The following is a 121,896-nucleotide window of genomic DNA, read 5'->3' as shown; positions in this document are numbered from 1 at the left end:
ATTTCTATAAATACATAGAACTTTAGTGAACCAAATCACTGAAGTTGATCATTAATTCCTTCTCATTCTTTTGTTATTTTCGATAATCTTGCTGTTCAAACTTGGTATCAGAGCCAATGGAGTATGAAGGGTCTCAAGGAAGCAATGCCAGCCGAACCAATGCAGATACTGATTCGAACAACCAAGGATCGATGTCTTCAATTCCTCCTATTCAGAATGTGGCACATTACCTGGCCACCAAACTCAGTAGTGATAACTACCTTTTGTGGCAAGCACAGTTTCTCTCCATACTCCGGCATCATCATCTCATGGATCTTGTTGAAGGAAATAGAAAGGCTCTGCTCAAAGTGATACCCAATCTAGCAGGTGAATGCAATATGGTAAACCCAGAATATATCAAATGATATGATCTTGATCAACTAGTCTTAAGTTGGCTGATTCTTCTCTTACTGAGGGTGTTATGGCCCAAGTTGTGGGTCTCTAACTTCGGCTGAGGTATGGTGCTCTCTTGCTAAGTCTTATTCCGCCCATGCTAGATCTTGTATTTTACAACTAAGAAGACAATTGCAGAGTTTAAAGAAAGGCCTTTTGTCTATTACTGCTTATATTCAAAAAGAAAAAATCGATAGCTAATAGTCTATTTACTGTTGCTGAACCAGTTCTCAAATATGATTTGGTTTTATATATTTTAGCTGGATTGGGAAGTGAATATGAAACTGTAGTTACTGCTATAACTAACAGACCAGATGCAGATAGCCTTGGCATTCATGACATAATTAGTTCTATTCTTAAACATGAAAGCTGGTACGAAGAGCAAGGGCGAATTTAGCCCGATTTGGGTACTTCACCGGATGCTAATATAGTTGGAGTAAAACCCAAAAATAACTCAGAGTTTCAAAATCCAACATATCAGTCGAATAGAGCAACCCAGAATTTGTATGGCCACGGTAGAGGCCGTGGGAGAGGACAACAAAATTTTCATCTCCAACAAAGTTTTAATCAGTCTTAGTTCTTCAATGGTGGTCACAGTAAGGCACCCCCTATCATCTGCCAGATCTGCAACAAACCACGACATGGTGCGTTGACTTGCAAAAAAGCAAAATATGTTTTTGCAAACAACAATGGTTCTGACTATGAACCGGCGGCTTACAATAACAGTCTCACTAATTCATTTCTCAACAACAATAATCAGTCGTTTGATCCCATGTGGTATCCAGACTCTAGAGTGACCCATCATATGACATGTGATGCCGACTATATCAACTATGTGGAGTGTGACTCGCACTATAAATTAACGTTTTGATTAGTACCATTGAATTAGTTGGGTTAGTCGAAAAATTCCTATTCAAATCTTGGGAATGGATATAAGTTTGAGATCGGTCAAAACACTATAAATTTTGGTGTCTTATTTAAGGGTTGTTCGTTTCCTCTTAACTCTTATCTCTTAAGAGCAATTTTTTAATTTTAAGAGAAAAATGGTTGTTCGTTTCCTCTTATCTATTATCTCTTAAAGTGCAATCATAGAACCTTTTGTTTTACAATGATACCCCCAAAAAGACAAACAAAAACCGTCATATATGGGGTCAAAATGGATATTTGATAATTTTCAGAATTCAGAATTCAGAATTCAAAACAACATTCTCTACATTCAGAATTTAGAGGAAAGAAAAGGTCATTAATACCAATATACCTCTTAATGTAATTATTACACTTTCAGATGTCAGACTTTTGAGCAAACGAACAGGCCCTAAGGGTGTTCATCAAAAACTAAAATAAAATGGAATTGACAAAACTGAACCAAAAATTCTAGTTAACTAAACTGGTCAAGTCGATTTCAATCTGGTAATTTTGAAAAATCAAAGGTAACCGATTCAATTTTGATTAAGCAATATGAAAAATCAATAGTTAACGAACTGACGTGTCTATATATATATATATATATATATATAATTGTTCGGGTCATGGCTAAGCTGGCCCTGCGAAACATGTGGTCGCCCAGTTTTCGCCTAGTTACGTCATCCTAGCTCAGCCACGTCAACCTAGCTCGGCCACGTCGGCATAGCTCGACCACGTCAACATAGCTTGGCCGAGCTACGCTATTATGGTGGCCCCCCACCTTCTCCATTCATCCACGTCAACCACACGTCACGTGGATGAGCACAACTATGGATAAAGAGGAATAAGGAACAACTCCGCTGGGGAATGGGACTCTATCCCAAATACCTCAGCGGCTAACCTCATCCCGACAACCCCAGAAGACCAATCTGACCAAAACACGAGTCTTCGGCTATAAAAGGGTACTCCATGCTCGAGGTAAGGGATCCCTAACTTTTGAGACCTACACTGCTATTTAGATCAGACTAGCATCCTTATACCCCCTACTAACTTGAACATCGGAGTACTTACCCAGGGATAAATCCTCGGGCCTTTAACTTCTCCTTTCTTAATCACAGGTCTTGAAGTGTGGCCTCGTCCTTGTAGCTTGACCCCGCCCTGCCAACAAGGACTATCTAGTTGTTCTCCTCAATTCATGCACCACCTTAGATTGAGCGGCATCAAATTGGCATCGTCTTTGGGAAACGCACAAAAAGCCTTTCCCAAATGTCTTTCATTCCTCACCACACAATTAAGAAAGCGATCAAAATGCGCAAGAATTAGTCTGAACAATCAATAGGTCGATCCCCATCTCAGGAATCTCGACATCATAGCCCTCCACATCAAGAAACTTCATAGCCTCCAGCCACGGTTGATCCTGTGCTGTTCCGAGTAATGCAAGAGAGTCGATAAGATCTTCGAGATGATGCAGACACTAGAATGCATGGCACCACCTAGCTGGGTCATCCCCCCTCACACCCCGACATGTACGAAGGACGACCCTCATCCTAAGGACCCCAAAATGCACCGATCGGAAAGGAGGGGAATGCAGTCCAAGCATGAGAAGCAAGACACAACAAGGTGGTCTACCTCCACGACCCACTCCCGCGAGCCTGACAACCACACACACAGTCGCACTACACAACCACGCTACACAGTCACCCTACACTACCATGCTACACAGCCGCGCTACACAACTGCACTACACAGCCGTGCTACACCACCGCTCACACACTCTCCCCTACCTAAAATGCCTCTCCCCATCTGACCTCTCCCCATCCGAGGCAGACTACGTCCTCAGAGAGATCAACGAAGGTATCAATAGAGACCACCCTGTCACACGCACACTGGTGCACAAGGCACTCTGACAAGGTTATTTCTGGCCGACGATGAAGCAAGATGCAGCCCACTTAGTTTGAAGATGTGACAGTTGTCAGCCACACTCCAATCTCCATTACTAGCCTGCAGTCCCCCTGAAGCCAATCACTAATCCATGGTCATTCATGCAATGGAGGATGGACATACTCAACCTCGTCCCCATTATGGTTGCTCAGAATAAGTTCCTCCTAGTGGTGGTAGACTATTTCACCAAATGGGTGGAAGTCGAAGCTCTGGCACACATTATTGCACATAATGCCCAAAACTTTTTCTGGCAAAGTATTGTCTGCCAATTTGGTATTCCGCGCATCCTCATCACAGACAACGGGACACAGTTCACAGAAGATCGACCATTAGACCATGGTTGTACACCGACCCCAGAGCAATGGGTAGACCAAGGTGACCAACTGAACCTTGTTGCACGGCTTGAAGACCCGGCTGGACCAGGCCAAGGGGAGGTGGGCCGAGGAACTACCAAGCATACTCTGGGCATACAGGACTACTCTATGGAAAGCCACCAGTGAGACACCCTTCAGCCTAACCTACGGAGCTGAAGCTATGGTACCTGTAGAGATTGGCTCTCCAACCCTCCAAACTAAACTCTTCGATGAATACCAGAACGACGAGGACCTCCACATAGAGTTAGACCTGATCGAGGAAGCCCAAGACTGAGCATATGTCAGGATGGTAGCACACTAGTAGAGGATGGCGAAGTACTATGACACTAAAGTCAGAAGACACGAGTTCAAGACAAGTGACCTCGTCCTCCACAAAGTCATAGTGTCCATGCCCGGAGAAGGGCCATATAAAGTCACCAAGGTTCTTGGTCCGAGCACCTTTAGATGTACTATCGATGATTCAATATTAAAAAAGAGCACCTTGTTCAAGCAAAATGTTGAGCACCTGACACGCCACATGCACGCACACCACACAGAACATACACGCCACTACACGACTGAGCTACACGATCGCACTACACGATCGAGCTACATGACCACACTACATGACCACACTACGCGACCACACATGTGTAGCTCAATTAACCCATTGACTCAGTTGACCTCCGAATGGCCTGAGCCCACAATGCACAACTCAGCAGCATATTGCCAACCTACCTGACTCAATAAACTTCCGAATGGCCTGAGCCCACAACACATAGCTCGGCAGCGTATTGCCGACCTACCTGACTCAGTTGACCATCGAACGGCCTAAGCCTAAAGTGGAGAAGAATGCCCCCGCCCCTTAGGGCCTAAGGACAGCCAACCAAACTCCGCTCTCCTACCGACTAACTCGGCCAGAGCTAGCCAAGCAACGGCTAGCCCTCGAAGGGCCCTAAAGGTTCCTGAGATCGGAAACTGAGCATCCCAAAGATGAGAGCTCAGAATGCACTCCCGCTTCACCAGTCAAAGGCTAAAGATCTCGTCCAAGGTAAGGCTGAGGAAACAAAAATAAAATATATAAGTTGCACACAAGTTTGGAACAAGAAAATTTCATTAAGTTAAAGCAACCAGTACATTAGGCGAAAGCTTGGCATACCGAGCCATTACAAGAGCAACAAAAAGAAAAAGAAGGGACCCATGGTAGTTCAATCCACAGAAGGGAAGTTGGTGGCCTCGTCATCCCCATCTTCATCAATGTCACCGCCTTCGCCTTCCTCACCAACAAGCTCATTCGAGGTAGGGGGCGTTTCATCATCATAGGCTTCCCAAGTCCGCGCAACATTGGCTAGCTTGGGATAGTGGCACAGTGCTCTCAGCCAAAAGACATTAAAACCTATTTCATAGGAAGCCGAAGTATACTGATCCATGTCATGTCAAAGTTCCACTATGTTCTTGTACCGCGCCACTACCTCCTTGGTGGCCTCTTGCTTCAATCATTCCCTCTTTGCCTTGAGTTCAGTGATCTCGTGCTTCAACACATGGACCAACTCTACTTGCTCGGCCACCTCCTTCTCCAGTGCAGCAGATCGCTCCCCAGCCGCCTGAAGCTCGGCCAATTGTGCCTTCAGCTACAAGTATTTGGAATGCTCCTTCTCGTACTCGGAATGCTCCTTCATCCAATGTACGATCTCCTCTTCACTCGCCATTTCTACACCTGCATCATGGAAGCACGACAGTAAGTACAAGAGCAAAGAAGCAAAGAAAGTACAAGAAGGTAAAGCAATGAAAGGACAGACCAGCCACCCTACGCATTAGCCCACTGAGTATCAGTATCTCCAAGCATGTATACACAATTACGTCTATCTTGTGGATCATGCTCAGAGTCGACCTTTCCTCCCAAGTAAGCGCCAACCATTGAGGTTGGGGCACTCTCGTTCTCGGCTCTTGTAGCATGGCCGGGAAGGGGAGGCCCCCATGATAGTGGACAAAGAAGAAAGTCTCCATCCAGTGCTTCACAGAGGAAGGAGCCCTGACCAGCACTTTGACATTCTTCCTAGTCGAGAAATAGTAATAGCTCTGCTGGTGAGGTTTAAGCTAAAGAAGGAAGCTCACCATACCCAGGGTCAATTCGATATCACGAACGGTGTAGTAGGATAGAAGGCCGACCAAAAACCTAAAGGAATTCGACATTAGTTGTACTGGCAGTACTCGGAACCAACCAAGTACCTCAGCAACCCCTTCATTTAGAGGAAACCTCAGCCCAACTTCCAAACTGTTCTCACACACACAAAGTTCGTCGGGGCCGAGCATTGGTTGCCATCTCACCGTGCTGTGGGCACCTCATTCGGAAGTCCTCGGGGATGTCATACATAGCTCAGATCCGAGCCATATCCTCGAGGACCAACGCATAGGGTGTGGTCCCAAACCACCAAACCACAGCGGAAGCTCAGCTTCTACACTAGAGGGACCAACCTCAGCCCTCTCAACCTTGGCATCCTTGAAAACCCCAACCTCAGACTCATAATCGGACCCACTAGAACCAGAAGAGCTAGAAGCGGAAGAAGAATGGGAAGATGAGGAAGACATCTTACCGAGCTTGAAGCCGAGAAAAATGTTGACAACTCCCCGTCGAGCTATCCCAACAACTCCTCTCGCAAATGGAAATGGGGAAATGCCCTTCCACCCCTTGTTATAGCCCATAGGAATGCGATTCGATGCCAGATCTACAGTAGAGATCAAGTGCCACCCTGACAAAACTTGGAAAGACCAATTGACACGATTGTTACAGCATGCGCAAAGCCTCAGAAATTGAAGCGATGACCTTGATAAGCAATAGCTAGGGCATTAATTGCTCCAGTCCATCCTACAGCAGCGGTCCAACCACCGACATTGGTGCTTGAGGTTCACCCAGGCCCACTGGGTCAACCAGTTCCCCTGATTTCCTCGGGACACCGAACAGCGAAGGAGGCCTCGCTCTGCCCCAGCCGAGCATCCCACTCTTCGACTTCGAAACTAGAGGAGTGGTGCTCAAATCCCGAAATTTCAAGTACAAGTTCCTCAACCGAAGACCATACCCCTAACTTTGAAGCTCGGCAAACCATAACCGAGCATCACAAAAGTTCGGCACCTACGAGGCCCCCAACTTCGAAGCTCGGTAGACCACAACCGAGCATCATAATAGCTCGGCACCTGCGAGGCCCTCATCTTCGAAGATCGTCAAGCCACAACCGAACATCACAACAAGCTCGGCACCCCCAAGGGCCCTTGAACATCACCACAGCTCATCACCAGGAGGCCCTTGAACATCGCAATGGCCTCATTTCCACAGCTCAGCACCACCAAGGGCCCCATCTCTGTAGCTCAATGCCCCATGGCCGAGCATCACAACCTCAACTCCGAAGCTCGGCCTCCGACTGACAACAAAAAACCTTTCCTCGGCATATGGCTGAGCTAAGCCTCGACTCTGGGAACTCGGCACATCATGGTCGAGCATCATAGTGGCTTGAATTCCAAAAGTTGGACCCAACTAGAAAGCTCGACGCACCATGGCCGAGCCTCACTATGGCACAGAAGTCAACTTCCACTTGGAATCAAAGCGTTCCTTGGCTACACCAGGAGGACGGACCTAGAAGCTCAGTTCGACAGCTCAGCACTCTGCTGAGCTACGCAACCGCACAACACTTCATACCAAGAACTCCCCCTTCTCGGCTCCAGAACTGGGGGAGTGGTTCGGATTCCGAAGTCAAAGCTCTTAAATTTCTATAGCTAATGATGGGAAGATTCCTCGGCCACGTTCCATATTGCCCAATTCTCAAGATTGCGATAGGCACCGAGGAACACCAAAAGGGCCAGATGCCCATCTAGACATCAACTTGGAGTTCTTCAGCTAAAGAATGAATTGAACTACTTCATTCCTCGACTTCCAGAACTAGGGGAGTAATGTTCGGGTCACGGCTGATCTAGCCTTGCGAGACACGTGGCCACCCAGTTTTCACTCGGCCATGTCATCCTAGCTCGGCCATGTCAGCCTAGCTCAGCCACGTCGGCCTAGCTCGGCCACATCGGCATAGCTCGGCCACGTTGACATAGCTCGACTGAGCTACGCTATTATGGTGGCCCCCCACCTTCTCCATTTAGCCACGTCAACCACACATCACATGGACGAGCACAACTACAGATAAAGAGGAATAAGGAAGACGACTCCATTGAGGAATGTGACTCTATCCCGAATACCTCGGCGACTAACCTCATCCCAACAACCCCGGAAGCCCAATCCGACCAGGACACTGATCTTCAGCTATAAAAGGGTACTCCATGCTCGAGGTAAGGGATCCCTAACTTCTGAGACCTACAACTGCTATTTAGCTCGGACCAGCATCCTTATAGCTCGGTCCGACCACCTACCACCTCCTACTAACTTGAGCGTTGGAGTACTTACCCAGGGATAACTCCTTGGGCCTTTGACTTCTCCTTTCTTGATCGCAGGTCTTGAAGTGCGGCCTCGTCCTTGTAGCTCAGCCCCGCCCTGCCAACTGATTCGATTTTGATTAAGCAATATGAAAAACCAATGGTTAACGAACTGACATGTCTATATATAAAAATATATATATATATATATATATATATATATATATATATATATTATCTTTATGTATGTTATAGATATTATATATATAATATTATATTTTCATTTATATTATATAAAATTTTCTTATATATTTTATATCATCTGTATATTATAAATAAAAATATATGCATTATATATACATATATTATATTCTATGATATATTATTTATTATTTTATTATTTATAATATATTATATTATATGCATTTCTAGTATTTGTATTATATATTTATATATTTGTTTATAATATATATTATAAATATAAAAAATTGACAAATCAAAGAATTGAACTAGTGAAAAACCAAACTGATCAATCGATTAACTGATTTGTTTCAGTTCGATTTCAATTCACGATTTTCCAAAAACTGGTGATACCAATTTGGTTTAGAAAATCGGCTCACTAAAGAACAAAACCAGTTAAAAACTGAACCGATCAACAGTTAACTGGTTCATTTTGGCTCAATTTTGGTTCACAATTTTTGAAAAACCAGTGATACTGGTTCAAATTGAAAAATAGGCTCACGGTTCAGTTAATCGAACCGTAAGCACCCCTAGTGTTGTGTACTCTCTCTTCTCTTTCTACATATTTTTCTCATTACCATTGTTTCGCTATTAAAAATCATTCACCAATTGTGCTAAAGGTCTTGTTGTTTCAGTTCACAAGTGTATAGTCAAGCCATTCTTGTTAATTGAATTTAATATAATCATTTTGATAATCATTGAGTTGTTTATTCACCCATATATTTGATAAACTAGTACAAAGTACTTCTGATTGGTATTTCATCAACTTGCATTAGTGTTTACATTGTTAAACTGCTTATAAGTGAGTGTCAATGTTTGAGGACGCAGGGGTCATCCCCTACACCAGCAGAATACGTAATGTGAGATTTATTGGTAGGGGACAATCCCTTTAGTTAACCATAATACAATAACTTTATATACCTTGAAGAAAAAGGGGTCATCCCCTTTCTTTTCATGACCAAAAAAAAAGAAAGAAAGAGCGGTCAATTTACCCGTTTCTTGGGTCAATAATTTGGGCAACAAATATATAGTCATAAAAAGTTAGTTTAGGTCTCTTAATCAAATATTAGGAGAATTTGAGAGATTTTATGAGAATGGGAGAAGGTTGGGTTGTGCCCAACCTGAAATTGTAGGTTCTTTTTGGTAAAAAATGGTGTAGGATTTTAGGATCTTAGGTTGAGTTAGGGTTAGAGGGTTGATTAGATCATGTTGAAGAGTGAGTTGTGTTAGGGTTAAGGTTAGGGGTTCTGAACCTAAGGTTGGGTTAAGGTTGATTTCAACCTAACCTAACTCAACTTGACTTGCACGTCTAGATGATATTAAAACAAGAGTGCAAAAATGTTTTTGAAGGGGTGTTCTATTACATGGTGGTTTTTGTAATTGTCACATTAGTGTAAGGCTCAGTTTAGGATGAGTGCAATACAAATATTCATGACAAAACCTTGAATATATGTTAGGAATGGCAACAGGGCAGGGGCCATACTCCTCATCCCCAAGCTCAATCTCCATTGGGGATAAAAATTAACCTCTATCTTGATCCCCATTGGAGATGGTTTCCCCATCGGGGATCCGAATCCTTGATTTTTAATTAATTTTTTTTGCGGAAAAAGATTTACTTAAAATAAGGAAAAGTTTAAAATATAAATAATATTTTAAATATATTTTGATACATAATGTAATATAATATATATTCTATTATATTATATTTAATATATATAATCATGGTTGGTGTGGGTGGGGACTTCACTTCCCATCTCCATTCCAACCAAGGCAGTCTCCATCTGAGGCCGGATCTGCTCATCACACCTGGCACCTCACTGGCACCTCACACTCACATCCTACCATGCATTGGGAACATCTTCCGTACTTATTAGTGAATATTCACAGGAGATGTTCCCAATGCACAGTGGATGTCCCTGTGAGGCGCCCATTTGTGAGGAGTAGATCCCGTCGTCGCGTCTCCATCCTTGACTTGATCTTGGTCAGGGAGGCTAGGTACATAATGGGGCCTGGGGGTATTGCCATCCTTATGTACAACATATCTAAACCAAACTTTGTATTTGCATTGTACAAATTTGAATTTACACTTCCCAAACTGACCATAAACAAAACATGTTCTCTAATTATGTTTTTTTTTTTTTTGTTTTACATAAATAAATTGGTTTTCAAAAAAAAAGCAATTCGTGTTTTCAAAGCATCAAATGATGATTTTTTAAATGAAAAGTTAAAAAAAAATATTGAAATGTCATTAAATCATTTAGTGAAAATATATTCTTTAAAGATTTTTTAGTTGGGTAAAAGACTTAAACATGCCCTAAGTTTTCATTAATTGACTTAAAACATACCTTAAATTTTTCAAAAAAATACTTAAATATACCTTGTAAGCTAACTCCACATGACTTAAATATACCCTCCAATGAAAAGACACATATGATGTCATTTAAAATTTTAAATGTCCTATTTTGTCCTTTTGAGAAAATGATAAATTGGAATTCAATCATTAAAATCTAATTATTTAAGTTTGCAAAATGAATGTGTCTTAAGTTCTATTTTCTTTTCTCTTTTTTTTTTCTTTTGTATTTTGGAAATGCATATTACAAGTGTGTTATCATATTTCCCTATTTTGCATCATTTCTGTCATTGATTAGGGTTCGGCTTCTGAACACCATTTGAACATTACGAGAAAATGACACACGTCCATAAGCACGTGTACATTCTATATACGTGAGAGTATGGTAAACAAACATTTACCACGAATGCCGTTAGCCATCCTCGGTTCAAAACATTTTCTCTTTACCCTTTCTATTCTCTTCTTTCCCGCATCTCTACGGTCTCCACCCAAATCGACCCGTCAAATCCCTGTTCCACTATCCTCTCCAACCAACGAAAACAAAAGGCATCACCGGCAGTGAAATCTTCTTCAGTGACTGGCAAGATAGAGCAGGTAAATCTTCCTTCTTCTTTGCTTCTCTATGTTAGTGTAGAGTATGTAGGGGTAATTTTGTCTTTATACTTATGTTGATGTTGCTGATGTGTAATATTATGTTAGTAGTGTCCCTCACTTAAGTAGGGGCACATGTGTCTTTTCCATTTTGTTACTAATATAAAACATATCTGGCCGAATGGGAGAGGTAATTTTTTTCTCTCATTTGAACCAAACTTTTCTTCTCTCCTTTTCTCCTCTCTCTCTCTCTCTCTCTCTCTCTCTCTCTCTCTCTCTCTTTCTTTCTTCTTTCTTCTTCTCTCTTCTTGGCTGTTATCATACTAACAGAACTCAAGGGCAGGCCGAATCATAATACTCTAAAACACATTCTTCTCCCATGAAAAGCCTGATCCTTACTATTGACAACAGTGATATTCCGCTGGCGACAAATGGTTTCATCTACAACTTATCCACTAGCGATGCCACCAACTGATCTACTGTAGTGGTAGCAGTGGTCCGGTATATGGCTGGAGTGGTGGTGGTGGACCTACATATAACCGTGATGGTGGTCGTAGTGGAGGTAGAGATTTAGGGCGAGCCCGTGGTAAAGAACGTGGTTCGGGTCTGAGGAGGTGTACTCATTATGCTATGCACGGACATACTATTAATTATTTCTATGACTTGAATGGTCCACCCTCAACCTAGGGCAATCATGCCATGACTAGTGACAGTAGTTTCAGATAGGAGAGTCGTTCAGCTGATCAAATACTTCCTACATCCACAGATGTTCCCAGGAAGGAGATGATGAGTGTCCCCCATGATGAGTATGAGAGGTTTGTCCAATTCACATCTCAGCAAAACACGGCTACTCTCGCACACTCAGGTATGGCTTGTTTAGCATCCACACCCAATCATTGGATTATTGACTCTAGAGCCTCCAATCACATGACTGGAACTCCATGTGTGTTTTTTTCCCTCTCCCATTGCTCAACATCACAATTTGTTACCCTTTCTAATGGTTCCACATCTTCCATTTGTGGTGTTGGCAATGTTAACATGACCCCCTTATCTTTATCCTCAGTTTTGTATATCCCTAAATTTCCGTTTAACCTTATGTCTGTTAGTAAGTTGACCAAGTCACTCAATTGCTCTATTATTTTTTACCGTTCTTCATGTGTTTTTCAGGATCTCAAGACGGGGATGAAGACTAGTGAATGGCATGAAGTTGGTGGATTGCATTATCTTGACAGTGGTGGAAGAACATCAACATTTCTCCAATCATCTCTCTCTCCTCTCCAGTGGCACTATCGATTTGGTCATCCTTTGCTGAAAGTTTTGAAGGCTTTGGTCCCTTCGTTGAGTCAACTTTCTATTTTAGATTGTGAGTCGTGTCGATGTCGTTGCTCCAAAAAGCAACGCTACATTGGAAAAATAAAAAATGCTACATTGGAAAAATCGAAAAGGCTACATTGGCATTGATGTTGTTGCTCCAAAAAGCAGTGTGATACATCAACGCTACATTGGAAAAATCGATGCTCTAGAAAATGGTAATATGTTTGGAACCATTTTTTTCATAAAAAATGGTGCTCTAAACCATATATTGGAAATCAAAAAGGCATGGTGTGGGGAAACGTCAAATTTGACGTTTTCTCAATTTGGAGCTCATTGCTGCCAATGAGAATATAATGTGATAGTGATGTGGACTTCCTACAATGGGTACTAATGCTGAAAACAAATATGGAGCATTGGTACCAAACAGAAGGTGTTGATGTTTCCCTAAGTAACATTTTATCTGGCAATAATGTTTCTAAGCAAGAGAAAAATACACTGTTTTCTCAAAAAATGGAACTTCCAACCCACACATATACAGAAAATGGGGTGTTGTATATGCAACATCGAAGCCAAACATATACTAAATTGCCACCTTCACCTAGGGGTGTAAACGGATCGAATTTGAATCGGATCAGGCAATATCCGAATTCGATTCGATATCCGACAGATATTAAAAATTAACATCTGAATTCGAATTCGATTAAATATTCGAATATTCGATTCGATGTGAATTCGATTAATTAATTATTTTAGATAAATAATAAATATAAAAAATTATTTTATTGATATAAAGTATATAAATATATAAATTATATAAAATAATTTATATATTATATATAAGAATTAAATAATCGGTTGAATTCGGATATTTATCGAATCGAATGAGGTCATATCCGAATTTGAATCCGATTAACTATTCTATAAGAATAGGATATCCGAATTCGATCGGTTATATATTCGAATTATTCGAATTCGATTCGATTATGTGGAATATCAAATTCGAAATCAAAATTTCAAATACCGTTAAAACCCCTACCTTCACCTTGTTTTGAGCATAAGAGAACCATCGAACGGTTAAAATGGGCCCTATTAAATGGTGGATTCCACTCTTTAGGCAGAGGATATGAGACTGGATCTCTTCCTCACACAAGACGCCTCACACCGACCTCACAATCACATCGCACTATGCATTGCATTGGGAATATCTCCCGTATTTCTACGTTATTATTCACGGGATATCTTACCAATGCACGATGAAATAAGCATGTGAGGTCAGTGTGAGGCGCCTTATGTATGGAGCAGATCAACGTCACCTCTCACGTTGGCGAATCCTCGTTGGACGCGTGAACCTGCCAATAGGAGAAAGACCATGCCGACGTTAACGCGTTTGGTCTGATCGGTTCAATCGGACACGAACCGGTCGTGACACAAGAGATCCCTTCCATCGAATCCTCCCCATACACCGAACTCTTCCTCCATCGCGGCGACAAGGAGATCTCCGGCGGCGACAGGTATCACCGTTTCTTTCTCTCCTCTTCTCTGATTTTTCTATTCTCCGCTTCTCCTCTCCTCTTCTTCTCATCTGGTCTCCATCGACGGCGACAGGTATGACCATCTGTGGCAGATGGCAACTCTACCTCGTTCAATGATTTGTCTTCTCTCTCTCCCTGCGGTTGACGGGGAAGTTACGCAGAGTTCGGGACATAAATCCGTATCCTCAGTGATTCAGTCCTGCTTCATCTCCCTCACAAAGCCTCAGACCCAGACCCACCCAGAAACCAGGGTCCTTTAAGTTTCAACGAGATAAAAACAACTGAAAATCCTCCTGTTAAAAACGGGTTTTCTTCCTGATTACAAATTTCCTAACTATAGCAACAACAGCATTACAGTGAGTGTTGCCTTTTCGAATTTCAATCTCTTTCCGATTTTTGATTAATTTCTGATCTTCTCGTCTGTTGATCACTGAAAATTTTGTATCGATCCCATGAGCTCAGCATGTTCTGATTCTCTCTGCAGTTCGAATTCTTCTGTCTTTGATTCTGTTGTTCGAAATTTGTGATTTTTTTTGTTATTTAACTCTACGGTTATTCTCTGAAGAGGTTTTGAATCCTTTTTTGCTGGAAGAACCAGTTTTAAATAGGATTTTGAAAATTTCGATTTCTCTTCCTCTGGAAAGAGTATTGAACATTGAGTTAACATCGATGAAATTGTTTGTTTAGAGAGGGAGAGAGAGTGAGAGTTATGGCTTCTTCTCAGAGCAATATCCACTCCAAATCAGCAAAAGTTGAGCAGATAATTACTGAGTTTTTTACAAAGAGCTTACACATAATACTAGAGTCCAGGTCTCCATGTGTTTCCTCGCGGAATTACAGTGGAGAGCAGACTCTCTCGTCTACATCATCGTCCTCGTCTTCGTCTTCGAGTGTCAAGCCTAGATATAAATGGTTCAACTTAGCCATTGACCTCTGGCGTCAGAGCAATCAGGAATGAGTCCTTGTTGCCGTCGAAGAAGAGGAGAAGGGAAGAGAGAAAGCAACGGTCATACCTGTCGCCGTCTCCTTGTTGCCGTCGATGAACTACCGGAGGTCTCCTTATCGCCGCCGATGGAGGAAGGGTTCGGTGGAAGGAGCTCCGGTGTCGCGACCGGTTTGTGTCCGATTGAACCGATCAGACCACGTTAACGCTCAAACGGGCGTTAACGTTGACATGAGCGACGTGTCCTCCTATTCGCGGGTTCACGCATCCAGTGCACCCACGGGTGCACAGAACGCGGACTCTACGGAGTACGGTGGCTGAGTGCCGACTAGTGAGTGACTTCTGAGTTCTGGCTTAAGAAAGTGAATTTTGCTGGAGCTTTCATTTTCTTCTCTCTCTGTCTCCCTCTTTCTCTCTCAATTGGATTCTAAGAATCCGTTTCTTTCGATCCCGCTACCTCTTTATCCTAAATCCTTTTGCTTCCTCACCCTCTGTTTGATTCAGCAAGGCAATGTGGGACTCGGAAGGAAGGAATCGTGGGCTCGAAACTTTATTTCAGTGTTCTTCAACGAGGTTATTTTGATTTTAATTTTCTACATAATTCCCCCTTTTTCTTTTTTCAATAAGCTTTGGAAAGATTTGCTTTGATAAAAGGCTTTTCAACCTATTTTTTGTTGCTGTCACATTAATTAAGCACTAATCATATATTTCTGGTTTACTGTGTCTAACAGAAATATATTAGAGAATCTGGCAAGTGCAAACAACTCAAAAAATGGTTAGTTTTAAAACCTTAAGGAATAATGGAAAGCATAGAATAATTAAATGAATAGGTATAATGCAATTGCTCGGACCAGAATGAACTTCTAACTCTTTTAAAAGATAGAGATTTTATGGCCAATATCTTAATATTGTGTTCATTGGTTTAGGGTGTGGAGTTCTTTCGTTTTCTCCTTCCCATAGATTTGTGTGGTTTTTACATTTAGAAAAATGAAATTGGCATTTGTTTTTAGCTTAAGGTGGATGTCACCGATAGTAATGTTTGCTGAACGGGTTACCTTTTTGTAAGAAGGGAGAGATTAAGGAGGATGCCACCAATAGAATTAAGGCATGGATGATGATGACGAATATATATATATATATATATATATATATATATATATATTTACTTTTGATCAGCAAATAAACTTTATTTATTAATTTGAAGTAAGTTTACAATTGTTTTTACTGAAGAGTTGCCCAATTTACAAGGAAACAGAAGCTTTCAAGTACATAGGCCTTTGCACTTACCTTTCTTGCAAGATGATCAATCTCCCTGAATGCAAATCTGCATTTCCAGGGTGCTGACTGTATATTCCTTGCCCAAGAAATCACCAAAAGAACATCTCCTTCCAGTTCCAAATCTCTAACTTCTAGTTGTGAAGCTATTTTTAAACCTTGCAGCAGGGCCATGATTTCAGCCAGAACTGAGTCTCCAAAGCCTACTGGTCTTGAGAAGAAGCCTTTACAACTCCTTGATTTCAATATTTGATAACTCCCCCTGTGCCTGCCCTTCCTGGATTGCCAAAGAGGCTACCAATAAAATTTAACTTCAGCTTATTTACCTTTGGTGGTTTTGAAATCATTCTCACTGCTACTTTATGTATGTTTGTTTGTACCACTTCAGTCGAATTCCATAATGTCATTTGTATAAACATCTCTAAAAAGTTCCAATGTTTTCACCTAGTGTACCACTTTAGTCGAATTCCATAATGTCATTTGCACATGAAAAAAGGCCATTTGGGGAAGGAAGCCAAACCCTTCCATTTAGAGAGTTTTTGTCCAGTAACACCTTTTCCAAACAAAGAAAGTAGCAAGATAAGTGAATCACACTCAATATTCATCAAACCCCTTCTAAAGTCAAAATCTCAGTTTAAACCAGAGTTTGAAGGTGCCCCAAATCTAGAAACGGGTTTTTCCTTGAGGTTTGATAAAGAAAAGAGTCAAGTGAATTCTAGGTTAAGGGGGTATTCTTAATCCAGAGGTCCTAGAATAAGACTTGATCCCCACACCCCACCTCAAATTGGATAAAATTGAGGAAGATTGGTAATACCTCTGAGATTGCCTTTCATGAGGAGTTTGAGGTTGCATGAGGCGCTAGCTTTACATCCCAACCATTATCTGCCACACTGTGAATGCTTTCAATGACCTTGTGCCAAAACCTATCTCTTTCTAAGGGGAATCTCCAAATCCATTTTCCTAGAAGAGTTATGTTCCACTTAACCAAGCTCCCAATACTTAATCCTCCTTGTTCCTTTGTTTTATATACCAGGTCCCATTTGACCAAATGATCTTTCTTTTCATCTCCCAGTTCTCACAAGAAACCCCTCATCAACTGTCTTGCTATTTTCATTGGGATCCTAAAGGTGGACAAAAAGTAGGTGGGGAAGTTGGCTAGGGTAGACTTGATCGAAGTAATTCTCCCTCCCATAGAGATATAGCTCCTTTTCCACATTGCTAACTTCCTAGTGCATCTTTCCACCATTGTTTTCTAGAAGCTACCTACTCTCACGTTACCCGCTAAAGGCATACCTAGATACTCTAGGGGCCAATTTTTCACCTCACAACCCAGTAATCCTGCCCACAAGATGACATCCTCCTCTCTCATATTAACACCACCCACACAACTCTTTTACCAATTTACTTTTAACTTTAAAATCCTTTGGAAACTATCAAGTAAGGCTTTTAAATTCCTCATATTGGCCTTAGTACAGTCTTCACAAAAGATGATTATGTCATATGCAAATTGCAAGTGAGTCACCACCACCCCATTTCTACCAATCGTCCACCCTTTGAACTGGTTTTCTAGGTCAGCCTTAATGATCAATCTACTTAGGACCTCAGCAACAACACTGAACAAAAAGGGGGAAATGGGGTCTCCTTACGTTAGACCTCTTTGAGTTGGGAAAAAAATCCCTAGCCACTCCATTGATTAGAACTGAGAAATGAGCTGAACTAATACAACCTTTGATACACTTCCTCCATTTCTCACCTATACCATTTTTTTCTAACAAATCTAAGAGGAAGGACCAATCCATCATCATAGGCTTTTTCCAAATCCAACCTTTGATCAATCTGGTTTTCTACCAATCTCCGCCCTTTGAACTGGTTTTCTACATCAGCTCTAATGATAAATCTACTTGGGACCTCAGCAACAATAGTGGACAAATCCAAGAGGAAAGACCAATCCTAGCCACTCCATTGACTAGAATCGAGAAATGAGCCGAACTAATACGACCTTTATCCACTTCATTTCTCTCCTATACCAATTTTTTTCTAACAAATCCAAGAGGAAGGACCAATCCACCAAATCATAGGCTTTTTCCAAATCTAGTTTGCAAATTAGTCCTACTCGTCCTTGCCTTTTCTTTTCTACTACACACTCATTAGCCACTAGGATTTGGTCAATTATTTGTCTCCCTTCCACCAAATCTCATTGATTTTGGGAAATTACTAGAGGTAGAACAGTTTTAAACCTCCTCTGCCAAGACTTTGGTAATGATGATGATGAATATTTTCTTAACAGATTAGATCTTCTCTCTTTTAGTTTGTTTAGTATAAATAATAATGTTAAAAAAGATGGAATTGCAGATTGTTATTTCAGAAGTTGTAGAGACGGAATTCCTGTTTATGTAGGCAGATACCCCCTCCCCGAAGAAAAAAGAAAAAAAAAAAAATGTACAGCTACTCTCTCAGCTTCCGACCAGTGGCACTGAGTCCCCTCATCTAAATGTTATCCAGCCTTTCCACCACTAAGAATGCATACCTTTGAGATTAGCTACTTTTAGCTGTTAGGAATGGGTGTTTGTATTAAGTGTAATCCTTCTGAATAATTTTATTCTGCACTCTACCAAGTTGGGATTAGGATTTGGGGTCCATAATCCATACTTATAAAACAGCCTTAATTTTTTCTGATATCGAAGCATCCTCTGTTTGAAGGAGAAAAAGATATATACCAAAAATATATGGGAACGAAACACTATAGGATATGAGGATTCCATTTGAGCTAGGTTTCTATTGCTTCTTCAAGGTCTGCAGTTCAGTTTTCCTCTAGGTCTTTCTAATTTGTAACTTGAAGGATTCTCAATATAGGTGATGGAACTAGTATTAGGTTCTGGTTTGATCCTTGGTGTGAGGAGCTTACATTGAAAGAGCTCTACCATTACTTATTTGAGGTGGCTGAAGACAAAGAGGCTTTGTTTGCTAATAAATATGTATTTCAAAGGGATTTTTGGGTGTGAAATCCCATCTCTAGGAGAAACCTAAATGATCTGAAGAGAGAGACCTAAATGGATCTTAGGCAGAAAATTTGCTCGGTTACACCTAACAGGACAGGTACAGACAGGTGGGTTTGGGGATGGTGCAATGGCAACTTCACAGTGAAATCCTTTTAGAACAGGCTTATTTATTATGGAGAGGCCTACTTTCCTTCAGTTAGAATTTGGTATTCTGTTGCTCCTTGTTTGCTGGTCTGTTAGAGAAGAAGAACCAGAAGAGATGAGAAGAGAGGAGAAGAGAGGAGAAGAGAGTAGAAGAGAAGAATGTATGGTTGGCCAGTAGTGTTCTCAGCTGGCCTTAGAAGCTATCTTATATTAACATTAGAATAATACAGAAAATAGACTAGAATGCCCCTGATTAGTGATGGGGCACCTAGACACTTAAATAATAAAACAGTTTAGGCCCACTAACTAAAGGCCCATAACAATGAAGAGGGCTGAAACATAAATAAGACTGATAAGCCCACAAACATACAGCCCACTTGATACAACTCTCCTGTCAATGTGGCATTCCTAATGTGGACTGGTGTTTTGAACAAGTATTTAACTTCAGAAAACTTAACTAAAAGGGGTATACTGATAGAAAACACTAATTGTATCATGTGCAATAACTTCTTGGAATCGGTGGGTCACTTGTTTCTGCATTGTTATTTTACTTGGAAGGTGTGGGGCAGACTGCTGGGCATCAGGACAGACCTGTTTCCCTACATCTATGGCATCTCTGGAATTTCTTGTGGATCTAGCATCTGAAATGCTTAAACTCTCTGTCCCTGTGGTGGTACTAATGCTTATACACAAGAAATAAGAGAAAAAGGTTAAAATATCACAATATTTACGATATTACCTCCTGACTATTATAAAAAGAAAATTACCCCCCAGATTCTCTACATAAACAGAATAGGGAAAATGGTTTGGGGGGTTGTACCTTTGGCATTGGTGTGGACAGAAAGAAATGGTAGGTTGTTGAATATAAATTTAGTTTGGAGGACAATAATGTAAAGGTCCTATGGAGCAGGATTTACTCATGGGCAGCAGTATATAGATGCTTTGGGGTATATACCATGTAGTTCTTTTTAACCTCCTCTCTTTCAGTCAATTCATTTTGAATATTGCTTATTGATTCAGTTGATAAGCCTCATCCTGTTCTAGTAGCTACAGATCTTGTAATACTAAGAATATCTGGATAGTGATGCACATGCTGCTCAAAGGCCAAATTTGAGTCTGGGTTCCACAGTCGAAAACTAATTCCAAATCCAAAATCATCTCATTGTTCCAGGGGGAGTAGCCCTTTTTTTTCCCTGATAATTTGATATTGGCAGTGTCACATGGACATGGACAAGGGAATCAGAACCAACTTATGTCGAGGAGTATGACCTGGCAAGATGAAGAAACAGGGATTCATGGATATTCAAAAGTATAAACTATTAAAATAGTCCATATTTTGTTGAATTTTAACATTGTAAACCTACTAAAGAGAGACTAATAGTTTATCTTTGTTACTTGATAACATTTTATTGGAAAAATGATATGTATTGTGTATGTTAGCTGTTCTTTTTTGTTGAATAATCATGAAGGAAAAAGCAAAATGCCATGTAAAAGTGTCCTTGAAGAAGCCATCGAGTATCAAGTCTGATGCATGTTTGACATGGATACTTCATTCATTTAGTAGAGTCCATGCAACACTGGTTTAAGGGTAGTCATTACCTATGTACAAGAACTAGCACCCGGCCAGCTCTGTGGAATCAATTAAAATCCACTTTAAGAAATTGATTTTAACATTGAACATCAGGTATCAATGACAGATCCCATAGTCCACAACATAGTACATGACCTACAAGAATCAATGGGTGTATAACACTGGTATAGGGCCTGTGGAAATAAAAAATAAAAATTCTAGAAAGAGGAATTGTTGGACTAGTTCAGTGTTAAAGAAGGTTTGGATGTGGAATGAAGTAAAAGGGATTAGAATGTATGGCTTAAGGGATAGATTTCATGACTGGGCTTCAGATGTAACATGCTGTAAGTTGATTTTTCAACTTAGTCAACAACTATAAGAATTATAGGACTATCATAGAGAAAGATGAATGAACTTGAAATTAATGAAAATTGATGGATGTTTTCTGCAGTCCGTTTGACACAAATGTTTTAATTCTCCATCAGTAGAATGTAGAGATACTGGTTTTATGGTACCATTTGGAAAGACCACTCACTTCTTTATATGGAATATGGTTGTGATTTAGAACATTTATCATCTTCTGTACGAATGCTTTTTACCATATTGTTGACATATATAGTCTTTCTGGTTTGTGACTACTTGGTAGTGAACTTATTGATTTGTTTTAACATGACCAATCCTCTACATTATTATTATGTTAACAAGTTTCTTTCTCTTTTTAAGTTCAGATATGATACCTTGTGTTTATTTTCAGATCTGTAGTTTGTTCGTTTCATGCCACCTCTTGTGCTTAGGCTTCTCTTACCATATTTCATGTTCAGTTTGCTCTTATTATCTTAGACTCATCAGCCTGGTATGCTTTCACACCGTTGGCACTTAGTTATCATACTGAAATATCTATTGAAATACTCTACTATCATTAGGTTGTTTTACAACATTTTATCCTTGTCTGATGTGCTTGTCTTCATAATTGACTCTGTCTTTGTTAGCATTTTCCTCATTCCAATATATCTAGTAGACTAGAACCATGAACTGATTGAACTTTAAAAAATTGCCTAACTTAAAATAATAGTTTTTCTTTTTTTTTTGATCAATAACAAGAAACTTTATTAATGATATGAAACTATGTGAAGCTTAGGTACAAAGAGGAGGTAAAAAGACTTAACTCCCACCAAAAGAATACAAAGGAAAAAAGTGAAAAAGTAGCCCAAAAAATCGAATCCCTATTCACCCCTTGCTTTGCTAACCCATCAGCAAAAGAATTAGTAGTCCTCTTCACCCAGTTGTAATGAACCACAATATCCCTACTCAGCCATTTGAATTTATTCTTCTCATTGTTATAACTCCATAAATCACTGTCTCCCTCCTTTAGCCACCTAATCACCACCTTCGAGTCACCTTCAAGGACCAAACATCTGATGTTCTACTCCCTTGCTCTTTGGATACCTTCCAGGATTGCAAGAATCTCAGCCCTAAGAGAGTCTCCTTCCCCAATTGGGCCTGAGAACATAGCAATAATAGCCCCCTCCTCATTCCTGAACACTCCCCCAATTCCAGAAGGCCCTGGGTTCCCTAAGAGAGTCTCCTTCCCCAATTGGGCCTGAGAACATAGCAATAATGGCCCTCTCCTCATTCCTGAACACTCCCCCAATCCCAGAAGGCCCTGGGTTCCTTAAACGGCTACCATCAAAATTCAGTTTTATGAACCCATAGGGAGGAGGGGACCATGAAGGACTACAGGTCCTCTTACAGAGGGCAGAGGAAGCTATCTCCTTCCAATTTCTCACCAAATCAGCCACAGAATAATCTGAGAACAGTTCCATAGTTTTCAACCAATGTGCCACCCTTAACAGAATTAGACTTAATAAGTTTCCAATGGTTCTTTCCATATCTGAAAATATTCGTGAATTTCTTTCTTCCCACAGAGAGCAACACACTGCAGCCCTAATGCTTTTCCACATAGTCTTCCCTCTCTTCTTCGGCCATCTTAAAAAAGGAGACTTAATATCTCTAGTCTCATGAACAACAGATGACAACCATGGTTTAAAATGTCCCTAATTTCCCTAATATTTCCATTTCCATGGGTAGCAACACAATTTTACTAATCGACATTTCCCTAATGAAGACTACCAGCACTATATGGAGTACAAGAGATAGTTTCCATGACATATTTCCATTTCCACTTCCATGGGTAGCAACATGAAATTCTACTAGAATTGAAATATTCCCCAGTGAACACTACCGGTACAATGTGGAGTGCAAGAGATAGTATTATAACATAAGTTGGTAACAAATATTGTAGGTATGTGAAGTGACAAGTTATTGTCCACCAAATTTAAATGATTACCACTTTGAAGTTTGAACTAGCTCAATATTCATTTCAAACATGAAGTCAAATATTAGTTTTTGTTTGTGTAAGAGATTATTTGGTTGATCTATTACAACCATTTACATTTCTTACGAGTTTAAATTTTGCTTTAACTCATTCTATCATGAAGTCTAAATCTTAAGGTTTACAGGGCAACTTCATAACGTATTCTTTTGTCTATAGCCTTAGTTTCTTATCTTTGTTTAATGATTTGGAACAAGATAATAATTTTAAAAGGTGTGTCTATGCTTCTTCTATCATTTCATAAAATATCATTCTATATTTTGCATATTTTACAATGTTTCCACCATGTCTATAAATTTTACAATATTTCCATAAGATATTTCTGACATTTCCGACATGTTTCTTATATTTAGATGACTGACATTTCCACTGACATCGACATTTTAAGCCTTGATGGCAACATTGATAAGAAAAAGATACTAGCTACTATTGGTGCTCCATGTGTTGCAGCTGTGGCATGCATGATATTATTGTAACACTATGTTAATTATATCAAAAAGGAAATTCCAGTAAATCGAAATTAGGAAACAATGAGGTATATCCTCCAGCTAATAAAAAAGAAGGATATTTTTGGAAAGAAATCCTTTTATAGGTTGTTTCCAGTCTTTCAGGAAATGGTGTGGCTTATTGACATTATTTGAAGAATGGGACACTCTCATTTATTTTTTTTGAGATCTAATGAGACTATTGGTTATTATGTTAACAAGACGTGGATGGAAATTATAGCTCTAAAAGATAGATATCTTTTCAGTTAGATGGTATACAAATTTGGAAATAATTAACAACCCAAATTTCTTTCCATATTTTGTGGTAAAATTACAGAGTTCAAGTTAATATAAATTTAAAATTGGTAATTGGTTACCTTAATCATATATTTCTTTTTGATACATGTCAGAATTTCAGAGTAATATTAGAAGATGTGTGTTTATTAGTCTATGGGTATTCTTGGTATTTTAAATATAAAATGGTCATGTTGTAAAATATTCATAGTAAGGTCTATATTGTAACTTTTACTCATGTTTCATTAAGTAAAAAAAGTGTTTAAGGAGGTGGGGTATCTCATACCTGAACCTCCTCTTCTCCATTTATCTGTTCTCTTCTTTTCCTCCTCCTTTTCTTCTTCACCATTTCTCTCAAAACACTAACTTCCTAACTCAAGCACAACAAGAAAGCAAACTTAGTATTAGAGCAGGGGATGCATTTTCTGTTGAAGGTTTGATAAGCCTCTATAAGGGTTGGTGTCAACAGGTCAAGATTGCAATTTGACCCTCTCCCATTAGGCCTCTGCTCCACCCGGCCCCAGTCAGGGTGGTTTTTTGACCTTTGACCAGTTCGGGGGTGGGTTTTCGGGGAAACCTAAAGATCTGGATCTCTGGTGGCTAGAGATGGGATGGGGGTGGTATCTATCTATCTATCTATATCTCTCTCTCTCTCTCTATATATATATATATATTGTATATTACACAATATGTATTTTACATTTTGAGAATGGATGTATCAAAAGTTACTTATCTTTTCATAGATTACATCAAAAGAGTTACATGATAAACCAAATCGCCAACATACCCTTTAAGACATAAAGATATTAGGAAGGTGAATATAGGAAGGTGGGGCCCACAAGGCAGAATAAGAGCAAGGGAGATGTCCTAGGTGACTCAAGCACTAGTTGTTTGGGTAAGGAGCAGACGGGTCAGCCAACTGGTTGACCTGAGGGTTGTCTGAATTGGTTAAAACATTTGGGGCCGAAACTGTGGTGTCAAGATCTGTAGAAAAGGGGGAAAGGAGGATGGTTAGTTCTGGTGAATGAGAAAAAGGATTGCAGGGGATGAGGCCCTTTGAGAAATGTGATGAAGAGGAGAGAGACACAAGCAGAGAGGATCCAAAAGGAAATGTGGAACCTAAAGTACCATTGACAACAAAGACTAGACTTCAATTGGATTTGGAGAAAAGGAACTCCAGAAATATTAGAGAAGAAGAGGTGGAAGATAATTTTGAAGATGAGGATGAATACTCAACTAAAGCCAGTTCAGGGGATTGGTAGTGTTGGAGGAAAGAGGGGAGGCTCAGTGGCGATGGATGTGATTAGGGATTTGGGAATTGATTTTTAAGGAGATTTAATGAGGTTGTTTGATGCTGACCTCTGTGAAAGGAAGGTTTATGTTCAATTTGTTGCTCTGGAAGCTCTAGGTGAAGAAGACTTGAGAGAAGTGGCTGTTTGTCCCCAAAATGTGATCTGGTGCCTAACCCTTGTCTAATGACGTAGGAAACCTCTTGGGGGTCAGAGATGAATTAGTATCGGATGCTTTGGAGGATTCTTTTCATGGTGAAGAAGTGCTGAAGAAGTCTCTCTCAGATGGAAACTGTTAATTAGATGGGGGTTTTGTCCCTAGCTTGTCTTCCATAGATGTTACCAAACTGCTACCATCGAACTTGCATTCAATCCAGCCAAGTACTTATGTTCCCTTCATAGTTTTCAAGGCGCCAAGGCGAGGCTAGGTGACAGGGGGCGCCTTGTCGCCTAGTCACCTAGGCGATGTATTTTTTTAAGTAAAACCATATATCCTAGGGTAGTTTCCTAGGTTCCATAACCATCTTTCCTTAATAATTATTCATAATTTTCATTAGAGAAGTATAAATTTCATGTTTAAGTCTATAAAATCACATTTTATGAGAAAAAAAAAGAACAAAGGAAAGAAAATTCAAAAAATATAGGGGCTGAATCCTACTTTTGTTATAGAAAGAAGAAAAGAAAAGGTGGAAGAAGAAGAAGATGATGTGGAAGAAGAAAATGTGTTGATTAGACAAAATTTCAAGTTCTTCCCTTGCTTATTGGTTTAGGTCTTGAAAATTTTGAGGGTTCAATCAAAGATCAAAATTTCGATATGATACGCCTTGTATCGGGTGTATTGTATTGTATCTTTGGGGTCCCGATACCTGTTCACAGGTTTTCGTGGACCCATTTTTTAAATAATATATATATATATATATATATATATATATATTTAAAAATGAAATTGAAAACTAAAGAAATGAAAAAATAGGGGGAGTATCGTTATAAGTACCAATACACCTCTGCCAATACACAGAGGTGTATCGATACTTTGAACCATGGGTTCAATACAGCAGTTAGCAATGTTTGCGTTGATTAAACCCTAACAAAATAAGAAAATAATAAAAAGAAATTAGTATATAAACACATAAAATGAATATTCTAGTTTAATAATGCCTGTTTTATTATTATAATGTCAAAAAAATAAAAAATATAAAAGTATTTTATAACCTAGTGTACAAAACTGCTTGGCGACTAGGTGAGGCGAGCCTCCAAGGGCGCCTTGTTGCCTAGGCACCCGTCTAGGCATTGCCTTGACAACTATGGTTCCCTTACCAGGTTATTCTCTTATTACACCTTGTGTTTCTGTGGATAGTATTTTTTTTATGTGGGGAGGATTGTCAAAATTGTTTAAAAACACCAAGTGCCACTTTAGTCCGAGAAAAGCTTCAGGAGGCTAGGAAAGTGCAAGAATGTGATAATGAGAGTTTAGGTATGGGCCATGGGGAAGGAATTTAGCATTTCATGATAGACCACTTAGAGGAAGGGGCGAGAGGGGAGGAAGAAGACAAGAGAATTGGGACAAAGACATGGAATTTTTTTTTTTGGAAGAATAAAAATAAATTCATTAAAAGAAAAAGAGAATACAAGAGAAAGGTGATAAGAAATCACCCGAGAGAAAGCACCAAACACTAACACAGACTTACTACCTTTGATACCTGTTGACAGATGTTGTACACAAGTTTAGTACCGCAAGGGTACTTTTGTAATTTCTTCATACTTTATGTCATACGACCAGACTAGTATAAATAATAACATACTGCACACGCCTACAGTATTCTTTTGGGGCTCTTCATCTCTTCTCTCCTCTCTTCTCTCCTCTCTTCCTCTCTTCCTCTCTTCCTCAACATGGTATCAGAGCAAGTCATCCAGGCCTGAAGGGTGGTGTCAAGAAAATATGTTTTTGTTCATTCTCCAATGTTGAGCAGTCAGTCTCTTCATCTCCCAAAAGCTGTATCTATCTGCTGTTCGACCTTAAGCAAGAGGATGCCTGCCTGACATTTCATCTTCCAACATAGAAAAGAATTCTAGTTATAGAGAGTTTTCTATCTGATGTCCAAAGAAGTCTGCCAACATTGTCTGTTCGGCTATAGAGAGGCTATCATCTGATGTTCAAGAAGGTACTGTTCATCTACTGTTCGGGTGCCCTAGTATTCAAATGAAGTTTTTTTTTTTTTTTTGTATTTCTTTGCACACATTGATGGACTGTTGATGCCCTAAGATTCGACTAGTGTGTTCCTTTTTTTTTGTGTTACTATTGTTCGGATACCCTGTTGATGGACTGAAGTAGCCCTTTTTTCTTTGATCTCATTGACTGTTCGGCTGCCTTGAAGTTGGTATTGTACCAGGTCTACTGATTAGGTGTGTGGTGAACTTCACCTTGTATCTTCCATTCTGTTGAGGGGTCATATGATCTCTATAAAACCGTAGGTCATACAGACCTGGTTTTGTACTACAACTGCAGTGTTTGTCTTTTTGATTCCTACAAAATCGTAGGTCATACAGACCTGTTCAAGTGCTGCAACAACGGTGTTTGTTCTTGGCTCCCTGTGAAACCATAGGTCAGAAGGACCTGTTTGTGTGCTACAATACAAGTGTTTTTTCATGAACAGCTCTGTGAGCCAGTTCTCCTTCCTTGGGTGTTTTTTTTTCTTAAACCAGAAATCATGAGTGGTGAAGATTCAGCCACATCTGAAGTTTCTTCATTGCTGAATGGAATGTGTGGGGGTGGTGACCTATCCTTTCCTATGGCTGTTGTCCCTCTTGATGGTTTAAATTACCTAGAGTGGTCAAGAGGGATCAAGTTATACATCACTGTAAGGGGGAAGATAGGCTATATTAATGGGAGAATCAAAGAACCATCCTCTGGGAATGCTGAATATGATAGATGGATCAGGAGAACAGTATGGTTATGTCTTGGCTCTTGGTTTCCATGCAACCTCAAATAAGGAAGAATTTCATGTGGGCTGAAACTGCAAATGAGATATGGGAACAAGCAAAATCTACATATTCAGAACTACGATACTATGCCAAGATCTATCAACTACAGGCAACATCATCTACTTGTAGACAATGGGAGAGGTGTTTGTCAGTATATTACTCTGACTTGACTTCTGTCTGGAAGGAGTTGGACCATTACCAGAATGTGGATTGGAAGTGTGATGAGGATGCCAAAATGTACAAGAAACTTGTCTCCCAACAAAGAGTGTTTGCCTTCTTACATGGTCTGAATCCTATGTATGAATCTATCAGATTACAGATTCTTAGTTCTAAGGATCTTCCATCAGTTCAGGAAGTCTATGCTCTTGTACAATCTGAAGAGAGCAGAAGGAATTTGGTGAACAGTCCTGGTGGGGATGTAGTTGTGTTGGCAGCGAAAGGGGGTGTCTCTACTAGTGTGGGATCTTCTTCCAGGAAAGGAGATCTCCAGAAAAAACAGAAGATAAGGACAAATTGTGGTGCACTCATTGCCAGAAACCCGACACACCAAAGATACCTGTTGGGATCTTCATGGGAAACCAAAATGGGCTCAAGATCTGACTAAGAAGCAAGGTTCAGATGTGAATAAAAGGTCTGGACAGCAAGGTACAAAGAAATACCACATGACCAACATGGTTACTCGGGAGAATCAGCCCCCATTCCTACTGTGACTCAGACACATCTCTCTGGATCTGACCCGGGGGAGGATATTATAAATTTCTTCCGTGACCATTTAGAGCTCTATGGTAGAGCCATTCGTCAGATGGATGCTCCTCCCTCAACCTCATTTGCATCTACGTCAGGTAACCCTACCATATCTTTCCATGTTGCTTCTCACACCCCTAACTCTCCATGGATCATTGATTCTGGAGTGTCAAAACACATGACTGGCACGTCCTCTTACTTTCAAACCTATCACCTTCTTTTTGGAAGAGACAAGGTGAGACTAGCTGATGGATCATATACTTCCATAGCTGGTCAAGGAACCCTCTCTCTTCCTCTTGGTCTTACCCTTTCTGATGTCCTTCATGTTCTAAAATTTCCCATTAATTTGTTCTCTGTTAGTAGTGTTACTAATTCCTTAAACTGCTCCGTGACTTTTTTCCCTTCTCATTGTGTTATTCAGGATCTTGCCTTAGGGAGGACGATTGGTAGGGGATGTATGGTTGATAGACTTTACATGCTGGAGAATAAGGTTGGTCTTCATGTTACAAAGTCTATGAGTCAGTCCTTTAAGAGTAAAGTTTATTTATGGCATTGTCGTCTTGGTCATTTGTCTTTTGAGTCTTTGAAAGTTGTATTTCCAGAACTGTTTAAGTCAATGTTTGTTTCCTATTTCTCTTGTCAAACGTGTCAGTTAAGTAAACATTGTAGAACTCATTTTCTTCAGAAAAATAGTAAATCTGAATTTCCTTTTCACATTGTTCATTCTGATGTATGGGGCCCTGTTACTTTACCATCTGAGAGTGGCTACAAGTATTTCATTACCCTCATTGATGATTATTCTAAATATACTTAGGTATATCCGATGCAAACCAGGGAGGAAGTACCAAAAATTATCCAATATTTTCAGCGGATGGTCTTCACTTAATTTCAGACTGAAATCCAAATTTTTCAGTCAGACAATGCAAAAGAGTTTTTTCATAGTGATCTCACAGAGTTCTTTGCTTCGCGTGGTTCACTTCACCGTAGCTCTTGTGCCCGCACACCACAACAAAATGGTGTGGCTGAACGGAAGAACCGACATCTCCTTGAAGTGGCTCAGGGTTTACTATTCCATATGAATGTCCCCAAACGTTTTTGGCTTGAGGCTTTCTTTGTTCTACCTACCTCATTTACCGTATGCCCTCTCGTTGGTTAGAGTACAAAGCCCCACATCAACTTCTCTTTCCTAAGGCCCCCCTTCTTTCCATTCCTCCTCGTGTATTTGGTTGTCAGTGCTTTGTCCAAAATCTGTCTCCCACCCATGGGAAATTGGATTCTCGTGCTATCCCTTGCATATTCCTTAGTTACTCCACTCAAAAGGGGTACCATTGTTTTGATCCTGCTTCTCGGAAATTCTATGTCTCCATGGATGTTTCTTTCTTTGAGGATGAGCCTTTTTTTCCTGTTTCTCCTCAGGGGGAGTGTAGGCATGAGGAGAAACTGGTTCTGCTCCCTTCTCTTCCTGACCCTCCGCCTTTTTGTGTCTTCTCTTGTCGTTGCAGAGGCCAACCAAATTCAAGAGCTGTGGAGAATCCAGAAGCTGTACCTTCAGTGCCACCAAACTCCTCGGGGGATTTGACTATGCAGAAACTTTTGCCCCTGTTGCCAAGATGAACTCCATTAGAGTTCTTTTCTCTCTTGCTGCTAATCTGGATTGGGATCTACATTAGCTTGACATCAAGAATGCATTTTGAATGGTGACCTTGAAGAGGAAGTTTTCATGATTCAACCCCCTGGTTTTCTAGCTCAAGGCAATGAACAAAAAGTGTGCAAGTTGAAGAAGTCTTTATATGGTCTGAAACAATCACCAAGAGCTTGGTTCAGCAGATTCCATGTTGTGGTTCAGTAGAAAGGATACAAGCAATGCCAATCAGATCACACACTGTTTGTGAAAAGAGGAGAAGGTAAAATGGTTGCTTTAATAGTATATGTGGATGGCATAATTGTTACTGGTGACTAGAAGGATGAAATCTAGAGGTTGAAGGATTTCCTTGCCACTCAGTTTGAAGTGAAGGATCTAGGACCTACTAGATACTTCCTTGGAATTGAAGTTGCCCGATCAAAAAGGGGTATCTTCATTTCTCAAGGGAAATATGTCCTAGATTTACTTCAGGACACTGGAAAGATGGGGGTGAAGCCAGTTGACTCTTCCATTGACCCCAACCATAAATTAGGTGACAGCTAAGGTGAACCTCTCAAGGATGTTAAACAGTTTCAGAGGCTTGTAGGGAGATAGTTGTATATTTCTATGACTCGTCCAGACATTGCATATACTGTTGGTGTCCTTAGTCAGTTCATGCATGCACCTAGGTCCACTCATCTTGAAGTAGCAGAGAGAATCCTCCGATATCTAAAGAAGTTTCCTGGTGCTGGCTTGTTATTTCAAAGGCACGAGCATTTGAAAGTTGAAGTTTATACAGGTGCAGATTGGGTTGGATCTCAAAGTGACAGAAAGTCTACTACTGCACCTTTATAGGAGGGAACCTTGTTACATGGAGGAGTAAAAAGCAAAACGTGGTGACTAGATCCAGTGCTGAAGCTGAATATCGTGCAATGGCCCATGGAGTAGCTGAAGGTATGTGGATAAAGAATCTATTGAGTGAGTTGGGTTTCCCAGTGGACAAACCTACGAGTCTATTCTGTGATAACAAAGCAGCTATAAGCATTGTTGCTAACCTAGTGTTACATGATAGAACAAACACATCGAAGTTGACAAGCATTTTATCATAGAGAAGGTCATCACAGGCGAAGTATGTAATCCCTATGTCAGCTCTGAGAACCAACTTGCAGACATCTTTACGAAAGGGCTAAACCATTCCAGACATCATGATCTCTGTGACAAGTTGGGCATGATTGATATCTATGCTCCAACTTGAGGGGGAGTGTTGACAGATGTTGTTGTACACAAGTTTAGTACCACAATGGTACTTTTGTAATTTCTTCATACTTTATGTTGTACGACCAGACTAGTATAAATAATAACATATTGCACACGCCTGCAGTATTCTTTTGGGGCTCTCAGTCCTCTCGCCTCTCCTTTCTTCTCTCCTCTCTTCTCTCCTCTCTTCCTCTCTTCCTCTTCTCTTCTCTTGCTCAACAATACCATTACTTCCAAACAACACAAAAACAAAAACCACACTTCCGGACACCTTCATCTAGCCCCTTGAATTGCAGAACCCCGACATCTCCTTATTCCTTGCCCCCACACACTCCATCCTCATCCCACTTCTTTCTTCCTTCCCTGATTGCTACTTTCTTCAAGATCTCTTCCTTCCTCTTTCTCTCAAACTCCTCAAAGGCCTTCATAGCAAATAAAAAAAATAAGCCAAGGCTTTTGCCAATCTCAACTTCTTTCTCTACTAGCTTTTGAAGAGACAAAGCTTAGTTCTTTTTCGCTATGGAGTTCTCGTCTCCTTCGGATCCTTCAACACTCTCTTTCTTGTCTTGATGCACCTTAGCTAGTTGGGAACTGGAGACTGAGCTTGAATCATTGCTTCACAAGGACCGGATTCAAATGGAGAAATGTCACCTTAGCTAGTTAGGTCCAGCCCCACCCCTAGACCAAGCTTCAACTGAGAAAAAATTTGTCACATGAACAACATGAGGATTTCTTGAAACCCGTACTTTCTTTCTAGTTATCCTAATATATGTCTCCACATTCTATTCATAAGCCTTGCTCTGGCCCAGATCGATGCCCAATCTTCCAACCTTCACCTCTTCGAAACACAAGTTGTCACTGGTAAGAATCTCGTCCTGGCACCCCTCACTGCTGCCTGCCTTGGCAGCTCTCCCTTCTACAATCTCATCTTGGATTCTTCTTCGGCCTAGGTCCACCCCTAATCTGCTAGACAACACCTCTTCAGTAACAAGAGGATCAGCATTTGATCTTCCTAACTAGTTACTGTCCTTGCAAATTGCATTATCAATCAAACTCCCTTCTCCTTCTTCCACCACTCTTCCCTCCTCTCCATCCTTGCCCCCCTTCACAGCTTCCCCTTCCTCCCCCAAACCATCCCCCACTTCCTTGCATACTATCCTATCAGCCTTATCAAGCTGCTTACTAGAATTGCATTCGCCAATCTGTACATATGCGACTTCTGACCCCTTATCTTCCCCTACTTTTGAGTCCGCCACCACATCTTCCACCATTCGCAGAAGGCCAAGGCGCAGCCAACATTCAAATTAAAACTTAGAGCCTCTTCTTTATCGTTTGCCACCACATCTTCCACCATGCGATCACAGCAGGCCAAAGTGAATCCAACATTTGCATTAAATCATAAAGCCTTTTCTTTATCATTCACCTGAATTTTGTTTGAAGCACTCTTTTTTCCATTAGAGTCGTATCTGAAAATCTCCCAGACAGGGAATGTTGGGATTAGAGAAGGGGCAGAAAAAGAGGGGATTGAGAGTGAGTTGGGAGAACTCATGGATGCAATGGGCATCCAATTGGTTCAGCGAAATAGAAAAGAAAAGCCAATAAGCCCTGAAAAAGATAGTCTGAAGTAGAAATCCTTACTCGTCAGGTCTTAAAACAATGAAACCTTTGGTCATAGAAGGACAAAAAGTGGAAACCACTTTTGGGCCTATTCCCTTTAAATTTGTGAACTTGTGGATTTCACACCCTGCATTCAAGAAAAATATGACTGGTGGAAAGGGTACCTAGGGGAGGGCTGGGAAGGCTTTCTGTTTGTTAGTGAAGGGGTATTTTGGTTGTTAAGATGTGCCAAATAGGGGTAGTTTAGTCTTCTTGTGTTTATTAAGTAACTTGCTTATGTGGCAGTGTTATTAGAGTTACTCTGCCCCACTCTTAAGTAAGGGCATTTCTGTCTTTCTAAACATTATTAGAATCTAATATAGATTAAGGGGGTCGACTGGATGTGAGGACCATCAGATTTTTGATAGACTCTTCTTCTTCTTCTCCTCTTCCTGTTTGGACTACTGTAGCAACAGTCGAAACATGGTATCAGAGCCATGCTCCTGACCTAAGTCAGTTGGTAAAGCACCTCAGCATTGTTCGTGACTCTTCACCTTCGTTTCTGGTCAGTCGATGGAGAGAACTGGTTCGCCCTAGGTCAGAAACATTACAGCTTGTCTCTCTGCTGCGCATAACCTTCTTCAACAAGGAAAGTGACTTCAGCAGTGAATGGTTGATTGATATTCTCAAAGGAAGGTCGGTTCTCTCTTCTTCTAGTGTTACTTATATTTCTGGGTAGAAACCCTACAAGAAGCTGTTGTACTGAGTAGAACCTAGAGAACTAGGTTCATTGTTGCCCTAGGAAGGGCTGTGTGTGCAGTAGCCGAATGGTGTAGGGCTGCTGTAAGTTGTTGAATGGTGTGTGTATGCAGTAGCCGAATGGTGTAGGGCTGTTGTAAGTTGTTGAATGGTGTTAGGGCTGCTGTAAGTGGCCGAGTGGTGTAAGGTAGAATGCAGTGACCTTGTCGAACTCCTTGTGGTTGTGTAATGCCCTCTTAAGTGTGTTAAACAAGTCTGAACTGGGTGCAGCAGATTTGGCTTTGTTGTGGTGCTTGAGTGGTTGTAAGAGGGCCTCTACTTGTGATTAGTGAATGGTAAACTGATGCTTATGTGGGACCTAAGTGTGTGAAGTCAGCAGTAGTGTGAATAAGAACAAGTGTGTGAAATCAGCAGTGGTGTTTAGAGGCTGCAATAGGTGCTGAAATATCAAACTGTGAACAACATCAATCAACTTGTAGTTGAGAAGTAAAGTTAGAGACAACTGTGAAAGAGTACAATGGCAGCAATAGGAGATGGCTACAACGATCAGAAACCTAGTGTAGTAATTTCCTCCGACTACCTAGGAGTACAAATGACCTCAATTAAGCTAAATGGGGAGAACTATGTTTCATGGGCTAAATCAGTAGAAGTTTTCCTCAAGGCAAAGAAGAAAGTAAAGCATGTTAGAGATGAGAAGCCACCGGTTGACTCTCCAGGGTTTGATGATTGGGAACAAGAAGATGCTCAAATCATGACTTGGCTGTGGAATAGTATGGAACCCAAAATCAGTGCCAACTTCATGTTCCTTGATACGGCTAAGGATATATGGGAGCATGCTAAGAAGCTATATTCTGGACAAGATAACACAACAAGAGTATATCAACTGTATCAGGAGTACTTTGATTTACAACAAGGAAGCAAAACACTAGAAGAGTACTATGCCTGCATGAAGAATATAAGGAATGAACTCAATGTCTATCATCCCCTTACTCCAGATATTCAAGTTCAGCAACAGCAAAGGGAGCAGCTAGATGTTACATGATTTTTAGTGGGGCTGAAGTCGGAATATGAACCAGTTAGAGCTCAAATATTGGGGGCTCTACTCTTCCTACACTTGAGGAAGTATTCTCAAGACTTCGTAGAATCTCTTTGGGCCAGACAGAGAACCCCACACAGTATGATAGATCAGTACTTGTGACAGCTAGAGGTGGTGGACATAGTACAAGAGGGGGAGGTCATTCCAGAGGGGGCCGTGGCAATTCCATGATTGGTTGGGGTGGCCGTGACTTAGGGGGAGGCCGTGGCAGAGGAAAAAATAACTCTACAAGGAAGTGTACTCATTGTGGTAGGGATGGACACAGTGAATTTCTGTTATGACCTACATGGCCCTCCCTTTAAATGGGCTAATCATGCTGTAGCAGGCGAGGTTGCTATTAGTGACAGTAAACTGGCAGACATAATACCTCCCACATCTACATCTACTTCTGGGAGGGAGATGGTGAGTGTTCCGCGTGATGAGTATGAACGGTTCCTTCAAACTACTTCACAGCATACCACTGCCACATATGCCCAATCAGGTATCGCTTGCATGTCATCTAAAACTCCTTCCTGGATTATTGACTCTGGAGCCTCAGATCATATGACCGAGACTCCAGGTGTGTTCTCTTCTCTTTCTGAAACCTCCACATCACAAACTGTTACACTTGCCAATGGGTCCTCATCTCCCATCTGTGGTGTTGGTAATGTTGACTTGGCTTCTGTCCCCTTATCATCTGTTTTATACGTACCTAAGTTTCCATTCAATCTTATGTCTGTTAGTAAAATAACCAAAGTTCTTAACTGTTCTGTTACCTTCTCTCCTTCCACTTGTGTTTTTCAGGATCTCAAGACGGGGAAGAAGATTGGTCGGGGGCATGAAGCTAGTGGATTGTATTACCTTGATGGCGGTGAATCTTCAATTGCACTTCAGACTTCCCTTACTCCTCTACAATGGCATTGCCGACTGGGACATCCATCTCTCAAGGTTCTCAAGAGGTTGGTTCCATCATTGAGTCAGTTGTCAGTTTTACAATGTGAGTCATGTCAGTTTGGTAAACACCGTCGTGTGTCCTTCAGTCCAAGAGTTGAGAGTTGTATGTTGAGTCCTTTTTCTTTGGTTCATTCAGATGTTTGGGGTCCAATCAAAATAGAGTCTTATAATGGGTACAAGTATTTTGTCTCTTTTATTGATGATTGTTCAAGAATGACATGGATTTACTTAATGAAGGAAAAAAGTGAATTATTTTTCATTTTTCAAAAATTCCATGCTGAAATACGCACACAATTTGGTGTTCCAATCAAAGTTCTTCGTTCAGATAATGGTCGTGAATACTTTCTTACTGCATTTCAATAGTATTTAGAACAACATGGCATTATTCATCAGACCTCGTGTGCTTTCACCCCTCAACAAAATGTGGTGGCTGAACGGAAGAATCGTCATCTTCTTGAAATTGCTCGGTCTATGCTTCACCACATGCAGGTTCCTAAATGGTTTTGGAGTGATGCTGTACTCACTGCATGTTTTCTCATTAATCGGATGCCCTCTTTTATTCTTCATGGTTGGTCCCCCTTCTCCATCTTGTTTCCCACTTTATCTCCGTTTCCATTAACTCCTCGTGTCTTTGGTTGTATGTGCTTTGTTCATAATCTGAGTCCTGGAATAGACAAGCTAGATGCACGCTCAATTAAATGTGTCTTCCTTGACTACTCTCGGACTCAAAAAGGGTACAAGTGTTATAATCCCATTGCCCGAAAGTGCTATGTCTGCCCTGATGTCACCTTTTTTGAGTCTGTCCCCTTCTTCTCCAGTCATGAAGCACCCTTGTCCTCACCCTTACCTCCTCTTCCTCTTCCTGTTAGTGATTCAGTTCTAGAGGCTGTTGTTAGAGTAGACTCATCTCCTCATCCAATGCAGGTCACCACTGAATGACCACCGATCCGACAAGTGTATACACGTCGAACAACACCGGCCCCTCCTCCTGCTTCTACCTCATCTGCGGATCCTCTCATGGCTCTTATTGCTGAACCTTCAGATCTTGACCTACCCATTGCCTTACGGAAAGGTAAACGTAGTTCTACACTCCATCCCATTTCCAATTTTGTTTCATTATCTTGTCTTTCTGCCTCACATCGCCAGTTTGTTTCACTTTTGTCTTCTATTTCCCTACCTAACAATGTTCAAGAAGCTCTTAGTTCACCTGGATGGTGGCGGGCAATGGAGGAGGAACTTTCTGCTCTTCAACATACTCAAACGTGGGAACTTACTACTCTCCCACCTGGGAAGCATGTTGTGGGCTGTAAATGGGTGTATACTGTGAAATACTTGCCAGATGGTAGTGTGGAGCGTCTGAAGGCCAGACTTGTTGTTAAAGGTTACTCACAGGTGTATGGTGTGGACTACATGGAGACATTCTCTCCGGTAGCTAAAATTGGTTCCGTTCATGTCCTAATTTCCTTGGCAGTTATGTATGATTGGCCTCTCCTTCAACTTGACATAAAGAATGCCTTCCTCCATGGTGATCTAGTGGAGGAGGTATATATGGAGCAACCACCTGGGTTTGTTGCTCAGGGGGAGGGTGGTAAGGTGTGCAGGCTGAAGAAAGTAATTTATGGGTTGAAGCAATCTCCACGTGCTTGGTTTGGGAAGTTCAGCGAAGTGGTGAAGAGTTTTGGAATGAAGCAATGCCAGGTTGATCACTCAGTGTTCAGCTATGACTCAGAAGCTGGGGAGATTTTATTAGTGGTCTATGTGGATGATATTATCATCATTGGGGATTGGCAAACTAAAGGTATTTCTACAAAATCATTTTCAAACAAAGGACCTTGGAACCTTAAAGTATTTCTTGGGAATAGAGGTTGCCAGGTCAAAACAAGGTGTGAATCTGTGCCAAAGGAAATATGTCCTTGATCTATTGGAAGAAACAGGACTGTTAGGTGCAAAATCGGCTGAGACCCCTATGGAACCAAATGTTAAGTTGAGTAGTGATACAGGAGAAGTATTTGAAGATCCTGGAAGGTATAGACGACTAGTGGGAAAGCTGAACTATCTGACTATCATGAGACCCGACATCTCTTTTGCAGTCAGTGTGGTGAGCCAATTCATGCAAAACCCTCGTATACCTCACTGGGATGCAGTCCTTAGAATTGTGAGGTATCTGAAAGGAGCTCCAGGCCGTGGGTTATTGTATAAACCAGGAGGAAAACTTAAAGTAGTTGGGTATACAGATGCAGACTGGGCAGGCTCAGTGAGTGACAGAAGATCTACTACAGGCTATTGCGCATTTCTGGGAGGAAATCTTGTGACATGGAAGAGTAAAAAGCAGATGGTTGTAGCCAGAAGCAGTGCTGAAGCCGAATATAGGGCCATGGCTCACACTACCTGTGAATTAGTGTGGCTGAGGAATCTCCTACAAGAAATTGGGTTTCACATGGATAAACCTATGAAATTGTACTGTGACAACCAAGCTGCACTACATATCTCATCCAATCCTATCTTTCATGAGAGAACAAAGCACATAGAGGTTGATTGCCACTTTGTGAGAGAGAAGGTTCTTGCTAGAGAAATAAATACAAAACATGTGGGCTCCAATGACCAATGGGCAGATTTGTTTACAAAAGCTCTAAGCTCAGGGAAAGTGAACTATCTATGTAACAAGCTGGGATTATATGACATATATTCTCCAGCTTGAGGGGGAGTGTTAAGATGTGCCGAATAGGGGTAGTTTAGTCTTCTTCTGTTTATTAAGTAACTTGCTTATGTGGCAGTGTTATTAGAGTTACTCTGCCCCACTCTTAAGTAAGGGAATTTCTGTCTTTGTAAACATTATTAGAATCTATTATAGATTAAGGGGGTCGACTGGATGTGAGGACCATCAGATTTTCGACAGACTCTTCTTCTTCTTCTCCTCTTCCTGTTCGGACTACTGTAGCAATAGTCGAAACATTGGTCTTTGTACCTATTGAGATTGCTGAGTTGTTTTTATATGTTAGTTCGAGTGCCTCTTACTTAAATAAGGGCACTGATGTCTTTTCCTATCACATTAATAATATAATAACAGGTCTGGCCGAAAGTAGGGTTTGTTTTTCTAATTTCGAACCAGACCTTTTCTCTCTTTCTTCCTCTTTCTTCCTACTTCTTGTTTGCTTGCTTTAGTTGATTGCTAACAGACAAACAGACTTCTAGGGCAGGCCGAACTTCAACATGGTATAAGAGCCAGGTTAAACAAATTGGACTTGCCCAGAATTCTGTCTTCTGTGCATTCGACCTAGGCTTTTCTTTGATTTCTCAGCCGTCGATTGGAGATTGGAAAAAGGGCTGAAAAGGAGTGATCACCCTCTTCCCTTGGAGGTGTCAATGCCTCCAGTTGTGTCGTGTGTGGTCGGTTGCTGTGTTTTCTCAGCCGTCCCCTAATTAATGTAGGGCTGGTACGTGTGGTGCTGTGGGTGTTTTCTTTCTTTGTGTGGTTGTCCTTCAGGCGATGAGGTAAGGAGTTTCTTTTATGCATAATTTCTGTTATGAAGCACATAAGAGGTATGGTACAGATCGTATGGCGGGGTTTTAGGTTGTAGTGTGCTAGGGTTTATGCTGGTTTGTGTGTGATTCGAAGGGCAGTGGTGTTCACATAGTGGTGAAACTTCAGGTAGCTGTAGAGTAGGATCTGTGGTGTTGCAAGTGCAACTTTCCACACTTATTATTGCTGAAATCAGTGTGCAGAATTCGGTGAAGTGTCTGTGTGCAATGTGCAGTGTGTAGTGTGCAGAATTCGGTGATAAAAGAATTCAGCAATGGGAGATAACAGTGATAGTAAACCCAATGCGATGATAACTACGGACTACCTGAATGTCCAAATGACCTCCATTAAACTGAATGGGGAGAATTATGTTCCTTGGGCTAAGTCTGTATAGGTTTTTCTGGAGGCAAAGAAGAAGGTGAAGCACATAAGAGAGGAGAAACCCTCCATTGCTTCTCATGAATACGAAGATTGGGAACAAGAAGATGCACAAATCATCACATGGTTATGGAACAGTATGGAACCTAGAATTAGTGTGAACTTCATGTTTCTTGACACGACCAAAGAGGTGTGGGATCATGCTAAGAAATTGTATTTTGGTCAGGACAATACAACCAGGGTATATCAATTGTATCATGTATACTTCAATCTGCAATAGGGCAATCAGAGTCTTGAGGAGTACTATGCCAGTATGAGAAACATCCGTAATGAGTTGAATGTCTATCACCCTCTCACTCCTGATGTCAAGATTCAACAACAACAGAGAGAGCAACTTGATGTGACTCGGTTTCTGGTGGGGCTGAAATCCGAGTATGAACCAGTACGAGCCCAGATACTAGGAGGATCAACCCTTCCATCCTTAGAGGAGGTGTTTGCTCGACTTCGGAGGACTTCCATTAGATCGATGGAAAACCCTAATGTCTCAGATAGATCAGCATTTGTAGTGTCGAGAGGTCGAGGTATTAGAAGTGGGGTTCGAGGAGCCCAGTCTGGCAGTAGTGGCTCAGTATATGGGCGGAGTGGTAGTGGTGGATCTACACATACCCGTGGTGGTGGTCGTATTAGAGGCAGAGATTCAGGGGGAGCTTGTGGTAGAGGACGTGGCTCGGGTCCACGGAGGTGTACTCATTGTAGTTTGGATGGACATACTATTAACTATTGCTATGACTTGCATGGTCCACCCTCGACCTGGGCCAATCATGCCATGACTAGTGACACCAATTCCAGTTTTAGACAGAACCGTTTAGCTGATCAGATGCCTCCTACATCTTCAGATGATCCAGGCAAGGAGATGGTGAGTGTTCCTCGTAATGAGTATGAAAGGTTTGTTCAATCTATGTTGCAGCAGAACACAACTACTTTTGCACACTCAGGTATGGCTTGTTTGGCATCCACACCCAACCCCTGGATTATTGACTCTGGAGCCTCCGATCACATGACTGGAACTCCAAGTGTGTTTTCTTCTCTCACTCATTGCTCAACATCACAATCTGTTACACTTGCTAATGACTCCACATCATCTATTTGTGGTGTTGGTAATGTTGACCTGGACCCTGTGTCCCTATCCTCAGTTTTGTATGTACCTAAGCTTCCATTTAATCTTCTGTCTGTTAGCAAGCTAACCAAGTCACTTAATTGCTCCATTACATTTTACCCCTCTATGTGTGTTTTTCAGGATCTCAAGACAGGGATGAAGATTGGTGGAGGGCATGAAGCCGGTGGACTGTATTATCTTGATGGTGGTGGAAAAATGTCAACAACCCTTCAGTCATCTATCTCTCCTCTCAAGTGGCATTGTAGATTTGGTCATCCTTCGCTGCAAGTGTAAAGTCTTTGGTCCCTTTGTTGTGTCAACTTTCTGTTCTAGATTGTGAGTCGTGTCCATTTGGGAAACACCATTGTGTTCCCTTTAGCTCTAGGATTGATAATCGTGCATTGAGTCCTTTTTCTTTAATTCACTCAGATGTTTGGGGTCCTTATAAAGTGATGTCATATAATGGGTACAAATATTTTGTTATTTTTGTTGATGATTTTTCAAGGATGACGTGGCTCTATTTAATGAAGGAAAGAAGTGAATTATTTACCATCTTCCAGAAATTTTATGCTGAGATTCGCAATCAGTTTGGCGTTCACATTAAAATTTTCCGTTATGATAATGGCCGTGAATATTTGTCTTCATCTTTTCAAGAATACTTGGACCAATATGGCATTATACACCAAACTTTATGTACTTACACTCCACAACAAAATGGGGTGGCTGAGAGAAAGAACCAACATCTTTTAGAAACAGCACGCTCCCTCATGCACCACATGAATGTTCCCAAACCCTTTTGGAGTGATGCAATGCTCACCTCTTGTTTCTTAATTAATCGGATGCCCACGTCTATCCTTGATGGTCGTTCTCCATTTAATGTCTTGTTTCCCACCATGTCTCCGTTTCCGCTTTCTCCTCGGGTATTTGGGTGTGTTTGCTTCGTCCATAATCTGGGTCCCGGGAACGATAAGCTAGATGCACGATCTCTTAAGTGCATATTCCTTGGCTATTCCCGGACTCAGAAAGGGTACAAGTGTTACCATCCCAGTTCTCGTCGTTCCTTGGTATGTGCTGATGTTACTTTCTTTGAGTCTACTCCGTTCTTCGTGGGGTCCGGTGATGCTTCTTCCTCCACATCACCTCCTCCTCTTCCTCTTCCTGTGGCTGATCCTCTTCCTCTTGTTCCAGCCATGCCTACGTCCTTGCCTCCGGTGCCACCGTCCGTTGACCGTCCACCTATCCGTCACATGTATACACATCGCCCACATGTACCGGCTACGACTCCTCCGACTTCATCACCATCGACAGATCCAACTCCAGACCTGCCACTACCACCACCAGCCTCTGACTTTGATCTTCCTATTGCTTTACAGAAAGGTAAACGCACTTGTACCCTTCATCCTATTTCCAATCATGTTTCCCTTACTCACCTTTCCGCCTCCTATCGCCAGTTCATCTCTTTGTTATCCTCGATGGTTGTCCCTAATAGTGTCCAAGAAGCCCTTACTTCTCTAGAGTGGTGCCGTGCTATGGAAGATGAGCTCTCTGCTCTCCATCATAATCACACCTGGGACCATACCTCTCTTCCTCCTGAGAAACAGGCTGTCCGTTGTAAGTGGTTTTATACCGTTAAGTACTTGCCTGATGGTCGTGTTCAGTGCCTGAAGGCGCGATTGGTAGCAAAAGGGTACTCCCAAACCTATGATATTGACTACACAGAGACTTTCTTCCCAGTTGCTAAGATAGGGTCAGTTTGCGTTATCATCTCTCTTGCAGCTATGTATGATTGGCCCCTATATCAACTGGATATCAAAAATGCATTTTTGCATGGTGATTTGCTCGAGGAGGTCTACATGGAGCAACCACCAGGGTTTGTTGCTCAGGGGGAGGATGGTAAGGTATGCAAATTTAAGAAGGCTATATATGGACTTAAACAGTCCCCTCGAGCATGGTTTGGTAGGTTCAGTGAGGTGGTCAAGAAGTTTGGTATGAAACAATGCCAAGTTGATCATTCTGTCTTTAGTCATGACTCTGCGATAGGAAAAATACTACTGGAGGTGTATGTAGATGATATCGTTGTTACTAGGAATGATAAAATGGGCATTGACAGGTTGAAGGTCTTTCTATAGGAACACTTTCAGACAAAGGACTTTGGCAAATTGAAGTACTTCTTGGGCATAGAGGTAGCAAGATCTAAGCACGGTATTAATCTGTGTCAGAGGAAATATGTGCTTTATTTGCTGGAAGAAACAGGTTCTTTAGGTACAAAACCAACTGAGACACCTATGGAAAGAAATACGAGGCTGAGCAGTGATATGGGTGAAGTATTTGAAGAATCTGGCTGATACTGACGATTTGTAGGCAAACTAAACTATCTAACCATTACTCGGCCAGATATTTCATTTGTGGTTAGTGTGGTGAGTCAATTCATGCAGAAACCCTTGGTCCCTCATTGGAATGCAGTGCTAAGGATTGTGAGGTATTTGAAAGGAGCTCCTGGCCGTGGTTTGCTATACAAAAGTGGCGGAAAACTGGAAATAGAAGGATACACTGATGCCGACTAGGCCAGTTCTATGTTTGATAGGCGGTCTACCACAGGCTATTGCACTTTTCTGGGGGTAACCTGGTGACATGGAAAAGTAAGAAGCAAACAGTTGTGGCAAGAAGCAGTGCAAAAGCAGAATATAGGGCTATGGCACATACTGCTTGTGAATTAGTGTGGCTAAGGAACCTTCTAAAGGACGTAGGGTATGACATTAGTATTCCAGTGAAGCTCTATTGTGACAATCAGGCTGCAGTTCATATCTCTTCTAATCCGGTGTTTCATGAAAGAACCAAGCACATTGAGGTTTGTTGAGCAAAAGAAGAAGAAGTGAGAAAAGGCAGCAGACTTAAGGCCTCAACAAAAACTTAGCTTCAGTCGAGTGAAGCTTTCTATTTATACTATTATGGCCGTACATAACAATATGCCTACAGAATTACGAAAATACCCCTGCGGGTACTAAGCCTGTGTACAGTACATATAATACACCTGTTAAAACTCCCCCTCAAGTTGGGGCATAGATATCAATCATGCCCAACTTGTCTCAGAGACCTTGATGTCTGGAATGGTTTAGCCCTTTTGTAAATAAGTCTGCAAGTTGGTCTTTAGAGTTGATGTATGGAGTGCATACGTCGCCTGTGATGATTTTCTCTTTGATAAAATGCTTGTTAGCTTCAATGTGCTTTGTTTTATCATGTAGTACCGGGTTGGCAGCGATACTGATAGCTGCCTTGTTGTCACAGAGTAGAGTCATGGGTTTACCAACTGGAAAACCCAACTCTCCCAATAGATTCTTTATCCACATACCTTCGACTACTCCGTGTGCCATTGCACGGTACTCAGCTTCAGCACTGGATCTAGCTACCACGGTTTGCTTCTTACTCCTCCAAGTAACAAGGTTCCCTCCTACAAAGGTGCAGCAACCACTAGTAGATCTTCTGTCACTTTGAGATCCAGCCCAATCCACATCTGTGCAAATTTCAACTCTCAAGTGCCCTTGTTTGTGGAATAATAAACCAGCATCCGGGAACTTCTTATGATACCGTAGTACTCTCTCCGCTGCTTCAAGATGAGTGGACCTAGGTGCATGCATGAACTGGCTGAGGACACCAACAACATATGCTATGTCTGGACGAGTCATAGAGAGGTACAACAATCTTCCTACAAGCCTCTGAAATCGCTTCACATCCTTAGGAGGTTCACCTTGGCTGTCACTTAAACTTATGGTTGGGGTCAATGGGAGAGTCAGCTGGTTTAACCCCATTCTTTCCAGTGTCCTTAAGCAAGTCTAGGACATATTTCCTTTGGGAGATGAAGATACCCTTTTTTGATCGGGCAAGGAAGTATTTGGCGGGTCCTAGATCTTTCACTTTGAACTGAGTGGCAAGGAAGCCCTTCAAACTTTGAATTTCATCCTTCCAGTCACCAGTAACAATTATGTCATCCACATATACTATTAGGGCAGCCATTTTACCTTCTACCCTTTTTACAAACAGTGTGTGATCTGATTGACATTGCTTGTATCCCCTCTGCTAAACCGCAGTATGAAATTTGCTAAACCAAGCTCTTGGTGATTGCTTCAGCCCATTTAAAGACTTCTTTAACTTGCACACTTTCTGTTCACTTCCTTGAGCCAAAAAACCAGGGGGTTGAACCATATAAACTTCCTCTTCAAGGTCACCATTCAAGAAGGCGTTCTTAATGTCGAGCTGATGTAGATCCCAATTCAGATTTGCAGCAAGAGAGAAAAGTACTCTAATAGAGTTCATTTTGGCAACAGGGGCAAAGGTTTCTGCATAATCAACTCCATATACTTGAGTAAAACCCTTTGCCACTAAACGAGCTTTATACCTCTGCACAGTTCCATCAGCCCCATACTTAATAGTGAACACCCATTTACATCCAACTGGAACCTTACCCTTAGGGAGATCAACAAGTTCCCACGTGCCATTCTTATGAAGAGCATCAAGTTCTTCCTTCATGGCATTTGTCTATTCTGGTACTGAGAGAGCTTCTGCCACATTCTTGGGAATAGGGATACTGTCAATGGAGGTAAGGAAGGCATGAAATGAAGGTGAGATGTTCTCATAGGAGACAAAGTTGGAAATGGGATGTTTAGTGGTGCACAACCTAACACCTTTCCTGTGAGCAATCGGAAGATCAAGATCATTAGCAACAGGGAGGTCAGGATTATCATGGGGAGTCAAGTTACCTGAGAGAGTATGATCTTCTCCTGAGGAGTTTGATGGCACTTGAGGTACAACTTCTGAATTCTCCATAGCTCTTGAACTTGGTCGGCCTTTATGACGACGAGAAAAAACACGGAAAGGAGGAGGATCAGGAAGAGAAGGTGGAGAAGAAGAAGGATTAGGAAGAGGAGGAAGAGAAGGGGGAGAAGGAGAAGGATTAGGAAGATGAGGAAGTTGAACCAGTTTCTCCTCATGCCTACACTCCTCCTGAGGAGAAACAGGAAAGAAGGGCTCATCTTCAAAGAAGGTAACATCCATGGAGACATAGAATCTCCGAGAAACAGGATCAAAGAAATGATACCCTTTCTGAGAGAATGAGTAGCCAAGAAATATGCATGGGATAGCACGAGAGTCCAATTTCCCCCGGGTGGGAGATAGGTTTTGGACAAAGCACCGACAATCAAAAACACGAGGAGGGATAGAAAGAAGAGGGGCCTTAGGAAAGAGAAGCTGATGTGGGGCTTTGTACTCTAACCAACGAGAGGGCATTCGGTTGATGAGATATGTAGAACAAAGGAAAACCTCAAGCCAAAAACGTTTGGGAACATTCATGTGGAGTAGTAAACCTCGTGCCACTTCAAGGAGGTGTCGGTTCTTCTGTTCAACCACACCATTTTGTTGTGGCATATGGGCACAAGAGCTCCGATGAAGAGAGCCATGTGAAGCAAAGAACTCCGTGAGGTCACTATGAAAATACTCTTTTGCATTGTCTGATTGAAATATTTGAATGAAGAAAACTGAAGAGAGGAGAGCTGAGAGTTTGACAATGAGGGTCTGAGAATGAGAGTTTCGAACCTACACTCTCTTAGCACCCAAATTCTATTTTATTAAGATATATTTGAATAATTACAAGGAGGCCCTTAGTTGGGCAAGAATTTACAAAGAACTTAATATAGACAGGATGGGCCCAGAATAAGGCCCATTACAGAAAACAAGAAAGAATAAACAACCTATGGGCCATTCGGGCCATCTTCTCTACACTCCCCCTCAAGCTGAGCATAGATATCAATCATGCCTAGCTTGCTGGTATCATGCTGAAGTTTTGCCTTGGGAATGCCTTTGGTGAGGAAATCTACCAATTGTCCTTCAGATGTGATGAAAGGAAGACACACTTCACCTGAAGAGACCCTTTCCTTAATGAAGTGTCGATCAACTTCAATATGCTTGGTTCTATCATGTTGCACTGGGTTGTGAGCAATGTTGATGGCAGCATGATTATCACAGTACAACATCATTGGCTTGTCATATTCAACTCCAAGTTCTTCCATCAAAGATTTTAGCCATAATAATTCATAAACTTCATGTGCCATGGCCCTGTATTTTGCTTCAGCAGAAGACCGAGCAACAACCGATTGTTTCTTGCTTCTCTAAGAAACAACATTACCAGCCACCAAGTTGCAATACCCAGAAGTGGATCTTCTGTCATCAATGTTTCCGGCCCAGTCAGCATCGGTGTAGGCTTCAAGTTTCATATGACCATGCTTGGCAAACAGAATACCCTTTCCTGGCTAATGCAACCGACTGCATATGCAATATCTGGCCGAGTCATGTATAGGTACAAAAGTTTCCCAAGAAGTCTCTGAAAGATTCCTTTGTCTTTTAACAATGTCCCTTCTGAGGTTGAGAGTTTATGACTCGTATCAATAGGGGTAGCAATTGGTCTAGCACCCATCTTTCCAGTTTCAGAGAGCAAGTCAAGAACATACTTCCTTTGGGAGATAAGAATCCCATCCTTGGATCGAGCCACTTCTATGCCAAGAAAGTATCTCAATTCCCCCAAATCTTTAATCTCAAAGTCTGTATGGAGAAAAGATTTTAGATCATGAATTCCTGAAACATCATTACCAGTCACTACAATATCATCTACATACACAATGAGGTATACTGCCAGAGGTCCACTCCTCTTCACAAAAAGAGTATGATCGGACTGTGTCTGCACATAACCAAAGTTAACAAGTGCTGTTCTAAATCTCTCAAACCATGCTCTAGGGGACTGTTTTAGTCCATAAAGAGATTTCTTCAGCCTGCATACCTTCCCTTTCATATCAGTTCCATACATCCCTGGAGGAAGAGACATATAAACCTCCTCATGTAATTCACCATTCAGAAATGTATTCTTCACATCCAATTGATAAAGGGGCCAGTCAAAGTGAGCAACTAAAGATAGAAGAACCCTCACAGGTGTCATCTTGGCAACAGGTGCAAAGGTCTCTAAATAATCAATCCCATATGTCTGTGTATAGCCTTTTGCAACCAGCCTGGCCTTGTACCTTTCAATGGTGCCATTAGCTTGGTATTTGATAGTAAAGACCCACTTGCAACCGATTGGATCCTTCCCTTTAGGCAAATCCACCACTTTCCATGTGTCATTCTTGTGTAGGGCATCAATTTCAGATCTCATAGCATCCCTTCATTCTAGAATCTTAAGAGCTTCTGACACAGACCTAGGAATAGGATGAGAAGCAACAGAAGAGAGATAGGCAAAGTATGAAGGTGAAAGCAAACTGTAAGAAAGGTGCTCGGAAATGCAGTGTGCAGTGTACTTCCGTTTTCCTTTCCTAACAGCAATGGGATCAAGGTCAGGGAAGGATGAATCCAGAGGTGCTGAAACAGTAACTGTTGTCTCTTCTGTGACTAGAAGTGTATGAGGCTCATGTGTTGTAGGAGAAACAACCTGCACATTTCTGGATCTTTGCCTTTGATACACCCTGGGATTGAAGATAGGACGAGGAGGTAGAGTACTGGAACAAGGAGAATGGAACAACTGATCCACCCTTGATACATTTGAAGGAGAAGCAAACACATCAAAAGACTCAATAGGGACAGGAAGAGGAAGAGCAAACACCTATGACAAATCATCCCCCTGTGGACAACGTCCTTCTAGAGAGGAACCATAAAAGGGGTTAAGCTCATCAAAGGTGACATCCATTGAGACATACCGATTGCTAGACTTTGGATCAAAACAATAATAACCCTTCTGTGTGGGGGAATAACCAAGGAAGATACACTTTTGAGCTTTGGGTTCAAATTTATGCCTTTGGACACTTGGAACATGTACATAACAGGTGCAGCCAAAGACACGAATAGGAATAGGAAAAAGGTCTTTGTCCGGATGAAGAAGAGTGAAGGGAGACTTAAACCCCAAAACCCTGGATGGCATACGGTTTATAAGGTAGGTAGCAGTAAGAATAGCATCACCCCAAAACCTGGTAGGAACATGTGAGGCAAATAAGATACTTCTTGCAACTTCAACAATATGCCTATTTTTCCTCTCAGCAACCCCATTCTGTTCTGGGGTCGTAGCACATGAGCTTTGATGAATAACCCCCATGTCAGAGAGATATCAGGATAGGTTTTTCTCAAAGTATTCTTTTACATTGTCAGATCTGAAGATTTTAATCCTGATATCAAATTGGGTTAGAACAAATTCATGGAATTGTTTTACAAGTCTTGGAACTTCATCACGGGATTTCATCAAGAATATCCAAGTGAACCGAGAAAAGTCATCAATAAACAGGATAAAATATTTGTAGCCACCCATGGAGGGTAAGTGGTAAGGTCCCCACACATCAGAATGCACAATATTAAAAGGAAAAGATCTTTTATTGCTCAAAGGATAATTGTTTCTACAATGCTTTGACAATTCACAAGACTCACAATGAAGACTGGACAAACTAATTCCCTTAAATAGTTCAGGGAATAGATGACTCAAGGCAGAAAAAGACAGATGACCAAAACGACGATGATACAACATAATCCGACTAATAGACTCTGAAGAGATAGATCTGAGAGCAACATTCCCAAGATGATCAGTGCATTGTTCCGGAGTATTAAGCAGGTATATTTCGTTCGCCTCATGGCCTCTCCCAATCACCTTCTGAGACTCCAGATCCTGAAAAACACAGTAGGAAGGAAAAAAGGTTACACAACAGTTTAGTGACTTGGTTAAAATACTCACAGATAACAGATTTGTATTTAGTTCAGGTACATGAAGGGCAGAAGGTAGGAACAAGGAATCCGTAGCCTTGATGGGTCCCTTACCAGAGATAGGGGCAAGTGAACCATCAGATAAAGTGATTTTATCACGTCCAGGAAGCAAGTCATATGAAACAAACAAGGTAGACAGATTGGTCATATGGTCAGAAGCACCTGAGTCAATAATCCAAAGGATCTTGAGATTACCTGAAGTGGTAGCATGATTGGCAGAAGCCCTTATACCTGAATGAGCAAATGCTGAAGCAACAAAATTTCCTGAAGGGTTGGAAGGAGAGGTCACATCACTCAGCTGACTGATCATCTTCCCAAACTTTTCATATTCTGCTCTCATGGCTGCCAACTGTGCAGAAGCAGACATCTCTTCACTATCTGACCCGACAACTACATTCGCACTATCTGATCTTTTACTATCATGTTTTTTTGAAACCGAATGGGAACAAGATTAGGATGTAATTTCTAGCACTTGTCTTTGGTGTGCTTCGGCTTCTTGCAGTACTCACATATAACTTCTTTCTTTCCTGTGCCATTAGAAGTTCCAACATTCCCTTTAGGTTTAATCCCCATATTGGCAAAGTGATCATTAATATCAGCCCCTTGAACCTGGACAACCCTTCTGCTCTCTTCACTACTCACCCATGCATAAGCTTGTGACAAAGAGACACACTCCTTGGAAAGATTATTCTGTTTTGTGATATCATATTCTGGGTTTAGTCCAGTTAAGAACTCAAAAATCTTATTCATTTCAACCAATTTTCTGTAGGTCTCTACATCATTGGTGGTGTCCCAAATTACAGCTTCTATTAGGTCAATCTCTTGCCATAGGGACTTCAGGGTTGAGAAATATACAGCAAGAGGTTTCTCCCCTTGCCTTAAATTCTTTACATTACTTCTCAATTTATATGCCCGAGCCACATTGAGTTTTTGGGAATAGGTTTCTGCAACACTGTCCCAAATTTCTTTTGCTGAATTCATCCATAGGTAGTGTTGACTGATTTGTGGCTACATTGAGTTCACAAGCCACCCAATGACAGTGTAATTTTCTTGCATCCACTTATCGTAGGATGGATCATCTTCTGGGGGAGCCTTCTTACTCCCGGAAATGAACCCCCACTTTCCTCTACTACATACATGAATCTTTACTGATTGTGACCATGCCAGATGATTAGATCCATCTAGTTTAACTGTGATCACAGTCAATAAGGAATCACTTGGAGTCCCCTGAACCAGTCCATATTCAGCACCACTTTTGTTTTCAAACTCTGAGGAGTACATCATGTAAACACTCCAAATATGATTTCAGATGACTTCTACAAATATACTGAATGAGGACAAGCAATAACAGAGTTCAGCCAACCACAAGAAGGCAACACACTGAGTTCAGCCGACCACAAGAAGACAATACACTGAGTTCAGCCTTCAGGAAGTAAACAGAAACTTCTAGGCACTCAGCCGAAGTACCTTTTCAAATCTGGATATCAAGGTAAATACCACTTGGTATTGCTGAAATAGCCCTTTTTACAAACATAGTGTGGGCAATGGAGACAACCCCACTGTTACAAGTTCGTACAGCCCCCAAAAAACAGCCAAATATAAGTAACAACCCACAGCCTTGTTACAAGGATGTTTCGGTAGTTTTGACAGTCCAAGGAGTGAAAAAACAACCCAGAAGTTTCTGGGTTAAACCAGATTCAATGGCAGCCGAAGGTAGTACAGAACAACCAAAGTTTTCGGACACTTCAACAGTCCAAACACAGCTGAGAGTAATACAGAACAACCAGAGATTTTCGGACACTTCAACAGTCCAAACACAGTCGAAAGTAATACAGAACAACCAGAAAATTGAGCACAACTTACAGTTCGATCTTCAAAATAGAACCGAGTTGTTCCCCTTCCTTTTTTTTCTCTGATTCTTCCTGGCCACCGAACCACTTCTCTAAGAGATTCTAGTCTTGGGCACTTCTAATGACCTCTAAGAATCAGGCAATACGAGCCTAAGCTTTCAGCCCTAGAATATTGAAGTTCGGGTATGCTTTGATACCATGAAGAAAACTGAAGAGAGGAGAGCTGAGAGTTCGGCAATGAGGGTCTGAGAATGAGAGTTTCGAACCTACACTCTCTCAGCACCTAATTCTATTTTATTAAGAACTTAATATAGACAGGATGGGCCCAGAATAAGGCCCATTATAGAAAACAAGAAAGAATAAACAACCTATGGGCCATTCGACCCATCTTCTCTACAGAATCTCAGTTTGAAATTGGGTGAAGACCATCCGCTGAAAATCTTGGATAATTTTTGGTACTTCCTCACGGGTTCGCATTGGATATACCCAAGTATATCTAGAATAATCGTCAATGAAGGTAATGAAGTACTTGTAGCCACTCTCAGAAGGTAAAGTAACAGGACTCCACAAATCAGAATGCACAATGTGAAAATGAAACTCATATTTACTATTTTTTTGAGGAAATTGAGTTCTACAATGCTTGCTTAACTGACACGTTTTACGAGAAAAATTAGACACAGACATTGACATATACAGTTCTGGGAAAACCAATTTTAAGGTCTTGAAAGACAAATGACCTAGACGAAAGTGCCACAAATACATTTTACTCTTTTTTGAACTGACTCATAGACTCTGTAACATGAAGGCCAACCGTATTCTCTAGCATGTAGAGTCCATCAACCATATGTCCTCTACCAATCGTCCTCCCCGAGGCCAGATCCTAAATCACACAATAGGTAGGGAAAAAAGTCACAGAACAGTTTAAGGAATTTGTAACACTACTGATTGAGAACAAATTCATAGGGAATTTTGGAACATGAAGAACATCAGGAAGAGTAAGGCCGAGGGGAAGAGAGAGAGTTCCTTGACTAGCTATGGGAGAGTATGATCCATCAGCTAGTCTCACTTTATCTCTTCCAGAAAGAGGGTGATAAGTTTGAAAGTAAGAGGACATACCAGTCATGTGTTTCGACACTCCAGAATCGATGATCCATGGAGAGTCAAGGTTGCGTGAAGAGGCATGGAAAGCTGTGGCAGGATTACTTGATATGGATGCAAAAGAGGTGGTGGGAGGAGCATCCATCTGGCGAATTGCTCTACCATAAAGCTCCAAATGGTCACAGTAGCTATGTTGGCTATGTGGTGTTTGAGTCACAATAGAAGTGGACTGATTCTCCCGAGTAACCATATTGGCCATGTGGTGTTTCTTGATACCTTGTTGCCCGGGTCTTCTAATTACATCTGAGCCTTGCTTCTTAGGTAAATCCTGAGCCCACTTTGGTTTACCATGGAGATCCCAACAAGTATCTTTGGTGTGCCGGGGTTTCTGACAATTAGTGCACCACAATCTTTCCTTATTCATGATTATAGGTTTAGAAGTACTCAAAACAAAGGCACACTGCCTTACAGAGCTGTTACAGTCCACAACTAGGCACTTGCTGATTTTCGGTTTCACAGAGATGTTAGACAGTCTTGTATGCCCTTAGCTTCAATCGGATTTGATGTACTTTTGTTATTTAGTGGAAATAAATTAAAGTGCATGTTTGATTCATGTTGTTTGGTATAATTCTGTGTAAGACCCTAAAACTGGACACTTATAAAAACTTGTATTAGCTTTAAATGTTTACAGCCATTGGATAAGTCTGGGGAGATTTATCCTGCCAAGGCTGATACTGGTGTGCCACCAAGTATTGGGATGGCTTGTTTCGGCCATCAGGGTAAGACCCAAGGCACATGCAGTATGAGATTGCTTAAACCCTTGAACCGGACCAGATTTCTAGTATTGCCCTAGACCTTGGAGACAGATGGGCAAAACTGGAAAGTTACACCTAACCCCTAGACTCGATTATTACACATCACTAGGTGCCGGATCGGGCTGTCTTTGATGTGTCAATCAGTGAGATCCTTAGTGGGGGTCAAAACCTGGACATGTTGGGGCAGTTTGAGAATTCATCTGAGTGAGTGGTCATAGTGACAGGATCAGCCCCTTTGTCGGACAATGGTAATGATCGGGAGTGCACTCTCTCTGATGGAAACCAAACTGCCGGCAGTTGATTTCAATCGTTGGAATTTTGTTTTGCAAAAATAAGATATATATATATATATATATATATATATATATATGTATATGTACGGTTTCAAAAGATTTGCAAAAGGTTTTAATTCCCGGGATCCATGTGAGTAGAGAGTGCGACACTGTTCCTTGCAGTCGAGAGAGAGGTCTTCTCTTTTCGGGCAGTGCTTGATCATTAAGCACTGAGAGGTTAAGTGTAAGACCATTTAGGATAATACCTGATGGGCTAGTCTTGCACCTGCCCACAGTCCCTGGGTTTTTATAAGATAGCTTGGCCCAGGGACCACTTAATGTAAGTGTTGGGCCCATAGGGTCTATGTGATGGGCTCAAGGGGGTCACTGAGTCTTTCAGTGAATTCGGCTGGGCCTTATAATAAAGGCTGGGCCGAATCCATGTGGCTGGTGTGTAGATCAATGCTTGGGTCCCACGCCATACAAAGAAGCCCAACTGGGCAGCAGGTTGGAAACTAGTTAAACACTGAACACTTAATGGGCCAAAAGCCCATTTTGAACTGGGCTGATATGATCACCAGTTCATAGGGCGAATATGAGATTAGTGTTAGTAAAAGGATTGGGTCTTTGACCTTATCCACTCTCAGAGACCAAATTCAAATTAGATTTGAATCTGGTAACCTCCTGATAAGATCAGGAGTTAACTAACTTAATCTGCAGATAGGATTAAGATTAACCTCTATCCAAATACTGATTTGGATTGGGATAACTCCCAAAATATTGGGAGGTTTCTTAATCAAGAAGAAAGAGGAGAAAACCCTAGCAGAAATATCAGATTTCGAACTAGGGGGTTGGAGTAAGCAAGAAACACATCTTGCAATCTGAGATTTGATCTCTCACAGACTCTAGAGAGAAGAGACAATTCTGCCCTCTTCGTCCCTGGACTTCTCCTCCTTCAGCCACCGCCACTACCTGTTGGAAGATTGGATCTTTGCAGCAACAGGAAGTCAAGAAAGCAGTTCTTGACAATAGTCTTGCAAGAAAGACAAAAGGATTTGGTGTTCAAGGTTTCCAGAGGGTTCTTGTGAAGAATCCAGTGTGTAGGACGCACCCTGCTGGTTCCGTTCCATCCACAACTGTGTCATCTTCAGTAGGAGCGGATCTTGGTTACTTCTTTGGGCGTGAACACCAACTTTGGGAGATATTATTTCTCCGGATCAGGTATAATCCTTCCTGTTTCCTTTTGGTTAAAATCTGGTTTGTTTATGGTTCAAGTAGGATCCTTGAATAATGTATTCTAAATTTAGGGAATATGATTCCCAATTGGAAGAAGGTAGGAAATTTTTTTGAAATTTGCCCCCCATTCCGCACCTTTCTTGGCGTCCATTAGATGGATCCTACCATTCTTTCAAGAGAACCAAACACAAACACCGCAGCTGCAGTACTAGTTTGTATGACCTACCCTTTGTAGGAGTCCACAGAACAACATACGAACACTGCACTTGCAGTGTAACCAGGTCTAAATGACGTACAATTTTACAACTTTCATGCAGCTTCTCAGTAGGAACAGTAATACAAGTGCTGATATCCACACCTAATCGGTAGGAACAGCAATACAGCAATACAAGTGGTGGTTCACCACACCTAATCGGCTGATATCCACTTTCCAGGGCAGCCGAACAGTCACTTAGGGTTTAGGGTTCAACAACAGTCCCTTAGAGAGCTGAATAGAGCAGCACACAGTCGGAGGGAGAAAAAAAAACTGAACAGTCCCTACTCAGATTTTAGGGCATTAACAGTCCATCGAAAGAGGGCAAGAAGAGAACCATAAACAGAGAAACTTCAGTTCAGTACCCAGATCACCCGAACTTTGAATAGGCAGTACACTCATGGACCCAATCTTCTCTGCAGGCCAGAACCCTTCTTTGTACATCTAGGATGTTTTTCCACAGTCTTCTTAGCCGAGCAACCCTAGAAAACCTGTAGCAGAACTCTTTTCTGCGCTAGGAAGTTGAACAGTCAGCTTTCTTGTAGCAGAACCATACTCGGCAGTGGAGACTAACTGCAGCATTAGAGAATGCTTCCTTTTCCTTGTCTTCGAGCATCAGGACTATAGCTTCTACGCAGCAGTGAAGAGAGACCTCAGTTGGTTGTTTTCTAGGTCTAGTCGGTCCTGCTCTGATACCATGTTGAGCAAAAGAAGAAGTGAGAAGCGGCTACAGACTTAAGGCCTCAACAAAAACTTAGCTTTGGTCGAGTGAAGCTTTCTATTTATACTATTCTGGCCGTACATAACAATATGTCTACAGAATTACGAAAATACCCCTGTGGGTACTAAGCTTTTGTATAATACATATAATACACATGTTAACAAGGTTGACTGTCATTTTGTGAGAGAGAAGGTGCTGAATGGAGTAATAGAGACTGCATATGTTAATACAGGAAACCAGTGGGTAGAATTATTTACAAAAGGTTTGAGTCGGGGGAGAGTGGACTACATATGTAACAAGCTGGGATTATATGATATATACTCACCAGCTTGAGGGGGAGTGTTAGTGAAGGGGTATTTCGGTCTTTGTACCTATTGAGATTGCTAAGTTGTTTTATTATGTTATGGTAGTGTTTCTGAGACATGTTTTCGGATTACAACCGTAAGATTTGATGGATCAAACTATTTGGAATGGGCCCAATCAGCCATGATGGCTATTAGGGAAGGGGTAAATTAGGGTATCTCTTGGGAGATGTGAAAGAACCTTCCAAGGGAGACCCCATGTATACCAAGTGGGTCCAAGAAAACTACTTGGTTATGACATGGTTGTGTAATTCTATGCAGCCTCACATCAGCCGAAATTACTTGTGGGCAAAGACAGCCAATGAGATATGGGATGTTATGAAAGAAATTTATTCCCAACCCCTTAATGTTGCCAGAGCTTATGAATTGAATTGTGAAGTGAACACTCTTAAACAAGGAGAGAAACCGGTTTCAGTCTACTTCTCTACTTTGAAGTCCCTGTGGCATGAGATTGATCACTTAGAGACTCTTGAGTGGGAGAGTCCCAAAGATGCACAGACCCATAGAAAGCAAGTTGAGACAAACAGGGAGTTTGAGTTTCTAGCAGGTCTGAATTCAGAGTATGATATTGTGCGGCAACAGACATTGACCAGAGATAGTGTGGCTCTCTCCCAGGCATACTTCTTAGTGCATAGTGAAGAGACTAGGAGGAAAGTCATGATGCAACTTTAGCCTCTTACACCAACCCTTGTAGCTGTTAAACCCAAATCAGGAGGTGATTCAGAAAGGGACAGGAAGAAGGAAGATAAAAGAGATGTGATATGTGAGCATTGTAAGAAACCCAAACACACAAAAGAAACATGTTGGAAACTGCATCCTCATTTGGTGTCGACAAAGTTGAGAAGCAAGAAGGGTAATGCTCATGTGGCCATGAAAACTGATTCAGCATCCTCGTCTGGCACAAGAGGCACACCTTTGGAGACCTTAGCTACAGTTCGGGCTGCTTTAATACAGTTGGAAAAGGAAATTGGGAACTCAGTTCAGCCACCGCAGTCACCATCAGCCCCTGCCACATCTGCTTTCGCACATTCAGGTACTCGAGCCTCAGCCTACCATGCCTCAGCTCCAGGTACTACTGAACCCTGTTGGGTGATAGATTCAGGTGCATCCGACCATATAACTAGCTTGCCTTCATTGTTTACCACTTATCATTTGTCTTCTGGTAGGGATAAAGTATTTATTGCTGATGGTTCTCTTGTCCCCATTTCTGGAAAGAGTGACGTCAGGCTATCGGATACTATCTCCTTGTCTTCTGTCTTGCATGTTCCTAAGCTTGATACTAACCTTCTTCAGTTAGTAGTATTACCAAACATTTGAACTGCTCAGTAACTTTCTTCCCTGACTGATGTGTTTTTCAGGACTTGGAGATGAAGAAGGTGATTGGGACTGGCTGTGAGATGAATGAGATCTATCTACTTGGGGAGAGTTCTCGTCGGGAAGAGTCAGTGGATAAGAAGTCACTTGTTTCTCAAATTGTGAGTTCGGTTATGCTTTGGCATAACCGATTGGGTCATTTGTCTTTTCGATCCTTAAAGAGTCTGTTTCCTACTTTGTTTGAGTCTGTTGAGTTGTCCCAGTTGAAATGTGAAAGTTGTGAGTTTGCTAAACATTGTAGAAAATCTTATTCATTGAGTAATAAAAGGAGTAATAGTTCTTTTGATATTGTGCATACTGATGTTTGGGGGCCATATCACATCCCTTCTATGGGTGGGTACAGATAATTTTTGTTATTTGTTGATGACCATACTCGATTTTCTTGGATTTATCTTATGCATTCATGAGATGAGGTTTCTGCCCTGACCCAAAACTTCCACCAAATGATCCTAATCCAGTTTGATGCCAAGATCAAAGTTCTTAGATCTGATAATGCAAAGGAATACTTTGCTAAGCCATTGGCCTCTTACCTTCTTAATCATGGGGTTATCCACCAAAACACTTGCCCTCATACACCTCAGTAGAATGGGGTTGCAGAAAGGAAGAATAGACACATCTTGGAGGTGGCTAGAAGTATTATGTTTACCTCCAATGTCCTATTCGCTTATGGGGTGATGCTATCCTCACGGCGGTATATCTTATTAATCGGGTTCCTTCCTAGGTTCTTGATATGAAATCTCCTTTTTCCCTTCTATACCCAAATGAGGAATTGTTTACTATTCCCCTTAAAACATTTGGTTGTACATGTTTTGTTCAGCTTCTCGGACCCCATCACTCCAATTTCGAACCAAAGGCCTCCAAATGCATCTTTCTTGGTTATGCACGAACTCAAAAGGGTTATTGCTACTATGATCCCGTCTCAGGGAAGAAGTTTGTCTCCATGGATGTCACTTTCTTTGAGGAGACACCCTATTATTCTCGGGTTTCTCCTCAGGGGGAGAGCAGTGAGAGTGGGGATTTGGGTCTTTTTTTTTCAGGGGGAGCGTAGTACTTTTGGGGCTAATAGAAGATCAAGACTGTAATTAGTCTTGAATCCTGAAAGGTTTTAGGTTTGTAAAACAGAAGAGGTGAGAGAAAAGGGAGAGAATAGAAGAGAACACAAGTTGTTGAAAGGAGGGACAGATTCTAACAGATCTGCCGCCGCCACTCTCTTAATATTTATAGGTTTATGTTTAGTACATGATGAAATGACACATCTACCCTTGGTACTTACATAACAAATAAAGTAAATAAAACTGAAATAAATAACAGCTGAATTACCAAACTAACTCAAACTGACACTACTATAACTGAAACAAATACTGCTGTCCTACGAACACAGTGGGGACCACTGCAGTGGGGCCCACATCAGTGTTCTCTACAGGGTTGTTCCCTTACCTATTCCATTGGGTGATGAGGGCTGCAATAGTGAGGGTGGTCAAAGGAATCAGGAGTTGAGAGTCTATCACAAGCGATGTAGGCAGGTTGATCCCGGTCATCAGCAGTCCAGGCCAGCTCCAACCTCTTCTGCGGCTCCAAGTCCAGGTATTACAGTCCCAGGGCCCACAAAGACTCCTTCCACTGTTGCCGCCTCACCCCGTGTAGACGACCTTGACCTTCCCATTGCCGTCCGTAAAGGGAAACGACATTGTACAACATCTATAGCCCACTGCATTTCCCAGTTTTTATCCTATGATCGCCTATCTCCCTCCTACAGGTCCTATCTTACTTCCGTTGTCAATGTCCCTATTCCAAGAATAGTGCAAGAAGCCCTATCAGTCCCGGAGTGGAAAGATGCAATGCAAGTTGAAATGGATGCCCTATTGAAAAACAATACCTGGGAGCTAGTTGATCTGCCCAAAGGAAAGAAACCAGTTGGATGCAGATGGGCATTTACTGTGAGGCATAATGTGGATGGCTCCATTGAGAGGTACAAAGCTCGACTAGTTGCAAAAGGGTTCACCCAGACTTTTATGGTATAGATTACTTGGAGACCTTTGCCCCGGTAGCCAAGATGACCACCATTCGAGTTCTATTATCTCTTGTAGCAAGCCACACTTGGCCTTTGTACCAAACGGACGTTAAAAATGCTTTTCTGAATGGAGACCTGCAAGAAGAGGTTTACATGCGGTTGCCTCCTGGATTCTATGATACAGAGACAGGTAAGAAGGTTTGCCGACTCAATAAAGCATTATATGGTTTGAAGCAGTCACCTAGAGCTTGGTTTGATAGATCCAGACTAGCCCTTGGGAAGTTCGGTTATGTACAGGCCCAGTCAGATCATACACTGTTCATCAAGAGGGTGGAGTCCTCTCTGACACTACTTGTAGTATATGTTGATGATATTGTGGTGACAGGAAATGATAGCCATGAGATTGAGTCCCTCAAACAACTCCTTCATCAAGAGTTTGAGGTGAAAGACCTTGATGCACTACGGTATTTTTGGGTATTGAGGATGCTAGATCTAAACAGGGGATTTTTGTCTCTCAGAGGAAATATGTTCTAGATCTGTTGGCAGAAACTGGAAAGTTAGGTGTCAAGCCTGCGGATACACCCATTGAACAAAACCACAGGATTAGTGCAGAGAGTGGGGAGCCTCTTGAAGACAAAGTTATGTTCCAGCGATTAATGGGAAAGCTCCTATATCTCTACCTCACTTGGCCAGATATCAGTTATGCAGTTAGTGTTGTCAGCCAGTACATGCATTCTCCTAGAACCACGCATCTTCTTGCAACAGAAAGGATATTAGTATACTTGAAGAGATGCCCGGGTAGATGTATACTGTTCAAGAACAATGACCACATGAAGGTGGAGGTCTATACGGATGCCGATTGGGCTGGGAGTGTTAATGATAGAAGGTCTACCTTTGGATATTGTGCCCTTGTGGGAGGTAACTTTGTCTCTTGGAGGAGTAAAAAACTAAGTGTTGTCTCACGATCTAGTGCTGAAGCCGAATACAGGTCAATGGCTAACAGAGTGGCTGAAATTCTATGGCTGAGATCACTACTTGAGGAGTTGGGTATTGAGTATGAGAAGCCCCTGATGCTGTATTGTGATAATCAAATGGTCATAAATCATCTGATCATGCTGATTACTTTTTCCCCTTCAAATCATCTTTTAAATGGGATCCATTCAATGGTGTCCAAGCCTTGTGTTACTGTCAACAAGTCATGTTGTCTACTTCTTACAGTTTGCTAGAATGGCCATTTATTTGTTTTATATTTACCATTGCAAGTATAAAATAGAGCTAGTATGACAAGTGGCCTGTTACTTAGTCATGAGGTGTGCCCTTTTTTTTTTCTTTTCAGGATCTGCACAACTTGAGAATACCTTGTGTGATCTTTCTCAATCAACTGGGATCCTCGCTCCTCAGTGACTTAATAGTTGTTTCACCCTGATTTTTTTATTGAATGGATCTTCCCTTTTACACCAAGAAGAAAAAAAGAAAAAGATTTTTATCTGTGATACATCACTTTAATTTCTTTTCTTACTATGAAAGTATAGATGACTCTATTTAGATTATGACTAATGACTTAGAGTGAAGTGTTTCCACTTCCTTAACGAGGTCTAGGAGACGGTTCAACCACCATCTGAATCATGTTTCTTCGGCAAACTACATTGACCATTCCTTATTTGAGAAGATGCTTCAGGAGCAACCGCAGCCCTGATCTTGATAATGCAATTGCAGAGCTCAATAAGGTAACCCTGGTTATTGGTTCTGAACAAGCTTAATTGAACCCACAAGGGTTGATGGGTTTATGTTAAACAAATTTCTCTTTTTCTATCTTTCCTTCTTAGTTTTTGGCTTCTTGAACCCATTTGAAATGAGGCATGCCTTTTATTTTTGTTGTTCTGTTCTCTCTCTCTCTCTCTGTGGGGAGCAGTGATCTGGATGCTCTTGCACCAGACACTTGGTAGTGGTCTGAATACATTGGTTATTTTTTATTGTGGTTTTCCAAAATGTCTGTGTTTCAGGAAATGGAATCTGTCTTTGGTGAACCTCCAATTAGCCATGATGGCTTGAGCAACTTATCTACACATCAAGAGCATCAGTTGACTTTTCCAGAAGAAAGCAGAAGTGAGACGGTGCTGACCCACATTACAAACACTGGGGAGGCCCAGATGGTGGATGTCTCTTCCAAGGAAGCCAGTAAGAGAGTTGCCGTTGCTGGTTGCAAGGTTATGCTGGGAAAGAAGGTGTTTGATTTGGTTTCTGCAAACAAAATAGCTAAGGGAGATGTACTCACTGTGGCAAAAATTGCCGGAATTAATGGGGCAAAGCAGACTAGTAATCTCATTCCGTTGTGTCATAACATTGGTCTGACTCATATTCGTGTTGATCTGGTACTGAATGATAAGGATTTCAGTGTTGAGATAGAAGGGGAAGCTGCATCGACAGGGAAGACAGGAGTAGAGATGGAAGCATTAACGGCAGTGACAATTGCCGGTCTCACGGTGTATGACATGTGCAAAGCTGCTTCAAAGGACATTAGGATCACTGACGTGCAGCTTGAGCATAAGAGTGGTGGTAAGAGTGGGGACTGGACCAGAAGGCAGTAAGTAGTTCTAGAGTTTTATTGTGGATTAAGTTTGTGAGGTACTTCCCTAACAAGGAATAAATTTGCTGTTTTCTTATACGGCTTTTTTTCTTTTTCTGAATGTTGCCTCAAAACTTGGATGTGTCCAGGCACAGGCTGCCTGCATTAGGATTAGGCCCATAACTTTTACAGGTTGGGCCTGAAATCAATAGTATTTAAAATTGTAGGCCTCGAAGCTCAGCCATGGTGTGTAGGCCGGTCCTGGGCTTGGGCCTGGGTTGTGCCCCTTATATAGGTGCTAAGCCCTGCCCGCCTGGTCATTCGTTGGCATATGAACTTATCTAGAGGCTAGTCCAGTAAAAGTTCTTTATAAATTGTAAATTTGCCCCATTTCTTTTATAAAAAAAATGAGATTGTCTCCAATTGTTTCCATTTATCTCTCATGGAAATGGGTATTTTTTTTTTCATTTTCTCTCTCTCTCTCACACACACACACACAAATGATTCTGTTGAGAACCGAGTCCTCACTTTGTGATATTTGAAAAATCAGGTTGTAACTAGTTTTTGGTGTTTTGAATGGTGCAAACCGCTTTCGGTTGTAATTTTTCTGTGTTTAGAAAATCGGACTGGACTGTCTGGTTGGACCGGTTGAACAGTGACCCGAGACCATGTGACGTCATCACAGTTCGACCTCCGATTCCACTTCGGTTGAACCTCTTACCTCTTTCCTCTCTGCGGTTTTGATTCTCAGAACATCGGTTTTTCTTATTATTTGTAAAAATGGAGAGCCAAATATGTAGGAATTTGATCAGATTTTCAACGAAATTTGGTTGGTTGGCCTCAGTCAAACTGAACCAGATGATAGAATCCAGTCTAGCCAAATTGAGAAGGATATACCTGAATCCAATCCAATTAGAATATGAGCTATCTGAACTTGATTCCTTTGTTTATGTAGACAACCAATTTGAGTCCAATTCTATTAGGCTATGCTTGGTTTGAAGGAAAAAGTAGGAAAAGGAAGAAAAAGGTAGGGAAACCTTTACAAATCTTGTATAGGTTTTCTTACCTTTCTCAACATTTTCCTTCAAACCAAACATAGCCTTAGAAAATTAGTAAAATTGTATAAAATTAATATGAATTTACTACATTAAGCATAAAATAAATAAATAAATATATATATATATATATATATATATATTTTTAATTTGGAAATAGATTTATCAAATTCTCAAATTTTACTTAATATATGAATATGTATATGTATATTTGGATCGGATATGATTGAATTGGATTAAGTAACATCCGAATTTGATCCAAATAATAAACTTCGCAATTTAAAATTTGATTCGATCAGATTATGGCTAAACGCACATCTGAGTCTAACTTAAGTTAAACAGAATAAAATTCGAATTAGATTAAGGGAAAGTAAGGACTAAGGACTAAGAACTTTGCTTGAAAGGTACAATGCTCCTTAAAAGAAGCTCAGTAACGCGCCTGTCTTACTTCCTAAAATGTGCTTTCCAAAAGTTACTTTATAGAATTTCAATAAGAACCTGAATGTCAAAAGCAGTTTCAGTGTAACAGAAACCGTGTTTACACGGAGTCCGTACTCAGCCTGACTTGGAGTCTTCTCTTCAATTCTTTTTTAGGGATAAGTAGACTGTCTTCTTTGTCATAACTTCGTCTCTTCTTCTTCTTTAATTATTCTTTTTTTTACCGTGTTTTCTTTTCTCTGCTTTTGAATTGTTCTTAACTTTTTGATAGAGAATTATTCTTTAACTCAGAAAATGTCAGAGATCTGGTTGGTAGGTCGACTTAACCGTGGGTCATCCGTGTTCACTCTCACTCCTGAGTCCTCAAGTTAGTAAAAATTTTTTTCAAGTGACTGTACTTAGCAGTATAACCTTTTAGGTTGAATGGTTCTTTGTAACATTTTGTTGATTAAGCGGTTTAATGTTAGAGGATCCTTGTACTTAGGTGAAATCTCTGAATAGGTTCTTCTTCTCTTATGTCTGATACTTTATAGGGTTTTGTTCTCTAAATAATCCCACCTACTTCAGTCAAATTTAAAATATCCACATGATATTAGGTATATCGTATCGATATTTAAAAATATAAACATGTGAATTGGCTTGGAGGCTGGACATAGTAGATATGGGCCAAATATGGCAGCTTCAATGGCTTAATCTAATTCATCAGTACTTCTAACCAAGTAAGTTTTTGGTTACTTTGTACACTCAATTTTGCTTTTCTACTGTTCATGTTGGCCTTAGATTTTTGTTTTCTGCGTGAGGGATCACTTGCCAAAGACATCAATAATTGAGGTCTAGAACAATTTAATTATTGTCTTGTATAATTCTTTCAAATCTTCTGGACTCATTTATCAATTATCATTATCACCCAGAGGACCAATCAATTCAATTGTGCTGATTGTTGCCGTCCATGACTCAACCGAAGCACTTACTATTACCACGTAGCATTCTCTGACTAGTCAGAGTTAGTGTAAAGATGCTTCACCCTATGTTATTATGCCTTGTTTCATCCTCATTTTTGTGATCCAAGTAGTGAGAAGAATAAAGAAATAAAGAAAATCCCACTATGAGTCAAAGACCAAAAAGCTGATGAGCACTTCACATGACTATTTCTTTATAAATCCATCTCCCTTGATCCTTACCACTTCAAGCTCTTCAAACACTAAGCAAACATGAAAAGTTTCTTGAGCCCATCACTGGTTCAATTTGGTGTGAAGAGTCTTGCTCATCTAATGAGCAAAATTCTACCCATATTCACTTGCCTAGGCAGGAAATTACTTTCTTTTAGCAAATCTCTTAGAACGTTGTCTGCTAAATTGTATCGGTTTTTGGCTTTTCAAGTAGACCCGTTTTGGATTCACCTATTCTACCTTGTCTCTGTTTCTTTTCTTGGTTTTCTAGGTTTAAAGGTTTTTAAGCCAGGGAATGAAACATTCATGCCTAGCGACCTCAGTATATTCTTCATGTCAGTATCTGCAACAACTGTTTCGAGCAATGCAACCGTCGAGATGGAGGTTTTCTCTGGAACCCAACTAGTGGTTTTTACTCTTCTGATGCTCCTAGGTGGAGAGGTCTTTACTTCCATGCTGGGTCTTCAACTCAGTTTACCCAAGTACACTGCTGAATCAGAGAAGAATGAAATCGAAATTAATGCTTGTCACAAGGATCAGCCCATCTCTGCTACTCCATTCGACATCGAAACTCAGCAGGATTCAACTTCTATATCGAGATCTGAACAATCAAAGTTGGGTACCGGAGCTGGATTCAACTTTGACACAGGGAACACAGAGGAGTTGAAGTATAATTCACTGAGGTTCTTGTGCCTAATTCTGCAGGGTTACCTGATATGTGTTCATATCTGTGGTTATTCTCTCATTCAACTTTACATGAGCTATGTTCAAAGTGCAAGGGAAATACTCAAGAAGAAGAGGCTTCAGACAGTTGCATTCTCAGTGTTTGCGGCAATATCGTCTTTTGCCAATTGTGGGTTTCTTCCGTTAAATGAGAACATGGCCATCTTCAGGAAGAATTCTGGTCTTCTGTTAATAATTATCCCTCAAGTTCTCATGGGAAATACATTGTTTCCAGTTTGCTTGAGATTGATTATATGGGTCTTGTGGAAATTCACCCACAGAGATGAATTTGAGTACATGTTGAAGAACACTAGCGAAATGGATTATTCACATCTTTTCTCTAGCCTTCCTACCTGCTTCTTGGGTCTCACTGCCTTGGCTTTTCTGCTGCTACAATTTGTGCTGTTCTGCACTCTGGAATGGAATTCAGAACCATTAGACGGGTTGAATTCTTATCAGAAACTCGTGGGCGCATTGTTTCAGTCTGTGAATTCTAGACATGCCGGCGAGTCCATATTTGATTTATCCGTTCTTTCTCCACCAATCTTGGTTCTCTACGTCGTTATGATGTTAGCTCTCTCTCTCTCTCTCTCACACACACACAAACAAACGCCTGAGAGATCCAAGGAACCAACAGAAGACATTTGGAGGGAGTGAGTAACTTCAGTGTGGGAAATATGGCTTTTGTTTCCATGCCATGATGTGGCCTATTACACTCCACAGCATCAAAGGGGTTGGTTATGGCAGACAGGCAACCATAAGAAGGAATCTAAAGATTGTTCCAATCCAAGTTCATAAATAAACCCTGAATTGGGCCCATGTGGGCCAAGAACCACCTTGCCAGCTTTAGGATTCTTTTGTCCTTGTGATTTAGGGGCATCACACCCTGCTGTACCCATGTGATTAGAATTACTCATTTACTCCAAGTCGGAAAATTGCAGGGTGCCAACTTTAATTGAGCAATGAGGACCACATGATACCCTTCTTTAAGGGGTTTGAAAACGTGTCCACCATCTGGTAACTGTCCTTGACCCTTGATTAGGACTGCAGCTTGATGGACCTGCCACATGTCACCCATGCTGACAATCTCATATGAGAGAGATTGATGTATAAGTTTAAATGAGTGCCCATCTAGTCTTTAATGAAAGCTAATAGTATTTTACTATTTTTACTATTTTTACATTTATGGTTGGGTTCAATTTGAGTTTCAATAGTGAGAAAAGACTTGGGGGGACTTGTAATTAAAGAGTTCAAACAATATAGTGATAGAACATGACATGAAGTTCAATTGAGTTAGAGTCAATGAGCTGTTTGGTGCATGTGGTCATTTTAATTATGAAGTAAAAATGTTTTCAATAGGTAGATTATGCTATGGAAATTGAAAAACTTTTTGATGAAATTTTCAGGTATCTTCCTGCTTATACTTCATTTTTTCCCATTGAACAAGATGGACATCTCTCAATAAAGAATAAAAAGGGAAAGAAGAGAAGAAGATGGTTGATGGAAACCTTCGGATCTTCACCGATAGCCTACTTGGTCATCTTTGTAATCCTCATTTGCATCACTGAGAGAGAAAAAATGAGGGAAGATCCTCTCAACTTCAGTATTTTCAACATCATCCTAGAAGTGATCAGGTAAGCTTCTTGCTGTATTTTATTTCCATTTTGTTGTTGCTATTTTGTTAGAAATTAATCATTAAAAGGGTAGATTATATGTTTTATTCCAAAACTACATTTTATTAGGAAGTTTCAGGTCGTTGAGCCAGAACAAAGAGCACTAGGGATAGATTAACATCATCCCTCGCTTGATAAAGGCAATTTTAAAAGATTAAGTCATAGCTTTAGAACATGGTGGTTTATGGAACTTAATTGGCTGAATTGGCTTCAATTCAATTTTCTTTAATTAAGGGGGTGTTCTTCAACATGAATGCATTGGCTGAATTGGCTGAATTGAACTGATGGTTCAATTCAATTTTCTTTATTGGCGCACAGTTATTTAATGATTTATCGAAAATGATGAGATATATTGTATGGTTTAAAGTAAAAACATGTTTTTTCAAACCAGAAAACGTTTTTGCATTCAAGTTTTTAGAAACAAAAAACATATTTCCAAGTTTTTCTTTTTAAAAACAATTTATTTATTTTCACAAATGGTTTTAATTTGTTTTTGGAACTCATTACAAGAAAATCAATTCACATTGAAGAACACCCCCTTTGTTGGCTCCATACTTGACCCACGTCTAATACAATTGGGTTGATTATGTAATGGGATTAAGATCGATTAACTAGATCAATATTAGATTATTAGATTGTTACTAAAATCTTTCAATTTCTGCCCAGATTGAATTTTCCAGTTTATAGGCCTGAGGCTGGCTGGTGAACTCTAGGGGTGCAACTTGGGCGGGTCTAGCCTGAGCCCGAATCAATCCAGCCCAAAATTTTACATAGGCTGGGCTTGGGCTCAACAAGTCAGACTTTTCTATCTTTCAGGCCGACCCCGGGCCTAGCCCTTAGATAGCCTGAACTTAGTCCGAGCCAAGCCCAAATATACATCTTCATATGTGTATGTATATATATAAATTTTGCATACATATTTACCTATATACATATATATTTGCATACATATATGTATATATATTTACATAAATGCATATGTATAATTTTAGAGTGGATTCCTTGACCAATCTAAATCCGGTCTGGGCCTAAGCCTGAGCCCAACCTGAGTGCATCAAATTACAGTGTGGGCTAGACTCGGGTTAGGAAGACTGGACTTAACATCGGGCTTAATCCGGGCTCAGGCCTTAAACCCAAATTTTAGGATCGGGCTTGGGTTGACCATAAACCCAGCCCAACCTGCCTAACTTGCACCCCAAATCTAAGCTCTATATTTGCCAAATGGTGCTTCCAAATGGGGGTTCCATGTACTACCCCTGCAAATATTGGATTTGGATCTAAATATTACTGAATCTCGGAAGGTTCGATAGGTTTGGACATAGTAATAAAAACAATAAACATGATCATTTTATTGATTATATTCACAAGGAATGTATATATTTTTCCATTAAGATGAGTATTGGTTGATAACTTCCTTTTTTTTTTTTTTCTGTGGCTCAAATTCATCATTACAGTGCCTACGCAAATGTGGGGTTCTCGACCGGATATAGTTGTGAACGGAGGATCAAATCTGATAACTACTGCAGGGATGCTTCATACGGCTTTTGTGGAAGATGGAGTAATAAAGGGAAATTGATCCTTATCATAGTAATGATATTAGGAAAGCTTAAGAATTTCAAAACCAAAAGGGATAAAACATGGAAGTTGTCACTGTATGTACATCAAAGACATTGAGAGAACAATAATAGACAAATCCTTTAGATGGTAAAGAATTGCTTGCAAAGACAACATGATGTCTTGTGCATTTTGAGTTGATAATCTACAAGATTTTTAACACCAATCTCCTAGTACAAAGTTTTTGTGGGTAGAAACATTTACTCAACTCAATTCAACATTAATTCCAACTTTTTAGGGTTGGCTACACGACTCCTGTCCTGCCCATCCTGCTCTATTATGGGCTTAATTAGAAAGATTTATGGCATATTGAATATAATAATTAATTAACTCTTTTGAACATTACTTCCTAATTGGCACACTAATCCCTTTTTTCGAGGTAATAACATAGTGGTGACTGGTGAGTATGAAAACTAAGGATAAGATCTCAACGTTTTGCTTAGACAAAGAAAATTGATCTCTTGAATCCACAAGAATTGATAGATAAAACTAGGGAACAAATTAATATACTTATTGAGATATTAGTCTATAGACTTCCACCTCTCCTATTTCAAATTAATATACTTCTACGACTTTAGGCAAGTGGTATCTTATCTTCTCAAAGAAAAACATCTAGAAAGTAATTTTTTACACTCTCAAATAACACATGAGAGTATTTAGCTCCATTGCTAACTTTACCCACTTTAAAAGAAGTGGGACTCATATTAATCTTCCTAATAAGTTTTTAATTTAAATAAAACTCATTATAAAGGCTTTCAATGGTGTGGATCACATTCTTTTAGATGAATAGATTATTATAAACATGATTTAATCTCTTAAATCAAATAAAAGCCTATTTGTTAAAAGAATCAAATAAAAACCCAATATAAATTGATAAAGGGTGTCAAACAAATTAGGTCAGAATAATGGCGTAGGGTCGCTCAAATTTGGCTATTGAACCAAACCAAAAACCAAATAAGCTAATATGGTTCAGTTTGGTTTGAATTTCTATAAATTCAGCTTTTTGTTTCAGTTTGGTTTGGAAAAATTTGTAACCATACCAAGCCAAAAACCAAATTATAAATAAACCATATATTAAAAAAAAAAAAAAGTGAGAATGTTACTCTCAGCATGGGTAACAAACCATAATTTTCTATGCCAAATCTACCCCCGTTTTTATTTGTTATTCCAACATGCAAATGAGCGTTTCTCTTGGCTCTGTGCACGAAAGGGACCGGATCTGGTAGGCACAACATAAGTAAGCATGTTATGAGCACTTGATAAGTATTTTGACAACTGTCAAAAGTGGATTTTAAACTTTTTCAAGGGTGGAATGAGCGTATTTCAAATGTCAAAAATTTTTTCATAACATATATTTTTCAATCTTTCATTTCCCTTCACAGTTTTTTAAATCCAACATTACCTCCCGCATATGGCAAAGAAATCCGTTGCAAGTATAAGTCTTATGTTTTTTCTATCATTTTATTCACAACAAGAAACCAACATCGACAGCAAGAACCTAACCAGGTTTGTACACCATTCAAGGAACACAAGTTTATTATTTTGTTTCCTCTCTATTGAACCAATCGAAAAGATTGCATTGTTATCCAATCCCACCTCATTAATCATTCTCTTTGGATTGGTAAAATCTAAATTTTTTTTCTACTCAAAACTAGCATACATGGTGCCTATTCTTGTCTCCTCCTCGTCTGTGAAATTTTTAATCCACTTTTACTACTATAAGATCTCTAACCCAACTCAGTTTCCATAATCCCCCTCCCCAACTGTGATTTTGTTCCTAATAATCTTCCTTGTCAAATATCTTTGCATGATGACCAGTAAATCAACTATCACATTGGGCTAACCATTTTTTTGATATTTTTCTCACAACAAATCCTTATGAACAACTCTTAAATTATACAATTAATGTATTTCTATTCCAATAATATCACGAATTTAATGGATATTTTGTTTTTTTTTTTCTCCTTTCTATCAAATAATCCATCTATAATGATCTATCTTATCATAATTTTACTAGAAAAACTCGGCTCTAAGTTATGATATTTAATGTTGCTCCACATTTGACTTGACTTTGACATGATGGCTTTTGTCATTTTCAAAGAACAAATTCGATCACAATTGTGTATTGAATTAAATAAAGCAAAAATTTGATTATAGTTGTCCAATTAAAGCCAACATGTTTTTCTTTGTTGTTAATTTTAAATAGAGCAAGTAATAAAGAAAAATATTCAAGCTACCAACTGAAGGAACACTAGAAAAGAGTAGTTCGAGTTGGAACCAAGGGTTGACTATTGAGTTGGTAGCAACACATCATGTTTCAAAGGGGATGAGCTTTCTCCTAAATCATAATTCTAGTTAGAGAATGGGACCTATGCTTTGATGTTTGATATGTTCAAACCTCAAGGCCTCTTGGCATATACATACAGTTGGGTCTAGAGTTTGCGGCATTGTGGGCGCTTAGAGTGAACGTGGTTGCTTGAGCGGTATACATGGGAGTGCTGGTGAATTTGTAATGTTGAGGTAAAGGTGTATATATAATTGGTCACTTAATCTCCTCAATAGCCATTAGCATCAATCTGTATCAAGGTTCAAAGTATCATTTTGGGACCTCTTAGATATGCCCCTACAGTGGGTGTATCGGGGTCTGACCGGTTCAGGGGGTGGACGAGCTCTAAATTGGCTCCCCTGAATCGATTTTGAAAAAAAAAAAAAGATATCAATATGCCCGATACGCCCCTGTTGGTGTATCGGGCATATCGATATTTTGAACCTTGATCTGAATATCATGAGCATCAGAAGCTAGAGGAAAAAGAAATCACATCCCCTACAAGCTATCGTCCACACTGTTAATGATCCAAAGACCATTCCTCTTGTTTCCAGGAAGGAAAAAGAAGACAGAGGGTGGGGTGGCACCCAGATAGGGGGCGAAAACATTTTAGAAGGGCCAAACTAGGGGTGACAATTCATGTCCTTGTGTCGCGTTGAGGTAAGGGTATTTGGATATATGGATCGACATGAACACAACACCTATTTATAATAATGCATAACATGATACATATCGTGTAACTCATTTATTTAAACAAGCCATTTTTAAACAATACAAGAAGACAACACGGTTTTGATAACCCATAAACCCTAAACCCTACAAACAATGCGTAACATAATACAAATCATGTAACTCGTTTATTTAAACAATACAAGACAACACGGTTTTGATAACCCATTTAATTTTACACTAAATGGCATATATAACATGAAATGCCATGAAATCAACATGATTAACTTATTTACATTAAAATATAAATAGATTTCAATGGTAAAATAAATATTCTATTTTAATGTCTCAATCCAATGGTCTATAAAGGCTTTGATGGGGATATATTTTATTATATATAATATAAATGCGTATATCATACAATGACCAAGTAAAAAATTGTTCTATTCGTAAGCTTACCAAATAAACAAATAAAACACAAGAAAAAAGCCTTGTAATCCACAAGAAAAAGCTTACCAAGTAAAAAATTGAGAAATTTTGACTTTGGTAGTATTGGCCGATATATATGATTTTGTTTTTAAAATAGAAACTACTTTTTTTTAGTTTAAAATAGATAAAAACCTAAAACGGAAATAACCTTTTCTTGACCATTCTTATGATGAATATCAAAACTTTGGGGTTTTAAGAAATTTTTATTAACCAATCAACTGGTATCAAAGAAGTTTTAGGTCTGTAGTTTCTTGCATACCAAAATGCTATTTAACACTTCTCCTTACCAAATCACCAAGTTTGCTTATTCCATTTAGAGCGTTTATACATGGTCTTTCTTCTGAACCATCGTTTCTTCATGAGCCTATTGTACTTGATTCTCCTTTGAATTAATGGATACTCTTTTTCTTGAAAAAAGGTGGCATTTATGAAAATTAAACAGGGTTTTTGAGTGGCCAAAGCTCCTTCAAAGTTATATCTTTCCACTACTATAGATCTGTCCTAAAATTTTGATAGTCAACAATGATTTCTCACAAATAATAGCCTTTGTTATTTTATGAGTTCTAGAAAGATTCAGAATTAAATTCCTTTAGAAATAAATTTACTGATAAAAATGTAATTACCGTTTAAATTATCATCCACAATAGAATATGAGATTTTTTTTTTCTAAAATTTAACGCCATTTTAGTGAATTATTATGAGTCTCCAATACAGGGCTGATGGTAAAGTACACCTATGACTGGTACTCTTCTAACACTATTGCTCTTATCGTTGAAAACAACTCATGTAAGTGAATCAATTACAACAACACTCTACCACTCCATTGAATTGCCATTCATGGTTCAACCTATGGTTTTAAAAAGTGACCTGAAAACGGAACCATTTTGGTCATTGGTTTCTGGGTCAATGGTTCGAATGAATGGCCGATTCTAACAATAAAAACTAAAAAAATTAAAAATAAAAAATGGCCAAAACCGTTGATGGGTGGATGAGTCGACAGTTCGACTGTCTGAGTCAATGAATTGTTGACCGATTTAACGATTTTTGGCCAAAAACCATGTTTGAGATAGAACGAAACTAGTTGCTTGGACGATTTTTAGGCCGAACAATCTGACCGTCCAAATCAACAGTGGTTCAGAAACCATGGTTCAACCCACTAATTACAAATGTTAAGAGATTCATTTGAATGGTCATTGCATTGTTAGGTTGAAAAGTAGCTCTTACATCACTATTTGTCAAGTGTTTGAAAGATTTTCCTATTTTTTACCCTTTACCATTAATTATTGAAATCTCATTTTGTCATATCATTGTTGTTCTCCATTGATTAGGGATGAAGGTTTCTTTGGGTTGAAGGGAATGTAAGAGAGAGCTAACGGTTAGTCAACAACTTAGTTTTATTTTTAAAAAATAAAATAAATAAATCAAAAGCACTCTTCTGTTGGTTTTTACTTTTCATTGGAGAGCCATCCGGTTAAAGTTTGACCTTGTGTAACTTGTATTATTTCAATCAATAGGGATGATAACTTAAAAAGTGGTATAATTTCCTTGAAAAATAAATTCTGTAAATGTTATAATTAATTGAATTCTACATTATTGGCCTTCTATTCCAAGTGTGAATATCTTTAAGGCCTGTTTGATTTTCGAGAATAGGGGTTTGAAATTGGAATTGGAATATCTGATTAGATGAAATTAAAATCCTATTCTCATTCATGATGGGATGGCATTCTCCATTTAAAAGAATATTCATTCCCTCTCCCTCCCTCCAGAATGAAATCCCATTTCCACTGATATCGGTTCCCATTCAGATTCTTGTTTGAACCAAACAATGGGAATGAGACTAGACCATTCCATTTTTTATTCCATCCCAACTTTGAATCAAATGAACCCTTAGGTACAGTCAATTTCTATCAAAAAAAATTCCAGAAATTTTAATAGTAGATTGATACTTTTTATAATAGTATAAATATAAATATATATATATATATATATATTGACTTTTGATTAAAATTATTGTGTATTCATAAGGATATGCATTCGTACTGATTCCACAAACCTTGATGTTGCCACATATTGTCCTTTGGTGTACTGATGAGGCTTCTAGTGCCACCAAAGGTGGAGTGAACCTCATAATTTTAATTCTAAATCTGAATGATTGAATAGACACGGCTACTACGCGCAAGGTTAGTCAACTCAACAATAATGTAAGTTAATGCAAATTTGTGGAATCCACTATATATATACTATATTCTTTAAAGATAGCCATGAGCCATGTCTCTCATGCTTCATCAATCGTCAATCGCCATGTACTATATTGTTTTTCTTAATGACAAAACAATAATTTATTGTTACAATTGTTATAATATACATACATACATATAATAATAATAATAATATTTTATAAATAATTTTTTATTTTTATAAAATATTTTTCTTAAATTGAGCTTGAGCCCAACCGAATTTGAACTAAAGCTCGAGCCTCATACTGTTTTAGCAAATTGAGCTTGAATAGCTAAGTATTCAATTTGGCTCTAGATTTTTCATTTTCTTTTTTATATTTGTTGCAGTCAATTCATAGAATCTTGAATGAAAAATTTAGTAATCTTATTTTCACCATCAACCCCATTAGCGGATTACGAAGCATTGTAGTAAAATCGGGCTGGGGGTGTTTGTCGCAAAACAAAGTTTGAGGGGGCAAGTATTACTGCCTCCTAAGTATTAAGTGGCTATCTGAATTTATCCTAAAATCTATAATTAACGAAGACTGTTTCATTTTATCAAGAGGCAACCTCAACCTCTACCATCTTTAATGGAGGAACTTGATAGCAACTACATTTTAGAATTCATTCTCAGCACATTCTATCACAACATCATAGAATGAAAGAAAGAAATGAAGAAAATTCTATGATTCTTTCCGATAACCACTTATTCTTGATTGTGGAATCAAAATGTTTGTAAACATTCTATCACCACATCGTGGTATCTCTTTCTTTTATTATTTAATCCTTAACTTAATTATGAGTAGCTAGCTAATTAAATGGAGTGCATGGTTACTTATTTTCTTTTATTAAAAAGGACTCAACTTGTTAATAAAAATAATCATATAGAAAGGGTAAATTATAAAGATCCCCCTTACTATATGGGTCAGTGACAATTACCACTTTAATTTGAACTTTCATTTGTAACAAAGACCTCCTAACTTCCACTTTGCAACAACTACCTCCTCCATTAGAGTTTCAGCATTTGACTTTGAAAAAGATTCTCATTCAGCTGTTTAATTCCTTCAATATATATTAAGATGAAATAGTAGAGATTTCTTTTTAGTAGATATAAATTTAAGATTTCGTTTAGTTTTTTCTTGGTTTATTAATGGAATGGGTATTTTTTTTATATATATTTTAACATGAGAGAGACATTCATGTCCGTGAATTAAAACAAAAATTTAAAGAAATTACTTGCTTTAATATGTTAATGAAATGATTATTGTTATTTTAGCTGGTTTCGTTTATAAAACATGAAAGTGTTTTTGGGTCAAACTTGGGTGTCATAAAAAAAGGGGAAGGAAAGAAAAGATAGGAAAAGTTTAGATAAATATTTTGGTAATTTAACACATTCCATCATTTGACTTAATAATGGATATGGAGGGTCTTTGTATGAAAATATGGTTTTCAAAACCAGATCAGACTTTATGGTTGGACCAGAAAAACCAGAAACCAGTTCCCTAAAATCAGATTTTCTCCAAAAACCATTGATTTTGGACAGTAAACCGTTGACCTGGGCAATTAACCCTTTGAATGGTTTTGACCATTTTTTATTTTTTTATGTTATTTTTCATTCGATTCAACCCAAGAACCGAGCCCAAGATCGATTTGTTCTCTGGGTCGATTTTAAAAACCTTGTATGAAAGTTGCGTAAGATGGAGAAAATAAAAGTTGTAAAATATATAATTTTTGTTTAAGAAAATGAAAGCAACTTTTGACATTTCCCCATCAAATTAGACAATGTTTTTGAACTGAATAATGTTCGTTGTTTAGACAACTACTCAAGCTTAAAGTTCAAATTCTCAGTTTGGACGAAACCCATATCATAAACGAGTTCAAAGCAATTACTTAATTATCATGGCATTATGTTTTTATGCGACCGGCAAGTTGATCCTAAGTACACGTTCATCTAAAATTTGGCACCAATAATTCATCTTCTTTATGTCTTTTCAGCGCAACAACCCACTTCGCTCCAACCAGATCTAACGTCAAGTTGGCCATACGGAGAAGCATAGTACAAATTGGACTGTAGGACTCACATATGGGCACCGAGACACACACAGTTACAATTAAATCCAAAACCAAAATTCCTCTTCGTCAATCATAATTTCCATCTTTTAAGCTCTGTTTGTTTGCGCTACAATTTTATTTTGTATTGAAATAATTTTACCAATGCATGCAAATAAGGAGTCCAAATTGGCTCTGACCATTCTTGAAAGGGGTGATGGTCTTCATGTTTGTTTTTTGGGTTTTCTACCACATTTAGCAGCACCTTATTTTAATTTACTATCTCTATTGCCTTTATACAAAGCAATAAGTACTCAACCACATCCATTTTTGTGGAATCAAACAGACCCCAAGTAATATTGGTTTCATTGACAACAACCTTTGTATGTAGATAAATGATATATTTTGATAGAGTCTGAATCTGCGCCTTCAGATCATTCCTCACAACAAGTCTCAGTCATACATGGGAGATATTTTCCTACTTGTGTTTTTTAATTAAGAGGAGATGTTTCCAATACATAGTGAATGTGTTGAGATGAGATCCACTCCTCATCCTCACATAGCAATCTCACAGCTTATTGTAGCTGTACATTGAGAGCATCTTTTGAATTTGAATTCATCATTTATAGCACCATTCACGATGAGATATGGCTATGAGATCGATGTGAGGCATGCTGTGAGGTGCGCCATTACGAGGAACAAAATGGACCGAAAACAGGAATTTTTTATTTTTTTATTTTTTTTGTTGTTTGTTAGGACAGGATCCAATTATTTGCTATTGACTATTACCTATTGGATACCCGATCCACTGACATTCACTTAAGGGGACAGCCCATCTTCTAATCTTTGGCCTGCGCATAAAGTCAGAAACAAAAGGAACTCACCGCGGCTTGAATATGGTGAATTTGTACACTGTATATATTTGTATTTGTATCCTTCCCAAACGGAACATTAGCCACAAATTAAATAAATTTCTCATTTGTGATTTAAAATAAAGAGAAATCCCGTTTGTTTATTGGTGCCTTAGCCTCCTTTGTTTGAAGTGGCCAAGTGGGGTCGGGGCCAAATATATTTGAAAATGGAGTTTGGATTTCTACTCACAAAATTGGTCCTAACACCCACCTTACAGCCCTTGCACCAGCACATCAGGAAGACCTATGTTCTTGTATGTTTTTATTCATACAGGCATGTTCCCAATGCGCGGCCACAAAGGCTGCGAGGTGGGCGTGAGGACCAATTTTGTGAGGTCTTAAAACTGACCTAGATTCTGTATTTATTGATAGAGCTGTTGGATTGTTCAGAGTGATTCAACTCCTAACCAAAGGAAACAGAGAAAACCAGTAGTCCTGACCCAAATCATACACTATCTTGAGACTTTAAGGCTATATTTGGTTTAAAGGAAAAGATAGGAAAAAGAAAGGGAAAGACAAAGAAATCAATACAATGATTGTTTTGCGGGGTTGGGGTTACTTTTTACACACGCACGCCGAACCGAACCGGCCACGGATGTGTATATGTGTATGTACGCGCAATGCACTAAATTGGTTTTGCTATTGGTTTAATTATTTGACTTTAATTTTCAAATTTAACTTTAAACGTTTTCTTCTTTTTCTTTGAAAAGATTCAAGTTTCTTTCCATTTTGTGTCTCTTCAAACAGGTGCACTATTCCGAAGAGACACCTCTATGTCTATTTAGGTTTGAGAACACTTATAAAAGAAGTGTTAGTCAATCCAGTTTTCACACTAACATTTTCGATATTCTTCTTCTTTGTCTTTTCTACCAATTTAAACACCAATTCTCTGTAGTTCGCAAAGGTATGGTAAGAGAGTGTATGCTTAGAACTATTTTATCTTGGCGACCGATTTACGTTCACCCGTCTGCACTATAGGGGTAAATGCAATTTTAAAATGAGTGACCAAGTAACACGACTCAACCTTCCTCTCTTTCACAATTCTACAATACCACATTCCTACAAATTCTCAATTACCGATAAATTCCATTTATCTTCTTTATTATTTTTCAACACAATGTCATATCCATTGTTAATTTATGAGCGCTTAAATAATTTTTGGGTACTTCTACTCAAATCCTTTTAAGTCTGCCCTGAGCTCTTCTAGTCCCTTTCATATATTAAGCTATATTACGGATAAAATAAATAAAATCCATAATATATAAAATGTTGAAGGTATCTTTGTCTTGTAATAAGACAAACACAAATGATTTATAGTCTGAACTTTATTGAGGATATTTGCATGCTAATATGGTGGTTATAATCGACTCTCTTATTTTTCACTGCATCATTTAATATTTGATCATGAAAAGAAAAAAAAAAAATGCATAGAAATGATTTAATCACCAACAACAATAATACAAACGGCGCCTCCCTCAAAGCCTAATTGTATTAAAAAAAGAAGAAGTGGACTTTAAATGAATAATTATTGTATATTGTATTCTTTTAATATATTTACTAGCGGAGGGGCCCCTGCATTGCGGGGGCTTGGAGAAATGAAATTATTGTATATAAAAAAAAAGAAGTTGAGAAATTTTTTTAGTGAAAGTATCTTAGAAAAAAAGTTATTTAAAATAAATTAAAATTTATATCCAATTTATTTTGCTAACACTGATTCCCTGAATGCATCTCTACTTAAATTGATCCAGCAGCATATGCAGCATGCAACAAAGGGAAACACCAAACTTCAACTTTCCATTGCTCTATCATTTTTTTGGTTAAAGTTCTAATTTCAAATGAAGGGACCTTCTTTTGGAACTGGGATAATACAAAGGTGATAAGCATTGGTGAAAATGAAGCACCATTAGTTAAAAAACAAGAACAACTACAACGATCAATAGCACAACCGAGTAGATCAATGCCTGGAACCATGTCAGAATTAGATTAAAAGGCCAAGGTGATTAAAAGACAGCCCCAATATCCAGGGTATCTAAATACTTCACATTTTCGGTGAAGGGATCCACATTTTTATATTATTATTTATATTTTTTAATGAGATTAACTTATATGAAATTGGTAAAAACTAATTTTGAAACAAATAATTCTTACAATTTCAATAGTTTCTAATAATTCACCCAAAACTAAAATTAATTTACTATTAGTTATTACAAATAATATAATGATAATTGTTGTTGTAAATTTTACAGAATTTTGAAAATTTTAAAATAATTTGTGAATAACAAAATTACTATAATACTGGAATTTCCAAAATTATCATATTACAAAAGCAACAAAAAGATATTTTAAAAGTTACTCTTATTATTTTTTATCATTGCAATAAATTAGTGATAAGTGCGGTAAATTGAAATAAATATCACAAATTTTTGTTAATTTAATAATTTTCACAAATAATAGTTACGGATAATTCACAACATAAAATTATATATGATTATGGATAAATTCCTTAGAGACAAAGGGCTTTTAAATAACCAGAACGAAAGCAGAATATATGCAATATGGATTAAATAATAAAGGAGTAGGAATTAGGGTAAACTTAATTGGAGACTAAGAGATATCTCTTCTGATCAGCGAAACTAAGAAATATCTTTTGCCTTGGTGGTGGTTCCTCATCAGTGAAAATGCATCGGCCAAAATAAGCCATGTTTCATTCATCCAATCTTAAAAGATGTGTCTAGTTTGTTAAAATTAAATAAATAAGCTTACTACATTAATCCTGATGCTAGATAGCACTTATATAGAATGTAGTGAATTGTATAATCAACCAAAAAATACAAATAAAAATGAAAGCAAAATAGCGCCCTAATATAGACACCTCGGATAACCAGTAATGACAATCAAGGTGGAAAATGAAGAATAAAAGCATCCCTAGGACTGTTGATAAGAGAGACAAATTCCTTTATCTTGGAATTTGTAGGAAGATGTTTAAATGTAAATGCTAGTCCAAACCATTGTCATCATGAAATAGGAAGCCAAAAATTACAGCATCCTTATGCTAGGTGAACTAAAATATGCATGGGAAATAGGAGTTCAAACTGTAGTTGCAAAAATGGCGTGAGTTGATGTTATTGTCCCATCTGTTTGTGTTCATCCTGAATTTCTTGCAGATAATGGATGTCCAAAGGTTTGATTGCTCTTGGCACATAGATATCCATCCAATCATAATAAGATCTCTTTTTCTCCTCCATCCCATAAAAAAATTCCGGTAAAGTTGTTCAATATGGTCCCTCAACTTATTAGGATTTTGGAACACTAAAAGATAATGAATCAGGAGATTTGCCCAAGCATAAGTCTTCCTCATTTAGTGTTTAGAGATGTACTTCCTCTTCCACATTGCTAACCATTTCTGACATTTTCCAATTACTTGATATCAATAAGGAAAAAATTGTGGGTTTTGCACCCAAGGTCCCAAAAATCTAATTGGATATTTCTCCACCCTACACCCTAAGTTGTTTTTTTTTTTTGAAAAATTCTTTGCCCAAATCTTGTATTCGCAACTACAGTTTCTACTACTTTTTCAAGAAACCATGAATATAAAAAGTCACACTTTCCCCATTTTTCTTTTCTTTCCATAACTTCAGAAAGGATGAAATAATCAATAGTAATAGCTTTTTTTTTTTATAAGTATCAATTGTAATAACTAATAACCCCTCTAGAACTACAATTGTCTTATGATGTATCTTCTTTTTTTATATGGATGTACTGGTTAGGTGAAATCTCTTCATCGTTGGACTATAATTATTTATTTTTTATTTTCAAGTATTTTCGTGAAATTCTAAAATTTAATGCCCAAACCAGTGATTCAAATCTAGTGGAAGTAGGAAGGTTGGCGGCATGGAAAACTTATATTTCTAAATAATGTGTAGAACTTTCCTAAGGCCATGAATACCCATGATAGGTTTGGTCCGTTCTTGAGATTACTATCTTTGAATGTTAGCAACTAACATCTCATAACTACAGAGAATAAATAATATGTGCCCTTCCAGTATTAAGAACCAAAGTAGTTGAAAGTCCCAAAAATTTTTGTGGAGCCAATGTATTAATCTCTGCTGGGTGAAATTAATGGATTCCCTAAACAGATCTACAGTTTTCCTAAGAACTTCAATATAACATATCTTGCACATCCATAAACAAACAAACAATTTTTACAAAAAAATTGTATACAAATAACAAGTGTTCTCAGGAACCAAACACTGGAATTAAAATGATGCCGACATGAAACGAAGTACAATGATGTCTCACCGTATTCTTCTAATTGTCATGATCTGCCTCATCTACAGGTCCTTGTATTCTGCAACTCCCTTTCAAGACTGGTGTAATCTAAAAAAAAGGTTAAATTCACCATTAATTATCCTCTCCTATTCTGTGACCATAACAACTTCAAGACAACTAAATACCAATGATAAAATACAATTACTAAATCACCAAAAGGAGACCATGTCTCTGAACATAAATACCATGAATCCATGGCGAAAGAGAAGACGAGAGAAAGAGACAAGAGAGAAAGAAATGCTAGAGGAGAAACAGAAAGAAGAGAGAGTGAGAGAAAGAGAGGCAGGTAGCGGGAAGACAGAGAGTGAGGAGAAACGCCACATGGACACGTGCCTTGTCACTCGGACACGTAACTTTCATGCAAAGAGATGCTCTATATACTCTGTTTGCATGAAACACCAAAGGGACACGCTCGGTCTTGCTCCATTTTACATGTAACTTTCACTCGCACACATATCGTATTGTGCAAAAAGACTTCATTTTACACATATAAAACAAAATTGGCTGATTAAACACAAAACACCAAAATAGTACATATAAAATAACACATGGCGAGAGGGGAAAACATCCCAATCGTATTAATATCTATATCTATCTATATATATATATAAATAAGATACTAATTAATTAATTACAATGATGTAAATGACCCAATCAGTGACCTAAGAAAAGTGGATATTTATGTAGATTTTCATTTCATGTTGCAGTGAAGTTGGCCTCGTCTGAGTATCCATTTGATGCGTGCCTCCCTGGAATACCATTAATTTCTATTTTCTACAATACATGAATCATAGCATCAGGATTCACCAATGAATTGGTCCCATGTACCTAAGTGTTGATGCACAAAAGATAAGCAAAGCTGGATCGATTAGTTTTAATTCCCACATGCTACTAAAGTGATAGCACTGAATTCAATAATTGCGATACAATCAAGTTCTTAATTTAGACATTCTGGTCCTCACTATACGTGAGATATTTGGTGGTTCAAGAGGCACTATATAGCCCTTCTGGCAAATGAATCTTGATGAACCACAGTCGAGGGTTTGATTGGGCCAAATAGCACATTTCCTCTCTCTATCGTCAATAGATCAAAATTGAATCTAAGCAATTGTGATTGAGATTGATTCAATCCATTTGCAACCTTATTTCTGGAGCTGCAAGTATAAGAGTGCAACTTAGGTGGGTTATGATTGGGAATTTGACAAAATTTGAATGAGTTCGACTGTAAAATATTAATTCAGTTCAACCCGAGTTGCACTCTTATACAAGATGGATTTCCCAATATGAAGATTTCCAACTGCATCTAACTTGGGTTAGGATTGGGCCCATTGAAATTTAACAAATTTTCAATCCAACCCAACCCAAGTTGCGCCCCTATCTATGCACAGGGCCCATCGTGCTTTCTGTATTGTTCACTAGAATTTGTAAATTTAAAATGCAAATTATTGTTGTAAGGTGGACGAGGATAAAAGGAAAAAGGAAGCATTTATAAGCGCCTAAGGCTCCATTTGGAAGGAGTACAAATACAAATATGTAGAGCCCAAAACCTTATATATTTATATGCATTTGTATTGTACATATTTGTATTTATATTCTTTCCAAATTGAGCATAAGGGATAAGGATATTTGGGAGTGCAAATACAAATATGTTCAGTGCAAATACAAATGGAGCTTAACTTAATTCCAACTTCTAGAAAGGGACATATCATATGGGAAGCAGCAGGGACTAAAAATGCATGACAAAACTAAAATAAATAAATAAAATCATGAACTGCTCAATGTTTCAAGCACTAGACAGGTATTATCTTTGTTAATGGATTGTGATGAGGGCGGATTTGGCCCTCCAATGATAATGTGACACATGGCACCTCGGAACAGCTAGGTGACACCCGAAACCACTTTGGCAACAATTTGCCTTAGCCAAGTTGATGGTGTCCCACCTAGCGGCCTGGCCCAGGTGCGAGTTGGCTACCTAGAACAGGCATGACCTGGCAGCCTAGCACAGGCACCAACCTGGCGGCCTGGCCCTGGCACGAGCTGGTAGCCTAGCATAGGCACGACCTGGCGGCCTGGCACAGGCACCGGACTTGGCAGCCTGGTACATGTGCGACCTGGCGACTTGGCGACTTGCAAGACATGCTCGTCGACAAATTCGGCATGCATATCCAAACACTCCCATGATCCTTGGAAGTTGGCCCACGTGTCGAACGATCTAGAGGGTGGTCAACGTGCATGGCGGTTACCTCCAGGAATCTTGAACCACTTAGACGACCTCGCAGATATCTCAGATATGGTGTGTGAAGCCCACGTCTAACAATGCTTATATAAAGGCACCAACCCCAGAAGCGAGAAAGCAAGCAAGTAAGAAAATTCTAACTCTCATACTTTATGATTTTTATCTCGCAGTCTACTATGAGAGTACTGACTTAAGCATCGGAGCGACTTCGCCGAATTAGCCACCCCGGGTCCTTTGACATTTGGTTCCTTGCAAGTCTCTAAAGAGCAACGAAGCTCATCAATCCAGCTCGCCAACTGGGCAGCTCGACACCTAGGTAGCTCGGCACCTCACAGGCAGCCCTGCACATGGTCAGCCCGATGCTTCACAGGCAGCTCACTACTTGGTCAGCCCAACACCTTACAAGCAGGTTGGCACCTCACAGGAAGCTTAGCACCTCACAGGAAGCCCGACACCTAGGCAGCTCCACTTCGGCCTCTGAATCATCGGCCACTTGGAAGCAGATCAAATGACGAGGTATTTAGCCAAAAGATTGATACATGACCAAAAATTGATTCATCAGATTGCATTTCCATTAATGCTCATTGTTCATTGATTTATACAGTTCAACTAGAGGGGCTTATATACTATTTAATGGGCTTTGTCAAATAAGACTAAAGTGAATAAGTTTACAAGACTCATAGTTTTTTTTTTTCAAGTTTCTGTGATGAAAATAGTTATGCCTTTAAATTTTGTAAATTGATAATGTAGTTTTAAATATTAAATATTACAGCTACATTGTATAATTGCTCTTCCTTTGGAGTTTGGCCATTCAGCATTAGATAATTGTTACAAAGAAGCTGAGTCATGTCCCATTTGAACTTTGGAAGAATAATTTGCAAAATGATCTGGATGACAGCTTGAAGAGGCATCTGTTCAACATTCTTGGTTCTCTCAATCTATAGTTAGTAATCATTTACATTTGGTATTACTTAGTGTGGAAACCTTTATGCAAAGAAATGCTAAAGGTTAGGACCTTATTCCATCTATCCTTCCCAATCTCCCTGATAAGTTTTTTGAAGGTGAAACTTCATATTTCATTCAACCATGAAACTTGTATAAATGCAAAGCAATGATCACAGTAACTACTAAGATAGCACAAAAATATTTTGCAAAAATAGAAAAGTAGTAACAGAACCAAGCAAGAATACAACTCTATTAGCAAGAACAAAATATTCACAGTGGATAAAGGAGAAAATGAAGCAACTTCTGCAACAGACAAATGGTGAGGCAGAATCACTAATAGAAAAGATAAATGAGCGCATCTCCAACCATTGAAAGAGAGGTATAAATACAAGCATGATTCACCATAATTTTAATCATCCGTAACCATAACTGTCAGAAATTTATCTGCTAAATTAGAATAATTTTGTCTTAAATAAATTGATCATTTATATCCATAAATCTTGAAGGGGAAATTTTATCCAATAGTATTTTGATAACTTCCCCATGTGAAAAAGTTTCCTATCGACTTGGAAAAGGTATCGAGAAACGAAAGGAGCCTTAGGCTATGTTTGGTTTGAAAGAAAATGTAGGGAAAGGAAGGAAAAGGTAAAGAAACCTTTACAAACCTTGTATAGGTTTTCCTATCTTTCCCTTCCTTTCCCTACCTTTTCCTTCAAACCAAACATAACCTTAGAGAAACCTCTTCAACCATCCAATTATTAATGCAATGAGATTAAATGGTTAGAATCTCAAGTAGTGGAACCTTTATTGATTTGCTGATGCCTTGAAGGGATGCTTTAATTTGAATATTATGGATTCCAACTACTCTCCTACATGTTTTCAGAATATTTTGATATACAATATATACTTCCTTTGGGAATATCAATCAGCAACAATTCAATCTTAAAGAGAATCCCAATAAAGAGAATAAATTAAGAAAAAATAATAATTAAAAAGATAATTAAAAATTTTACTTGTTTCCTTTTTTCCTTTTATACCTTTTTTATTAGCACAAATGAAAACCCATTTTTCTACTTTCACAATAGGGATGGATGAGAAAACCTTACGAGGACAGCAAAAATTACGTTTAGTGCAAAGGCTAAATTACCAAAAATTCTTTCGAGGGTCAAATTGTTTTGTTTGGGTTCAAAAATAAACCCAAGATGAGTCTCTAGACAAATTTGAACCCAAATACCTTTCGAATATGATCCGAATGATCTTTTCTAAATCAATTTAACATTAATGGACCGTTCAGAGATATAGAAGGTTGTATATTGAAATTCTCTAGTGTAAGGATTAATTAGGAAGATTCTATCTTATGCCAATTGTCATGTTTTAATTTAAGGGTGTATTGCATTAGATAATTTACATATGCATGGCTGTGTTTGGTTTGAAGGAAAAAGGTAAGGACAGAGAAACCTGTTCATGGTTTTATAGGTTTTCCTATCTTTTTCCCTTCTTTCCTTCCAAACCAAACACTGCCATAGTTCACTAATCTCTTGTTGAACCCATCTTTTGAGGTTGATTAGATTCATTGAATTTGATTAGAGGCTTTCTAAAAAAAATACATAATTAATGTCAAAATTTTAACAAACAAGATTAATTAAAATTTATTTTATGATTCTTTTATTCTTCGTATTTATTCTAGATTAATTTCTTTATATATATATATATATATATATATATATATATATATATATATATATATATATATATATATAGGTACCTTAACAACAGGCTCAATTATTTGGCTCAAGCTGTTTGACAATATTTAAAATTGTTAAAAATCCAAACTCAATAACAATACTGGCCCACCTTTGCGTGGGACCCACATTGAAATAATTTGTGGGACCTTTTGTGTAGGACCCACATTGAAATAATTGATGATTAGCCGTTTAACATCTTCTTTGGCCACACTAAGCATGGCCAATTAATACTTCCTAAATCCTAGCTAGTTCCTTCTCATAAAGAATTATAGAGGTGTGCTATGCATCAACAGAGTACTAACTACCAACTTGAATGATTCCGGTTGGACTAATCAACCGCCGGGAATCCTGGTAAGTCTCACATGATCCATAATTTGCCAGGGGGATTACCCTGGAATCCTGAAGCTTCATGAACTAAAATACATGAAAAGGAAAGGAAAAGGCTACTGGGCCGGATTCGGGTTTTACAACTTGGAATCCGATTATTAGTCTGGTTGTTGAGAAAGACACCGATTCACAGAGAAAGGGGGAAGAGGATTGATCAATCAAAGGCTACTCAAAGTTGGTGATTTCGTACTTCAATCAGAAGATGAAAACCTTCTAAAAAAATGAGGAACATTATTGAAAGCTGCTTGAGGATGAAAAAATACTTGGGGGGGGGGGGGAGGGGGAAGAGGATTAGTGTGGATCAGGCCGTCAGTGATGATTACTGCCCGAACATCAGTTAAATTACACACTTGTAGATTAATCATCTCTATTTCTTAAAAGTTGAAATGTAAATTGACCTTATTTAGCTTTATTTAAAATACTTTTTTTTCAATTTTTTGTATTTAGAAATAGATTGGACTGAACAGATCTTCTTTAAGAATTAAGATGCTCGGTCTTAAAATTAATCGACTGGTCAAAATTATCATTAATTTTATTTTCATTATTTTTTTATATTAATAACTTTTATAACCTACAACATTTATATACGCAATTGTTTTTAATGTAAAATAGCATTACAACATAATTTGAAAACATTTATCTTTTTATTTTTATATTTTATAATTATGTGAATTTGTCTTATATTGCCAGTCCTAAGCCCATACAAAGGAGGAGGGTGCATCAGGATAGAAGCTGACACAAGCTGAACTTATGGTGAAAACTTATTATTATTATTATTATTATTATTATTATTATTATTATTATTATTATTATTATTATTATTATTATTATTATTATTATGAGTTTGATTGAAAAAGGTGTGGCCGAAATTTTGTTCAATAAAATGTTAAAGTTCCCAAAGAAAATGTAATTGGTTGATCATGACCGATGGATGAAAAGCAAGGGAATTGCCCATGTGATGCCTTGTGTCACTCAATAATTTGCATACAGCTTCCAATGTTTGAAGTAACAAGACGTAAGAGAATTTCTATAAATACCCGACACACATTATTTAAATTGTCTCAGAAACGTTATCTTGCTTCCATTGAAACCAAAATGAAGAGCTTCTCTTCTTTCAAGAAGAAACTAAACCAAATTTGCAGCTGTTCATATATCAAGATAGCTTGTTTTAGCAGATCAATTTGGGGTTTATTGGTCCGCTGGTTTCGCTTCATTCTGTTTCGCGTAAACCCATTTTTTGTTCTTGTCTTTTATTTCGTCTCTGTTTCCTTCGTTGGCTTCTTAATTCTGAAGCTTCTGAATCCAAAACCCAGTTCATTTACGCCCAATGACTTGGATATGTTCTTCACTTCCGTGTCGGCGACGACGATTTCGAGCATGTCGACCGTCGAAATGGAAGTCTTCTCCAATACCCAGCTGGTGGTCTTAACCATTTTGATGTTTGTAGGAGGGGAGGTCTTTGCTTCAATGCTTGGGCTCCATTTTGCCACTTTCAAGATGAAGAAGAATGCGGCAATGATCGATAACAGAGTCGATTCTTTGAGTAGTAATGAGTCTGCTGATCTGAGCCCCACGAATCCCGTCGATCAAATCGAGTTGGGGTTGGTCCAGACGAGGAAACCAAGCAAAGCTGACCTGGTGTATGAAGTGGAGTCTCTGTTCAGTGAGAATCTGAGATATACTTCAACAAGGTGTTTGATTTCTGTCATTCAGTGTTATCTTTTAGTGGTTCATGTAGCTGGATCTGCATTGGTTGCAGTATATGTAAGCCTTGTCTCAAGTGCAAGAGATGTACTCAAGAACAAAGGACTTCAATTTGTTACATTCTGTGTCTTCACAACTGTCTCCACCTTTGCCAACTGCGGTTTCATCCCCACAAACGAGAACATGTTGATCTTCAGGAAGAATTCTGGACTCTTGCTACTTCTCATCCCTCAGGCCCTTCTGGGGAATGCATTGTTCCCTTCTTGCTTGAGATTTCTGATATGGGTGTTAGGGAGGATTAGTAAGAGGGATGAATTCAATTACATGTTGAAGAATTCAGAAGAGATGAAATACTTTCACTTACTCCCTAGTCTGCACGCTCGTTGTCTGGTTGTCACTGTTTTCTGGTTTTTACTGCTACAATTTGTAGTTTTCTCTTCTATGGAATGGAACTCAGAAAGCTTGGATGGGTTGAATCCTTTCAAGAAAGTGGTGGCTTCCCTGTTTCAGGCGGTGAATTCCAGGCACACCGGTGAATCCATTGTCGATCTCTCCTCCATCTCGCCGGCCGTCTTGGTCCTTTTCGTCGTAATGATGTTAGTCCTCTCTCTCTCTCTCTGGCACACCCACACCTGCACACAGACCTATACAGATTCTATCCTCGGGTGGTTATCTATCAATTTTAATTTTCTTTGTAGCTGAGATGGCAAAATTTTATGCAGGGTTTTGTAAATTTTAGACCCTACTCTCCTCCCTAAACCTCCCAACCCGTATCGACCCCATAACCCGTAGCTGGTTATTTTGATTACGACATAAAAAATACATAAAATATTAATATACTTCACATAAAATTTAAAATATTATTAAATTGAACATTTAATATATACAATTTATATGCTTTTAAATAATATTTGGATCAAAGAGAGTTGGATTTAGCCTAATACCGTATTCCCATACAGGTTCTAAAATTCTAAAACCCGACCTTTTAAGTAAAACAACCCACCCAACCGAATAAGGACAGATACCCACTAAATAGGGTAGAAATTGTCATCACTCATAGAAAAGATGAATTTAAGGAGGATTTTCCTCATTCAACAAGAGACCATCCCTCCCAGTTTTTTTTTTTCATCCAGATCAGTCCAGGTCCAGACCATAGACTGCAATCTGGGACATACTAAGTGTCTAAATATGGTATTTCCTTACATTAACAGTAGACAGTGTTTATTAGCTGTATACCACATATTTATAGCGATACAGTTGAAATTAGAACACAACATCAATAGTTCTGGGCCTATGGGCCCCTAATAATCGAACCCCAATCTTGCATTAGTGGAGCCAAAATTATTCAAGTACTAGCCCTACAAGATCACAATAATATTCTCAAGTCTCAACAACCTCTTTAACTGCACAATCTCGTGCTTCCGTGTGCAAGGATGAAAATCCACTAGATTTTGGTTAAGGGTTCGTTTGGTAGGCTTGAGATGAAAATTTAACCAAATTGGTTTAAATGCTTTGAAGCATTATGGATAAGCTATTCGAATAGGATGAAGGGACAGTCCTCCCGGATTTTGATCATAGTTTATAAACTGTTCATGTTGGTCCCTCCTTAGAAAGCCAGGAGTTGATGCAATTCAGTATCATCAGACGAGCACTAAGATAGCAAGTATGTTCGTTTTTTAGGGTAATTCATTAAAACACTCCCTATAATTTCATGGATTCAGTAAAACATACTCTACAGTTTGCATTTTACTAAAACACCTTTTATAGTTTGTAATTGATTTACTTATTTGACCTTAATATTCATTCGAAAAAAATTTAATCAAAAGAAATAATATAAATGAAAATACCGTTTTAACCCCTAACAAGACACATGCAACCACTCTATTGGGTTCTATTTGATCAATTTTATTTTCTGCACGAAGAAGTGTTATGGGTACTCTTGAAGTAAACAATCATGAGCCCATGCCCTAAACTTTTTCCACTTAGTTTGGGTGATAATGTTACTATTCTCAAATGGCAAAACAAAATACTTCTTAGTTAAACGCCGAATAAGTAAATAGGCTGCAAACTATAGAGGATGTTTTAATAAAATGAAATCAATAGACTAGGTTTAAGCAAATCTATGAAACTGTAGAGGATGTTCTACTAAAATGAAAACTATGAGGGAGGTTTAAGTGAAGATGTAAAATTATAGGGAGTGTTCTAGAAAATGACCTTTTTTTGTTATTATAACAAAAAAAATGCTTATTTAATTAGCAGAACATTGACATTGATGGCTATTTTCTCCAAGCAAACAAACTTATTAGGATGGGCAACCCACAAAATAAAAAACGAGCGGCCTGGGCCCCTCAAACAACCAAGCGCACACAATGACACAAAGGATTGGAATTTGGAAACAACAACCAGAGTTCTCCATGGCTATCAACCACAAAAGCTCACCCGTGGCCCAAACACCGAAACACCAACCACGGACAAACAAACGAGACCGATCGGCCCATCAAGTCCTCAGATTCCTACTTCAAATCTCCTTTGCTCAGAGTTCTCCTTGTAAAAGGGTCTTCAAATCTTTTATTTTCTCACCAGGCCCTATCGCTTCTGGGCTGTTACCTTCTGAGCCCAAACCATCGCAAGCCTCCAGCCTAGTTTTTGTGGGAACCAGATGCAAAATTAGGAGTCAAAGATCTCATTCATCAGTAGTTTTAATTAATTTAATTAATTCTACTTTGTTTTTCTTTCTTATAATAATACCATCTCTTACAGAAAATGATAAATGGTCAATTCCTGATGAAAACAAAATAGTTGAAATACTGGTCCATGATTGCCAAGCTGAAAGCAACAGTTAATTCCACAAAGGGACAGAAAATTAGACTACAAGTAATAACGTGTCCAAATCAGTTTAAGTTGGGAACTTGTTGGATGAAAACTCCCAGTTTTGCCATGTGGCAACCGCGTCCATAGAATAAGAGAAAATCTAGATGAGCTATGTCTTCATTCTTATAGTCTACATCACAAGAAGTCCACAGTTTTGAGGTTTTTTTTTTTTTTCTTTTCTTTTCTTTTTTTTTTTATTGTAATATGCTCCAAAGAGCAAGTTTATTTAGGTTGTTTGGCCAAGTGGCAAGGGGTTTTAATTAAGCAGAAATTAATCCCATATGAAAGATTCTATTAAATCACCCAACTAGTTCGCCCATTCCATAAGAATAAAAGCATGTAAGGTGTTATGTATGTATGGGTGGCATTGATTATTTATTATATATTTTACTGCTTTTAAATCTAAAAGATTAAAAAAATAGAAATAAGATATCTGACCATCACCGATGATTGAGGAGCTAATCAAGGTTCAGTATGATGGATTTGTATAAATTTGTACTGGAACACAAATTGTTCCTCTTGGTCCCCCTAAGGCTGCGTTTGGAAATGATGCAAATGGAGTGTATATCACAGTTCAGGATAAATTTACACTTTGGTTCACTTTTGTCTGTATTTGGCAACATTACATTTATTGGAATTAGTGTTTGTATTCAAATAGGCTTTTGATAAAAAAAAACATATGCTTTATTGGAATTAGTGTTTACATCCATTATAGCTAAAAGTCTGTCTCGTAAGAAGGTAAATTTGTCAATGCAAAATTAACCCAACTTTGCAATTTATATGGACTGTTTTACACTCTACATATTTGCATTCACATCTATTGGGTCCTTTTCAAACGCAGCCCAATGCACTTTTGCTAGTTGACAAAGCAAAATATTTACATTGAGAATGTAGTTTATGCTTGAGATTAATTAGTTTTCCCTTTCATACTGGAATACTATGATTTGTGACCCTTGATCAACTTGTTCTGCAGGTATCTTCCTCCTTATACTTCATTTCTTCCAATCAAAGATGATCAACAGTCTTCGAGAAGCTGTAAGAAGAGGAAAGTTAGATGGGGGAGGATTAATGTGGAGAATCTAATATTCTCACAACTCTCCTACCTGGCCATATCTATCATCCTAATTTGTTTCACAGAGAGGAAAAGAATTGAGGAGGATCCCCTCAACTTTTCAGTGTTTAACATTGTAATAGAAGTTATCAGGTTTGCCCCTAAATCCTTCTCTACTAACATCGTTCCAATTGTCATGTTCATACAATATTGTTCTCCAGTTTGGGGCTCTAACTTTGGTGAGTGCAAATGGCTTGCAGTGCGTATGGAAATGTGGGGTTTACAACAGGTTACAGTTGCAAACGGCAGCTGAAGCCTGACAGCCTCTGCAAGGATTCATGGTATGGATTTGTGGGGAGATGGAGCAACAAGGGGAAGGTTATCCTTATTCTGGTCATGTTTTTTGGAAGACTTAAGAAGCTAAACATGGAAGGAGGTAGAGCTTGGAAGCTCCTGTAACAGAAACTAACAGTATTTTGTGAATGTCCAAGCACAAGCTGGGACCTTTTTTTTTCACAAGTTGGGAATTATTAGTAATGTAATACAATGTAAAAGAGGTTGCTTATAATCGCCCATTCAAATTTTGACAAAAGTATAGCCCGAGCCCACCCAACGGCATTGTTTTGAAAACCGATCCAACTAGAAGGCATGATAATTATGCCCGTAAACGGAGTGAATTTGAATCGATTTAGTTGATATCCGATTAAAGAATAACTTATTCAAATTCGATCCATTCAAAAATATAAATTGAATATCAAATATATGAATTGATTCAAATTTCACTATTCTATAAATATTGTAAATTCTGAAAAAAACCCTTATGAGCACAAAAGAAACAACCTCAAAAGACCAAAAAGAAAACAAAAAAACATCTAAAAATCTAAAAAATAAAAAATAACAGAGAAAGCAAGAGATGAAAGACCTTGCAGCTTGGATGGTTACAACGGGTAGAAGCTAAGACTTGAATGACAGAAGTTGGAACGCCACAAAACCCATTTGTCTTCGACAGAACCTGGTGCTATCTCCTGGTCTTGTTTGCCAGCCCCAATGGGCCACACCTGAGACTTCTCAAATTAAGGCTTTTAAAACTAGATTGGACAACGGACTGGTTAAGGGTCCGGTTTCCAGATCGAATGGTCTGATCGTTTGAATCAAATGGATAGTTTGTTCTGACAAAAAAATTAAAAAAAATAAAAAAAAACCGCCAAAACCATTGGACGGTTTTCTAACCAAATCAATGGTTTTTGAGAAAATAACGGTTCTGGGGTGAAACAGAACCAGTAACCTGACAGTTCCTAGTTTTTTCTATCCGATTGTCCAGTTTAATCCGGTTTTGCAAACCATGTCTCAAACAATCCATGGCATTAGTGGTTTTCTCACTTTGCTCTATTGATCGTTTGGCCATAGCCATAGTTACCTACTCTGTTAAGAGTTGCTGGTAGGAGATGGGGAGAAGAAACTGTCTCGTCAAACTATCAAAGTGAAGTGGGGAGAGGGAGGGTCTTGATGAAGAAAAATAATATAATAATCACTAAATTGTTGTCCATTTTCTAAAAAGAACCCATTGTATCTTTTAGTCCCAATAACACTTAATACTTTTTCTAAAAAAGTTAAGAGTATTAAGAGTACAAAACACGTAATCCAATATTGCAGTATATTATCTATATATATATATATATATAATCTAATTTGAATATTTATTGAATCAAATAAGCTTATATTTGAATTTGATTCAATAAATTAATCGGTATTAAAATTTAATTTGAATTCGACTATTAAATTAATCGAATTATCCGAATTTGATTCATTTATTTTGGATATCAAATTCGAAATCAAATACTCGGATACCGTTTACACCCCTAATGATAATAATGGAAGGGTTTTGAACATGTGAAAACCAAGCCCAATTAGTTACAATTATTTTTGGTATCATAGTCAAATCTAAAAAATATATACATTCACTTTTTCAGTTAGTTATTACTTGGATAACTGCATTTATTCATGTTCTTTTATTTTCCTAGTAAATAAGACAATGATCATTTTAACAACAAAAATAGATTAGTAAAAGGGGCATTTTTATTCTATCAAAATGTTGGCAACTTTCTCCAAGGCGAGAAAGTTATTTACCTACATGGGAGATGGGGGTAAGTGATAGGCAAATAAATTTTTTCTTGGCATAAATCTAACAAAAGAACATGGATTTCTGGTCAATGGGAACCAAAATCCCATTGACCAACTTTCTCCCTCTAAAAATCCAAAAAGGAACAAACCCATGGTATAATTTGTAAACTTTGACCTATTAACATGGTCAAATGACTACGTCAATGGCTTTTTAAGTAATGATGGTAAGGTTAATCTGAACCAGAATCATGATTGGGTGATGGGTCAAACGATCTAACCAGTAGTTCAACAACAAGTTAGTTGATAAGGTCTCCTATACGTCATAGAAGAGGCTTGGGATCGAATCCCGCCTACACCTAGGTTGAGGGAGTTTTGGGTTGGGGGATGGGTTACCCCGTTGTGTAGGCCCTTCAAAAATATCAATAAAGAAAAAACAGTGGGTGAAAAATAGTAATAGTGCTTACTCCTTAGTCACTTCTCTATTTTCAAAGAAGACATCTTTTGCCACTTGCGGGTGGGTTTCTACCAATAAATTAGAAGTGAGAATCAAGGATCTAAATATCGACACAAATCGATACACCGGTAAGGCGTATCAGCCTGTATCGATACATTTTTTTATGTTTTATTTATTTATTTATTTATTTTTTGAAAGTGGTTTAGGGGGTCAGTTTATGGCCCTGCTACCATCTGAATTGGTAGACGACCCAATACAACCCCTGGAGGGGCGTATCGATAAATCATCGGCACAATACATATCGACACTTCTAATGTATTGGATTGGGTTAGACCAATCCAGTCCAAATCCAGTCCAATTGACACCCGATACAACCCATTTGTTAGTAGACTCACTTTGTATTGGATTGGGTTGGACCACATCCAGTCCAATTGACACCCTTAATTGAAAGTGCAATGGGATCTTTTTGGCACCCAAATTAAGACCCTTTTCAGCCTTAATATTTTTTACTAAGACGGCGTTTGGGTATCTATGAGAATAAGCTTAATTGATACTGATTCCACAACCTTTAAAGTTGCCACACACTGTTCTTTTGTCTACTCAGGCCTCCACTGCCACCCAAGCCACACAAGATACCTCACCACCCCGACCCGTAAAAAGATGAAATTAACCACATGATTTTGGGTTTTACTAGAATGATTGAGTTGCTACCAGAATGTGGTTGGGATATACTATGAGGCAGGAGTGGGGTGAGCTCCGTGGGAGCCAATACAAATTCACTTCTACAAGTTTAGCCAACCTAACAATAATGCAACTTTTTGTTTTTATTTTCTTTCTAAATAACCAAAGATGAGGTTGCACTCTCGCTCACACGCACTCATGTTTTAACTTTATAGTTTATCTTATGAGGCTATACGTCATCTCATGTTAATAAGGTATCAATGGAAATCATTGTTGGGAATTGAAGAAGGCTTTGATACTGTATATATTAAGGTTGTGTTTGGTATTTTCATTTCTACTTGCAACGTTTTGTATTGGTTAATATAAAATTTTGAGAAGTGATTGTCTTGATACATTATATTACAATTATTCACTAAATGTTGATCCACATAAATGAAGCTCACATGCATATTTATACACAAAGATGACAATTCATCTTCCGGCATCCTGGGAATATTATAAATGTAGAGTAGCAGAACGTCACGAACTCGATGAAATAACTTATGTGAAATCTAGGTAGCTAGGCCCAGAAGATCCATAAGATTGGATACAAGATCCAATTAGCGTGAGATCAACTTGCTTGCGATGTCCACCAACAACGATCCCATGATCTCCATAAGTTGTGATCCCCAAGTTTTGTGATATTATCAACTCCATTAAACACGCGGTCATGGTCTCACAACTTGGCACATGATTGGGTCCCACCTCCATATGAGGGGGCTAGGAAAACGTTAAGGCCCCATTGGCTTTTCAGTAAATTATTTATTCGGGTAAATGCTGTTACCTGGGTAAGTTTTTCTTAGAAAATATTTACACTTACCCATGTTCTTTTATTTCACATGTAAATAAGGCATTGACCATTTTAGCCATAATAATCTATTATTGAAATGGTCATTTTTGTCTCATTTAAGTGTTGACAACTTTCCATCCAAGTGGTAAAGTCTTTTACTCACCTTGGAGATGGGTATCACTTATCTGGATGAGTGATACCTAAGAAATAAATTTTTCCTATTCCCCACATAAATCTGAAAAAACATGGGATTCTTGGTCAATGGAAACCAAAATCTCATTGACTAGCTTTCCCCCCTCTCAGAATCCAAAAAAAAGAATGCCCCCTAATAAATATAAGGCCTAGCTACATACTAAACCCTCAACTTTCTATTTTTCTCTTGTTTTTGTCAAACCAAATACAATCTTATATTTCTATTTAGAGTGTGACTACAATGTAGAAACTTGCTTCATGGTATAACACAAGACATGTAAGCTGTGTTTGATTGCAGTGTAAATAAATTTACATTGGTGCAAAACTATGGCGGTGCAAATGATTTGAATATAAATTCTGATCTATTTTTTTAAATTTTAACTTATTTTATTTGATTGCAATATAAATAAAGTCAATTAAGATATAAAATAGAATAAAATGCAATATAACTTATTTTATTTTATTGCACAAGAATTTATAATCCTATGCAAATATGTTGTAGGCTTGCTCATTTGATTTGAAGTTCTTGTATGTGATTCCTCTTTATATCATTCAGCCCCTAAAAACCGTCAAATAAGTTGTGGACGAATCTGGATCAGGTGTGGAGTGTGCGGACACAAATGCGTGAATTTCATAGAGTGACCAGTCATGAGTGAATATGTCAGCGTACGTTGAACAGACATGAGACTAGTCCAAACCATGTGGGCCCCATGTGTACCGGAACATTAACGTGTTCATTCATGACTTGTCAATCAGCCACGTCCGCATATTGGTATTCACACGGTCTTCCTCTAGCATCTCATTCTCTTTTTTTTTTTTTTTCTTAACAATCTCTAAGCATCTCATATTTCTTGCTTCTTAGGAATGGAATTCAGAACCATCGGGACGCATTATTTCAAGTCTGTGAATTCCAGACCACATTTAATTTGATTTGTCAATTCTTTCCCGGACAATCATGATTCTCTCTTACTCTCCATAAGAACCAACAGAAGACATCTGAATTCTGAAGGAATATCAAGATGCTACAATCTGGTTTGAAGATGTGGGGTATCCACAACGTGAAGGATTGGGTTGGCTCAGGTAATAATGGGTCAATCCAGATGCCAAAGTTCCCTATTATTTAGTGACTCTTGGCTTTATATTCGTTTTATAAAAAGCATGTGTATTTACCTATCTTATTTTATTTTTGTAGTAAATAAGAAAATGATTATTTTTAGTTGTAAAATTTTTTTATTAAAATGGGTAATTTTATTCTATTAAAGTATTGACTACTTTTCTTTTAGGTGAGAAAATTAAATTATTTATTCATCTCATTATCGCTTACCCAGATAAATAATACACAGAGAAAATAAATTTTCTATAAATCCCATAAATATCTAATAAAAGAAAATATAAATATCTTAATCAATGGAACCAAAATCTCATTAATCAACTTTCCCCTCTCAAAAGTGGTCGATATCTAAGATAATATTCATGCTTATCTACTGTGAAAACAAAAAACTGACAATGGTAGTTAGGAGAATCAGATGCAACTCCCTAGATGATGCCAGGCATCATTTGGAAATCCCTGTATATATATGGACCACATGATATGCTTTATGTAGGCAATTCCTAGATGATTCCAGGCATCATTTGGAAATCCCTGCTATATATATGGACCACATGATATGCTTTATGTAGGCAACCGGAAATAATTGAACGTATCCGGTGATTTGGTTGATTAAGACCTCCATGGTTTTTGGACATTCCACGCATGTCTCTGCGTTTGTGATAATATCTGCACCTCTTTTGGGCTTCAAAGATACCTAGCCAAGTAGCCAACTTTACGTGCATGGTACCGTCATGGCCTTAAATATATAAGTCCATAATCCCATAACAATTGTTAATACTGTATCAGAAGGCATTGTATATAGAGAAGACGGACCATTTTTTTCATGGCTAAGCAAATATAAACTTATATAGTGTAAATACATAGAGAATAATATTAAGTATAATGTTTTAATTGTTGGAAAATGGGGTCACTGTAATTTTGGAGGAGAAACTCTCAGGTGCGTCTAAAGACACTGTCTTTAGAATGCTATTTGCCCTCACTTAATTTTACTGAGTCTGCTATTGGGTTACAGGCAAATCTATTCCTAGGATACAACAAAGCCTTGGGTGAGAATTTACAATCAGCAAAGTTGAAGAATCTCCGGAGAAACCTTCTATGAGACTTGTAACAAACCGGATTGAGAGAGAGAGAGAAAGTGGATTTCAAAAATGTGTGTTTTTGAAGTCTAATTCATGCTCCTTAAATAGTTTATGAAGAGGTATGAAAAAAAGGTATGTGCTAGTTCAGAGAAAGTACATTGAGCAGTCACAAATTGAAATTGTGACTATTTAAAAAGTGGTTAACAGTTAATGACTGTTAACTTTGAATTGTGCCTCTTGATCACACCCGATCGAATCATAACAGTTGATCTCATCAACGATGATCAACGGTCAACGTCGCACCAAAACCAAAGCTACCCTTCACGAACCACACGAAGTGCGAGCAAAGTGCGCCTCTAAAGTGCCTCATTGCACACACGTGCGTGCGCGCTGCGCGGTATCAAACCCCATACTCTCCTCTACTATTTCCAAAGAGTCTAAATAAACTCCTATTAAAATACTAAAAACAAAGATTATATTTTTCCAATGTGGGACAATTTCAAAACTTGGTTTTGTAAGAGAAAAGCTATTTTTTTCAATCAAGAGTGCATGTGCAATTTCTTATATAATTGACCAATCAAACCCATTGGATTTAATCTCTTATGAGATTAAAATCCAACATTAATTTATACTCTATATATTTGTATTTGTACTACTCTTTCCCAGTTGGGTCTTCATTAATTAGTTTGGCTCTACGTATGAAGGCAAATTTAATTTTCATGGCATGATATTTGATGATATTAACATTTCTTTCAGATTAAAAAAAAAAGAATATTACATGATGAAACGATCCTCCTTTAAGTAGCAATTTCATTTTTGGGTCAAGTTAAAAAGAAAAAAAAAAACAAATTAAACATGATATTTATCTTGTTAAAGGTATTAGTTATAGATCTAGCTAATAATAGAATTTATTGGTGAGAAAATATCTTATGTATTTGATTCAATGAGAGAGAATGGACATTATTACCTTAATTATATGATATAACGAGAGGGGTTTGAAGGGAATCAAGGGATGCTAAGGTCAAAACTGTCATTTTCAACTTTCATTTAATGGGAGGTTGATTAAATAAATTAGGCTCTATTTGGAAGGAGTACAAATATAAATTTGTAGAGTATAAAACCTTACATTTTATATTATTTTGTATGTATTTGTATTATACATATTTGTATTTGTACTCCTTCCATACAAAGCAATAGTTTCAAACTATAGGGAGCGTTTTAGTAAAACATAAACAATATGGTAGGTTTTAGTAAATTTGTGAAACTACAAGGAGTGTCTTAGTAAATTACCCTAGAATTTATTTATAAGTAAAATACCTTAAATATAAGATTTAATGTGAGAGAATGAAGTTAATACCTTCAATAAAAGACTTATTGAGAGGGAATTAAATGAGATAAAAAATTGTAGATGATATTACATTATTAGTCCTCACAATTTAATAAGGACTAAATTCAAAAATAGGGGCAGTTTAGCCAAAAAAAAACTTATACATCGCTATTAATACTTTTAATAGCAGTAGAGATTTAATGAAGAACGTCCAAGCTAACTTCACATTACGGATAACCACCTCCAATCACACAAGTAATGGTGAAACACAACTTCATTTCTTGCCAACCAGAAGTGTCATAAAATTATAGTAAAAAATTTGCTATATATGGTGAGAATCGAAGGGCTAAGGGTCTGATAATAATCATGTATGTATGTAGTCCTTATTAAATTGTATGCCAAAATATTTTAAGTTTGAACTTAAAGGCTGTGTTTGGTTGCAAAACTATGGCAGTTCAAATGATTTGAGTGCTACTTCTGACCTATTTTTTGTTTCAATTTTTTAACTTGTTTCGTTTGGTTGCAGTACAAATGAAATAAATTAAGACATGAAGAAGATCGAATAAAGTAAAATCCAAAAAAACTTAAACGAGAATTTGCACTCCCATGCATTTATATTAGTGCAAATAAAGTTGCACTGCAATAACGAAACACAACCGACAAGACATTTTTTTTTCTAAAACATGATAACTGATGCAACCGTTTTTGGTCATGTATCAATTTTTTGTGATATATCAATTTTTTTTGGCTAAGCACCACATCATTTGACCAGCTCCTAGGAGAGGATGATGGAGCTCCCTGGTGGCGAACTACCTTGGGGAAAGCTATGCCGAGCTAGGGAGAGCTATGCCAAGTTGCCCAAGCTAGGCCGAGCTGCCTGTGCCGAGCTCCCTGGTGGTGAGCTACATTGGTGGACTCGTCATCTGACCTGCTCCTAGGCGGCTTGTAACTTAGAGGATGGTGGAGCTCCCTGGTGTAGCGCAACCCGACTGCCCTCTGCATGAGGTGATCTTCTCTCCTTTGTAGGCAGCAGGAGTTGAGGGACCTGTGAGAACTCCATATTTTTCTCCTCTTTGTAGGTGGTGGGAGCTGAGGGACCTGTGAGAACTCCATATTTTCCTCCTCTTGTAGGCAGCGGGAGCTGAGAGACCTGCGAGAACTCCATCTTTTCCTCCTCTTTGTAGGTGGCGGGAGCTGAAGAACCTGCGAGAACTGAACTAGGGGGCCCGGGGGTATTTACCCGGCGGAGATTCTTTGATGCCTAAGTTAGCACTCTAATTGTAGAGAGCTTGAAGATGATATTGGAGGGATGAGAAAGCTAGAGAGTAGGGATTACCTCCATTTCTTCATTCTCCTCCTGGCTTTGGGGGTCGGAGTCCTTATATAGCGGTGCCCAGTCACATCAGGTGTAACCACCACTGCCCTAGCCATTACTACCAGGACTGAGATGGCAGGTCCAGGCTGCTGCTGCAGGGTACAGACTCGTCAGGCGTGCCATGCTTTTCAGAGATGGCAGGCACGACACTGTCTGGCAAGAGATGTGGGCGCTGCCACCAGATCCGGTAGGTACGGATGTCAGGATATTATAATGTGATTGTTAGGGCCTCTCTAGGTGCATAACCCATGGCAGTGTATCTTATGAATAACATCTTGTGAAGAAATTAAGTGGGTCAGTGGCACCGTGGTATTTTAATCAAGTCATAACACTTGAAGTTAAGATGGTGTTTGGTATGATGTAGCTTTTGGAAGAAAGGTTATCAGCTCAGCATTAGAGATGTGTTTAACAAAAAAAATTCTAAAAAGTTATTTGGTTGATAAATGGCTCTCTCAAAAATCGTGCGAACCATTTATTAGAAAAACACAAATCTTGACATTTTTCATTTTGAAGACAGATGTTTGACTGTTTGCCTTATATGACGCTTAAGGGTGTCTAGTGGCACCTAATGGCACTGAGGTATAAAAAAGTTGTACAAAACGTTTAAAGCAGATTTTGTCTCATTTTTCAAGGCAAAATTATACAAAATGTTTATTCTATAAATACCATCAATACCAAACAATCTCTAAATCATGATATCAGGAATCAGTGAGATATTTTATTACAATACACACAATGGTTTGTATTCGAACATGTAAGTGCCATCAAGTGCCATATAGGAAAACTGAACTAGAAAGTAGAAACACCCCTGCCCTCCAATTCTCAATGCTTCTAATTCAAAATTATACCCATTTTAAGCACTTCTAGAGGATACATTGTCTGTGCAACAACCCATCTTCAGAAACGACCACCCTGTTATCGATCCCTACCATTTTCACCAACCACCTTCACCAAGCTTCTTCCTCCTCTTCTGATACTCCTATATCTGCCATATATCTTCCCCCAATTAGCATTGATAAACTCTTCTTTTTCTTCTTGTTTGTACTGTTGTTATTGTTGTTGTTGAGAATCCTTCAAGTTTAAACTGTTGTTGTTGTTGGTTGTGTTTGGTTTGCACTGATGAAAAACAATGGTAGTTCAAATGATTTCGGTGCAAATTATGATTTATTTTACTTTAAAATTTACTTAAATTTTGTTTGATTGCAATACAAATGGAGTAAAATTAGACTTGTTGAAGTAGAATAAAGTAAAACCCAAAACAAAGTTAAAATAATAATTTGTATTTTTTTCATTTGCACTCCTATGCATTTGTAATAGTGCAAATTATAAAATTGCATTGCAACTAAATGCAGTCAGTAGGTACTTGAATAGGTATTTATTCTCTAATATGTCCCTCTCATGTAAAAGTCAATTTCTTTGTGCTGAAATTTAATTAATTAAAACGGGGTCTAGTTGGATTGAACACCAGACCATCTTTTAATCGAACAATCTCTAATACTATATCAAACAGTTCAACCTAAAAGGTTAAGCTGTTAGGTAGGGTCCTGAATAGGTTTTTATTCTCTAACACTTGTAATTATTTTTATTTGATATCTTATGCAGTATGAAAAAATGAATAAAAACAAATATATAGTACAATTATGGTGAAACGGTAAGATATTAGAATGTGAATATTGTTGGGGTCTCTTTGGGTTCATAACCCCAAAATGTTCACATTGTGTAAACAAGACAGTTTATCTTAATAACAAATTAAGTGAATGACTACTAGGAACAGATTAAGGATGCATTTGGCATTCCATATGTGAAGGATTTATCTCCTTTTTTGCATTAAAATGTCCCATAAATACTGAATTTTTAACTGCAAAGAGATAAATGCTTAAAATAAAGAATACCAAATGCAGCCTATGTAAACTTCTTGATATAAAAGGAGATTCCTATCATTCTAAAATTAAATTTTAATGATGTAATAGGAAGCTAGTTTGGGGTTCCCATGAAGAACAAACTAATGGGTTAATGAGCCTGAAGAATCATGCCTATTCCCCTACTCATCAAACACTAGATGGGTCAAAATTTCCCAAAAGTCCATTGCACCAAAACTCTGAGTCGAAGCCCAGCCCAATTGATTTCTTACCCACCAAACCCTACAATCAACAATATTTAACATCCATTGTGAGGATGAGGTTAAACCTTGACGCTGCCAGCCACAAGCTGTTGTTCATTTTCATTTGTGTAGTCAGCCAGGCCTCGCGTGCGAAGCAGGTCACACATCAAAGTTCATATCTCACCTACCTTTGCATGAGGATGAGGGAAGGAGGGTAACTTCCCAAGTTCATATCTCACGACAACAAAATCAACAAACAACAGTGAGAGTGGACACGACACGGCTTCTACGCGCAAAAGGATGATTATGGATTTATGCGTCAAAATTCAAAATAAATCAACCAAACAATAATGCAGGAAGAGTCAACTTCGTGAAGCGTTAAGCTAAATCTTGGGAATGGATTGATGCACATGATGCATAGATGGATGTGGGCCCATAAAGCTTGCCGCTGGCCCACTGTCCACGGGCTTATGAGAAGATATCTAACCAAAAACGCCATTCACCTATCATCTAATTTTCTTATGACTGATATCTGATCTCTATCCAGTAACCACCTCCGATATCAAACTAGTTATGGTTCTTTGTACCACAACAGTGTCAAGTTCGTATGGCAAAGCAAGGAAGTGTTCCCACCATTCTCAATGCCAAATTGCTTCTCAGGGGACTCATGTGGCTCCGAGAATTACTCAATGGGGAAACTGTGCAACAGTTCTTTGATGGGAGCAAAGCCTGAGATTGAATTCGAAACTCCTCCAAACAGTCATCACTGATGACCATGAGCTACTTTTACCATCTTCACTTCACAGTCTTCTGTCACACCCTTCTCTTTTGTTCCACTGACCAGTGAACTTGCTCGCACAAACTTGGGGACTCCCAAGTCTAATATACCATGATTCAACCCTAAACCCTGTAGCCCCAAAATGTCTACCACCACCATCACCATCACCACCCTCCTCTTCATCCTCCTCCTAACCATAACCATCTACCTTGTTACAACCACTACTCTGTCCTCCATTCCAAGACTTGACCCATTGCTCTCCCAGCAGTCACGTCTCTACCCACATGCCTCCAACGATTTTTTCATTTCCCTCTCCCTTCACATCTTCAGCGTCTCCTCCCTCCTCTCCCTCAAAATCTCAGTTCCATCCACGTGAAACTCGTCAGTTCTTTCTCTAAACACTCCCCATATCTCCTCTCTTCTTTCCTCTACACCACCATTTTCTCCGATCGATTCCATGTCATTGGACCCATTCCTCAACACCTCGCCGTAGAACCCCAGACCCCAAAACACAGTTTCCTTTATGCAGCCAGAATTAACAAATATCTTCACTGTTCTCGCCTCCATCATCCAATTCTTATTTCTTTCAAATCCGTTATCATCAATAAGAAAAATAACTTCTCCTCAAACAAGAGAATCTATCTATCTACTTTGTCCCTCTCTGCAACAGTACCTACTAATGAATCTTCAACTTCAACCACCACCTCACTTTTCAACAAATCACAGAAGAAACGCTTGCTTCGGTTCAGCATGGATATGTGCCCGAAGCGTGATGACCTTGCTGAAGCCCTTCGCCTTTACGATGATGTTCCTAAGAAAGGGTTTTGAAATCAGTAAATGGGCATTGATGGAGTTGCTCCAAATGAGGCCACATTAGATTGGTTGCTGTAATGGAAGACCCATAGGTAGCGTTTGTTTTGATTAAGAAATGACGAGTTATGAGTTATGAAATCCCGCCTAAGTTGAGGTCATACGGACCGGCGCTATTTGGGTTCTGTAAGAAGGGAGAAGCGGATAAGGTTTATAAGGTTTATGAGGTTGATGCCCACATGGACCACATGGTAGTGTTAGGGGTTTGGGCGGAGGAGCCCAACTTTGTTGCATTGCTACAGCTTAGTTCAAGGTAGAAGACAATGAACTGTGTCTTCTTTTAAAGGGTAGTTTTTACATTTTCAAAAATTTTAAGTTTTACATGTAATCAGACAGTTAACAATAAGGACCAATTTGACACTTTTTAAAAGTTTGAGTACTGCAATGATACATTTAAAAGTTAGGGTACTAACTTGATATTATCCTCAAAGTTTAGGGCACTAAAGTAGAATTTTCCCTAAAAGAAAATGTAATTAAACTGAATCAAAAGCATAAATAGGACAAGTTGGACACCAAATGCAAATAATTACTTATTGGAATAAACATTTATTTTTAAGTGCTTATTTTTAATATAAACACTTCCAAAACATGGCCTTAGAAGTCTAGTTTTCAAATTTAACGTCAATAGGCCTCCTTGTGTTTATTTTACTGGTAGGAATGCGTTTAATTTTTAAGATAAATCCCTTAAACCTACCTCGGGGCTTTTGGAAAGGCCTTAAACCTCCCCCCATCTTTGACCTACCCTTAAATATAAGGTTTTGCACTCTATATATTTTCATTTGTACTCTTTCCAAACTGATCCTAAATGGTTGTTGTGCCCACACTATTTCCTCCAATCAAAATAACAATTTTTTTTTTCTAATTTTAATTTCACATTTGAATTGTTAATACAAATAAATATGTTTTTGAATTTCATTTTTTACCACATAAACAAACCCGTTTTTGGGTGAATAGAGGTTTAAGGGTTTTTGTAGGTATATTAGACCAATCTAGTCCAAAATATTTATGAGATTGGGTTGAACCTGGTCTGTTCATAATAAATCTAAATAATATTGGGTTGGATTAAACCAATATCTGAACCATTGATGTAAGTTAAGAATATAGGTATCAATGAACCGGGTTTGAATTGAAGCCAATTTAAATTAAAACGAATTTGAACAAATTTAACAATTCAGACATTAAATTGGACTGATCCAAAATATTTATTGGATTGGGTAGGACCTGATCCATTTGTAATGGACTCAGATTACACTGGATCGGAATCCAGTCCAATTGATACCCTAAACTTTACTCCAATCAGCAACTGTATGAAAGCCTATCTAGACGCGGGCACCGAGGAAGGAGGATGGCAATATACATGAAACCTTTTACGTACAACTGTTCCACGTGTCGACATTTCGTTTGTATGTGCCACTTGGCACGATAAGAGTCAGACAAAGCGACAGTTTTTGTATTACTACACGGAATGCCAACTATGGTTCATTGGTTGCAACTTGCAAGAGGATGACAGTTGAACACGACCGGGTTGACTCACCAGTTGTACACGGTTCCCACGCGCAAGGACTACACATGGATAATCAATGCACTCTACAATAATGCGTGCATGACTTCTCAGGCTCTCTCAGCCATACCTATCTATGGATTGGCAGCAGTTTTTGACCCGACCCAACAGTTCGTTCTGAATAAAATCATTCTGTACCCTTTATTTAATTATTAGAGGGACTGTTCGGGTCGGATCCAATCCGAATGCATAATTTCTAAATCAGCAGGGTGTCATACTGTCATCAGCCACGATCAATCAGACCTAGAAAATTAGTTGGTTTGTTGATTGCACACAAAATGACGATTTTTTCTCTTTAATAAATAATTAAATACATAGATGTAGAAAAAATAAACCCGAATTATTGCTCTAAATAAGGTGGTGCATGTACTGCAAGAAAAAAATTAAAATAGCATGTCAAAGTTTATTTTTTTATTAGACATTATTAGGGCATTTGCATTAATGTTAGATTGACCAAAGGAAAGGAAAATTTAAATTAAAGCAAAGAGATTATTATTTAACTACCCAAATGCAATAATGCATGCAAAATGGTGCTTCCTTACAAAACTTTGTACGAAAAGGACTAGAAAACCTTTTCAATTTATTTTAATTTTAATTTTGTATATTCTGCAATTCTGCTTAATATTATACATATATTACAACCAATACTTACTTAAGAAAAGTGGTATTTATATGAATTTATTATTATTATTAATTTACAATGAATCCTAGGTGCCCTAGTCATAGGATTTATTTGATGGCAACATCTATCTCATGGCGTCATAATCTGCCACTGAATGGATCCAACTAGCTTGATTAAATAATATATATGATATATTATTATTATTATTATTGTTATTATTATTAATTTATAATGAATTTTAGGGACCCTAGTCATAGGATTTATTTGATGGCTACATCAACCGCCATGTCTCTTATCTATGGCATCAGAATCTGCTACTGAATGGCTCCAACTAGCATGATTAAATAATATGATGTATGTGTTTTAATATTTAAAATGCTCCTTTTATTTACAGAAAATGAAACCCCTAAATTCTATTTTTTTTTTTTGCTACGTTTGGTTCAACCCCAATTAAGTGAAGAAGAGAAGTTGTGACTTGTGAGGAGGTCCTTAGTTATGATAATCTTTAAAGTTGTCTTTGGGATTTCCTATCCAACATCTTTTCTTTCTCCTCACTTATGTTGATTTCATTTCAGAATAACATTCAAATAATTTGAATTACAGGATAAATTAAAGAGAAAAATAAATTAATCATAAATAAATAAAAGGACTATATAGAAACTTATTTTTCATATAGGTTAGCTGTTCCGGCCTCTCAATTATTCTTACTTTTTAATTCAATAGAAAAGAATTTTATGCAGAAACTAAAGCGTAAGGACGACTTATTTTGCATCACTTGTTTGTTGAAATGGATCGAATTACCCTTATTGGCTCCATCCTGGAAAGAGCAAGGATTAGCTGAATGCCATAGCTGTTCAGTGCACTGTGGAATTAACCAATGATAATATTCCATGAATGTAATAAAATAATAGGAAAATGACTGATTAGCTCAGTTCAGAATTTTTATTTTCACCGAACAGGGGATGAATCTTGACCATGGATTGATGTCAAATCCATCAGCGGGATGCAATTTATAGTGTGTGGGTGGGTGGAAGTGGGGGTGGGGGACTACTAATAGACTATGAAGGGCTATAATTTTTTAGAATTCTGCATTGGATTACAGTGTATTTTTTCCTAAAGTAAAACCTCCACCACTTTTTATAGTAGAACCCATAAATTTATTATTTAGAATATTATCATTGGTTTCACAGCCACTGAACAGCATTCAGTGGAGATATATGAAGTTTGAATATTGTTTTAATGAACTTTGGAATGTCGCAAGCTCGTGTTAGGGCATTGCATTGGTTAAAAGATATCTGGTATTCCTAATAAATATAATGGGATTTACAATCCAAATGCTTATATCTGGAATATGACCTAGTCTATTAATGTTGACAGTTCATTGGTTCTGCACATTCAATAATTTATTTGGAAGAGCTTACACGATTGATGAGCAGGAAGTTGAAGTGGTCAGATAAATTTATGGAGAATGTCTATATAAATCCCTTCTCACCTTTTTATTCATCTAAGGGTCAGGACTTCTTTTTATTTGGTTTTTTCTCACTATTAATAGGGATGGCAATTTTTTCCATCCCGGACTGGACCCAACTTTTCCAATCCGATGAGGTCAGGGATGGGAATTGTTTCGGCGAGGCGGAGATGGGACGAGGATTAATAGGAATCCCCGATTGGAGTTGGGGTCAGGGATGGGGATTGAGGTCCCCGCCCCATCACGACCTTGATTATATATATATATATATATATAATATTTAAAACATTATTTATAATTTAAAATTTTTATTTATTTTAAGTAAATTTATTTTTCAAAAAAATATTATTATCTAAAAATTTTAGGGATTCGGGTTCCCGTAGGGAATCCATCCCCATCGGGGATCGAAGATGAAAGGCATTTTATTCCCGACAAGAATCGGGGGCGGGAATAGGGAATATGATCCCTGCCCCGAACCTGCCCCATTGCCATTCCTCTTTCCTCAAATCAATATATTAAATATCATCATTCTTGATTTCAAAAGGATGCATGATCTAGATTATAAATTATAATTTAGATTATGATCTAGATTATAAATATATCACTTCATGGAAGCCGGTTTGTTTTCGTAGTTTCTTTCATATGAGAGTCTCATCTTTTAAGTTGTTTGATTATTGAAAGAGGTTGTGTATCTAGTGGGGGCTTTTGGTCTGGTGTTTCTTTGTCGTGGGTTAGGTGTATTTTCTTTGCTTTAGTTTTTTGCTTCTTACTACTGAGTCTGGGAACTTTTTGGGCCTAGGATGTGTTTTCTTCTATCTTCCTTCTTTTCATTTTTAACAAATTTTATTTTTACCTAATAATAATAATAATAATAATAATAATAATAATAATAATAATAATAATAATAATAATAATAATAATGATGATGATGATAAATTAATAGTTAAATATTGAAAACTTTGAGTAAATATCAATAAGTATTAATGTTTTCATTAATTGATTTTTCAATAATTATTGATATGAAATTTCAAAATTTATGCATTTATGAATACTTAAGTACTGAAAATCTTAAGCTAAGTTGAAACTTTAATCATTGTAATTAGAATAATTTTTGAAAATTAATGAAAATTTTTGGTAATAATTATCAATTTCAGATAATAATAATAATAATAATAATAATAATAATAATAATAATAATAATAATAGTTAATTAATTTCATGTAATAATGTTTTAATATTGAAATATTGAAAATTTTTAGCAAATTATTAATATTTTCATTAATTATTGATATTAATAAATTAATTTTAAAAAATTTCTAAATTTATGAATAATTAATTTCTGAAAATATAAAAAATTTTCAGTAATTTGAAATTTTTTAAAATTAACTTCCACTAAATTAAATTATAAAAAAACATGAAAATTTGGTTATGGAAATTATTAAATTAAAATTTTCCAATAATGACCGAAAACCAATTTCTCCTTTGCAAATTTCTATCCATGTGTAAAAGGATCATGGACCAAAATGCACGAGAAGTTCAACCCACCAATTGTAGCAGATCCTAACTTCCCCATCAGTACCTGTTGACAAAAGGAAAAATGTGTGGGTCAAAGAAGTCCAAACCATTAGGCTAGGGATGGCAATTTTCCCCATCCCTGGTGGGGACCCAACTTCCCCAACCCGATGGGGTCGAGAATGGGGATTGTTTTGGCGGGGCGTGGACAGAGATGTAATTAATAGAAATCCCCAATCAGGGTCGGGGATGGGGATTGATGCCCCTACCCTACCCCGCCCCGACCCCGATTATATCTATATATATATATATCAAAACATTATTTATAATTTAAAATTTTTATTTATTTTAAATAAATTTATTTTTCAAAAAAATACTATTATCTAAAAAAATTTAGGGATCCGGGTCCTCGCAGAAAATCCATCCTCATTGAAGATTAGGGATAGAGGATAAATTTTATCCCCACTAGGGATCGAGGATAGGGATGGGATTAATTTCAGAATCGAGGGTGGGGACGGAAAATATGATCCCCACCCCATTGCCATTCCTAATTTAGGCTTAATTTAGAAAGAGTACAAATACAAATATATAAAGTGAAAATCCATACAAAATTATACAAATTTTGCACTCTACATATTTATATTTGTGCTCTTTCCAAACTGAGCCTTTTAAATGTTTCCTATACACGGATTCAGTTGCACGCGGGGGTGTGTTGACGGATTCATTCCTAATTTAGGCTTAATTTGGAAAGAATACAAATACAAATATGTAAAGTGAAAATCCATACGAAATTATACAAATTTTGCACTCTGCATATTTATATTTGTGCTCTTTCCAAAATGAGCCTCATCCTAGGCACGGATTCATTTGCACGCTGGGGTGTGTAGACGGGGGCTAAACGAGTGATGTGGCCCCACTAAGCGTCACTTCATTTAGTTCAGGTGGGACCATATCAACACATGAAAGCTTTGATGGTTTCGATCCTTCCCCTATATAAACACCCAGCCCACATCCATACAGCCTCGCAATCGTTCTCTCTATTCCCATACCGAAATTGAAATACAAAAGGATGAAGAACTTTCATTCTTTTAGCAAGAGAATAAGCCATCTCTGTAGTTGTTCATGCATGAAGCTAGCTTGTTTTAGCAGATCTATTTGGAGTCTACTGATCTTGTTGTTTCGCTTCCTATTCTTCCGGGCAAACCAATTTTATATTCTTGTTTGTTACTTCGTCTCTGTTTCCTTTCTGGGTTTCTTAATTCTGAAACTTTTGAATCCAAGAACCGATTCCTTTAAACCCAAGAACTTGGATATATTCTTCACTTCAGTGTCTGCGACGACTGTTTCCAGCATGTCTACCGTCGAAATGGAGGTCTTTTCCAACACCCAACTTGTGTTTATAACCATTTTAATGTTTGTAGGAGGGGAGGTTTTTGTTTCAATGTTTGGGCTTCTTTTTACCAAGTACAAGTTAAGGAACCGAGCCAGGATCCATGGAAGTAGAGTCGGTTCTGTAAGTAGTGAGTCTATGAGTCCCACGAATCCCGTGGATCAGATTGAGTTGGGGATGGTAATTTTGTCTGAAACTGAATCAAGGAAACCCAGTAGTGTCGACCTTGTGTCTGCAGTGGAATCAATCTTGAGTTCTAATGAAGAAGATTTGAGATACAATTCAATAAGGTATCTGGTTTTTGTAATTCTGGTTTATCTTCTAGTGGTTCATATAGGTGGATCTGCATTGGTTGCACTGTATGTGAGTCTGGTTCCAAGTGCAAGAAATGTACTCAGGAACAAGGGCCTTCAAATCCCCACATTCTCTATCTTCACTACTGTCTCTACGTTTGCAAGTTGTGGTTTCGTCCCTACAAATGAGAACATGATTGTCTTCAGCAAGAACTCGGGACTCCTCCTACTTCTTATCCCTCAGGTTCTTCTTGGGAACACATTATACCCGTCTTGCTTGAGATTTCTGATATGGGTTTTGGGGAAGTTTACTAAGAGGCAGGAGTTCAATTACATGCTGATGAATACAAGAGAGATGAAATACTTTCACTTGCTTCCCAGTTTGCATTCTTCTCTTTTAGTTGTTACTGCTTTCGGGTTCATTGTGGTTCAGTTTATACTCTTTTGCTCTCTAGAATGGAATTCAGAAGGCTTGGATGGACTGAATCCCTTTCAGAAACTCGTGGCTTCCCTGTTTCAGACAGTTAACTCAAGGCACACCGGTGAATCGATCATTGATCTCTCAATCCTCTCGCCGGCCATACTGGTGCTATTCGTCCTAATGATGTCAGTTCTCTCTCTCTCTCTCTATATACCCATATATAATTAAAAATGGAAAAACGTCCTATGATGCCGGAATGACATATGATCCCAGAAGGAATCGCCCTGGTAAATTTTGATGGTAATGGTAGCCCACATGATTGGTTACCACTAAGGGTGTCAATGGACCGGTTTTAGAGTTTGGATCAGACCCGACGGGTCAATAAGACATATTGGATTGGATTGATTTGGTCCAAAATATTTATTAGATTGGACTGGACCAGGTCTGTTCGTAATAAATTTATATTTGATTCAGTTTGGTTAAGTCAATATCCGGTCTGTTGATATAAAATAACAATATGGGTATCAATGAATTTGGACAAATTGGGTTTGGGTTGAAAAAAAATTAAATTAAAACGAATTTGAACTGATTGGACGGTCTAGATATTAAATTGGACCAGTCCAAAATGGTTGAAAATATTCATTGGATTGGACTGAACCTGGTCCATTTGTAATAGATTCACATTGGACTAGAGCTGATTAGACCAAATCCAGTCCAACTACACCCGTAGTTACCACTTTTACAATGCCAATTGATTGGTTATAAGTATTTTTGATATCATGCCTCTCCCCATGCTAATCAATTAGGGTGTATTTATACGTTATTTTCATTGTTTCACATTTCTAAAAATGTATTTTCACCTATAATAATAAGATGTACTTCCCATTATGTTCAATTAATCATAGGTACATTGCAACAGATGTATCATAGGTTTTTCCCCAATCATTAGTAGATTTTTTATTTAATTAAATTTTAATAAAGAATTATTTTAATTACTTTTGCATCATTTTATTTAATTATTTATATTAATAATACAAAAAATATAATTATCAATGGTATTTGAATGTGAGTTTTGAATCCGAATGTAGGGAATTAAATTTGAATTTAGGTACATCCGTGTGCATATTTTTCATGGATATTTTAATAATATTAGAGGTCCTAATTGAACTGTGACATGCTATTAATACTGTTCCAAGACGCAACTTTTGACCATCCTTAGTCGATGGGAGTGGAGAATACACATTCACGGGTACTTAACCTAGATGGGGTTCACATGAACCAGCTTCCATTAACCACACAAAATGTAGAAACTTATCTCCAAATTAAAACTATAAGAAAAGGACAGTAGGCTGCATTTGGCATTTTTTATTTTAAAGAAAAAGAAAAAAGTCTTTTAAATAAGAAGTGCCAAATGCAGCCCTAGAAGTTCTGAGGTAGAACTTCTAGAAACGAAAAGAAAAACAAAAGCAAGCCTCCTAAATACGTCTCTATCAATCTCCAGGCAGTTTGCATATGACCTTCCCCAGTTTTGCTTAGAGTTACAAGTCAAAGGAGATTCACTCTCAGTGTCAATTAGAAAAAAAGATATATCAATTATTGTCTGGTAGTAGAATAAGGAAATTAATAAAATGGAATTCAGCTGAGATTAGAATAACAGAAAACTACTAGTCCAGGGATCAAAAGTTGAGGTTCTACATACTTCCTAGGAAGTATTAATTAATAATAAATTCTAATGCTACATAAAGGATTTTAAATTTGTAATCTTCTTTGTCTTCCTCCAAAGTTGACTGTGCATGGCTCTACTACAAATCTTGATAATTAATGACAATAATGGATGGTTGAACCATTCACATCCACCCCCAACTCTAGTTGGAGCTGGGTGTCATGCCCCCCATTCTGTATGACTATTAATTAGTAGGGTTAGTTTCAGGTGAACATTAATTAATTAATAGGACCAGGTTGAATCACCTTTTCAATAGTTTCCCTTCATGTCCCACTGACCACCCACCAAAGAATTGGAATTCTTCCAGTCAGTGAGTCAGCCACAGGTCATTTTTCCAAGAATGAAATTCTAATGGCTTTGAATCTTAACTGTGCTTGTTATATATGTTGGATTTTAGAAATTATTGAAAACATAAAAGGAATCATACAACGATTAATTTCAATCAAATTAATTAAAGCTTTTCTAGCTTTTGTAGTATCTGATTAACTAATTAATCATCTTTAGTTAACATGTTCTATAGGTACCTTCCTCCGTATACTTCCTTTCTACCTATCACCAAAGATGTGGGCAAGTCTTCAAGAAGTGGAAAGAAGAGTACAAGCAGAGGGAGGCTTGCAGAAAACCTTATATTCTCACAACTTTCTTATTTGGTCATATTCATCATCCTCATTTGCATCACAGAGAGGGAAAAGATGAAGGAAGATCCTCTTAACTTCTCAACATTGAATATCATCATAGAAGTTATCAGGTCTCATCCTTAATTAAATATTATGCACTTCCTCTTTGAGCATCCTCTCATCATATATAGCCTCAGTTTACATCCACACTCAAAATTAAAGCAAATGCTATGACATGCAGTGCATATGGAAATGTGGGATTTACAGCCGGCTACAGTTGCAAACGGCAGCTGAATCCTCAAGGATTATGCAAGGACTCATGGTATGGGTTTGTTGGAAGATGGAGCAACAAAGGGAAGGTCATTCTCATCCTTGTCATGTTCTTTGGAAGACTAAAGAAGTTTAACATGGATGGAGGTAGAGGATGGAAGCTCTTGTAACAGCAGCAGCAGCAATTCAGATTTCCTTTCCTTCTACATGTCCTACAATAGTGGCATGTTGTACTTTAATTCAAAAGGAAACTAGTATAGAAGAATTCCTATATGTATGGGTTACTTATCTCTCTTTGATATATAGATGGCCTCTATCTATGTGACCCACTTTAGGGTTTCAGCCTCAAAAGGAAATGGTTGATAATTGAATGGTGGGATAGGCACCTTACTTTCCTAAATTACCTTGATGGTTCGGTTCTAATAGGGCTTGCAAATGGGTCGGATAGAATTGGATACCTATATCTAAATATTATTTTTTAACATTTGGATTTGAATTGAATTTAGATTTCAATCGATTGTTCAATGTAATAGTATTAAGAAATTGGACTAAAGCTAATTAAAATATATTATATATTATTAATATTATGAATCAAAAGTGACTTTGGTATTGAATATAAACTGACATTTCAGTAAAAATACAACAATATAATCAAACGAAATTTAGTAATAAATACAATATTTTTTCAGTAAAAATAAAACTTTATTAAAAGAAAAAAGAAAATAGACAAAGAAACGGGATACAAGTGGGCTCAAAACCCAAGAACCTAGAGCCCAAAGTCACCACTCCTTGCAACTCAAAGAAAGCAAAAACTGGGCCACAATAAAAAGAACGGCCCAGAACTCCAAACACAAAACCAGAAGCAGCTATACGAAAAAAGAATCTACCACAACCCCTTAGATAGAATTTCTCTTCTTCAACCTCTAATACTTTTTAGTACCTCATTTCGCCTTCCTCAAATCCACATGAAGGAAAAAGGCTCCTTCATTCCTTGCACTTCTTAATGCCTGGAAAAGATTCATCAGAACTCTCACTCTCAACTAGCAACTAGGGGTGGCAAATAGCAAATTGGGTTTGGGTTTGGGTTGAAACTAAATTCGCCTTCACCCAACCCAATCCGTCTAACCCATTAATTTTTCAAGTCATCAAAATACAGAAGAAATTCAGAAATTATGAAAAAATAAATAAAATGTAAGAAAATTTAGATGATGGGAATAGCTAGTTAATTAAGAGATATCCCAAGCATAAATACACAGTTTATCACTTGATTAGGCCTCCTGCAACTTCAAGTAGTTCGTTTGGGCTAGCAAGGACACGCTTATTTGTTGGGTTAAAGAAGTAGAGTGTAGGTAAGTCATGGAAAAGTTAACTTTCTTGGCAGTTTGTGTCATCCAAATCTGCCTTCCTCCTGCTCTATAAATGGGGGGGGGGGGGGGGCAGGCTTGAACCCTTAACCACACAGACCCACAAAAGCAGTTTCTTACGACCTAGGCTTGAAGATATAGTGTAAATTATGGCTGCCAAGAAATCTCTGGTGTCTCTGGGCTCACGAACTGCATTGATGTTGTTGCTCATCGCTGTGGCGTGCCAGACCCAGATGGCTCGATCCCAGAACTGCGCCAACGAGCTCACTAACCTTACCGCGTGTGCACCTTTTGTTCTGCCGGGTGTCTCGACCCAACCTAACGCTGAATGCTGCAATGCCCTCCATGGAGTTGACCAGACCTGCCTCTGCAGCACTCTCCAAATTGTTGCTCGTATGCCTACTCAATGCCGTCTCCCACCCATGGCTTGTCGTAAGCCTCTTTCTCTCTCTCTTTCATGTTCAAGTGTTTTCTTCTTTTTTTCTTTTGATTTCTATTTGAAGGGCTACATGGCCCATCCCTCAACCCATAACCCTCCCAACCCAGGTGGAGGCGGGATTTCATATCAAGTCTCCACTATCAATAAAAGACCTTATCAACCAGCTGGTTGGTACCTTATAAAAAATTTGAACTATTTCTCGAGTTGCGCATGCATTCTGTGTATTGTTTCAATCTTATCGGATGTCTCTCAAGAGACTCCTTCATGTTCAAATTGACTAACTTTATGTTTTTCTATCTTGGATGGACAGCTACTGCATGAAGAGTTGTGGGAGGGATAATCGAATAAAATCAGAGTCAGAGAGTCTTAGCAGTTTTTCCTTTGGTTTCTTTCTTTCTTGGTCCTTTTTGTATTTCTTTTTTCTTTTACCAAACATGATCTGCGACTGAATTAGAAATGCTATGTAATAGCGGATATAAGAGCCAGCTTATTAATGAATAAATAAAAGAAAATTTCCTTTGTGAAGACATTGTATGTGCTTACTGTGCGTCCATCTAGTAAGAATATTGATCATTTAAAACAGAAAAAGGTGTGGAGCTTTTCATCTTCTAATTCTCTGCTAAAACTGAAAGTAAGGATTCCAGATTCCCAGGCTCCCACCATGTGTTTTAATCTTTCATATACTACTTTTGTTTACAAAATATGAAGATCCTAAATTCTATAGTCACAATGGCCATTTGCTAGGTACGCTTGGTTCAGCCCCAAGATAATCAAGTGAAGAAGAAAAGTTGTTTGGGAGTTTTAATTTAACTACAGAAATTTTTAGAAGTGTCTTTCAGAACACTTTTTCTTTTTCACTTATTTACCGATGAACCAAACGCAACCTTAAGTTATTTTCTTACAGAACTCAATGGTAAATGGTGGGTTGGGTGGATCCTTTGTCCATACCCTTTGTGAATGACACTCCAAATTTGGTATATTAATTATGTTGTAGGTGGCTCCTCTCACAATGTTTTCATACTTTTGGTATAAGCCATTTTATTTGTGTACCAGGGACGTCCCCTAAATTATCAGTGGGCTGGGAAGTAGGTAGGGGTGTCAATGGACCAGTTTTGGGTTGGACTCCATCCAAATCAAAATCTGTTTGGACAGATTTGATGGACCAATAAGACATATTGGAATAATTTGGATGGACTAGACGGACCAATATGATATATTGGATTGGACCTGGTCCATCCATATTGAATTTATATTGGATTGAGCCAATATCTGGTCCATTAATAGAAGATAAGAACATATATAGGTGTCAATGGACCAAGTTTGAATTGAAACGAATCTAAATTAATAGAAATTTGAACCGATTGGACAATCTCTGAACTAGTCCAAAATATTCATTAGACTGGATTGGACCAGGTCCAATGGACTCACATTGGACCGGACCGGATTGGACTAAATCCAGTCGAATTGACATTCCTATGAGTAGGCAAAGTCCAAGCAGGTGAACTAGGCAATGGGCAACGGGGTGCAAGGACAATCATGCGAGTGATTGTGTGCGTTGGGTAGGTAGTAGCATGCACCTATGCAAAGGTCCCATTCATTGCTAATGTTTGTCTATTTCAATTCTTTATAAAAAATAATAAAAAATACGTCAACAAATAAAACAAAACGACAAAACATAAAAAGATCCAAAGAGTTTATAAGTTGTATAACAAATCTATAATGTAAAATCGTTTTCCTTTTGCTATTAAAATTTCCAATGTATTGAATGAAGGAATTCCAGTGGTGACAAACTAACAATAAAAATTTAGAATAAAAAAAAAAAACAAAATCAATCTTAGATCCCTCTAATCAATCAGTTACATGATAAAAGTAATTTAAAAAAATTGAAGAGATTCAAAACAAATCTTTTACAATTTACTTACTATGCACTTGTGTAGTCTACCGGTCTCTTTATTCAATTCATAACTTTGAAAAGGGAAAACTTATGATGCCAGAAACCTATTAAAGCTCCATGAGATAAAAACCATGGTTTTTAAAAATGAATCGGTGACCGAACTGGTCAGGGGTTTGGTTATCAGTTCGAACAGTCCGACCATTCAACCCAAACGCTTGGCCCATTCTGACAAAAAAATAAAAAATTCAAAAAAAAAAAGTCAAAAGCGTTCGAACAGTTCAAACAGTTAACTACCTGATTCAGCGGTTCACTGATCAAAATCAACAGTTTTGGGGGAAAATTCGGTTTTTGGGTAAAAGGAAACTGGTCACCTGACCAATTCCTGGTTTTAATGGTTCGATCATCCGATCCGGTCCAGTTTTGAAAGTCATGATAAAATCTCACCTGATTGGTTACCACTTTTATGATTCCAGTTGGTTGGTTATATATTTTTTTGGGTATCATCTCTTTGCGGCATCAGTGTCAAACCCCTTAAAAATAAAAAATATTAAATAATTTATCATTTCAAATAAAAATTCGGCTTCAGTAAGTGCAGGGCCCGTTCGAACAATCTTTATGGCCTTGCATTGGGAATATCTCCCCATGAAATAAAATAAAGTATATAGGTACGGAAATATTCTAGTGCAAGGCTGTAAAGTATGTTCAAATGGACCTTGCACTAATTGAAGCTGATCTCTTCAAATAAATGAATTCGTTCAATTCAAGTATTAAACAATTTGTTAGTATTAAACATTATTGACTGCTGGGCAGTGTTCAATCTTCCAAGAAAAATCTGAACAATGAATATGGTCTGACCGTTTGGCGTAGATGGTTTTTGAGCCAAACGGTTCGACCGTCCAGATCAACAAACTGTTTGAAAACTATGATTTAAATAATCCCCATTAATAATTACTTTTTTCAGTATCTTACAAATGATTTTAAGTACTGAGACGAATAGAAATATAATTGATGTAGGGCGGCCCGACCCAGCCCACGAGCACCAGACATGGGAGCATGATTTAGCACAACAAGGGCTACCCTGCCCCCCTCGTACGGAGCCAACCGCAGAGTGCACCTGCGTCCCCACGATGCCCGCTGACTGCCCTCGTATGGCTTTCATCCGAAGTGTTCATCTCCGTCTACCTCCCGGCAGCTCAAGTATAAATACAAGATACTCCCTCTAGGTAAGGGGACTGGAAGCTTAATCCTGAATCCTGCATTCCAAGCTCTAACTCTACTCCTAGAGAAAGACTTGATTCTTGGGAGCCTAGTGCTTGCGAGTGCCCTCTTCTGAGCCCTCTTCAACACAAGACCCCATTCATCTTACCTTCATACTAACTTGACCGTCGGAGCCCCTGCCTCGAGTTCTCACCTGAGGCCTCTGACACCTCTTGTCTTGCAGTACCTCGATACTCAAAGGACTTCACCGGCAAGTTAACAACCCTCGGCCATAAGCCCTTGGCTTCTATAGTATCCAGGGAACGATCCGCCTCGGCCTACAGTCCTCGACCTCAGTGCACCTACTCTGAACCCTCGAAGCCTTTGGCCAGCCTTCAAAGCTTAGGAGCGAAATTACCTTATTGCCCTCGGCCAATCTAGGTAACAACAGTAATATATCATAAAGAATTATAATTAATATTTTCACATAGGTTATAGATGGTTTCACTTCACAATTATTCTTAGCTCTAAATTCAGGTGGGAATGAATTTTGTGAAGAAAATAAAAAATATATATTTTTTGTCATCTTTTTATTGATATTGGCTAAATAAATCTACCCCAATTGAGGTTTATTGTCAAGTTGAAAACTTTTCCTAAGTAAATTAACCTTCGTTTAAGTCGTTCACAATAACAGTACTCTTGCTTCTTAGGCCCCGTTCATTTTTCGGTAAGTTATTTATCCGGATAAAAGCACTTATCTGGGTAAGTAAGT

The 121,896-nt window shown here is 38.5% G+C and overlaps 4 protein-coding genes and 1 long non-coding RNA gene across 18 annotated transcripts; 4 read left to right on the top strand and 1 right to left on the bottom strand.

Annotated features, from left to right (window-relative positions):
* Nucleotides 1-13,933: 13,933 nt before the first annotated feature.
* On the top strand, nt 13,934-63,258 carry CNX3 (cofactor of nitrate reductase and xanthine dehydrogenase 3). 11 transcript variants are annotated; one of them, XM_088957934.1, is made up of 5 exons: nt 13,978-14,045; nt 15,514-15,582; nt 15,741-15,784; nt 21,752-21,850; nt 62,273-63,258. In XM_088957934.1, exons 3-5 carry the CDS (start codon nt 15,782-15,784, stop codon nt 62,855-62,857), a joined length of 687 nt encoding a protein of 228 aa, XP_088814060.1. In that variant the 5' UTR covers nt 13,978-14,045; nt 15,514-15,582; nt 15,741-15,781; the 3' UTR covers nt 62,858-63,258. The 11 variants fall into 11 exon arrangements, with proteins under 11 accessions (XP_088814061.1, XP_088814060.1, XP_088814055.1 ...); XM_088957933.1 differs by lacking the exons at nt 15,514-15,582; nt 15,741-15,784 and adding exons at nt 61,606-61,654; nt 61,870-61,996 and having other exon boundaries at nt 14,016-14,045; XM_088957930.1 differs by lacking the exons at nt 13,978-14,045; nt 15,741-15,784 and adding exons at nt 61,606-61,654; nt 61,870-61,996 and having other exon boundaries at nt 15,543-15,582.
* LOC148844204 (cation transporter HKT1;3-like) lies at nt 15,546-69,673 on the top strand. 3 transcript variants are annotated; one of them, XM_088957923.1, is made up of 5 exons: nt 15,546-15,582; nt 21,752-21,850; nt 65,769-66,789; nt 67,627-67,854; nt 69,348-69,673. In XM_088957923.1, exons 3-5 carry the CDS (start codon nt 65,804-65,806, stop codon nt 69,565-69,567), a joined length of 1,434 nt encoding a protein of 477 aa, XP_088814049.1. In that variant the 5' UTR covers nt 15,546-15,582; nt 21,752-21,850; nt 65,769-65,803; the 3' UTR covers nt 69,568-69,673. The 3 variants fall into 3 exon arrangements, with proteins under 3 accessions (XP_088814049.1, XP_088814050.1, XP_088814048.1); XM_088957924.1 differs by lacking the exons at nt 15,546-15,582; nt 21,752-21,850 and adding an exon at nt 64,425-65,047; XM_088957922.1 differs by lacking the exons at nt 15,546-15,582; nt 21,752-21,850 and having other exon boundaries at nt 65,390-66,789.
* A 12,555-nt stretch (nt 69,674-82,228) lies between these two features.
* LOC148844203 (uncharacterized) lies at nt 82,229-82,845 on the bottom strand. The gene is made up of 2 exons (XR_016103114.1): nt 82,682-82,845; nt 82,229-82,544 (listed from the first exon to the last, which is right to left on the bottom strand). It is a non-coding gene; the product is annotated as an uncharacterized LOC148844203 (long non-coding RNA).
* Nucleotides 82,846-88,873: 6,028 nt separating this feature from the next.
* LOC148844202 (sodium transporter HKT1-like) lies at nt 88,874-94,003 on the top strand. The gene is made up of 3 exons (XM_088956984.1): nt 88,874-90,109; nt 93,358-93,588; nt 93,696-94,003. The coding sequence occupies exons 1-3, from the start codon at nt 88,905-88,907 to the stop codon at nt 93,892-93,894; spliced, it is 1,635 nt and encodes a 544-aa protein (XP_088813110.1). The 5' UTR covers nt 88,874-88,904; the 3' UTR covers nt 93,895-94,003.
* An 18,553-nt stretch (nt 94,004-112,556) lies between these two features.
* On the top strand, nt 112,557-116,514 carry LOC148844201 (putative cation transporter HKT1;4). Of its 2 annotated transcripts, XM_088957135.1 has the most exons (3): nt 112,557-113,805; nt 115,864-116,091; nt 116,202-116,514. In XM_088957135.1, exons 1-3 carry the CDS (start codon nt 112,586-112,588, stop codon nt 116,398-116,400), a joined length of 1,647 nt encoding a protein of 548 aa, XP_088813261.1. In that variant the 5' UTR covers nt 112,557-112,585; the 3' UTR covers nt 116,401-116,514. The 2 variants fall into 2 exon arrangements, with proteins under 2 accessions (XP_088813261.1, XP_088813262.1); XM_088957136.1 differs by lacking the exon at nt 115,864-116,091.
* The last annotated feature ends 5,382 nt before the right edge of the window (nt 116,515-121,896 follow it).

The sequence above is a fragment of the Nelumbo lutea genome, chromosome 8 (assembly GCF_056320005.1).
Source record: "Nelumbo lutea isolate HS-2025 chromosome 8, American lotus-T2T, whole genome shotgun sequence".
Lineage (NCBI taxonomy): Eukaryota > Viridiplantae > Streptophyta > Magnoliopsida > Proteales > Nelumbonaceae > Nelumbo > Nelumbo lutea.
Note: the sequence above shows the minus strand (reverse complement) of the source record. Positions and strands in the feature narration are given on the sequence as shown.

What these genes read in the sequence shown, in the direction of transcription:
- CNX3 (XM_088957935.1), top strand. An exon ending in ATCTTAGACTCATCAGCCTG is followed by an intron (nt 21,851 to 62,272) that starts GTATGCTTTCAC and finishes TCTGTGTTTCAG; the next exon opens with GAAATGGAATCTGTCTTTGG.
- LOC148844204 (XM_088957922.1), top strand. Translation starts at nt 65,540, where the DNA reads ATGAAAAGTTTCTTGAGCCCATCACTGGTTCAATTTGGTGTGAAGAGT. An exon ending in GTTCTCTACGTCGTTATGAT is followed by an intron (nt 66,790 to 67,626) that starts GTTAGCTCTCTC and finishes TGAAATTTTCAG; the next exon opens with GTATCTTCCTGCTTATACTT. An exon ending in ATCATCCTAGAAGTGATCAG is followed by an intron (nt 67,855 to 69,347) that starts GTAAGCTTCTTG and finishes TCATCATTACAG; the next exon opens with TGCCTACGCAAATGTGGGGT.
- LOC148844202 (XM_088956984.1), top strand. Translation starts at nt 88,905, where the DNA reads ATGAAGAGCTTCTCTTCTTTCAAGAAGAAACTAAACCAAATTTGCAGC. An exon ending in GTCCTTTTCGTCGTAATGAT is followed by an intron (nt 90,110 to 93,357) that starts GTTAGTCCTCTC and finishes CTTGTTCTGCAG; the next exon opens with GTATCTTCCTCCTTATACTT. An exon ending in ATTGTAATAGAAGTTATCAG is followed by an intron (nt 93,589 to 93,695) that starts GTTTGCCCCTAA and finishes AATGGCTTGCAG; the next exon opens with TGCGTATGGAAATGTGGGGT.
- LOC148844201 (XM_088957135.1), top strand. Translation starts at nt 112,586, where the DNA reads ATGAAGAACTTTCATTCTTTTAGCAAGAGAATAAGCCATCTCTGTAGT. An exon ending in GTGCTATTCGTCCTAATGAT is followed by an intron (nt 113,806 to 115,863) that starts GTCAGTTCTCTC and finishes CATGTTCTATAG; the next exon opens with GTACCTTCCTCCGTATACTT. An exon ending in ATCATCATAGAAGTTATCAG is followed by an intron (nt 116,092 to 116,201) that starts GTCTCATCCTTA and finishes TATGACATGCAG; the next exon opens with TGCATATGGAAATGTGGGAT.